This window comes from Muntiacus reevesi, chromosome 3, assembly GCF_963930625.1.
Source record: "Muntiacus reevesi chromosome 3, mMunRee1.1, whole genome shotgun sequence".
Classification (NCBI taxonomy): domain Eukaryota; kingdom Metazoa; phylum Chordata; class Mammalia; order Artiodactyla; family Cervidae; genus Muntiacus; species Muntiacus reevesi.
In genome coordinates, this window is record NC_089251.1 from 245053058 (window position 1) to 245197236 (window position 144179).

The 144179-nt window shown below is 37.1% G+C and overlaps 2 protein-coding genes and 2 pseudogenes across 9 annotated transcripts; 1 reads left to right on the forward strand and 3 right to left on the reverse strand.

The window, feature by feature from the left end:
• Window positions 1-10177: 10177 nt before the first annotated feature.
• Window positions 10178-91609, reverse strand: METTL8 (methyltransferase 8, tRNA N3-cytidine). 7 transcript variants are annotated; one of them, XM_065931746.1, is made up of 11 exons: window positions 91384-91609; window positions 55579-55733; window positions 37073-37164; window positions 36677-36739; window positions 26392-26762; window positions 25034-25083; window positions 19858-19921; window positions 18214-18353; window positions 14378-14484; window positions 14179-14244; window positions 10178-13426 (listed from the first exon to the last, which is right to left on the reverse strand). In XM_065931746.1, exons 2-11 carry the CDS (start codon window positions 55719-55721, stop codon window positions 13236-13238), a joined length of 1287 nt encoding a protein of 428 aa, XP_065787818.1. In that variant the 5' UTR covers window positions 55722-55733; window positions 91384-91609; the 3' UTR covers window positions 10178-13235. The 7 variants fall into 7 exon arrangements, with proteins under 7 accessions (XP_065787818.1, XP_065787819.1, XP_065787817.1 ...); XM_065931747.1 differs by lacking the exon at window positions 91384-91609 and adding an exon at window positions 79977-80093; XM_065931745.1 differs by lacking the exon at window positions 91384-91609 and adding an exon at window positions 59172-59280.
• Window positions 91610-91778: 169 nt separating this feature from the next.
• DCAF17 (DDB1 and CUL4 associated factor 17) lies at window positions 91779-118082 on the forward strand. Of its 2 annotated transcripts, none has more exons than XM_065931754.1 (14): window positions 91779-91867; window positions 92701-92804; window positions 95746-95836; window positions 98394-98530; window positions 99277-99355; window positions 100588-100677; window positions 102088-102192; window positions 102497-102602; window positions 107931-108073; window positions 111730-111839; window positions 114443-114533; window positions 115346-115429; window positions 115977-116132; window positions 116907-118082. In XM_065931754.1, the coding sequence occupies exons 3-14, from the start codon at window positions 95777-95779 to the stop codon at window positions 117072-117074; spliced, it is 1329 nt and encodes a 442-aa protein (XP_065787826.1). In that variant the 5' UTR covers window positions 91779-91867; window positions 92701-92804; window positions 95746-95776; the 3' UTR covers window positions 117075-118082. The 2 variants fall into 2 exon arrangements, with proteins under 2 accessions (XP_065787826.1, XP_065787825.1); XM_065931753.1 differs by lacking the exon at window positions 91779-91867 and adding an exon at window positions 91897-92279.
• A 16713-nt stretch (window positions 118083-134795) lies between these two features.
• LOC136163473 (structural maintenance of chromosomes protein 6-like) lies at window positions 134796-142206 on the reverse strand (annotated as a pseudogene).
• LOC136162946 (eukaryotic translation initiation factor 3 subunit M pseudogene) lies at window positions 135571-136627 on the reverse strand (annotated as a pseudogene).
• Window positions 142207-144179: the final 1973 nt, after the last annotated feature.

Here is a 144179-nt window from a genome sequence, read left to right on the forward strand (position 1 = left end):
GCAAAGTGCCAGGCTGAGTCCAAAGTGGGCTGGGAATAGTAAACAACAGTGGTAGACAGGGTGATGTATATGGAAAGTGGGTGGGAAGAACAGAGTTAGCGATAGAAGACCGAAAATTCATGATTTGGGAAGACCAGGCTCAAACAAGGGCTGGCTTTTAACTGTGGTAAGAATACACATAAAATTTACCATCAACCATTTTTAGTGTACAGCTCAGTAGCATTATGTACATTCACATTGTATTACCATCACCACCATCCATCTACACAACACTTTGCATCTTGCAAAACTAAAACCCTGGCAACCCCAGCCTACTTACTCTGTAAACTTGAACATGGTGTCATACTCTAAGAAATCATTGCTATATCCAGTCATGAAGCTTTTCTGTCTCTATGAATTACATGTATCCGTAAGTGGAATCATACCTTGTCCTTTTGTGACTGGCTTATTTCAGCTAGCATAATGTCCTCAAGGTTTATCTATATTGTAGCATGTGTCAGAATTTTCTTCCATTTGAAGACTGAATAACATCCCTTTGTATGTATATACCAGGTTTTGTTTACCCACTCATTGCTGATGAATGCTTGGGTTACTTCCACCTTTCGGTTATTATGAATAATGCTTCTATGAATATATACCACTTTGGGTCCCCACTTCTAATTCTTTTGGATATATGTCCAGAAGTGGGGTTGCTGGCTTACATGGTAATTATACCTTCAACTTTTTGAGGAACCACCATACTGTTTTCCATAGGTGGCTGCACTGTTTTTCATTCCTACTAACAGGGCACAAGTGTTCCAATTTCTTCACATTCTTGCCAACACTTGTTTGTTATCTTCTGTTTTTTAATAGTGCCATCCTAATGGGTGTCAGGTGCTGTGCCACTGTGGTTTTGATTCGTAATGTTGAACATCTTTTCATTTGCTAACTGGACACTTTTCATACCTTCTTTAGAGAAATGTCTATTTAATTCCTTTGTTCATTCTTTTAATTGATTTGGTGGTGTTGAGTTGTAGGAGTTCTTTCTATATTCTGGATATTAACCCCTTGTCAAATATAAGGTTTGCAGATACTTTCTCCTGTTCTGTGGGTTGCCTTTCCACTCTGTTTTGTCTTTTGATGTACAAAAGTTTTAAATTTTGATGTGTTCCAGTTGATCATTCTTCTGTTATTATTGCCTGTGCTTCTGGTGTCATATTCCAAGAAATCATTACTAAATCCAACATCTTGAAGCTTTTCCCATATGTTTTCTTCTAAGAGTTTCATAGTTTTAGGTTTAACATTTGGGTTTTTTTAAAAAAATTCATCTTGAATTAACTTTTCTATGTGATATAAAGTTAGGGTCTAACTTAATTCTTTTGCATGTGGAAATCCAGTCTTCCCAACATAATTTATTGGAAAGACTGTCTTTTCCCTGTTGAATGGTCACAGCACCCTTTGGAAAAATCACTTAAGCATGTATGCAAGGGTTTATTTCTGGCCTCCACAGAGGCTAGTTTTTTTAATTTATGTGATCAGGTGATGATTATAGCAAGAGATGAGCCAAATCAAGTTCTTTGGTTGGATGACCAGCTCAGATGAATCATGTATAGGGTGGGGTTTTGTAGCACTAACAGAGGAATACAGTTCTCTTGAAGGCAGCCCAGACCTCATCCAATCGTGACAGGTTGGATGGATTGAGGTAATGCAGGAATGATACTGAGAGGTATTTAAGTGGAAGCCCTAAATGCTGTGGCAGGAGGAGATCTGTGTAGAGGTATAGGTAGCATTATTAAAAGTGACTTGGGACTTCTCTAGAGATCCAGTTGCTAAGACTCCACTCTCCCAATGCAGGGGGCCTGGGTTCAATCCCTTGTCAGGGAACTAGATCCCACATGCTGCAGTTAAAGATCCTGTATGCTGCCATGAAGATCAGAGATCCCACGAGCTGCAATGGGAGACCTGACTCAATGGGAGACCTGACTCAGCTAAATAAATAAATATTTTAAAAAAATTTTGTTTTAAAGGACTTGGACACCAGAGGGTATGTGACACAGGGGATACATCTTGAGGACTTGTTTTCCATGCTGTTTGGTTTTTGCTGGGTAGCACATGACTAGATTTATTCATGGAGGGCTTTGAAAAGTGTCTGAAAAATTAGGATGCCAATTGATATTGTTTGGGTTGGGTAGACTATGGTGGTCAAATGGTAGTGGCCAGCTAAAGCCAAGAGACTTTAAGTAGGAGATACCACATCTCAAACAGATGGGCATCCATCCTAAGTTGTGGGCATCTAAAGAGCAAAGGCCAAGTCTTAGTCATCCCAGTATGCCGTGTCCAGCAGTTTCTGGCACATGGTGGACAGATGCTTAATACATACTTGAAATGAACTGAATGTAAGCCAAGGAGACAGCAATAACTTGAATAAGAAAACTCAACTCTTTATAGTTAGGAAAAGTTTCTTATGCCTAATTTACAATATTTATATTACAGGAAGAGTACATTTCTCCTCCTTTCAAAAAGACAAAGACTTGATCACCATCCTTTGTTTTAAAAAAAAAAATCTATTAATTACCACTTATTAAGGACCAATTATCTCCAGGCATCATGCCTTTGACTTGAGGTGCATTGTATTTAGTCCTTGCAACAAGCTTCAGGTAAGCAATATGATCTCCAATTACTGAGGCTCAGGGTTGTTAAGTATCTTGTTTAACGTTATACAACGAGCAGGAGCAGAGCTAGGATTTATATCTAAACAGGTCCTGTGTTTCTCCTCTGAGAACTCTCTGTTTCTACCTGGAAGCTATCATTCTCATCTTCTAATGTGATGTTCTTCCAGGGTTAATAAACACATTTTCTTCATGGCTCCTATTAAAAAATCTATTAATAATATTTTATCTGTCTCTGGCCTTCCCCCAAGTTCTCCATGTTCTTTGAGTTTGGCATCAACCCAGCATTTAAATACTATTGAGTGGGGGGGAAATATCACAGGTTTGACTTCAACAAAAGAACTGAATCATCTCTCTTTCCATTTTACATCAGCATAGAAACTACTTTGCACCAATTCACATATTCACAAAAAAGTCAAAAATTTAAAAAGTGAACCAATAAAAACCGTATGTAAAATAGATAGCCAACAGGAATTTGCTGTCTGGCTCAGGAAACTCTAACAGGGGCTCTGTATCAATCTAGAGGGGTGGGATGGGGAGGGAGATGGGAGGGAGGTTCAAAAGGGAGGAGATATATGTGTACCTATGGCTGATTCATGTTGAGGTTTGACAGAAAACAGCAAAATTCTGTAAAGCAGTTATCCTTCAATAAAGAATAAATTAAAAAAAAAAAAAGAACCCTGGTGACAGCAGGGTGGTGAGGTGTGGTTTGCTTACTTCACACAGACAACTTGATGAGAAGGATGGCAGCAAAAATCGCTGATCATTGGACCAAACATTTCTAGGTGCAGGAGCCTAGGTCTTGGCACGGTACACTCTGAGGTAGAGAGAGACAATGGGGTTCAGGAGGCAAAGTCAGACAAATACTCCGACTTAGGTTTTTAGTCTCCCTGTGGCTTATTATTTTTCTGGCCGTGCCACACGGCACGTGGGATCTTAGTTCCCTGACTAGGGATGGAACCTGCAGTGAAAACGTGGAGTCTTAACCACTGGACCTCCAGGGAAGTCCCCTCCCTACGGGAGGGGCAGGTCAAGGGACGGGTTGTGACTCGGTGCTGGTGCTTCCTTCCCGGTTCCTGATGGGGTGGGCAGAGAGACTGAGTAAATTTGTGTCCATGGAATCTAATGAAAATCTTGGGCTGTCCTAACTTTATCTTTCCCTGTTCACCCCTTCATTCCCCACACCAAGAGGGATGCCTGACACGTAACTGGTACACACTGGTTGTAGTTGTTCTTGGTTGTTCAGTCGCCAAGACACATCCAACTCTTTGAGACCCTGTGGAGTGCAGCCCGCCAGGCTCCTCTGTCCATGGGACTTCCCAGGCAAGAATGCTGGAGTGGCTTGCTCCTTCCTTCTCCAGGAGATCTTCCTGACCCAGAGATTGAACCCGTATCTCCTACACTGGCAGGAGGGTTCTTCACCACTAAGTAGGGAAGCCCCACACACTGACTGAACGGGCAGTAACAAGGAGATCATGGGGAGAGGGCAGGAACCAGGAAACTGGAGTAAATGGAACTGGAGTAATTTTTTTTTCCTATTAATTTACCATTATTGTGTCTTAATGAAACTATGGATCTGGGACATGTGGAAATTGGTAAAATAAAACAAAAAGCAACCAGTGGTTCTTCACCTCGAATAGTTTAAGAAGTGTTGGTGTATAGTGAGTCAGTGTAGAAGTGCTGCTTGGCAAAGTTGTGAGACCTCCTGGCCATTTATTTAGCAATGTCTAGTAAAGGTTTAAGTGTAGTGGGGTTCCCAGAATAAGTGGGGTTCCCAGATAAGTGGGGTTCCCAGAATAAGTGGGGTTCCCAGAATAAGTCACTGGTTGTAACTTTGGAAATTCATTTTGTTTGCAGTTCCCAGTATTCTAATCATGTACAAGTGTCAGAGCATACTGTGTAGATTCTACCCATCACTAAGGCAGATGCTTACAGACTAGGTAAGCTGCCACAGCCTTACAGGTAAATGCTGAGCAGATGGCTCAGCAATTGACAAAACAACAAAATCGAGTCCACTCCACACTGTTCTAGTCTCAGTAGATGTGGGGTATGTTTTAACTCAGCACTTACAAGACGTTGAGGTAATTTCCACTCCTGTTGTTTCTTGCCATGTGGAGGGACAGCAAACGGTCTCTTGAGTCCTCTTACTCATTCCTGGGAGAGGTGAAGTGACTTAGATGAAAAGTGAATCTGGGAAGTGAATTAGGCATATTTAACCTAGTCCTTTTTCACTGTCTCTTGGAAGCCAGGTACTCTGTACAAGGTTGGGGGCATTCACTCATGGGTAGATTCTTGCGGCCTGGCTGTCCAGCTGTGGGTTTTGATTCTGGGGTTCAGTACTAGGGGGACAACTGTTTCCATGCACCCTGAGCCATTCTCTCCAGTATCAGCTTCACGTTTTAATTTTCATCTTTTGGCACTTTGGTCTTTCTCAGTTGGTTTAAAATGTGGGCAAGCAACATGGGGATACTCTGGGGGCCTCTTGAACTTCACCAGATGGGGGTGACTACATATTGTGGTATTGTATCACAGGCTATTTTGTCCTGTATTCACTTGCCCTCCATTTATTTCCTTGAAGAAGGCCAGCACATCTTAATCATTTGGTGACTCTATTATACTGATACCTAATCTGTTCTCTTCTGCAAAGTAGGAGCTAGACTTTCCTCTGTCACACTGGGAAATGAGGACAATCTTCTGGCTTGGCCAACGTCCCCTTCTGCCTGCACCTTTCTGGGTGTGTTTATTCTAAAGCTGCACCCCATCTTTGCAGATTTATGGATATCAATAAACTCATACTTTATGAAAACACACACAAGCCTCTGAAATCAAAAGAATCAGATAAAAGCAAATCTTTGTTCTTCTAAAACGCATTAAGAACAAAATGTCTTAATGGCCATTTCTGTGATATAATTCAGGTAAACAGAAAAACAGTTTGTGGCCTCTGAAGCCTTTGGTTCTTCCTGGGCCAGGCTAGGAGGCATTTAAGCTTGCAGTCTAGTTCTCTGAAGTTCAATTACAAGTCAATCTTGCCACAATCTTCCCTGGCCTTGCATTTTTCTTTGGGTCACTGGAACAGTATTTGGCTACTCTGCCTGTGAACACTGCCTACTTTCTCTAGGCCAGAGTGCCAGCTGCTTCTACTGATAGCCTTTCACAGTGGTGACTGTCTGTATGTGCCTGACCCTAGATTACTTGTCATCATACTGACACGGTATGCTTCCTTAACTGGACCTTGTCTATGCCAATAACTTTGTCTGTAACTCCCTTCCCATATGGTATTTCATTTGCCATATTATTTTATATTATAAATTAAGTCCTTAAAGACAACACCCACCCAATGTAGTGAAGACCTTTATCAGTCAAGGTTTTCTATTTTTATCATTCCACTATCCTAGTTTAAACATCTTTTAATTTAAAAATGCATCAGTATATTTAAAGTATAGGCTCCAGGTTTGGAAAGTTACTGACACCTCATAACAAACTATGGATAAATTCCCCATGGTAGAATGAATGAAGAGTAACTTATACTCATATATAACCATAACTCTAGTATAGATAAAGATACACAACTAGAATCAAACTTAATGTAAATGTGCCCAAGAGAAGAAAGCACAAGATTTACAAAGCTTACATGAAATAAGAAAATGTAACTGGGTGATAACCAAAGTTTTGTTGACTCGGCAGTCTTGTGGACTTAGAAAGGGAGGTGGCTCAAGCCAAATTCTTTGGGTGTCACAGCTTCTTCTTTCCGAGGTCAGGCAGTTGGGTACGGAACTGCATGCAGTAGGGGTAAACACTGCATGTGTTGTACATCATTTTCATTGTAGGTAAAAAACAGCAAACAGGGAATTCTTCATTCTTCAGAGTTTCCTTGTACCCATGATCAGCTTCTGAATGCACTTGGAGAAGAAACAATCCTATTAAAATGCCTCTCAAAAGCCAAAGCTAAATGACTAAACATCAAAACTTTGAGGAATGGGAAAAAAATCTATGAGGAAAGCATCAGCTTGCTTATCCAGGGAATGAGTAGAATTTTAATTCTCATTCCAGCATGGGGCCAACTGGGCACCAAGCTCCTTTCACTCTGGGTAGAAAACAAATCCCCAGGTTGCTACTGAGCCAAACTTTAAAGGCCAGTCAGGAAATGAGCAGCACTCCCCCAAATGGGAAAGCCTGGATCAGTGTTTTTTTCTAAAGTAAACAAAAGATCTGCAGAAGTATTTCCTTGCGCTATTTGGCAAGAGAAAGAAGCACCTGGAGAGTGAGTTAGGAAGAGAAAGCCTGTAAGACATGGGAATAGAACAAGGATGGTTATAATGAAGCTTTGTGTCACTAATCTCCAGAGCCCGAGTGTTCTATTACGAAACAAAGCAGCAAATGAAGAGACGCTTAGAAAGACTGGTTGATTAAGAATACATTCATGACAGGATAAATAGATGCCTTTCTGGATCCTGAATTTCATCTTTCATTTGGATTTTTAAAAACCTTTAAAAAATATCTTCCAGAGAGTCAAAATGGAATATATACATTAAAATAAATGAGGGCTGTGAAGGAAGATGTATGAGCAAGGAGAAAAGCTATTATCCTCGGAGGCAGAAATTTCCTTGCTTCAATGCGGCATGTGACGCTGGCAATTTCAGCCATTCTCTTTCAGGCAATTTTCAGTTCAAGTTCCAATGCTGCTTAAGGGGACGCTGTCTCAGCTCACCTGAAGGAGGAGGGCATAACTAAAGATGTATGGAGAGCTATTACGTTCTGTTCAGCAGGACAGACTCAGGAGAAAGACAAGTTTCTCTCAAGAGGCTGGAGGTGAGAGAAATGAGGCAGCAACCATAGTTGCTTTTGTTAAGTACACAGGATTAAAAAAAAAACAAACACAACTGAGCGACTGAACAACAAACTAATGCAAGAGACTCAACAACATCTCATTAATGCCTGGAAGTTACACAGTTTTAGAGCTTTTCACCAGTAAAGTCTAAAAAGACTTGAAGGGTGATTGTCCTTCCCTAAAGTGTTCTGAAACAACCAACAATTGATATCTAAAGATTACATAAGAAAAAAAAATTAACTTCTGCTTTTCCTGCAAAGAATTAGAAGTCTCATGTAAAGGAGCAATGGGTTGAAAACACTGCCAAAGAATCTGTGTTAAGGATAATAAAACTCATAGTTTTCTTGAGTAGGCCCAAGTAGGAGAGATGTTTGGGCCTTTTTTAGGAGGCAATCAATAGCTCACCTAATTTGGCAGGTAACAGCTAACAGAAAAGCACATATTTTCTGGAGTCCAGGCTCTACTTGGTGCCTATCTGCTGAAAAAAATCAAAGGTAAGGACACAAATCACAGGGGTGCCAAGGATACTGCTAACCAAACACTGTGTGTGACTACTTGACATCTATGTGCTCTTAAATATCCTTTTTTGCTCCTTATGTAATGTTAACATTATTTATCTCTTCACCTGCCTCTAGCTCTTCCTGACTGAAGGTTGAGTGGTTGTGAAACCACATGCACCGCAGAATCCAAAGCACCTGTTTTAAACCCTGGGCTAGTGGTGCTGCCTCGGAGTGTGCTTTCGACGAGCTCTGGGAGCAGCTGAGGGTGGGCTGCTTTGAGCCATCTGGAGGTTTTAATGTGCCCCATGCAGCCCATGCCAACCTGGCTTGCCAGAGTCCGGGTCACTGTGCCGAGACACTTCAGAATGGTGCTCAAGGGAGCCGTGCTCTGCCACCACCTGGGCCCTCTCGCAGATGAACGTGCACTTTCAATTTGATGCTGTTTTTCTTACCCTCTGCAGGCACTTACACGCAGAACTATTATTACTTGCTTGTTACTGCATGTTGCTGATTCATACGCAGAGGAAAATGTAATTTTGTCTTAACACCTCTTCCCTGTCATTTAAGGCATATGTTAATGAAAGACAGATTTTGGCACCCAGTCTCCTCTGCAGCTTTGAGGCCACAGTATATATTCATTATAAATGAAGATGCAACTGTTATTTTATTTCTATTTGTATTTATAACTACACCAAAGTCATCTTGCAGGTATCTTTGTGCCTCTCAAATCCCAAACCATATTCCAAGAAATGCTCAATATTTCATGGTTGAATTGGCATTAATGTGGCATTCATGTAAATACAATGTTTTAAATAAAGATGTTTTCACTCATATTTTATTATTGACACTCTCTGATCACATATTTTAGATTATGCTGGAGCTGAGCCCTTGAGGACACTTTACGAGATTTTCTTTCCACTTGCAGTACAGACTGATTTTTTTTTTTAAGTGAGGAGTATGCAACTGATGGGTGATCTGCTTGTTTGGAGGGGAGCCAAATAGAAGTCTGAAGCCCCGAAGGGGTGGGGCCAGAGCAGAAGTAAACATATGCTGAATGCGAAAAGAGCTGACTGCAAGCTTCTGCTTTGTCATTCCTCTCCCTTCCTTTCCTCCTCTTTCCTTCCCAGTGTGGAATGTGCATAAGTGCTACCTACTTATTTCATAGACTCACTGGATCTAGAAGGAGCTATCTCCTTGAAGATCGTCTGATCCACACTCCCCCCTACTGCAGTAACTCTCTGCTTGATTCAGGAGCTCTTTCTCTTCTCCAGCGGCATTGTAGCCTATCAATTAAAAGTGGACTGGTGAGAGGCACAGTTTTTTGGAATCAAGACAGTTCTGGGTCCAAACTGTGTTTCTGCCACTGACTCGTAGTGATATCCTAGGCAAATTACCCAATACCTCAGTGTTCTAGTCTTATCTGTTAAATGGTCACAATAAAACTAATTTGTAGGAGTTTGAGGATTAAATGAAGAAATAATGTGGTATATAAAAGTGTAGTATATAAAAGACTTAGCACTCAGAACTAAATTAAGAGCAGCAAAATGGTTCAATAGGAACCAGGACCCATGTTTCCTGACAGGCAATACTTTTCCACACATTTTACGGTCTTTCTCGCAAGGTCTCATAAAACCATGGAAAACGTTTCTGTTGCTGGAGTACTCTGTATGCAGCCTTGTAGACTGCAGATGCTGTTATCAGCAACAACATCGCACACATATTCAGCACTTTAGATTTTACAGTGCACTTTCACAAGCGGGGGGTGAATAACCACGCCAACATGTCTACTGATGACTAATAGAGGCAGGAAGCAGAAGGAGCAGAGGCTCTGAAAGAAGTCTATTAATGATGCAAATGTGAAGTTATCTGCACTTGTGAGAAGCATAATAAACATTAACACCAATTGGAAGTAACAGTGCATGATATATTCTGGCTTCAGAACTTGGCTTTGATGAGTTAGAAAAGAGGAATACAGCATAGGAGTTTGGGGACAAGAATTTAAGTTACCTGAAATTTAACGGTCTAAATGCTTTGAAGCCCAAGAGGGCAGCTCTTCACAATAGGTGAATAATTTTCACGTACAGATGACTATAGCAATGATTTAGATCACATGATGGTAGAAACCTCAATGTGTTCGTAATTTACAGACAAAGCATATGGAACTGAGACAAGTAAAACAAAGAAGTTCTCAGAAGTCAGCGTTAACTGGGTGTTTCAATACTACAAACGTGTCACACCGAAAGGCAAAACTTTTAATAACAGAAACTGTTACCTTGGCTTTCTCACAACCTTCTGAAACAGTACTTCATGTGCGTGAGAATTTTTACATTTGGAAAAAGCTCAAAAGTGAACTTTTAGAAAGGGAGGAAAATGGAGGGTGCATTTTTAATATAGCATATTTCATTGTTTCTGTATTATAAAATGAATGAGTACATCTTTTTGTTACAAAGAAAACGGTCCTTTTGAAATTTAGCTCCCTCAGCAGATGAATTTTTAAATATCAAACTCTGCCTAACTAGTCCTACCTCTATGGATATGAGGGAAAAATGAGAATTTCATGCAGCTGTCAATTATTTTAAACTAATACCCAAGCAGATATATTTGCAACATTTCATGATTTCTTAATATCTATAGGCAATATTCCAAATCAGGTCTTTCTCGTTTTTTTTTCTCTGCCAAAAATCTGTATTTTGTCTGGCAGCAAGTTCAAGGTAGGGGGTTGATTCAGGTAGGCTGAGGAAGAGAAAGCAGAAGACACTGATAGAAATGGCCTGATAAGCAGCCATGTGGAATAGGAGGTCTATGCTAGACAGAGCCCAAAAGAGCCCAGTTTGTGTCTCACAGTCCAAATTTGGTTTGATGTATTTTTGAAGTTTCTAAAGGTTAACTACATGCTGTAATACATTATAGAAAGACACGAAGCAGAATTTTACTGTGCCAGTCAAGAAGCTGGCTTGAATCTGCTATTTAGGACTGAGAGAGACAGTACAATTTACATGTGTGAGAATGTGGGAATAATTTTACCTTCTGTTGTTTTTAAAACCACCTTGGGCCATGATTTTTAAATTGAGACACAAGAAGATCTGCAGGAGCGGGTGGAGGGGGTGGGGGGGAGTTCCCATAGCAACATTAACTTATCTAACTGCCCTTGTTGTATGTAATACTTTCGATACTAGTTTGGCTTTAACATACACACTTTAATTAGGAAAAACAACTGAGTTAAGAGTCTCAGGCAAATTTTGACTTTTATATTTACTGCATGTTTAAACAGAAACCTTGATATTGTACTTCTGAGGATTTGCTACCAAGGCAAATGTATGCAGATACCTTTCATGATTTTCCTTGCCCCCATCTCTGACCTCACTGCATTCCATTCTATTGACAACTCCTCGATCAATCTCTAAATATATTTAAAGCATGCTGTGGCTAGGATAAAACAGAAACAAACCAATCTTGAATGGCTCCAGTCCAGAGGTGAGAACCCAATGCACCCTCTTATTTAAGGCTGTCTACAAGCTGGTGCCCTCCCCATCTTATCTCCACTATTCTGAACCATGAACAGCCCTATCAAACATACTTGTCTTCTCACCATCTTCTGAGAGCATACGTTCTAGGACTAGTCTGAGACCTACCTCCTCCTACAGCCCTAATTCTTTCCTTCCATCCCACAGCTGGTCTTTCTCTCTCTTCAGAACATTATTACTACTGCTATCACCACGCAATGTCTGACCGGGCAGCATCCCTCCCGTCTTTTTTTTTTTATCACAGTGTCCTCATTTTCCTTTGAGGAACTTTCCTCCATTCACTATGGTCTGGTGGAACCATCAAATAACCTGCCCTGACTCAGTCTGTCAAGAGAAGAATCCATGACCCAGCTTGGATTAATCACCTCCTGCCAGGAAGTTGAATTTTAAGTGAGTTCAAAAAGGAAAAATTGTTGGAATGATCATTCTAGGTCCTTTCAAGAGATTGTCCATGTCTTTTTTATTTCTGTGGCTCATAATCAAAGTCTATTAGCTGAAAAGCTCCCTATTTGAGTACTTGCTCATATATTATCTTGGTCATGATTTAGAGGCTTGGGATGCACACATTTTGCTTTGCCAGCTAGAGCCTACTTACGCTGGGACAAGGCTGGGACTTTATTTATTTACTGTATTATTCCATATAATCCAGCACAAAGTAAGTACTCAGTATACATTGTGTAGCAAATGAAAGCCCAGTCTTAGAAACTCCATTTTTACCAAATGCAACTTGCAAGCCAATTTATATCTTTTTTGAGGCAAAGTGGTAAATGCATTTTTACTTTTTTGGATGCATGGGTCTTTGATGCAGCTCATGGGCACTTCATTGCTGTGTGAAGGCTTTCTCTAGCTGCCCTGAGCTGGGGCTGCTCTCTAGTTGTGGTGTGCGGGCTTCTCATTGCAGTGGCTTCTTCTTCTTGTGGAGCACTAGGGTGTGCAGGTCTAGTTGCCCCATGTCATATGAGACCTTAGTTCCTGGATCAGGGATTGAACTCATGTCCCCTGCATTGGTAGGCAGATTCTTAACTACTGGACCACCAGAAAATAGTAAAAATATCTTAATTGCTACAATTTAAGAATTTTCCTGGGTAAGTAGTCTTCTTAAAGAAGGCTTCCAACTTGTACACCAAAGAACAGCCTGAAAATAATGTTAGCATTAGTCATACTTCCCCAACTTTAGGAAAGGAAAGAGAAATTAAAATTCCGTTTCAGACATTAGTCTCTAAGTTAAAAAAAAAGGTTTGGGGATGGACAATAGACAATAACAAAACAAAAAAAATAGGCCTTTGCCTTGGTCTTGTGACTTTCCTTGGAAACAAGGCGAGCTGACTCTGCTATCAGTTAACAATGGAGGAGAGTTCAACTGTGTTAAACTAATGTATAAATAAAGGAGATGGTTTTTTTCACTTCTTAAAAAATGGCAGGCTTTGGTTTCTCAGAATCATCTGACTTATATCAATAATTTACCTAAATGCTTTTAAAACTCAGAGAACAAACAAAATGGTTAAGACACTAATAAATCCGAACAAGCTTGCGCATATTAAGTTTTGAAAACACAGAATGTTGTGCTCCCTTCCAAGTCACTTCTGTGTGCTTAAAATGCACAAAACAGTTCATCCACGATAAACAGCAGGATACATAAATTCTCTTCTTCTGACTGTCTTTTCAAAAATGAAAGATTTACCGAAGACACTGAATACTGTAATCCTCTGATTTGTACCTTAACATGATACATAGTTCAGTCATGAGAAAGGACTGAAAATACCAAGTTGGAGCTTTTTTGAGTCAAGTGTAATGGCTTCTGGAATTTGCCTTGAACCCATACTCGGTGCATTTTCACTTTTTTTTTCCTATTAACTTGTAAGCGACGATCAACCAGATTCTGCTTCTCATCTAACCCAGCCTTGCAGAACATATTGTGGACTTCCCCTGTGAGACAAAAATGGCAATCAAATATATGACATGTGACTTGAGAGGGGGGGCAGACAGGAACAATGGAACATTAATGGAATGATTGACCATATGAATTTCATTTATACCAAGAAACATTTTCTAGTACAAAATGATGAAGGAAACCTATGGCACCAAGTAGGCTTCCTCTACTTCACACAAACACACGGAGTATAAAACAGCTGAGCGCAGCAGGTATGAACAGATACACAGCACTACTGGCCGCAGCTCTCCATATTTTGGAACATGCCTTAGGTCTGATTTCTTGCTGGTTTGCAGAGATCCCAAATGGCACATTATAAAAGTACTCATGTGAGTTTGGGGAAAGTACTTGAATGCAGAATTCATTTTAAATGCTTTTTTTAAAATGAAAAATTGACAAGGGAGAAGTAATTTTCTATGGACTCTTAAAATCAAACTCCCTCTTTTGACTGTGGCATGTCATCAATTTTTTCATAACTGGGCTAATGGTACCTCCAAAACAGAAACTTCATTTGGGCATGAGAATAAAACAAGTGATTCTTTAAAGCAGTTTCAATTGGAAAGAGATTAAAAGGCAAAAGGCCACTTTCAAGCTTTTACACACAACAGTTATAATCACTAAAGTGTAAAGACATCTAATGTTTAATCAGCTCCTGAAGCCTCATTTTAGAGCTTTTGAGTTTCTCCCCGCAAATAATACCCAAGAAAAGTTTCTACAGCTAATTATTTCCTCTTATAGATATGCATACCTTTTGTAAAGAAATATGCTCTGGTGCCATCTCCTCGAACATAAAAATTTTCAGATAAACAGTGTCCTAAAAAAAAATTGTGACAAGAGAAACTTAGTATTCCTTAAAAAACCACCACCCACAACAAAACTGACAAGAAATGTAAACACAGCATTATTTAAAACACATGAAAATAATTCCAAACTGAATATATTATTACCCCTTTTAAAACGAAGCTGAGTCTTATCATATCTTCCATAGTCCCGAAATAACAGCATTCCCCCAGGTTTCAGTAATTTGGACAGTCGGTTTATAACACCTTGCATCCTTTGAAAACAAAGTAGGAGGTTGTGGAAGTCTTGTTTTCTATGCCACATTTAACATTCTTAATGATAAAATAAGCATAGCTTGATAAGGCCAAAGAAATCTATGCCACAAACATAAGGGCACCAAAAACAAAAGTATTTTGTATAGAAAGAAAAAAGGATACCAATTTGCTCAATAATCAGATTAAAAAAGTCTAGGATATCAAGAAATCACCCAAATGACTAGAGTGGTAACTTCACATAGCTTGATGTATGCTGTCAAAACTGAACTGCAAAACTATACAGACATTCCTGATATTTACAGCAAATTAAGGTAGTTACAAGGCAGAAAAAAACCAAAGTCGTTTCATTTTCCTTGCATGACAAAAAATATGCCAGAGTTGTCTCAAATCAGATAGATATATCTAAGCAGGGACATCTTTTCCTCCAAAACAAGCTGCTTTTCCTTCTGACTTCTTTATTTAGTTCAAAGGTACCATCATTCACTGAAGTGTAACACCTCAGAAAAATCTTTGACCTCTTTTACTTTTCTCTTCTTCTACTATACTCTTCACAACTACTCAGGCATCAAATTGTATGTCTTTTTATTATCGTTATTACATATTTGGTATTTTCTCTCTTTTGTTTCCATTAGTACTCCCTTAGTACAAACTCCAAAGTCCTCTGGCTGGAAAGAGAATTGCTTCCTAACTAGCTTTATTGTTTTCCCTGCCAATACATATTATTGATGAACTATTTTGTTTAAAATGATGGTTTTCTCAAATCATCCCTTTGCTCAAGTTTTCATGATATTAATCTGTAGGATAAAAATCTTAGTTCTCTTAGTTTCTTAGTTGAATCCTTAAGATCACCCACAACTGGGCTCAATTAACCTTTCCAACATCTTTCCCACTGCTTCTTAATCTAAGCATGGCTAGCCAAACTGTTACATGCTTGGTTCTGAGCCGCCCATGCCTGTGCTCGCGTGGCTCCCCTGAAAGAATTCTCTCCTCCTTATTCTCTGTCCATTTAAATTCTATTCACACTCTAAGCTCCGGCTCAATACTGGGAAGCCTTTCTTTCTTTTACTGTTTATTCTACGCATCTGGCTCCCAATCAGACATGACCTCTTGTGACTGCTCTTGAGTTAATGTTTTTTGGTTAAGTGTTCAAAGCCTTACGTGTGATTATGGTACAGAGATGGCAAAGATTTCAGATCTCATAACAAGCCAAGTGACTGACATTGGCTGCCAACAGAGCTCTATTAAGAAGGACTCAAGACTTGCTGGGAATGATAATCTACAAAATCAGTTATCACTGTCAGCCCTGGGCAGAGAATGGTGAATGGCAGCCTGTGTACTAAGTCCTTTCTGTCTCTGCTTTATCCAAACTACTTAAGGCTTCTGAGCATTTCTTATTTAAAAAAAAAAAAAAATGAAAGGTCTGGATCACATAATCTGTATATTCCTTCCAATTAAAACATTGTTCAGTGGAATAATGGGGTGAAAGAGTATGTCAGGTAATGAAGGAAGTGGGTAGTGAGAAACTGAAAGTAACTATGAAAATAAGAGACAAAAAAAAGTGGCATGACTAGAAGAAAATCTCACTTAAACAAACTGGAACATAAGTACATGAAAAAGAAAACTATTTTTCCTTGTTTATTTTATTACAGGTTATTTTCACACTGTGTTTATATCCTTAGGATCTGGCAATTAAAACCATATCTAAAGCTTAAAATATTCACTTTTAGGATAAACGGTTTAGGTACAGAGAAAAATCTCTTTCTGCAATTATTAGCAAGACAAGCATGAAATGAAAACACAGAAAAGCAAAGCAAACCCTTTGCTCCCAACTATCCTTTAAACTCTGCAATGTGGGTCAAGGCAAGGGGTGGGGAACTGCTTCTCTTATCAGTCCATCTTGGCTCATATTGCAATTCCAGAGCCAGTTCCTGAGAAATGCAGGTGGGTGTGGGTTGGGGATGAGAGGGACAAGACAAGAATGGGGAAAGCCCCTTTTCTCTTTTTCCATCTGACTTGGGCCAGTTCTGCTATCCTCACCTATCTTTGGAAGGAGGAAGATGAGAAAGAAAAGAGATTTTAAAAAAAGTGTTTATTGACAATCTCTGTGTAGATCTTTAGAAAAGATATTATCTTTTTATTTCAATGATAAGAAGGACAGTTACTTTTTGTTTTGTAGCCTTCTATGGTTTACTTCCATTTAAGCTGGGACCCCCTAGACTCAAAGGCTTGCTGAATTGCTTTTCCAAGCTGGCAAGAAGCTACTTTTCTAGAATTTTCCTGGGGCTAAATCTACTATCACAGTGCTAGATGACCTGAAAGATACTGCCTCACTTTTCACTTACTATTATACAACTTCTACTCACTTACCTCATTTTTAGATCATTTCCATGTAGGTAAGAAAGTACCTATGTTAATGTACTGACATGATACATCTGAATCTATTTTAAAATAAACAGAATGAATATATGTATTATAAAAACAATCTTTTCAAGACATCTGCTTCCCCTTCTTTCCATTCAATTCAAATCATGAAAAAACACATAATCTAAACTAATATAAACAGCCTTCTTGAGGGTTTATTTTGAATTGAAACATTTCCTGTTATACGTGATAGAGAATCTTGTTCGTTATCCACCTCCTCTATCCTTTTAGCTGTGAAACAAAATATAGATGACATCTTTCTACTAGTACCTAAATAATGCCAATAGCTTAAATAAGTTAGCAGAAATAGGTTACAGAAACTGGGAGGAAGTAACTTCATGGAACTGGATAGATCTCATCAGGTGCAATTATATACTTCATTCATTATTTGGAAATCTAAATATTTTTTCTACAAGTAATCAAAGTGAACATCTCTGAATGAGAAGTAAAAGGCCTGTAAAGGATCCTGGTGATCTTATAGCAAAGAAAGAAGTACACAATGCTTGATTTCTCTGGGAAAGAGTAACATTCACCAAAGTGGTTGATGCCAAGTCTGCACCTACTAACCAGAAGATCATAAAAACCCAATTTTAAGACACATTCTGAAGGGACAACTCCAGACATTTAGCACACATGTGTCTTAATACATACAAAGTGGAAAAATTTTAAGAAAAGTGATCATTTTAATTGCTGTAATATCTCTTTGTGCTTCCTCTTTGGAGAAAAGCTATATTTATTATTTCAGAACACTATATGAACAAAAATATTTAAGTCATAAATACTTAAATGATGGCACTAGACCAACCTTAGATTATAAAGGTCCAAGGTTAATCTGGAAAATCTTGATAAACCCTAATTCCCTAGTGGGCTTCCTTAAAACAAATATTTTAAAGACCTATGTGAAGCCAGATTCACAGCCCACCTCATTAAGAACATTCAGCAAGAAGCTAAATCAAAGATGTTTGTTTCTGATCACCAAGTACAGTTTCCCTCTTGGGAGTCTATTAGGCTGTTCTGAATTTGTAATTTTCTTGAAGCACTGTCACTTTTAATAGGTATGTGTCTTGCCAGAAGATGCTCGCTTCTTTCTGACAGTGACAGAAAGCTCACTAATGAAACAGTTTGGCCAGTTTCTTTCTAAAAGTCTGAAGAAAGGAAAAAAACTGCATTTAAAAGGCTGTATATTACATGTAATGTAGTTCACTAAATAATAAATTCAAGAATTGTCTTTTTGCTTTGATAGATCTGAAAGCCACTCCTGATAAAGGGGCTGTACATATTTGCTCTGCCCTTTCATCGTCATTTACCTGTCAGGATGAATAGAAGACAGCACAAAGACAAGGAGAATGACATCCAGGGTCCCATCCGGAAAAGGGTAGGGTAAGCCATGGTCACAAACGTCATGAACAAAGGCACAGCACTGGGATGCTCTGTACGATGCATGAGACTGTCATGATAAAGAAATGAAAGTTTTTAGCAGACTTCTAGTATTTTTTTTCCAAATCAAAAAGGTTAATTTAACTTCTCCCAAAGGCCTTTCTTCTATAAATTTGATTTTCTGATTAGCTTATTTCAAGCTGTCATAAAAAATTAAGTCTAGCACTTGGAGTTGATAACAAATATTCTTCTGCAGCCCTTCTTTAGCTTTAAAAGTGGAGTAGGGCAATCTTTCTGGGTCAGCAGGCAGCAATGCTGGAAGCTCACCCCATGTTACTTTGCAGGCACTGAGACGGTCCTCTGTGCTCTCTCTCACTGCTTGTTCGGTGCCTCCTTTGGCTTAATATGTAAATATGCTATAGTATGTAATCAACATTAGATGACTGCATAACTCTGTAAATATACTTAAAAAAATCACTGGATTATATACTTTTAAATGGTGAATTTTATGGTACATGAACTATATCTCACTAAAGATGCTATTTTAAAAATGCATTAGAGTACACACATACTATTTGCCTATAGAAACAATACTAAAAGAATATATACCAAAATTCTGAGTCACTCTAGGACTCTAGAAAGCATGACTGTAGGTAAATTTTATCTTTCTCTTTAGGCTTTTCAGTACTTTAGAAAATGTCTACAATGAAAACCTAGTAACCCTTATTATCAGAAATTATGTTCCATGTGTTTACCAAACATTTTTGTTAGCAGAATTTCCATTCCTTTTCCATTTTCTAAAATTACCTCTTTTTCCTATGATAATGCTTAGTAGAATTTGGGGATTGGTCAAATAAAACCAAGTTCCAACTGTTTTTCTTACAGTCAAGGACATTTTAGATTTGTGATAATGCCTTTTCAGACCTTTTTTTTTCTTGCAGAATTTTTAATTTAATGAGTGCCTACCATGTGCCAGGCTACGTATAAAGCTCTAGGGACATAAATATAAATATCACCCTGTAGGAGCCACTCCCCTGAACTCTAAGTTAAGTCCCAAACAACTTCAATTGTTTTGATGATATGATTTGCAAAGTAGTAAAAGTTCAGTTAAAAATGGTCACAGAGGTGCTTCCCTGGTGGTCCAGTGGTTAAGAGTCTCCCTGCAATCATGGGTTCAATCCTGGTTGTGGAAGGTCCCACATGCCATGGGGCAATGAAGTCCGTGCACCATAACTACTGAACCTGTGCTCTAGAGCCTGGGAGCTGCAACTACTGAAGCCTGCGTGGCCTGAGCCTGTGCTCTGTAACAAGAGAAACCACCACAGTAAGAAGCCCACGTGCTGCAGCTAGAGGGTACCCCCACTCTCCACAACTAGAGAAAGCCCATGTGCACAGCAACAAAGGCCCTGTGCATCCAAAAAATAAATAAATATAAAAAAAGAAAATGACGTATCTCAAAAAAAAGGGGTCACAGATAACATTTGATGCAGTTACATTAAAAAAAATCACTTCAACAGTAAATAAATTAGATTTTTTTAAAATACAGCTCTCTTTAAAGAAAATATAAGGCATACCTTTACTAGCTCCACAGCTCCAGAAGCAAAATCACAACAATAAAGAAAGAACCCTGGCACATTCCTATGAAAAAGGAAGAAATATTTAAATCTAGAGTTCAGATAAGCTGAAGCAACACAAGAAAGAAACTGTAAGTTGGAATTTGTTAATAAGTACTTCTTTTAACAGAATTTTGGATGACGCTTGGCTTGTGGTTTCTTCTTTTAAGGTACTGCTCTCTATAGTGGTGTGTGAATGCCTTCATGTTGTTTCTGAACCAACACTATCTCAAAACACTTATCATTTACATGGTAACTTTCAAGTTTCTGATCTGGTTTTAAGGCCCTCCCTTTCTTGGGCCTACTTGCCCTATATTCCAGAATACTCTCACATGAGAAACCTCCACAGCCATCCATCAGCATTGCTCAATCTTGCTCCTACCCCTCCCAGGCACTCTTTCTTGTCTGCCTCCAGCTGGCATGGCCTGTAATTCCTCTCAGCTTAGCCAAGTTCTATTCTCTCCAAGGACCCTCAACCCCATGTCTGTTGGCACCTCATTCCTTTTCCTGTGTGTATACTCATTTGTTCCTGGGTCTCTCACAGAGGCTCTAATGCTCCAATGATGATGTATATACACATGAAAAAAAATATATATATATATATTTTAGAAGTTGTAGTTACAAGTTATTAAATGTTTATATTAATACCACATACATACAACATCTAAAAATAATAAAACATTTGTATATTAATTTTGCTATCTTTTCAAATGATTTTCAAACTTTTACTGAGCCCCATATATGGACCAAGCATTAGAATACAAAGTAGTAAATGAAACTGTCTAATAAAATAGTAAGAGTATGGGATTTGGGAGCCAATTACACATGTTTTTAAATCCTGGATTTGCCACTTATTAACACGGAATTAGACTTAACGCCTCCAAGACTCAGTTGCTTTATTTACAATATGCAAAGAATGTGTAAATTAAGGGGTTTTTTTTGGAGGGGGTATGTTTATCCATATGAAAATCTTGACTAATTTTAACTGGCCTCGACTGAACTTAGATAAGTTTTTTACCTGAAATTCAGTAAGGATGGCTGAGCCATGGTTACTAACAGGCAGGGACATATAGCTGACCCTTAAACAATGCAAGTTTGAACTTCTAGGTCAATTACACATGGATATTGTTCAACAGTAAATACTAAGTACTATATGATCTGTGGTTGGCTGAATCTGCAGATATGGAGGACTCACAAATACAAAGGGATGACTATAAATTTTTGTGGATTAATCACCTGCACTGTTCAGTGGTCAACTGTACTTTGAATTTCGTGGGTCAATACTCTTCCTGATCATATCTTACGTGCTATTATCAAAGGAATTCTCAAATCATCTTGCTTAGTTTTGTGTCTGAATGACAAGAGATTAGTATGTCCTTAAACAGTAATTACAGGTATGGTATTGGTTTTTGTGGACTTTATAGCCTAGATGGGGACATAATTTCCATAGAAGTATGGATAAGGCAGGCACTGTCAGGCCCAAGTTTAAGAATTTTGAAGGGGGAGGATGTCATTGCTAAGTGCAAAGAGGGGAAAGGTTTATAGGTGGGAGTCACATGCCAGGGATGAGAAGCAGAGGTGATTTAGAATAGAAGGAAGGATATATGGGCTTTGAAGCACATAATTAGAACTTCTAATCTGATTCAGGAGGCATATTAGGCAAGGAGGATTTCTAAATAAATATGGAATACAAGCACAAACATGCATTTATTAGCAAAATCTCACCCAGGCTGACATTACCCTCTTAAAGGCTACTCACTGATGAATACTACATTAACATATAGTATTCTCATATACAGTACAGTTTTCACATACAGTGCCACTCTGTGGCACTAGGAATTTTAATTCAAATTAAGATCTGTCCAAATAAATGAACATATGATGAATAGGATTTGGTTATGAAAAGTTAACCAATGCTGAATCAAAGTTAAAACTTGTGCTGCTTTTCTTTTTCATTCAACCCATTTAAAAATGCCTCCTTGGTGGCTTAGACAGTAAAGAGTCTGCCGGCAGTGCAGGAGACCCGAGTTCGATTCCTGGGTTGGGAAGATTCCCTGGAGAAGGAAATGACAACCCCCTCCAGGATCCTTGCCAGGAAAATTCCATGGACGAAGGAGCCTGGCAGGCCACAGTCAATGGGGTTGCAAAGAGTCGGACACGACTGAGTGACTTCACATATAAAAATAGTGCTTTATTGCAGCACGCACCCTTGTAGTTTCCTATGAAATCCCTATATTTGTGACTTGTAATTTCTTGGGTAGTCACACATGTTTGAAATGTCTCAGTAAACACTCAGATACATATATTATTAGCACTACATGATATGCTGGCTAAGGGCAAGGGCTCTGAAACCAGACTGCCTAGGGTTGAATTCCAGTTCTGCTGCGTAGTTGGGTAACCATGGATGAGTTACCTAAGCTCTCTGTAATTGGTGTCCTCATCTTTATTTTTTAAATTATTTTATATTTGAATATAGTTGATTAACAATGTTGTGTTAGTTTCAGGTGTATAGCAAGGTGATTCAGCTATACACATATATGTATATATTCTTTTTCAAATTCTTTCCTCATTTAGGTTGTTACAGAATATTGAGCAGAGTTCCTTGTGCTATACAGTAAATCCTTGTTAGCTATTTTAAATATAGTAGTAGTAGAAATGTCAATCCCAAACTCCTAACAGAAATAAAATATGGCATCTAAGTTGGTTGTGAGGATAAAATGGACTCAGATAGTAAAATTTATAGAAAAATGCCTGACTCAGAGTAAGCACCTAATAAATGTTAAAAAAATATCATTTTTATTATTCTTGCTATCATCATCACAATCATCATTGTCAAAGGAATATCTGCCTCTGCCTTCCAGGAACTTAAAAACTTAAGAACTTAATATGCTTTTGTAAAAACTTCCATATAGCTCAAAATACTTCTCTGGATACTGGCACATCTAGCTCATTATGACAGGCATGCAGTCTACCCTTGTGCAGAAATTATTAAACAACCACAAGATATAGAACACTCTAGTAGCTAAAGGAAAGCTTGTGCCATTTGCCATGTGTCCTACCAGATAGCAACATGACCTCTGAGACTGAATTCCCACTGCATCAGCAGCCCAACTTGGTCTTGTGACCACTCAATGATTTTCCAGGGCTTTTCTTTAAAATCAGCTGACTGTCTTGGCCCTTCTCCCAGGAAACAGGTGTAAATATCACTACTACTACCACACCATCAAGCACTCTCTTGGCAGGAGGTTTAAGAATTAAATGATCCTTGGAGAATGATATGACCTCTCAATTCCGGGGGTCTAATTATGGTAAAATATTCTGAAAATGTAAAATATTAATTCTATGATCTCCAAAAGTAATAAAACATAATTTCTTTGGTGGGGAAAAAAGGTTTAATCCTCCCTTTGGAAGGTGAATCACTAGTTGCCTTTTAAAGATGAATTAATTATTTCAGGTTATTGAGTTACAGTGATTTCTAAAATATGAATATGAGGCCAAAAAAAGACCCAGTCACAAAGAAAGAGTCAGGGGGTGAGGAGGCAAGAGCCTGCAATTATTAGTCAGATGGAGAAGTAGAAGGGGGAAAAAATACAACTAACAAGTGGGGAATCAGAGATATTAACCAGTCAGCATGTACCAAGCTCTGTCTAACTATCTATATTATATTGTTAGGCTACCTGGAAAACCAAATTAGAATACATTATGCTCTCTACCTCAAGAAATATATAAATAGTAGCTGAAGAAAGAAGATATAAGGAAATGACTTGCTAAATAATAATTTGAGATGAGTCATAGAGTAACACATAATCAACTACCAACGTAGTAGATTTACGTGTATTACAAGTTCAGAGAACACCAGGGTGAAGGAATCTGGCTATGTGGTATAAGGACAGGAAATTTTGGCCTAGAAACGGGAAAAGGAAAGCAAAGAAAATAAATCCTGAAAGAAAAAGGCCATTCAGAACTGCAAATTGGCCAGTATCACTTCTGGCCAGACACTTTTAACTGATAATTTGATGATATTATGGAATTACTTTTTATTATGTTAGGTTTATAACAGCAATTAGGAATGTCTTGCTTTCTGGAGATCTATCATAAGTTCATAAAAATAATGTGTCATGGTGTTGGCCTTATGTAAGTAACTGCTGAAACAAGGTGGTGGCTATATGAGAATTTACTGTATTACTCAATTTTTCTGAATGCGTTTACATTTTCACAATGGAAAGTTTAAAAAAAAGACTTTAATAAATTTTAAAATATGCATAGTGAAAAGACTGAAAGGAATTATAATAAAAATTCTGTCAGCAGCTATATTTTGATGTTTTGATGGTGGGAATAATGGGTGATTCCTTCCCACCCACTTTTCCTCTAATGGGAAAGTTCTACAATGCGCTTGTGTTAATTTTATAATGGAAAAATGACAATCGGAAAGCTATTGTGTAAACTTAAAAAACATAGGCACTTGACAGACCAGCCATAGGTAAAAGGAGTAGAAGTTTTGTAAGATGTGTCTTCTTCATCACCTACTAAAACACACTGGTGAGGTGTTGAACAGGAAAGGCAGGTCAGGAGAACATCTCTGCTCCTATTACAGACTTCACCCTTTATGAATCTCAGGGTTAGGTGTGATAACTCCAAAAATTTCAACTCTAGAGAGTCATTTTAACTCTATAGGAAGGTTTTATCCTGGGTGTGGCTCCAGAAGTGATGACAAAACAAAATGAGTTTAAAGCTTACACAAAATAAAGTGTAAGCTTTAAACTCAATTCTCTATGTGTAAAATGACACCTAAGTAACCTGGAGGAGTAAATAAATCTCTAAAGTTCAGTAATTCCCAGCTTAGCAGAAGGATCAAATCTCTTGCTCATTTCTTACTCTCATCTACATAAGCACAAACTTAAAAAATTACTTCAACTCATGGTGGACAACCTATGTCTGTGAAACATTATTTCCAGAGTAATTATCAGTTCACATGAAATTAGATACAAAGACCAAGCCACTGCTTTTGAAATTTGGTTTAGTCATTGTTTATATGGGAACAAGAACACTATTGGTATATATATGACAACATTTTCCAAGTATTTCTCAATATCCCATACATGTGCAGAATTCTGTAGGAGAAAATTCTAAAACTCACTGCAAAGTGTTCAGAATTGGAAAAACACTATTCCCAGCACCGCAGCCAACCTAAAATCAAAGAATAAATAAGTATCATGAAAAGAAAGTTAAATTTTCCTCATCAATATCAGATTTTTACTTTAAAAAACTAAAAGAAATGTTCTGAATCTTTGGCTATCGGAGAGTTGTATAAGCTCAAAATGGAATAAATCACAAAAATAATATGTACTGAGAAATTTGACTAAAATTTTTACATACCAAAACCCCAAATGAACCAAATTAAAAGGTGACAAAAACACTGTGAAAAAAATATTTGAATTAAATATGATAAAGGGCAGAGTTCATTAAAAAAACACAACTAATAAATAAGTAGATGACAGAAGAACAAATGGTTTCTAAACATCTGAAGAACTATATGACCTATTTAACAATCAAAGGAATCAAGTTAAAATATGGTTTTTGTCTAACAAAGCAGAAAGCAATAAAAATAAGATTATTCCAATCAATGAAGGTGTGACGAAACAGACCTACACTGCTGTAAATTGGTATTAGTACAACTTCTTAGAAAGCAACTTGGCAAAATATTTTAACAATATTAAAAATTTTAATGAGTTATGAACAAGTCAATTGAACTCAAATAATAAAAGAAAATACAGAGAAGTCTATACCTGAAGATACTTGCTGTACAAAACCTGAAAACAATTTAAATGCCCAGTCAAGTGAAAACAGATAAGTAGAATCAGTATTTCACTTAGTATAGTAATTTTTAGCCATGAAAATGTTTATAGAGAATTTTTAAAGATAGGGAAAACTGCTTATGTTATAATGTTAAATACAAACAAAGAAAAACACTAAAATGCAGATATAGTATAGCTCAACTATATAAAACAGCATAAACAAAAGGAGAAAAAAGTTAAATGTTAACAGTGGTTAAATCCTTTGTTTATGGGATTGTTTATTCTTTCTCTTTACCAAATTCTTTGTAATCAGCATCTATTATGTTTATAATCAGAAGGAAAAGTTTTCTTTTTCTAAAATAGAAAATCAAGGTCTACACCAGATTATAGCAAATTACATACGTCACTTATTTCTATTTCATCTACAAGTGGGTAACAACAGAAAGAGATGGAAATTGAGGCCAAAACTTCACTGGTATTTAAAACGGCCTTCAAGTTAGAAATTAAAGCAGACAAACTTAAGAAAAGTTTTAAATCACAAACTTAAAACCTGACTGATTAAAGATATGAGTCCCTTACGTAATTTTTATGCACAAAAGTACACAAACCGTTATTTGATCATTTTCCCTCTAAAGAATCTGGATCATTAATAAAGTAATGTGTGATGTACATTAAAAAATTTTCCCATGTAGCACCATACCTCGAGGATTCTGAAAGCAGCACTGCTACCAGGAAACAATTCAGTCTTCAGAGGTCCTGCTCTGTATTCTTCAGAGTCCAGTTTAGAAAAGTCAGATCCTGCTTTGCTTTGACCATCTGATGAGCCAGAACTTTCTTTATAAAGATTTTCTTCTTCAGGCATAGTAGGGCAGTGCATTTTTGAGAAAAAACTTTCAGTATTAATTTTCACATGATCCCATGATAATTCTTTCACCTTCTCTTCAGTTTTCTGACCAACCGGAAGAATTTCAGGGAATTCCCTCAATAGCCAATTACGATCTTTGAAAAACTTATTCTTATGAATCTTATAAAATGTGTCCCAATATTTACTGGCTTCACTCTCATACTTAACTAAAATAAACAGAAAAAAAGATTTATTTTATTATGAATTATATGTATTATTAGTTACTATTTTAATAACTAAATATATTAAAGTCACTCAGTCGTGACTGATTCTCAGTGGCCCCATGGACTGTGACCCACCAGGCTCCTTTGTCTATGGAATTTTCCAGGCAAGAATAGTGGAATGGGTTGCCATTTCCCAAGGGGAATCGAACCCAGGAATCGAACCCGTGCCTCTTGCATCTCCTGCACTGGCAGGTGGATTCTTTACCACTAGTGCCACCTGGGAAGCATTTAATAATGAAATAGTACTGAGTATATTACATATACTATTCATTTATAACAATTACATTTACTATTGAATAATATTACAGTAATTTTTTACTTATCTGATTCTTTTTGAACCTCTTAAAGGTTAGAACTACAAAGCATTAGTCCTCTCAAAATGTGTCAATGTGTGGGGTATTTGGGCTTTTCCTGGTAAACCTGCTTCTGTCTCAGTTGTTTAGCTGATAAATTTTTGTGAGGAATAAAATAATTGCAAACTACTTTCTAGAGTCTCTTCTTGAAATCTTAATAATCACATTTTTACCAATAACCCTGTAAGTCTCTTTATTATCTTGGAGAAATGATAACCTCACTTTTTATGTTGCTATAAATGTAGTTTTAACATAACAAGTGTCTGCGCAAACTGGTAATCAAACAGGAAACTGTGGAAAAATAAATGATGTAATCTTGAGCTAGAATGGTGCACTGAAATAATCTACTCCAACCTCCTTGTTTTGCATTTGAAGTAAGGACACACAGAGGGATGAACCCACTTGTCTGGGTCCTGGAGCCCTGTCATAGTAGAACCAGGACCACACGTCCTGACTCGTGGGGTTTAGGGGCTATCCCACAACTCCATTTTTCACCCACCTCCAGAGGCATCTCTTCATACTGACATCTCCTAATATGAAACCTTAAAGAGAATTTCTGATGCAATTTAAAAGGAGATATGCATTTTGTGATGTCATTCCTTAGATCAATCCTGGGTCCCAGCATCAGGGTCAGGTCAACAGTCACAGACCTTCCAGCAATTCTTAGCTTTCTGCCTCTTTCTATCTGTATGTTAAATTAACATAATCACTAATTCACTTACTTTCTCACTCACTCATTCAAGAAGCATTCCTTGGATACTATCATGTACCAGACGTAAACCCTGGCTTAGGAATTACTTTCAGTCAGTGCAGCAGCCATGAAATTAAAAGACGCCTGCTCCTTGGAAGAAAAGCTATGACCAACCTAGACAGCATATTAAAAAGCAGAGACATGACTTTGCCAACAAAGGTCCATCTAGTCAAGCTTTGGTTTTTCTAGTAGTCATGTATGGATGTGACTATAAAAAAAGCTGAGCACTGAAGAATTGATGCTTTTGAACTGTGGTGTTGGAGAAGACTCTTGAGAGTCCCTTGGACTGCAAGGAGATGCAACCAGTCCATCCTAAAGGAGATCAGTCCTGAATATTCATTGGAAGGACTGAAGCTGAAGTGGAAACTCCAATACTTTGGCCACCTGATACGAAGAGCTGACTCGTTTGAAAAGACCCTGATTCTGGGAAAGACTGAAGGCAGGAAGAGAAGGGGACGACAGAGGATGAGATGGTTGGATGGCATCACCGACTAAATGGACAATGAGTTTGAGCAAGCTCCAGGAGTTGGTGATGGTCAGGGAAGCCTGGCATGCGGCAGTCCATGGGGTTGCAGAGTCAGATACAACTGAGCAACTGAACTGAACTGAGACACATGACATTTTTAAAGTGCTTTTAAAAATTTTTAAAAATATTCTGTTGCTATAGAATAATTTCCAAGACTTAATGTTATGCGAGAAAGCAAAATGTAGAACAGTATGTATACGATGCTATTTTTTTTAGGGAAAAAAAACCTATTTTTTAGGGAAAAAAGAAGGAAAAACGCATGTGTTACATGAACAGAAGACTCTGGGCAGGATAATCACATAATCAGTCATACTGGGTTGCCTCTCAAGAGTAGAACTAAGTGGTTGGGGACTAGGGTTTCAGAAAGAATTTTCATTTGAATTTTGATCCATGTAAGCTTTTGATTATCTATTCCCAACCCCCTCCCAAAAAATTAAACTAAAACTAAAAACAACAGACTCTATTCTTTCATAATTTTAAAGAAGCCCCTATCCTGAGAACAAGCAGTTGCCTACCGTCAGTTTTGTCTTTGTTACAGAACCCTGTCCTGAAACCCTTACAGTTTTCCTTTTCTTTCCACTTTTATCTTTATGGCCTTGTACCATGGATCTCCACCCATTTAGCCACAAGACTTCCTTTCCATCAAGGCTGAATTGTATTTGGCAGCAGGACTGCTTGAAAGACAGAAACTCCTATCTTTATTTAAGGTCTGAGAAATGAAAGTAGATCTCTGTAACAAAAGAATTATGTGATGTTGAAGTCCAAAACATGCTTGCTCACATCTGTACTAATGGGTGGTGGTGGTGGTTTAGTTGCTAAGTCATGTCCCAATAATGGGAAGAAGGCTATTTATGGTTAATCTAAAAATGTTGTATTTTTTAAAATAGTTCTATCTCAACTCAAAAACATTGGGAACGTGCCTGATATACTGTGTAAGAAAACAAAACAACATTCTGAAAATCAGACTCAGGAGGAATTAGGAAACTGTCAAATTTCCCCAGTCTTTTCATACCTTCTCTTCTTCCTCTTATCTTAAAAACTCGCTTTGTAACTCACTCTGTGCTAATAAAAGATTCTTCTGCTTAATAAAAAGTAACCCACCTAAGAAGACCCATATCTAGTCAAATCTCTAGTATCTGAGTTTCCAATACCAAGCTACTTCTGAAGTGAGTTTGAACCTAACTATTAGTAACTAGAATGTTAACACTACAAGTGATTAATTTGTGGCACTATCCCCCTTGGAATTAACTGGCAGAAGAAGGGATAGACAGCAGGGGAGTAACTTGAAAGAAAAAGATGTTCCTAGCAGTATTACTCATAATACGAAAAATGGGAAATAACTCAAACAGCCTCAACACTGGAATGATCAAGCAAACCATGCATGTCAAAACAGAGTAATCTTATGCAGCAATTAAAATTTAAAGGATAATAATGTTAAGAGGAAAACTTCACACAGAATGGTCTGCAACTTTAAAATTGTACCAGCTGCACTTTAAAATTTATATCCATTTATAATCATCAGATGGAAATTTGGAGTGTTAAATTGTTAAAATAATTTAATAATTATCAGGTAGTTCTTCCTTGGCAAAGGTTTTCTTGGCTTTTTAAATTGGGGTATAGTCGCTTTACACTGCTGTGTCACATTCTGTTGTGCAGCAAAGTGAATCAGCCATATGTACACATATGTCCCCTCTCTTCTGGATTTCCTTCCCATTTAGGTCACCATAGAACACTGAACAGAGTTCCCTGTGCTGAACAGTAGGTTCTCATTAGTTAGCTAGTTTATGCTAATAGTATATATACGTCCATCCCAACCTCTCAATTCATCCCATGCCCTGCACCCTTTCCTGCTTGGTATCCGTATGTCTGTTCCCTATGTCTGTCTCTCCATTTCTGCTTTGCAAGTAAAAGTATATATACCATTTTCTTGATTCCACATACATACATTAATATATGATATTTTTCTCTTTCTGATTTACTTCACTGTGTATGTCAGTCTCTAGGTCTATCCATGTCTCTGCAAATGACACAATTTCATTCCTTTTTATGATTGAGTAATATTTGCAAAGTTTTATCTGCATCTTAAACAAAGATAAAGAATCTTGGTTGAATTCTTCATTCTACTTTCCTAAAGGATATCTCTATGTTCAAGTTCTAAAAAGTCTATGTACTTTCCTATTAAATCCCATGAATTTACGGAGAACATTAACAAATGGCACCCCACTCCAGTATTCTTGCCTGGAGAATCCCACGGACAGAGGAGCCTGAGGGGGCTATAGGCCGTGGGGTCACACAGTGTTGGACACAACTTAGCGACTAAACAACAAACATTATAGCTCTACAAACTGCAAAGTGTTGGATCAGACTACTGTAATAAATATGAGCTTGTACTACTGTTTAATTTCAACGGTTTATCATGAAAATGAACCTGCAGTGAGGTGACTAGAATCTGATTCAGATACCAAATATATCAAGCACATAAATTCAACCTGAGATTATCCAATCTTTAAAAGGATCTGATTACTATTAAAAGATGATGGTCAGGTCTGCTAATATATACGCTTTCAAGCTTCTTCAAGTATTTCTCACTCAGGAATTAGGAGAAAACAAACAATCACATAAATCATTGTACCAATAACAGCAGCATTAAAAATAACAACAATAGTATATACTGAGTGTTTATTTTGTGCCAGGCACTATGTCAAATGCCTTACTTGGATTTTTTCCCATTTAATCCTAACAATACCTCTCAGACATACATATTATTATAGACAAAGAAGTTCAAGGTTAGAGGGGATAAAAAATTTGCCCATGGTCATCACCAGAGCTAGGACCTGAACTAAGTCTATCAGACTTTATGCTCTTAACCATTATATTGTCTTCTAACACAAAATCTAGATTAACCTCCTCCAAAATACCTCTGAAAATAATCTGTTTTCCTGATTTTGTACTTTCCTCTTATAATGAAGCATCAAGTTGAAATTAAAACCTCAGTATGACTTAAAATCAGTAAAACAGAACAGTAAAAATAATGCTGATTGGAGTGAACCTACATAAAAGCAGATCAGAAATACAGAATTAATTAAACTCCATTTGAATTACATAAACAATAAACTATGCAAGGTTGCATGATGAAATTATGATGAGCAGTGGGAACATAAAATGTTCTATGAGAATAGATGGGTTTGTGGGACAGCAACAAAACAGAAACAAAACAGAATTGGCTGGGATAAAGGCTAATGGACTGGAACTGGGTTTTGGGGTTTTTTGTTTTTTGCTTTTTCAAGTTGTGCTTTCAGCAGTACCTTCAATCAATGCTGGCAATTCCACAGTTCCCAGCAATGTATATAACAGCTTCTGAGACCCTAAAGAAGCTCAATCAAACTCATAATTATGGCTGTGAGACAAGGTAAACACATCCAACATTTAATTTAATTTTGTGAACTTCAAGAGTATCTGTGGTATCAGGGGAACTGGATGAGCGACTTTTCTGACCATGAGAGAAAAGTTTAGTTTAAACCTCTGTTTTGCTCACAGTCAGTCCAATAATGATAGAAGAATACAATGTGGAGAAATCAGCCCTGTCTTTACCTTGTCCAGCTGACTTTCTAAACAGGTGTATCAATTTTTCCTGGAGGAGAAAAATTTCCCTTTACTTTCCTAGGTTACCAACTCAGAGTTAATTGCTCTATGCCAACGGCGATAAAAGGGGGTGTAGTGATCTGTTTAACCACAGTCAGATGAAACAACTTCTCAATTATTCATTTATTAAATTCAATACTGCTGAGGAGAAGAAAGACTATGACACACTAACCATACTTAAATATTCAGAATTCACTCTGAATCACACTGAATATCACAACTAAAAAAACTGAATTAAACCATCTATGTATTTGACATATTAGTACAAATTATGAAAATTTATTCTAAGTTGCAATGTAACAAAAGTCATTTTAAAGCTGTTTTTGTACATCAATTACACAAACACCTAAGCTCTCAAAGTTGGAAATTTCCACATGTCATTGATAAAGTTAATTGTCTAATAAAATAAAACTCTTAAAGTTATGAAATTTAAAGTCTGAGCACAGTATGAAATTAACAACCAAAGCTGACCTATAAACAAGTACTCTAAATTTATCAGCACACAAAACTTTAAGCTACTCTATTTTTTTTTTTTCTCACACAGGACACTCTCAAGTGGCAAGGTATTCACAAAGGAAGGTATAGTGGGATTCTTTTACTATTTTTCTTGATATAGGCAACTCACTCTAGGTAGATAGTTATTTACAAGGGTATTTTAAAGTAAAACTAGCAGCTGCATTTGTTATTAAGTTTAAAAAACCCATTACATTTGCTAAATTACCAGCTGAGATATAACACACTGGAAATGTTTTTAGGAAATTAAAAATATAATCATATTAACTCAAAAACTGCCAAATGTATCTTTCTCATTTCTGTGAATTAATCTGTTTTAAAAAGAAATCTGAGCTATTATAAAATTTAAAATAAATTACCAAAAGGAAATGTGGAATCACAAATCATTAATCTGAGCATCTAATTGAAAGAAATATTGCTAATGATAGCTAGATGCTTTACATTTTAATCACAGGAATGAAAATGTCAGCCACTGTACAGCAAAAGACTGTCTCATCTGTGACGGATAAGTTCTTATTTTCAGAATTGTGAGGGTGTTTCCGGACTTCAGTTCTCACCAACAGCTGAGACAATAGATGAGAAATGGGAAATGGGAGTGACAGGAGAGACTGACATACGCAGAGACCAAAAGGAAGGTGCCAGAGAGCTGGTCAGCATGGGAGAACCAGCAGTACCCCCTCCTAGGGGCACTGAAATAAGTAAGATAAAACCAATAAGCAAGGCTCATGCTATATACTATTCTGTAAGTGGAATACTTTGCGATGAGAGAAAATTGGCTTTTTCAAAGATTTAGGACTCTCCTGGATAAGAAGAGATGGTAGGGACTTCCCTGGTGGTCCAGTGGCTAAGACTCTGTGCTCCCAATGCAGGGGGCCTGGGTTTGATCTCTGGTTGGGGAATAAGATCCCACATGCCACAACTACGAAGCCATGCAGCCAAACAAATAAAAATAAATATATATTAAAAAACAAGAGAGACTGTGGTTAACAGGGGCAGTGGGAGAAGAACCGGGTCACAGCTTCCTTTGGGCTTTCACAACGTTTGGGAATAGAGCTTTTAAATGGATCTCTTCACCTTGACCCATATTCAGCAGAGACATTAAATATCCAATGAGGAGCCTCACCAAGGGCTTCTGCAGACCTGCAGGTTGATGATCCCTGGTGGAGACTGGAGTGGGTGGCTGGGTATGTACCTGGTCTCACTGTAACGTCCTGTCACTCAACATGGTTCCTCAGGACAGAAGTTTTCTCTCTTTCTTTGCCACCCTCAGCAGCTGCCTTGGTTGCTGCTCTGGGCAACCTTGCTTAAGTGTGATGTAATGTCCATCCTCATTGTGGGCTCCTCTCCTTGTAGCGGTTCTCTGACATGCATAAAGTCCACTGCACTGAGTAGTGTTATGCGGGTAGGGACCCAACAGAAGCCTCAATCACTGGGAGGCATTTTTAAATGAATTCTTTTGTTCTGTGTCTCCACAGCAGCCAGAAAACTTGCTCAGAAAGAGACTGGACATGCTAATAAGCAAACCAAATGCTTCAAAGGAGTATCATCAGTCCTCTCCAGCTTGCTTTTCCTGCTTCTACAGAGAAAGGCCAGTCACCACCTTTCTATTTCAGTCACATTATGGTTCTGTGGGAACTGTCATTTTCCTTTACTGCGGTTTCCAAGGCCCGAAAATAACCTCCTCATTAGCTTCACTCAAGTTCATTGTTAACATAAATAGGCCAAAATAGGCAGCCACATATAGAGCACTTTAAGGGAACATTATCAGCACTGCTCATCTATTTATGTTCTAAACAGAAATACTCAAAAGAGCATGAAAAAAAATCCTTGGTTTTTCATATTCTCAGGAAATAAACTATGGATAATTTTTAACTTCCTGGAAAAGAATTAAGATGACTGATATCTTTTAATTCTGTTTAGGCTTGATTCTCTCTGTCATATCCAGGTGGCCACTAGCAGAAGCTTGAGTAATGTGGAAAATATGTCTGTGCAGCTGCTGGCAAAGAAGCAAAATTATACTTCCTCAGAAACAGTGTGACAGAGTTCCTGCAAAGGAATGCAATGTTGGCTGATTTGTAAGCAGAACTGCCACTGGTATGCACTCTCAAATCCAACCCCAACACTCCCTGGCCACATCCCATTCTGGGACTGCATGGCTGGAGCTCATAAAAATAGAATGGTTCCACTGTGGATCAGGTGCGCTTCCCTCCTGTCCATCCTTCAGGACATACTCATGCTTACGGTAAGGAAGGAAAACTAGCTCTGAGGGACAGCAAATGATACCAGAGGAGAAGATGGGGCCACACTGTCCCCTTCACTGGTAAAGGGCAGTTAATGAGGGCTATTTCACTAGCTCAGTTTCAACAGCACCCTTTGCTTCAAACTTTAGCCTCAAGTGTAGACTAAAGTCACCAGAACAATAGTTAACTACCAGTGGGATTAGTGATTTTTATTACACTGGGCTTGAACAGAGGAGGAATGCAAACGTTTTTCCCTGGGGAGCTTCAGGACAGCTGATCAAGGTGGACTCAGGGGCTGGCAAACTTTTTCTGTAAAGGGCCAGACAATAAGTAGTCTGTGTGGGCTATATAGACTCTTTTGAAACTATTCAACTCTTTAGGTACACCTCTAAAGCGGCTATGGGCAATGTTAACAAATGAGTATGTGCTCCAATAAAACTTCATTTATAAAAACAGGCAGTGGGCTGGATTTGACCCATGGCCACAGTTTGCTGCCCCTTGTTCTATCTAACAGGTACACTGATATTGCTACATGAGTGATTGAGAAATGATGATGATCAGAACCAAGTTGTTCTGGAAAAACTAACTTATGGTATTAGAAGCCAGAATAGTGGGTGCTCTTTGTGGAGTCTTAGGGGTTTAGGAAAGCAATTGGGACACAGCATGAGGAAATTTCTGGATTACTGATAATTTTCTGTTTCTTAATAAGGGTATTGGGAAAATTCACTGAGTTTTGTGAAAACATTTATAAATTGTGCTAATTTCTGTGGGTATTTGGTATATCAATAAACTGTATTTTCTTTAAAGAAAACAAAACAAAACAACCTGTTTTAAAGGAGAAATCATTTAAGAAAAACAAAGCAGAAAATCCTCTCTAGAAGAGTGTAAGGGTTGGGCCAACTGTCTGTGGGTTCCCAGCTACTCAATGAGAAAGACAGAGGCAAAATTTTTTTTAGTGTCTTTAAAAAAAAAAAAAAGAAATGTGGTTAAAAAAACACATAACATTCACCACCCTAACCATTTGTAAGTGAACAGTCCAGCAATGCTAAGTGTATTTACATTGCTGTGAAACAGATGCCCATAACTTTTTCATCCTGCAGATCCAAAACCCTATACTCACTAAACAACAGCTCTGTTTCCCATTCTTCTAAGCCCTTGCAAACCACCATTCAACTTTCTGTTTCTATGAATCTGACTACTTTAGATACCTCATATTAGTGGACTCATATAGGATTTGCCTTTTTTGTGACTAGCTTATTTCACCTAACATAGTGTCCTCAAAGTTCATCCAGATTATATGGCATGGGACAGGGATTCCATTTCTTTTTATGGCTGAATAATATTCCATATGAATAGGCCACATTTTATTTATCAACTTATCTGCTGGACATTTGGGCTATTTCTACCTTTTGCCTACTGTGAATAGTGTTGCTATGAATGAAGGTATACAAATAATCCTTCAAGACCTTTTGGGTATCTCTTTCAATTCTTTTTGCTATATATCCAGAGGTGGGGCTGTCAGATCATATGGTAGTTCCATTTTTAATTTCTGGAGGAACTTACATATTGTTTTCAGCAGAGGTTGTACCATTTTATAATTATACCACTAGTGCACAAGGGTTTCATTTATTCACATCTTCACCCATACTTACTATTTTCTGGCTTGGTGATTACACAATAGGGCAATATTTTAGAGACCATTTTTGAAGGTTGGCAAGGCCTTACCTAAATTAAACTCTAAATATCAAAGGCCTCCAAGAAAAATAGCTTAAATCGTTATTGAAACTTTGTGTTCATCTTAAAAGATCAGCAACATTTTGATATGATTTTACCTTCTTTGCTCAAAGTTTTGAATTCATTGAATACTCCCAGCAGTTGAAATGCACAATAGCATACTAAAAGATAACAACAAGGAAAATTTTAAAATTGTGTTCTCCCATCTTGTTTGAAATGCCACCTTTACCTATCTCCCAGAGAAAGCAATAATATGACTATCAAAAGAGCAAGTACGTATAGGGTAAGTATGTAATTTATTTCATTAACTTTGGTTTCACTACACTGTAATGACTGGGAATTCTCCTAAAGGAACAAGTAAATTAGCATAGGCAGAAGCTAAGGACTCTCTAAAATGGTGACACAATTAGGAGGAAAAGAGACTGCGGTGTGAACGGAGTCAGTGGGAGGTCAAACAGAGAAGCAGGCTCCAGGAGCTACATACAGCTGCTTACCTTGCTCTTCCGAAAGGACTCGCACAGCTGAGTTTTCCTCTACTATTTTTCTGGCTGCTGCTTCTTCTTCTTTTGACCATTGCATGTGATCCCTTTCAAAAAAATAAAGATTATAAAATGTGTTTTATAATTGAAGAAGGCAGAAAAAGAGTGCTAAGGGATACATCTTTCATTCTAGATTAGTCAAAGACAAAGGATACAAACAAATCCCATATCAAATGAATATATTTTGTGTCAGATGTTCCTTCTGATAGTGCTGGTATGATCCTGGAACTCCTACAGTTCTTCTGTTTAACTCTGGTTGTGCTGCAAGCCCCAGCCACCTTTTGGAAATGATTGCTGAAGTCATGTCCCAGGAGCACTATGGTGCCTGTTTATCTGGATGCTGGTATGGTTTCCTGTGTTTTATTCTAAAGCTTAATCTTTTTGTTAATTTATGAACAGGGCATTCTTTAAAAGTTTTTTAATATTCCTTTTATACTTTTCTTACTAGCTGCCTTAATTTCTGTGTATGGATTTACTTATGTTTAAATGATAGACTACTTGACACAGCATATTCGAAGGTTATCCTTCTAAGATCTGGCACTTTCTAGAAATAAGTATTTTCAGGTTCATAATTTACTCTATATGATAGAATATTATTTTCTGCTACTAAAATACCTTTCTTTAAATAGAAATAACATCTTTATACAAAAAAGGTGATTTTTTGTTTCGTTTTTACAAAATCTGCATTTCTTTTTTTTTTTTTTGCAATAGGTAAGACTATAAGTAAGTGAGGCAGTTTCCTGGAATAAACCACTTTTCTAAGCAATAAAGTCACATACGCAAAATTCAAGTCTGTTGCAGTGGTACAGAAGTAATGAGTCTCAGGACTAAGGTGGCAGTAAGGGAAAAAAGAAAGGAAGAATACAGGGAGTTATGATCTGGAGATTAACTAGATATTGAGGGGAGAGAAGACTGAGAGTCAGGAATGATTCTAAGGTATTAAAACTGAGTACTGAGGAAAGTGGGGGCAACAATGACAGAATAAGGGGTTGCTTTGGGTGGAATGATGACAAGCTTAGTACTATTTTAAGTCATTCTTATACAATTAGATATGACAGGGTATAGTCTAGTGACCTGGTTATAAATACACTTGTGAAAGGTGAGAAATTACTTATCAGACGAATCAGAACCAATATACTGAAGTTCCTAGGAAAAGTATATGATAATGTAGAAATTACAGTTTCACAGACGAAAATTTAACCACAGTTATCTAAAAAACCCAATTATTTACAAACCAAATAATCACTTAACAACTTTATCACTTGCTTTAATGAATGAGATTGGGACAAATTTTTCCTTTGACTTATTTTAACATATGTGAGCAACATATATATAACTTGGAGCTGATAAGTATATTTCATATTCTGTACATAAAAATTACAGAGAATATTATTAGATGACAGTTACAACATTAAAAGCAAGAAATCATTTGTTGAAAAAATAGTATTACTAAAGCTGGGGATAAGTTTCTCATCTATAAATTTCTAGGAAAATAGAACAGTCAATTTTCCTGTTAAAAAAATCAAGCTCTGAGACAAAGAGAGTATATGTGGTTTTTAGCTTTACACATTTGTTTTAAATTGTAAAACTTGCTTCTTCCTGAGTATTTAATAGATTCAGTTATTTCTTAAATTGCTCTAACTTCCTTACACTGTTTTTTATGTTGCTTCATTTTCTTAACTGCTAAGTGAGGAGAATATTATACCCTAAGCCCCAACTGAACAGATTTTCCACTATATAGTTACAGAATCCCCTCAGAAACCTATAAAATGTTTCTACTGTATTTATGGGGACTTCCTCCAGACCTGCTGCTTTATGGCTGTTCTTATATTAGAAGAGTCTGATTCATGTATACCCAAGACCAACAGACAGCAATAAGAATCATTCGGGTTTATAATAAATACAATTATAATAGAATTTAAGCATAGAGACAGCTAACTAACAAACAAACTGAAAATAATCAGGTATTTAACAACCACCACCACCACAACTGAAGGAAGAAAGTAGTTTGTTTGTTTGACTTGCAAATTATACTTCTGGGAATTTATTGTAATGAAGCCACTAAAACAGAGAAGTACCTATACAATAGTATTCACTGGAATACCAAATATAACAGCAAAAAATTGTAAACAACCTCAGTGATAGGATAATGGAAAAATTACTGTAACTCAAAGGAATATTATGTAGACATTTAAAATGACACATATGAAGGTTATTTAACAATATGGAAAAGTGTATATGAAATAACATGAAGTTAAAATGCAGGTCCCCAAACTGTATATGTATTATAATCACAACTATACACACACACACTGGATAAAATAAAAACAATTATAGTAGAATTGTGGAATTAAGAGTAACTGCCTTACAGCCTGGAGGGGAGAAGAGTTTGGGGGAGAATGGACATATGTACATGTATGGCTGAGTTTCTTCACTGCTCACCTGACACTATCACAACATTGTTACTTGGTTACATCCCGATACAAAATAAAAAGTTAAAAAAAGAGTAACTGCCTTAAAATTTCCTTAATATTTTAAAGCTGCTTCAATTAGAGATAATTAAAAAATATTTATTAAAAAACTATACTATATGTTTAAGATATGTTAATAACAATGGTCATTAAAACTTTACATTATCCATTGGGGGAAAACCCAGCAATCTTTATAATAAAAAAAGAATATATGTTTTCCTAAAAAAGAGAACTGAGAAGAAAATATATTGAGTATTTTTCCTGAAAACTTGAAATTGAGAAAAAAAATCTTAAAAAAGACAGGATTTTTAAAAAGAAAAGTTTCACAACATGGCTAGTAGAATAAAATCATAATTTTGGAGTAGTCATAAGTCCTATGAGTTCAGTTCATACGTGTCCGTATGTGTGCGATTTTATATTCCTTCTATATACATAGTACAAAGCCTCTGACTATGTGGATCACAACAAACTGTGGAAAATTCTTAAAGAGATGGGAATACCAGACCACCTGACCTGCCTCCTGGGAAATCTGTATGCAGGTCAAGAAGCAAGAGTTAGAACTGGACATGGAACAATGGATTGGTTCCAAATCGGGAAAGAAGTATGTCAAGCCTGTATATTGTCAACCTGATTATTTAACTTATATGCAGAAGGAATCATGCGAAATGCCACACTGGATGAAGCACAAGCTAGAATAAAGATTGCCAGGAGAATTATCAATAACCTCAGATATGCAGATGATACCACCTTTATGGCAGAAAGCAAAGAAAAACTAAAGAGCCTCTTGATGAAAGTGAAAAAGGACAGTGAAAAAGTTGGCTTAAAACAACATTCAGAAAACTAAGATCATAAAAAAAAAAAAAAACTAAGATCATGGCATCTGGTCCCATCACTTCATGGCAAATAGATGGAGAAACAACAGAAACAGTGACAGACTTTACTTTCTTGGGCTTTAAAATCACTGCAGATGGTGACTGCAGCCATGAAATTAAAAGATGCTTACTCCTTGGAAGAAAAGAAATGACCAACCTAGACAGCATATTAAAAAGCAGAGACATTACTTTGCTGACAAAGGTCTGTCTCTTCAAAGCTATGGTTTTTCCAGTAGTCATGTATGGATGTGAGAGTTGGACTATAAAGAAAGCTGAGCACCAAAGAATTAATGCTTTTGAACTGTAGTGTTGGAGAAGACTCTTGAGGGTCTCTTGGACTGCAAGGAGATTAAACCAGTCAATCCTAAAGGAAATCAACCTTGAATATTTATTGGAAGGACTGATGCTGAAGCAGAAACTAAAATACTTTGGCCACCTGATGCGAAGAACTGACTCATTGGAAAAGACCCTGATGCTGGAAAAGATTGAAGGTGGGAAGAGAAGGGGACGACAGAGGATGAGATGGTTGGATGGTTGGACCGACTCAATGGGCATGAATTTGAGTAGGCTCCCTAAGTTGGTGATGGATAGGGAAAGCCTGGCATGCTGCAGTCCATCGGGTTGCAAAGAGCTGGACATGACTGAGTGACTGAACTGAACTGATACATATTACAACTGAATGATGGTTCCTTGATTAGCTTTAAGTTGATGGGAATAACAGTCTAAATAATCATGCATTTGGTTTGGTTTCAAAAAGTTAAAACACACACACGCTCTCCAGTCACTTAACTGGGGTACTAATGTTTTTGAGGATCTTACTTACAGAAAACTCTGCTGAATGTGGTGCCACGTCCTATTATAATTTTTAACAATTAGATATAAAACAAAGCACCCAGTGTAAACTATGCAAATAAAATGTTTTTGTCTTTGTCATTTACTGTGTATGTAAAAGTGTTATTACAGAATAGAATTTAAAGATAAATTTAAGGAATGTATTAGGTGCCTAGTGAAATTAAAAATAAAATATTCTAAAGTAAAAGGAAGAAATAAAGTTAAATAGTTTCAACCTAAAACTATTTCAATAATCTTTAATTCCATAACAAAGTCATTTTTATTACACAGTCACAATTATAGTAACAGAAAAATCTGAAATCTTACCTTTAGTTTAAATATCCTAATCAATTAACAATTCTTAATTTTTCAAGTTCCTTCCTGTATGTTTGGATACACACACACAAACACTTTTCTATATAGATAGAAAATCTTCATAATTATTAAAAGGACTTAAAACTGTTGTATAGGATCTGTGATTTGGACCATGACAGAGTACCTAGAAATAGGCTTATCTTTCTGCCATAAAATACAATAAATCTGGATAAAATAGTATATGAAGCAACCCTTTTTAAGCATTGGACTACACTTCAGACAGCACAAGACTGTGATCCTTAAAAGAAGAGAAACACAAAAGGTCATTCCCCAATTTACTCTGGCTTACTGTCTAGGACATGTTCTAGACTCTGGTGCAGAGGGAAGTCCAAGAAGAGCCTCGCTGTCTCACTGAGTGACAGCTTTGTGAGCTAAGAAGGCAGAAATCAGGGTTCAGAGCCACTGAGATGATGAGGCTTTGTGTGGCGGAACAGTGAAGAAGAGAGGGTTGGACAAAGAGGAGGGCCACTGAAGTCTGCATAGATTGTGCAGTGCAGTGCTTGGAGATGTTAGAGTTCTGGCTAAGCCAGAGACCACTCTGAACACCTTGGGTACTCAGTTAAAACCCCCAAAATGCCATGGTATAGAAATAAGAACCACACTAGATTCAGAACAGATTTAGAAAACAAACTTTTACGGTTACTGGGGGGGAGGGGCAGGGGGCGGGAGAAGGGATAAACTGGGAGACTGACACATACATACCACTGTATATAAAACGGGTATCTAATAAGGACCTACTATATAGCACAGGGAACTCTACTCAATACTCTGTAATGACCATGACCTATATGGGAAAAGAACCTAAAAAAGAGTGGATATATGTATATGTATAACTGATTCACTTTGCTATATACCTGAAACTAGCACAAAACTATAAATCAATTATACTCCAATAAAAATTTAAAAAAGAAAAAAAATTTTTTAATGCTGAAAGAAAAAAAATCTGTCAACCTTGATTTCTATATGTGGTGAAGATATCTTTCAAAATTTAAAAACAGAGATATCTTCAGGTATATAAAACTTGAGATAATTTGTTACCAGCAGAATCTACATGACAAGAAATTTTTTCAGACTAAAGGAGAATGGTACCACATAGACACTGAGGTAGATTAAAGAGACCACAAGCGATAAATATGTGACTAACTATAAAAGACAATATTAAAAAAATTCCTTCTTAATTTCTCTTAAAAATTACTAACTATATACAGCAAAAATAATGAATTACAAAGTTGATAACATGTATAGAAGTAAAAGTGTGTGTTAGTTGCTCAGCTGTGTCTGATTCTTTGCGACCCCATGGACTATAGCCCCCCAGGCTCCTCTGTCCATGCGATTCCCCAGGCAAGAATACTGGAGTGCGTTTTCATTCCCTTCTCTAGGGGATCTTTCTGACCCAGGGATTGAACCCACATCTCCTGCATAGCAGGTAGATTCTTTACTGTCTGAGCCACTAGAGGGCTATAGAAGTAAACTGCTGCTGCTGCTAAATCGCTTCAGTCGTGTCCGACTCTGTGCGACCCCATAGACGGCAGCCCACCAGGCTCCCCCGTCCCTGGGATTCTCCAGGCAAGAACACTGGAGTGGGTTGCCGTTTCCTTCTCCAATGCATGAAAGTGAAAAGTGAAAGTGAAGTTGCTCAGTCGTGTCCAGCTCTTCATGACTCCATGGACTGCAGCCCACCAGGCTCCTCCGTCCATGGGATTCTCCAGGCAAGAGTGCTGGAGTGGGGTGCCACTGCCCTCTCCAATAGAAATAAACTATATAACCACAATAAAGCAAACACTGCATGAATAAGTAGAATCACACTGTTGTAAGGTTTTTACATTTTACTGACATATAATGTTAGCTGAACTGAACGGAATGTTGTAAAATATTAATTCTAAGTGGACTTGTATGAAGTTGAGGAAGCACACTGCAATGTCTAGAATTGTGGTTCTCCAAGTGTGATCCATTTTCAGGTAGTTCATTAAGTCAAAACTATTTTAATAATAATACTGTTATTTGCATTTTTCACTGTGCAACACTTGCATGGATGGTTTAAGAGCAATGATGGGTAAAACTGCAACTGCCCAAGTATGAAACGAGGCAGTAGCACCAAAGTGTATTGATGATCTCTGATTTATGATGGTTCAATTTGTGATTTTTCGACTTTATGATGGTACAGAAGTGATATGCATTTAGTAGACATCGTACTTGGAATTGTGATCTTTTTCTGGACTAATCATAGTGCTATAATACTGTCTCATGATGCTAGGCACTGGCAGTGACCTGCAGCTCCCAGTCAGCCATGTGATCACAGAGATAAACAATCAATACACTTACCATTCTGTATGAATACAACCTTCTGTTTTTCACTTTCAGTATAGCCTTCAATACATTACACAAGATACACAACAATTTATTAAAAAATATGTGTGGTATTACATGATTTTGCCCAATTGTAGGCTAATGTAAAAGTCCTAAGCACAGGCTAAATTCTGTTTGGTAGGTTAGATATTATTAATTGCATTTTTGACTTACAATATTTTCAACTTATTTGTACATAACCCCATTGTAAGTCAAGGAAGGTCTGTACTAGCAGTCATCAATTCTATACCACCAGTCAGGGGATGATAAAGAATGTACCAGTTTTTGTTTTAAAAAATTCGATTCACTGGAGAGTGTGTTGGTAAGCATGCAAAAAGCTGCACACTGAAGACAGATGACTGACTTGTAGAAAAGCACTTGTATGACTGTTTGTATTGTGAACTGAATCAGGTGCTTTTTTCATGGAAAGCTATTTTCACTTGAAAGAGCAACTGTAGACAAACTACAGCTATTCAGACTTGAGTATTTGGCATCTTAAAAGTAAATGAAATGAGCTTATCTATCACTTTAAGGGAAAAAAATGACAGTATTTGCTGTCAAAGATAAATTTTGTGCCTTCAAACAAAAATTTGAATCTTGGAAAAACTGTGTCCACCACCATGAGTTTGATAGCTTTCAATACTTAAGAGATTTTTCCTGATGGGAATAATGGTGTATTAATAAGTGTAATTTCTGATTATTAACGAAATATGTCATTTGGATCTACAAAAAACAGGGTGCTAAACTTTCCAAATTATCCATGTGTGATATTATAAAATGATACCTAGGTTTAAAAAAATATTCATTCAAAGTATAAGGTGCAACAATGGTTTATAATATAGCAGAATATCAAAAGTTCACTGATATGGTTTCATATTCCATATTTGCTACTAAGAAACTGCTACTAATAAAATTATCATGCTTATAAACTTATCTTAAATGGCTATTATAAAACTCTTCTCCTTTACAAGTACATATTTGTGTGAGGCCAAATTTTCTTTATATAATTCAACCTAAACAGCATGACATAACAGTATGTAATGAATTTATTATTGTTTTAAAATGAATTAATACTTTTAATGTTCAGTTTCAATGTCTAATATGGAACATATCAATATACACAGTCCACATAAATAAAAAGTTTTGGGGTCCTCAATAATTTACAGTGTACAGGGGTCCTAAGACCAAAATGTTTGAAACTGTTGCTCTAAAATAACATCTAAAAAATAATTTTAATATGTATAGTCAAAAAGTTAGTAGAGAAAAATAAAAGAACAGATGAGTCAAAAAATAAACAGAAATATAACCAGATTGTATCAACTTATAAAGCTACCAGGATTGGGTGTTACCTTAAACTTCTTACTCTTTTTCTTTCATTTTTGACGTTATTTTAGTAGATCTAAAAAGGTACCAAATTGTTTTGATTTGTATTTCTTTTACTGTTGTATATTTTCCCATATGTTCACATGTACTTCTTTCTGGGTCAACTTTCTATTTCTGTTGCCAATTTATCCACCTAACAAAAGGTTTTCATGCTTTTCTAACAATATAACAAATACTCAAATGTTAATCTTGATGTATGGCAGTGGAAAGTAATTTAGATTTTCTGTGTCTCAGTTTTACTATTAGTAAAATAAGTGTAATAGTTCTCAAAACAGTATACAACTAAGATTATGTACTTTGAAATTATAATTATCCTATTTCATCAAATCTAAGATATCATTATTTTCTGCTTAAAGCTCAACATTCAGAAAACTAAGATTATGGCATCTGGACCCATCACTTCATGGGAAATAGATGGGGAAAGAGTGGAAGCAGTGTCAGACTTTATTTTTTTGGGCTCCAAAATCACTGCAGATGGTGATTGCAGCCATGAAATTAAAAGATGCTTACTCCTTGGAAGGAAAGCTATGACCAACCTAGATAGCATATTAAAAAGCAGAGACATTACTTTGCCAACAAAGGTCCATCTAGTCAAGGCTATGGTTTTTCTGGTGGTCATGTATGGATGTGAGAGTTGGACTGTGAAGAAGGCTGAGTGCCAAAGAATTGATGCTTTTGAACTGTGGTGTTGGAGAAGACTCTTGAGAGTCCCTTGGACTGCAAGGAGATCCAACCAGTCCATCCTAAAGGAGATCAGTCCTGGGTGTTCATTGGAAGGACTGATGCTGAAGCTGAAACTGCAATACTTTGGCCACCTCATGCAAAGAGTTGACTCATTGGAAAAGACCCTGATGGTGGGAGGGATTGGGGGCAGGAGGAGAAGGGGACGACAGAGGATGAGATGGCTGGATGGCATCACCAACTCGATGGACATGAGTTTGAGTAAACTCCAGGAGTTGGTGATGGACAGGGAGGCCTGGCGTGCTGCGATTCATGGGGTCACAAAGAGTCGGACACGACTGAGCGACTGAACTGAACTGAATTGAGTAAAGAAAAAACAATTCCAATTACAACGGTAAGATGCTATCAATTTTAAGAAATATCCTGATTTCAGAGATGTTAATTGGTGAAAAAAATGTCTCAGGTGGATAAAATATAGCTGTTATAGATATATCAGACAATAACTGAATTAACTTCACTTAAATCTTTTCTACTACTGACACTAATTTGTATTTCTGACTCCTGGATTTCCACTTATCTTTTTGACTGTAATAAACATTTAAATTGATTGTTTTTTATTAATAGGTCAGTTTCTTACTTAGGAAGGTGTGACTTACAAAAGATACATAAAAGAATCAATGCCTTCCCATTTCTGCATAAAATGGAATAGAGCTCACAGTTGCTGGGGAAAAAAATTCACTTCTCTCATTAAATATTTATCGACAACCTATATCTATTAGCATGTGAACTGGGGATTTGAAGATGAAGATTTGGTATAACTCAGAATTGTTAAGATGAGGAGCTGTAATTGATTATTAAAGAACAAAGACCATAAGATACACAGTAAGATGGGAATAGGTATGGGGGGCATTCTTTTTAAAAAATCAAAATGCAAATAATACTTATAATGCTTATAAAGTTTCATCTCTACCCTATCTCTTATCCCCATGCCCATCCCTGAGATAAACACCATTATCAGTATGATGTGGACCTTTTCAGACATTTCTCTGAGTATATAAAAACAAAGATATGAATATACATGTAGTACACATATAGAAATTCCTTGATAAAAATGAGGCCATACTAGAGATACCTTTCTGCAATTTGTTCCTGTTTAATGACATATCATAACCAACTCTTGATATCAATACACATGGATCTTATTTTTATTAACTGCTACATTATTCTCCAATGTATGGATATAAATCATATTTTTAAAAGCCTTATTGAGATGTAATTGACATACAGCGTATATTTAAAGTGTACGATTTGATAAGTTTTGACAAATGTAATCTTCATGAAACCATCACCACAACCTAGATAATGACTATTACCCATCACCCTCAAAAGTTTCCTTGTGCCCTTTTGTAACTCCTCCCTTCCACACTTACCCTTCTCATCACGCCCACCTCCTGCTTCACCAACAAACACTGATCTGTCGTCTGCCTCTACAGATTAGTTTGCATTTTCTAGTCTAGTAAAAGTAAAGTACACATTATTTATTTCTATCTTCTTTCACTCAATGCCCTCCTCCAGGGGATCTTCCCAATCCAGAGATCGAAACCAGGTCTTACACATTGCAGGTGATTCTTTACCGTCTATTACAATTTGTTTATTCATTTACTTATTGATGGATATTTGCATTGTTTCCAAATTTGGTTATTAACAAATAAAGCTGCTATGAACAATCATGTAAAAGTATCAGTATAGATATATGCTTTCTTTTCTCTTGGATAAATATCTAGGAATGGAATGGCTAAATCACATACAGGGTACCTGTTTAATTTTTAAAGAAGCCGCCAAGCTGTTTTCCAAAGTGATTATATTGTTTTATGTTCCCATAGCAGTGTATGAAAATTCCAGTTCCTCTACATCTTCACCAACAGTATTGGTACAGTATTTTGAATTTTAGTTATTCTAATAAAAATGTAGTAGTATTTCACTGTGATTTTAATTTGCACCTCCCTAATGACTAATGGTGTTTGAGTATCTTTTCATATGCTTGTTACCTGTGTATGTTCTTAGGTACGGTGTCTGTTCAATATTTTGCCCATTTTTATAAGGTTCATTAACTAAATTTTGAGGGCTTTTTATATATTCTGATTTTATTAGCCATAAAATGAACAGACTATTGATATATGCAACAACATGTATAAATCTACAAACATCATCCCTAGTAAAAGAGGTCAGACAAAAAAAAGAGCAATATATTGTGATTCCCTCTACATAAAATACTGGAAAATGCAAACTAATCCATAATACATGCTATGTTCTTTCTCCTTCATTCCTCCTTTCCTTTCTGTTTTGCTGGCAGATAAATTCTCTTTTATCTTTCTCAGTAAGTTTCAGTTTGAAGGCTAGGTATTATGTATTTTCTGCACTCTTCTGGTACTCTGAGGGTGTCAGAGGTGGGGGAGAAGGGGAAACGCTACTGAGTAGTGGGCAGACTTGATGAGGGTCTGGGTCTGCTTTTTTCTTTTTTGAGATTAAGTCCTATGCTAGGTCTCACTTACCTAGTTAGGATGTGCCCTATTCCTAAGGTGGTTTCCCCTGGGCTTTGGACAGTTCCCTCAATTCAGCATGGAACTCTGGAAAATGGTGAGACCCACAATTTCCCCTGCTCTGCTTCTTCTCTAATAAGTAAGAATATTTATTTTCAAGGATTTTTTCTCAAATTTTGCCAGGGTTGCCTAGTGAGTATTAGTAACGATTTGTCAGCTGATCTTTCCGTAGTATCGCTTCTGAGGGATACAGGTAGGTTAGGAGCCACTCTGAGCTACATACGAATCTATAGTTTCCTTCCTTGTTCACTAATTGTCCATGTTCCTCAACTCTTAAAGTTGCTGTTGGTATAGTTTTTGCTTTTTTTTTTTTTTTTTTTTTACTATTTCTTACTCATTTTGTTGGAGGAGAAATACTTTGGTTTTCAAATTCAACCAATTTCCTCTCCTGGAGGACTCAGGCTTATTCATGAAACAGACCAGAGCTCCTTTAGAGCAGTGATCATCTCCTACTCCTCTCCTGAGTACTCCTTAGAATCTAGCCCAGTGATGGGAACATGTGAATATTAAAAAAATGGGGAAGAAAGATACCACTTCATGTTTTACAATGGTAATTCTAAGTGTCCTGAACAACAGAGCTTGATTTAGTCTCATAAAATACTCCTTTTGTCAGACCATTTACCCAGTTTCAAAATGGGAAACCTCTCTTCCAAGTGGGCTGGTCTATTTTTTGCTTTGAAAAACGCCTTGTGTACAAGACAGATCTTTGCTTGTGCTAATGTTTAGAACAAAAGGATTTTCACTGTTTAAATCTTCCTCCTTTGGTGCACAGGTTAAATCCTACCTACTCTATCAAGTCTTATTGACTTTTTTATATCCCCATCTCAAAAATCTCTTCCAATTCTTAAGACTATCCCTATGATCTTTACTGTCTTCACTATATGACCTTGCAGAGTCCTCTATACTGTTTATGTATTCATTGGTATATATCTCAATTCTTATAATCATATCAAGAATGATGCCTTTTAGTGAGCACTTATTCCTACTAAGTGTTTTATATATTTATTTCCTTTAACACGCACAACACTTGATGAAAAAAAACTTGCTCAAGTTCCTATAGCTGGAAAGGGGTAGATTCAGGACTTAAATTGAGATGTTTTTGATTCTAAAGCCCATGTTTAGCTACAAAATTAACTCAGACTAGCTGTAAACTTCAAATAGACATAAACTGGATCTCCTGTTTCTCTACATTGATTCACTTATTCAGATATAATTATTAACTGCCTATAATATAGAGAATATAGCAATGGGACAGACAGAAGCTAAGATCTTCTCTGAAGAGTCATATAATCTAATAATGAAGATGAAACAAACATATAAGTAACTAAAGTGAATGTTAGGAAACAGTAATAATAATATAGCTAATTCTTACATGCTGCTTACTTGTTATACAACTACATACTAGATTCAATCCTCACAATGACTCTATGAGGTAAACATTACTATTATTATCCCATTTTAGAGATGAGGAAACTGAGGCACAGATTGAGTAACTTCCTAAAGTTATATATGCAGACTGTCTCTTTCAACATCTAGATTGCCTCTCATGATAAATTACTGTATAAGGAAAATTCAGACTATATAATAAGAATTTTTGATATCTAAATTCTAGTGGGATTCCAGAAACAGTCAACTATTTAAATGAGTTTCATAACAGAAATTCATGTTGCAGGATATAGATCCTACCTTGGACCTACAGAGAATTATTTAGTTCAGTGTTTTAAACTAAAGGTCATGACACTTGCATGAAACCAATTTAGTCTACCTACACTTAAAAAGAGAAATAAACAGAAATGGAGTAGAAAAGAATAAATGGAAACTATAAGTACATGGTAAAATTGTAAAGGAAACTTCTGTTCCTGTTTCATACATATGCGTGTGTTATATGTACATGTACTGGCCCATGATGTAAGCTGTTCTCCTTACACTGGATCATGCCAAAAACCTTGAAAGCTGCTGGCCTAGCTGATTTAGTTATATGACAATACAAGTGTTTACTGCTTCCTTATAAATTTTAGGGACCCCCTGAAAAGTTCCTATACCCTTAAACCAGGAATAGCATGGAATAAGAAATTTTTCCAAGTAACTATAAGTTGCTCAATATAGACAGATGTCTGAGCCAAGTCTCACGAGCAATCTGAATATAGTTTCATGTCAGTGGCTCCCAAATGGATAAATGTAATAAATATAATTAAAAGACTATAAGCAGAATATAAAATGGTTTGGTCACTGTGGAAAAGTTTGGTCGTTTCTCAAAATTTAAATAGAGAATTACCACATGACCCCACAATTCCATTCCTAGGTATTATCTCTAAGAATTGAGAACAAAGACTCAAACAAGTACATGTATCCACATGTTCACAGCAGCTCTATTCACAAAAGTCAAACGGTAGAAACAATTTAAATGCCCATCAGTGAATGAATGGATAAACCAATTGTGTTGTATGTGGAATATTTTTCTATCATGAAAAGGAATGAGGTACTAATACATGCTACAATACGGATGAACCTCCAAGACTTTCTGCTAAGGGAAAGAAGCTGGACCCAAAAGACCACTTGTTGTATGATCTCATTTATACGAAATATCCAGAAGAGGTAATTCCGTAGAGACAAAACACAGATTGGTGATTGCCGGGGGCTGGGAACTGTAGCGCACGTGTAAGCTGCTTAATGAATCAGGAATTTTACTTTAGAGTGATGGAAATGTTTTGGAACTAGACAGAGATGCTGGTTGCACAAAATCGTGAATGTAATTTATGCCACTGAACTGTTCCCCTTAAAATGGTTAACTTTGTGTTATGTGAAATTTACTTAACTAAACTATTAATAATTAAGAACCTATAGGCAGATGCAAATACTAGTTATACAAATTCTAGAATCTGGAGGGCAAATATTACTCAGGATATAGAAACTGGAAAAAAAAGGGTTATTTTCATTTTGTCTCAAAAAAATTTTTAAGAGGTTCATATAGAGAGTAAATAGTTCTTATTAACTAAATCAGAAGCTAGAGGAAAAAATAAACTGTACACAATTCTGAGCCACATCTCTGAGAGAAAATTGACATGTATTTTTTAAGAAAAATCTTAAAAGGACTTCCTGGTGGTCCAGTGGTTAAAACTCCAAGCTTCCAGTGCAGAGGGGCCTGGGTTCGATCCCTGGTTGGGGAACTATATCCCACATGCTCCAACTAAGAACTGGCACAGCCAAACAAATAAATTGTTAAAAAATCTTAAAAAGATAAAAATTCAGCATGAGAAAACATTATTCTTAAATATTAAGAAAGAAATAAGGCAGGAAGCGAGAACTTTAAGACAGAACTTTGTACTTGAAGTAAGGAGAAAGTAAACCAGTCTTCTGATTTTCAGTTTAATTTATGTATCTTCTCTTCAAGCAAAAAAAGGTGGGGGGCTCGGGGAGATGTGGGGAGATGATGTGAAGCAACTACTTCTCTCTTCCCTTGGAGGAAATTATTATTATTATGTTTATTACAGTACATATCTGCCTTTGGAGAGAGTTCACTAGAGGTATCATGGCACAGGCAGGATAACCTCTTTCAAGGGTATGCTATGGAAGAGGATGGTTATAGAGACCAGATCAAGGTTTTTCAAACTTTCTCTAGGCTGCTAGAGTGAGGGAGCAGTGGGAGAGAAAAGGGGAGATGGAGCTGTGGATGTCCCAAGCCTCTATGCCCACTTTATTCAGAAGAGGTTTGTTTTTTACCTTTTAAATATTGGGGTTTTACATTAAGATTTCACTTGGAAAAAAAAATTTGGCGGCTGAAGAAATATTTGAAAACCACCGGACTGGATCACAGAAAAGGCAATGGTAACCCACTCCAGTACTCTTGCCTGGAAAATGCTATGGGCAGAGGAGCCTGGTGGGTTGCAGTCCATGGGGTCGCTTAGAGTCAGACACGACTGAGCGACTTCACTTTCACTTTTCACTTTCATGCACTGGAGAAGGAAATGGCAGCCCACTCCAGTGTTCTTGCCTGGAGAATCCCAGGGATGGCAGTGGAGCCTGGTGGGCTGCCGTCTAAGGGGTTGCACAGAGTCGGACACGACTGAAGCGACTTAGCAGCAGCAGTAGCAGGACTGGATCAAGGATTCCTAAACCTGGTAGCTCAAAAGAATGACTGAAAGAGCTTTTACAAATTACAAATTTTCGGGCCATACCTGCAAAACTAGTGAAATAACTCCCAAGGGATTCTTGTGCAGTAGCCCTAAGCTAGCACATAGTGTTTGAGAGGCACTGAACCAGATGACCTTTGCTTCCCTGAGAGCCTATGACAAAACAGAACTTAAAAGGGCAGGCGGGAATCTTGGGCAAAAGAGCTGATGGTAGCAAACAGAAAATGAGATGTAGACAACTAAATAAGTAGAGTCTACTGACAAACACAAATACAAACAACCAGAAACATTTGGCAGACAAAGAGCTTGCCTAGGACCAGAAGTTCCTCTGGAGGTTTAACTGCTTGGCAATTATTTCATAGCCTATTGTAACTGTTCAAATTGGTGATGATAGTCAAAATGGTTTAACTCAGCAACAAGCAAGTATAATGTCAGCCAAATATATAATTTAAAATTTTTTAGTAGCCATATTTAAAAAAGTGAAAAGAAATAAAATTAATTTAAATAATATACTTTATCTCAGTATATCCAAAATAATATCATTTTAACATTTAATTAAGTACAAAAATTACTAATGAAATATTTCACAATTTACTTGTATTCAGTCTTCAAAATGTTACAGCACATCTCAATTCAGACTAACTAGGTTTCAAATGCTCAACTACCACATGTGGGTAGCGGCCACCATGTTGTATAATGCAGGGCTAATTAGTAAAAAGTCAATCTATTTCTTTTTAAAACTGATATTCTGTTTCAATGTAGAAAGTCCATTAATTACTTTCCCAGCCCTAGAGGTCCTGCACCCAAGGCTGAGGTAACAATTTTGTCTGTAGATGTTATACCCAGCCTCTTATCTTCAGACCTGACCCCTCTCTCTCCTCCTAGCAGAGGAATCTGTGTTCTGGACATTTTTCTCAGAATGTCTGGCTCCCAAAACCTATTCAAAATATCTAAAACTAAATGCAACATCTTTATTCCAAAATAAAAAATCAATTTACTGTTATTTTGTCAAATTCCTCTATCTGTTATGAGTATTCATATGTGGACATGTTTTCCTTTATTCTGATAAATACCTGGGAGTGGATGGAACTGCTGTGCCATACGGTAAGTGTATATTTACCTTTATAAGAAACCACCTGTTTGATATAGAGAAGAAGTTAGTGTTCTAGTGGGGGAGTGGTTACCGGGGGGAGACAGAAGTGGGGGGAGGATTAAGAGGTACAAGCTACTATGTATAAAGTAAGCTACAAGGATATATTGTACAACACAGAATATAGCCAATATCTATAACTATAAATGGAGGATAACATTTAAAAATTGTGAATCACTATATTTTATACCTGTAACATATAATATTGTACATCAACTATACTTCAACTTTAAAAAAAGAAAATAAACCATTTGTTTTCTTCTAATATATATGTATATTTTAAAAAATCAATTTAACTCTTGATTTTCCTATTTCTGTTAGTCATTTGGGATCAAACCTTCAGAGTCAAATGTTTCCTTTTCCTTTATTACAAAAGCACCACGTTCTACTTTTTTCTTTCCTTACAACCTCTCATTGGCCCTTTCCTGCTTCTAGTTATACCTGCTGATCTCTGTTATATGTAACAGTATATACTGTTAACCAAATACTTAATATACCATGTATAATGAATGCCATTTCTCTTCAGGGACTCTGTCATACCTTTCACTTCAGGTGTGAATTTAAGACCACACAATCTTGCTCCAACCCCTACATCTGATCTATCATCATTCCAACTTTATCATTTTCCAATCTCCTAAAAAAGCCTTTATTTTAGGCAAACTATCCTGTTCTCCTAAATAGGCCTTATACTTCCTCATCTAGGTGGGTATGGCTTTCCACCCACCTGGCATGCCCTTACTCCTGCTATACGTTGTCATTATTCCACAAATATTTATGTGCCTGGCACTGTACTGGGTACTGGAGAAAGAATAAATATCTCAGTTTCTCCAATTAAACCTTCCTTAATATGTCAATTATACCTCAATAAAGCTGAAACTAAAAAAAACTGAAAAAAAAAAAACCCACAACTTCCTGACTATGCCAAAATAGAAGTGATTCTGCACTGTTGAGCTGTTCTTATATGGAACTAGGCCTTGTAAGAATACACTGAGCCCTTATAATTTGCTGCTTTGTATTCCCAATTATCAGTTTTCTCTATAAATACCAGTCTATCATCACAATTAGAGGAGTGGATTTCCTAAAAGCACAGATTGGGTCAAATCAGTGTGTTCTCCCTGGTGCTTAGCTGTAAAAGAGGCAAGTGGAGGCCTCTACACAGAAAAGAAGCCCCTTCAGTGATACGCTGCAAAATCAGGATCAGAAGTGAGCAGGGAGGGCCTGCAAACACCCAAAGAAACTCAGAACGGGCAACACTTAAGGAAGGATCCAGATCCTTACGTGCACTAGTGGTAAAAGAACCCAACTGACAATGCAGGAGATGCAGGTTCAATCCCTGTGATGGGAAGAACCCCTGGAGGAGGACCTGGCAACCCACTCCAGTATTCTTGCCTGGAAAGTCCCACAGACAGAGGAGCCAGGCAGGCTACTGTCCATAGAGTCGCAGAGTCTGATACAACTGAAGTGACTTGGCACGCATAGAAGTAAGGATCAATTACCCTGGCTATTAGACTTCAACAACATAGGATTGAGTTTTAAAAATCTTTTTCTGGCACTAAATGAAAATAATAACACTGGTGACACTTAATGTACATACACATATCACACCTAAAAAGATAACTCACCACATGTTATGTTCAAAAACTTTTGTTGGATCAGTTAAAATCCTTGATCCCAGAGGGGCCACTGGGTGACAACCACTTTGGTATCTGTGAGGTACTTTTCTTATCCTTGGACAGGAAATATAATTTCTCCAAATCACATTCATCCTAATCAGTACCTGGAAAGTTTCAAACAATTAATTAGTCAATATGGATTAAACAATGTATTATTTACCTAAGAGCCAAAAACTGGTGTAAAAGAATGACAAACGGAGAAAAGACATGAAATTGAACCACTTTTAAGTGAAAGATGGGCATGGTAGCTTCTCTCCTAAAGCATTTAGACTTAAGAGAAAGGAAGAGAGTATCTAGAGTGTGCAACACTGTCTGGCATTCTTTATAAGTCACAGCCTTGACCAACTTCGCTTTCTTTGGTATTTGCTTATATAACTCTTAGCACATGGCCAAAGCATGAAAGCCCAGAATCTGGATTTTGTATATTAAAAAGTTTTTTAAAGTTATTATTTTGCTTTGGGAATTCTATGCAAATGTATTTCTGGGAAATATTTGATGACCACTAGATCAAAAACCCAAGTAGAGGAGCAAAATAAGAAAACAAACATTAATCTCATTCTCTGGGTTGAGCTGAATAATATAAACACTGGTAAAATAAACAAGTAAATACTATATTAAGATCCCATCAGTTAATTCTAACAATCATAACACATACATACATTTTTAAAGAATCATCATCAATCCATCTGCAAAATAGATTTCCCTGTACAAAAAGCACGCTTAAATCCTAGCTCAAAAGGAGAAATATCATTTGATTAGCCAGATCTGTCTCCATTTCTGGAGAATAACTTAAACATTTAAAAAGTATGTTACTTTAATTATGTACCAGCATATATGTCAGCTTAAAATCTTTATGGAAAAGTATTAAAATAAGCTCGAGAGAGTTTATTTTTTCTAGTAAGAATCCATTGTAACACTGCTTGACATTTCACCCTCATTCAGTTGTTCATTACAACATTCAGCCAAATGCTGTAAGCTGTCAGGTAGAAACAGATGTTAAAAGGTGTGTATATATAATATGCATTAGATACTATCCAAAGTGCTATTAGGCATAAAAATGACATGTATTATACACCCTTTACCACCTTATGAAAGTCAATAGGTTTTAAGACTGTGAATTCCAAAACAAACTGCAGAATGTCAAAAATATCTCATAGTGCTTTTAAACATAAAATTCAAGATATTCTTTCCAGAAAAAAAAGGCTTAGTTATACACACCAAAAAGACTGCAATGATTCCATTTAAATGCAACTAACAGTGATGAGAAATGAAACATTCAATGGCTAGTGCAGATTTTCTGTTTCTTATTTGTTTTTCCTTCTCCTCTAAATACAAGCTCTTTGGTGGAGGCAAATGAAATCAAATGCCCCGCCTACCACTACCTTTCCTCTGCTGTGCCTTTGTTCTTTTCTCTTGCCACTGCTCTACAGAAGACTAACAAAACCCTACCAGCACAATTATTTTTAGAGCTCTCTTTCTGCACTGAATATTATTCATAAAATCTTCCGTATGCTGAAGAGCAAAAATGGATTACACCTAGAAAAAGAGGCAATTCATGTTCAAAAGTATAAAATGATGTAAATGTTTCTGCCCAGGAAAGCAAAATCAAAATGAAATTTCAATCCTTCAAATAATCATGTGATACTTATCTGTATCTACTATATATAGAAAAGGAAGAGAGGGGGAAAAAAAGATATGAGTTTCTCTCACTATAAATGACCAGGAACCTCTATAGACAGCTGGAGACAAAAAGCTATAACCAGATTGGGTATTAGGCAATTCAGGAAAATGTCAGAGAAGCGTGTGCCTTGCAGACTGCTAGTCCATAGAAAAAACATGATGTGGCCAGCTCCTAAACATGTGGCAATTTGTCCTGCTTAGGCAGCTGCTTCTCTGATGAACCACACAAACATCTATCTATTTCATTTACGTATTATCTGCAACATTCTTGCATTGCTCTTTATCTTGAATATATAAATATACAGTGCATGCATGTGCATGCTGTCACTTCAGTCATGTCTGACTTCTTGTGACTTGATGGGCCACAGTCCGCCAGGTTCCTCTGTCCAGGGGATTCTCCTATCTCCTTAGGATACTGGAGTGTGTTGTCATACCCTCCTCCAGGGGATTTCTTCAACCCAGTGATCGAACCTGTGTGTATTACTTCTCCTGCACTGGGAGGCGGGTTCTTTACCACTAGAGCCACCTCAGTTCAGTTCAGTTCAGTTCCTCAGTTGTGTCCGACTCTTTGCAACCCCATGAATCGCAGCACGCCAGGCCTCCCTGTCCATCACCAACTCCTGGAGTTTACTCAAACTCATGTCCATCGAGTCGGTGATGCCATCCAGCCATCTCATCCTCTGTCGTCCCCTTCTCCTCCTGCCCCCAATCCCTCCCAGCATCAGGGTCTTTTCCAATGAGTCAACTCTTCGCATGAGGTGGCCAGAGTACTGGAGTTTCAGCTTCAGCACCACTCCTTCCAATGAACACCCAGGACTGATCTCCTTTAGGATGGACTGGTTGGATCTCCTTGCAGTTCAAGGGACTCTCAAGAGTCTTCTCCAACACCACAGTTCAAAAGCATCAATTCTTTGGTGTTCAGCCTTCTTCACAGACCAACTCTCACATCCATTCATGACCACTGGAAAAACCATAGCCTTGACTAGATGAACCTTTGTTGGCAAACTTATGTCTCTGCTTTTTAATATGCTGTCTAGGTTGGTCATACTTTCCTTCCAAGGAGTAAGCGTCTTAATTTCATGGCTGCAATCACCATCTGCAGTGATTTTGGAGCCCAAAAAAATAAAGTCTGACACTGTTCCCACTGTTTCCCCATCTATTTCCCATGAAGTGATGGGTCCAGATGCCATGATCTTAGTTTTCTGAATGTTGAACTTTAAGCCAACTTTTCCACTCTTTCACTTTCATCAAGAGGCTCTTTAGTTCCTCTTCACCTTCTGCCATAAGGGTGGTGTCATCTGCATATCTGAGGTTATTGATATTTCTCCCAGCAATCTTGATTCAGGTTTGTGCTTCTTCTAGCCCAGCATTTCTCATGATGTACTCTGCATATAAGATACACAAGCAGGGTGACAATATACAGCCCTGACGTATTCCTTTTCCTGTTTGGAACCAGTCTGTTGTTCCATGTCCAGTTCTAACTGTTGCTTCCTGACCTGCATATAGGTTCTCAAGAGGTGGGTCAGGTGGTCTGGTATTCCCATCTCTTTCAGAATTTTCCACAGTTTATTGTGATCCACACAGTCAAAGGCTTTGGCATAGCCAATAAAGCAGAAATAGATGTTCTTCTGGAACTCTCTTGCTTTTTCAATGATCCAGCGATGTTGGCAATTTGATCTCTGGTTCCTCTGCCTTTTCTAAAACCAGCTTGAACATCTAGAAGTTCTCGGTTCACATATCGCTGAAGCCTGGCTTGGAGAATTTTGAGCATTGCTTTACTAGCGTGTGAGATGAGTGCAATTGTGCAGTAGTATGAGTATTCTTTGGGATTGCCTTTCTTTGGGACTGGAATGAAAACTGACCTTTTCCAGTCCTGTGGCCACTGCTGAGTTTTCCAAATTTGCTGACATATTGAGTGCAGTACTTTCACAGCATCATATTATAGGATTTGAAATAGCTCAACTGGAATTCCATCACCTCCACTAACTTTGTTCACAGTGATGCTTTCTAAGGCCCACTTGACTTCACATTCCAGGAGAGCCACCTAGGAAGCCCTAAATATATAGTAAATTTATATAATAAACATAAACACATAATAAAATTACATAAATGTTTTCTCAACTAAACTGCAAACTTCTAAGGGTGGTATCAAGCTGCTCACAAATTACTTGCTTGATTACACAAAAATGATGCCTGTCTGACACAAATTTAATTGGAAGAAAGTTACTTCATATTTCTCAAGGTGCCTCCTTATATCCTAGTAGAGAGGAAGAAGGAAGTGACTGAGGAGTGTGACAGTATACAGGCTATACTCCGGTTAGAGTCACTGCAATGACAAACGAATATGTACTTTATGTCTTGACTATTGTGTTGCTGCTGTTGCTGCTGCTGCTAAGTCGCTTCAGTCGTGTCCGACTCTGTGTGACCCCATAGACGGCAGCCCACCAGGCTCCCCCGTCCCTGGGCTTCTCCAGACAAGAATACTGGAGTGGGTTGCCATTTCCTTCTCCAGTGCATGAGAGTGAAAAGCAAAAGTGAAGTCGCTCAGTTGTGTCCAACTCTTAGCAACCCCATGGACTGCAGCCTACCAGGCTCCTCTGTCCATGGGATTTTCCAGGCAAGAGTACTGGAGTGGGGAGCCATTGCCTTCTCCGTGACTATTGTGTTAGCTTAACATTTACTGGGTCATGGTTCCATTTTGTGATGGAAAAGAAGTGTAGGGTCAGCTTCCAAAAGAGTTTTGGTAGGAACGTTTGTTTCTGCCACCAGAGAGCCCCATTCTCATTATGAACCCTCTATTAAGTCTCTTTTGGCATAACCTAAACTGAATACAAGTTTAACTAAGGTATTATTTACATAATGAAATTATATGGATAAGTGGTATTTTATTTGAAGTAGCACAAAGAAGCACAGCTAAAAGTATTCTAATTACCCAAAAGAAGTCAGGAAAGGAAGGAGAAACTAAAGATCTAAACTAAAGATGGAACAATTAAAAAAACAAATAGCAAGATGCCATATTTAAATCCAACCATATCTGTAATTATATTAAGTGTAAATGGACTCCCGTTAAAAGACAAAGGTTGTTAACTTGTATGAAAAAGCAAGACTCAACCATATACAGGTCTCCTCCACTATCCAAAAGTAGAGCATTCCTATGAAAACCTTTTGTAAGCCAAAATGGCATAAAGCAAAAAAGCAATTAGCACACATCTTGCTAACAGATGCACAAAATAAATCAAGGTAAAGCAAGGTGCTCAAAGCTATGGTGGCTTGATGTTGAGAGCAGTTCCCAGGGAAGGAGCTCAGAGGTGCCACTCTCGATGGTTAGAGTTTGCACTGCCTCTCTACAACAGCTCACTGCAAAACAAACACTGAAAGCTATTTTCACTTTTCACCTCTTTTTGTATAAGTGAAAATCGTCTTCGGATTTCTTTGATTTAGTAAAAACAGGTACCAATATAGGTCTTTCATCAAAGTGAAGTAGGTAAAGCAAACTTTCAAAAAGCAGGGCATACCTGTACTGTCTATAAGAGAAGCACTTTAAAGATACAAATAAATTACAATTAAAAAAGAGATACCATGAAAACACTGCATGAAAAATACCAGTGGAGATATAATAACAGACAAAGTAGACTTAAAAAAAGACTAGTACACTTAATAATGATGAGCCAATTCATCAAGACATAACAATCCTAAATGTGCATATACCTGATAACAGAGTTTCAGAATACATGAAGCAAAAACAGAAATTTTAAAAGGAAAAATTAATTTCACAGCAATACTTGAGACTTCCTAAAATTTGAGTATAAATGCTTTACAACATTGTGTTAACTTCTGCTGTACAATGTGAGTCAGCTGTAAGTACACATATATCCCCTCCTCTGGAGCCTCCTTCCCACATCCACTTCCACCCCCCCACCCAGGTCATCACAGAGTACGGAGCTGAGTTACCTGTACTACACGGCAGCTTCCCACCAGCTAACTACTTTACACATAGCAGTATATATACGTCAGTGCTACTCTCTCATCCCCACCCTCTTCTTTCTCCACTGTGTTCACAAGTTCATTCTTTACATCTGTGTCTCTATTCCTGCCCTGCAAATAGGCTCATAAGTACATTTTTCGCGATTCCACATATATGTGTTAAAATACAGCATTTGTTTTTCTCTTTCTGACATACTTCCCTCTGTATGACAGACTCTAGGTGAGGTTAATAGCCCTCTCTCAGTAATAAACAGAACAGCACTCAGAAACAAATTATCAAAAAATCAATAAGGACAAAGAAGATATGAACATTATCAACTTGACCTGAATGACATTTATAGAAAGAGCAATATAACTAATAACAGCAGAAAACACATTCCTTCAAGTGAACATGGAACATTTGCAAAGGCAGACCATATATGGTGAGGTATAAAAAAAGTCCTAACAAATTCCAATGTATTAAAATCATATAAACTATGCTTTCTGACCACAATAGCAATATAAACATTAATATTTTTGATGAACTGACTCATTAATTCTCATTAATAAGTATCCCTCCTTATTTTGAGTAATAGTCATTTTCTTGAAGTCTATTTTGTCTCATATTAATGTAACCCCACCAGCTGTCTTGTGCAGTGTTGTGTAGGGTATATTTTTTTAAAAATATTCTGTTTACATTTAAAAGAAGGAGCAGATTATTGATTCTTGCTTTTTTATCCAAACATATCTAGAAAAATTCTCAAATGTTTTGAAGTTAAGCAATGTACTTCTATACAACCTATGAGTCTAAGATTTACATGAGTTAGTAAATCTTAAGGCAAATCAGAAAGTATATTGAACTGAATCATAATCAAATCTTAAAATATCAAATTTTATGAAATGTATCTAATGCAACGTTTAGAGGAAATTTTATAGTTTTAAATGCTTTTATTGGAAAGGAAAAAAGATCTCAAATCAGTGATCTCACCTTCAATTTCAAGAAGCTAGAAAAACACTAAATCTGATGAAAAGTATGTAGAATGAAGGAAATAATCAAAAATAAAAGCAGAAATCAATGAAACAGAAAATGAACAGGAAAGATCAAGGCCAAAATTTGATTCTTTGAAAATATGAATAAAAGTGACAAACCTCTGGCAAGACTGATACCAAACATTTGTGTTTCAGAAAATATAAATTTCTAATAACAGGAAGGAAAGAGGAAACACCACCACAGACCCTATAGACCTGGAAAAAGGTAACAGGGAGATATGGTGAACAATTTTATTTTCTTTATTAAATGGGATTAACGCCTTGTACAATACAGTTTACCAATTACAACTTATATAGTACAAGAAAAAATCGAAATAGCCCTAAATTTATTAAGTAAATTAAATTTATAATTAAATTAAGCAAACATCACACCCATTAGAATGGGTATATGGGCTGCAGTCCATGGGGTTCCAAAAAGAGTAGGACCTGATTAGTGACTAAACAAAAACACATTTTAAAAAGCTCAGAAATTAACAAGTGTTGGTAACGATATGGAGAAACTGGAGTCCCTGTGAGTTGCTGGTGGGAATGTAAAGTGGTACAGTTGCTGTGAAAAATAGTATAACAATTCCTCAAAATATTAAATATGGAATTACCATACAATCTACCAACTTTATTTCTGGATATATACCTAAACAAAGTGAAAGTGGGGACTCAAAGAGATAACTGCACACCATGTTTATAGCAACATTATTGACAACAGACAAAAGGTGGAAACGATCCAAATGTCCATCAAAGATGAATGGACATCCTTTTATGATATACACATGAAATAGAATATTACTCAGGCTTTAAAGAAGGGAATTTGGAACATGCTACAACATGGATAAGTCTTGAAGGCATTATGACAAGTGAAGTAAACCAACTGCAAAAAGACAAATGTTTTATCATTCCTCTTATATGAAGTTCCTAGAATGATCAAAAGTTCATAGAGACATAAAGTAGAATGATGGTGTCAGGCACTGGGAAGAGGAGAAAAAGAGTTCAGTGTTTAACGGATATAAAGCTTTAGTTGGGGGAAGATGAAGAAGTTCTGGAGATGACTGGCTGTGATGTTTATACAACAGTGTGAATAAGGTGAATGCCACTGCGCTGTACACCTGAAAACAGCGAAAACGGTAAATTTTATGTATATTTTACCACAATGAAAACAAACCAAAAAAACCTTCCTACAAAGAAAACTGGAAGCTCTGATGGCTTCACTAATGAATATCAAACTTAACGGTTAAGGGAGAAATAACACCAATCTTACACAGACTCTTTCAGAAAATAGGAGAAAACACTTAGCAATTTGTTTATGAGACCAGCATAATGTGGTGGAAAAGCAGTATCCTTTGTATGAAATAAGGCTTTGAATACTGGCAACATTGTTACAATTCAGTTTTCACACAGACCTAGGACTTCTCATTATAGTTCTGAATTATCTAATGTTTGTCAGGAATAAAACTTGCAGATATTCCAAAGGGGGAAGCCTGGTATGAGTTTTCTAGGCATGTCTTGGTGTGCAATTTTAATTGCTAAGGCTTATATTCAGTTTGAGTTACAAAAGTCCGGAGCAAAGAAATACAAAGGCAACAAGAATCTCCACAAATCCTTGTCAGGTGTTTGAGAGTGTTTTTATTTACTCTTGGAAGCCCTTGAAAAGGTTTGTGGTTTTGACCTTTTACTTCACTTCGCTCAAACTAATTCTGCCATGTCAAATTCTTGGCCATATATAATTAAGTGGTATGTCTCTGACGTACTTTGCCTATAGGTTCTCACGTTCAGCTTACCATCCTATAACACAGTTCTTCCTCTCACGTCCTGTCAAGGTCAAAATGAAACACAATCAAGAAAGAATATGGCTTTAGGGTCATGGCCCTCTGAGATCTCAACACCATGACTCAAGCATAAACAGTCAAGTGGCTAAAGCAATTACTAAGGAACAGATTCAGAAAGGAACTGAAGCTCATACAGGTATCAAAGTGACAGAATTTCATTATCAGTAGCATTTATTATGCTATAACTACATTGGTATGCCATGAAGAGCTGACAGACTTCCTGCCAGCTATCAGATGTAGGTAAGAGTGCACCCATTTTAGAATGCAAGGAAATGACCAAACACAGAAAATGACTTGGATTCCACATATATATATCATATGACATGCCAAGGAGAAGATGGTTTTAATACAAGTTTTCTGAGTTCACCATTAACACCATATTACACTTGCAGCAAAAGCAAGTGGAGAGAAGAGATCTCTGTCCTACCTCCAAATTGTGGCTAAATACTTTTGCTTTCCACTAAAATGGAGCCCTTTTCACAGAGACTGACAGCCCTTACTGTACTAACAAACTATATCGTATTCTTCCAGTTAGGTGAGATGTACACAGGATATTTCATGTTACAAACATGAAAAAGTGTCTAAGTACTTGAAAATATTATTTTTGTAGAGTAATTGTTTTAAGTACTTTTTAAATAAAGAAAATGATTTTAGTAAAGGGAAATACTCCATACCATACTTTGCAATTTGAACAAATATTTGAGGAAGTAAACCAGCAATCCCAATTTATCTTTCATTTAAATATTAATTTTAAAAAGTTAAGCATTTACGATGCTTGAGGACCTGTTCTAAGCATTTAGTATTATCTTAATCTCTATTTATCTATCAAAGTAGCTCTACTTTTATATTCATATTGCAGAGTAAAACCTCATACAGAATGAAATAAAGCAACATGCTTAAAGTTAACCCACCAAAAACTAACAAGGCTTCAACTTGAACCCAAGCAAATGAATGAGAGAGCCTATACTCTACCTTTTATTTTTTTTAAATCTTTATTTAAAGATTTAAAATATATATTTTAAATATATATTATGTATATATTATATATATAACATACATATATATACATATATATTATAATATATACATAATACATAGTATGTATATATTATATACATAATAAAGATTGTATGTATGTATGCATATACATACAATATGCATCCTAGTTTCGTATACTACACATGCAAGAAGCATCACAGTACTCATTCCCCAGTCTTTATTGGGGTTGCTAATTTGTTGTACTTGACATAAGGAAGCCCAGACTGTCTTTCCTCCATCTTTCTCACTTCTGTTTTTTCTCTTGGGCCTTAATCAAATAGCAAGCAATGCCACTGGCAAACACCAGTCCCCTGATATAGGAAAGCAGAGTCATTCTCTTTTCAGTACTCAAATCTCAAGATATAGGCAAAGAGTGCTTCTATCACCTAAATAACATAAGATTGTTAACACCCAGTTCTTCTCACTGGCCCTCTACTTTTACACAGCTGAGGAGTAGAAGCAAAGAAGGGCTTATTTCCTTTGCTATTAGGCTTAAGCCTAAGATGGCTTTCTCACATCTCAATACTATTGGAAGAGCACCAAAGAACTAGAGCAAACAGCACTGCTGTTTGTGTGACTCTGTAATGATTATCCTTGGAGCACTTGGCTGACTCTGCGTTGCCTCCCTGAGAATAATTCCCTGTAGTCTCAGCTCACTGAAATCCCAAGGAAAGAAACTGCCGTTAATCATACACTAAATGCTTGCCCTTTGTTTAAAAGTTAACTTCCTTTGGATCTTTCCTGGGCTCTGAGCATCCTTTAAATGAATAAATTAGTGAGACATACATGTTTTTACCTCTGTAACTATTTAGCTTTTCTTCTCAGCTGGGAAGCTGGTACAAAGGTTTCATTCAGAGGAACAAACATCATGTAGATAAACCTGCGCTAACATTACCTGAGAGGCTACCATTAATGAAAGCAAATTAAAGTGCTATTGTTGTGCTGTTTTAAATAGTGAAAGCCGACAGGTAAGAAATATTTAAGTATCAACTATACCTGAGTGAAAACTGAAGCTTCAATTAACCCTGGCAATTTCAGGGAACTCTTTAAGTGTGACCATCTGTAAGGCAGAGCTCAGGCAACACATACATCTTGTTTTAATCTTTCTTTGGATGATTATAATTTCAAAGTATAAATAAGGTTATTAGCAAGAACAGAACAATTACAGTAAATATTTGCAGAGCACTTTGATCAACTATGACGTCAGTCACGCTGCAGCTTCAAAATGGGAATCTCATGCTGTGTTTGCTCTGCATGGCCACCCTTGAACGTGTCACTATGCATACACTCACACACAGAGGTTACGGGACTCGCACATTGTATGAGAAACTTCATGTAAACCCATCTCAAAGCTGCCCTTATACTCAATATCTGAAGGATATACTGTTCTAATTGCTCTGGAATTTGTCTCCCAAAACATTATGCTGGACCAGAATGAAATCTGTTTTAACTTACCCGCCTGGCATTTCACATTTTTGTGCACTACAGTAACTTCTGGAAGTAGTAATCAGACTTGGTGGACTGAGAAAAGGTATTAAGTTACATGCATACTTTATGTGTTACCAATCCTTATGACTATTAGTAAACAACTCACATGGATGAAGTTAATGGAATTCTACTCTTAGTGAGGCTTCTCCTTTCTGATTCATTGCAAATGTCTCTAACCTTAAGTACACTAGATAGCAGGAGATGCTTATACCTGTAGGCAAGATTTACCCAGTCATGTTTGGACTAATGTATCAATAAGGCTGTCCTGGCACAAAATGGAGCATTATAAAGAATTCAAGTCATAAGTGAATGTTATCCATTAAAAAAATCTGAAATGTAATAGAGAATAAAAAGCACCCAATTGAATGTATTTCCATAATTTCAAAGGAATGTGGGGTTTAGGTAGGCAGAGATTATAGCACCATGTAAATTCTATTTTAAAGAACTATAATTAGCTATAACTTGCAAAAAATCAAGGCAAAATGCACCATAATCTATCAGGTAAAATTTTGACTGTCACATCATAGGAGGCATGACACAGTCAGTAAAGGCGCCAGAGAATGGAAAGTAAAATTCACAAGGGTGATACAACTTCTACATGAAAACAGAAAAGCTGAAAGTTTCCAGGGAGCAATACAGAATGCTATAGATTATAGAGTGGGTGGACAGAGTATGTTAGATTCCTCATTAGGCGCGCTTACGATTTCCACCAATTAAAGTTAGATGTTGCTCCCATGGGGATCACCCCCTTTTCTCCTTTTGTTTTCAAGAGTCTTCTCAGCCTGGTCGTCTTCTACCCTCAGGCCTTTTATCAAACAGAAAACAGATCCCTGATTTCCTTGTAGCCTTGTGATTACCTGGAGCTTAATTCCTACATCTTGATCTTACTGAAAAGATTAGCCTTCCTAAAAATTCACCGTCTCATCTGCTCTTGCAGTTTTGTTCTAGATGACAGAAATCTGTTAAATGGCAAAAGTCTTGCTTCCATACAGAAGAGAAAGGCGTTGAAGGATAGCTTGCTGGCACCCTCAACTCTGCCTTTTTCCTGAAAAGAAAGTGATGCTGTGACAGGAGAGAGAAAGGGCCTAGTTCTTGATGGTATCACTGAACAGGGAAACCAATGATAGTTACGACTTTCCTGTGGATTTCCTACTAGATGAGAAAAATAAATCCTTATATACTTTAGCCACTATTAGGTTTTCTGTAATTATCACCCAAGAGGAGCTAGACATAACATCCATTACTTGATCCATTAGAAATTCAGGGACAAGTCTACTTGGTTCCTGCCCTCAAGAATCCTACTACCATGTGAAGAAGAAAGAGATGCAAACAGAGTCCTGTTAAATGTGTAACAGAGGTGAGTATAAAGTGCTATTAGAGTACAGAGGAATGAGTGATTAAGTCTCTTGCTTGTGATTAGGGAAAGCTTCTTGGTGGAGTCAACAACTGTACTGGGTCTAGAAGAGTGAGTAACAACATTCCAAGGAGATAAGGATAAAAGCCAGGGCACCTCAGACAGAGGGACTAGCAGAAATAAAGACAAAGAAGTGTGAAAATATATGGTATTACATATTCAGGGAATCAAAATAGTTTGAAAAAAGATGCTAAGTCAGTCTGGAAATGAGGTGAATCTGTTATACTAAGGGCAGTATGAAGAAGCCACAATACAAATATACTGGAATTGGACTATTAAGAAACAGATGGTAGGAACCAGGTTTCTCACCAGGAGTGAAAGGTTACAGATAAGTGAGGGGAGAAAACCAGAATAATTCACATGGTGATGAACTAGAATTGGAAGTCATCAGTATGAATTCATATTTAGGTTAATCTACATATAGATGTTACATACAGAACTATTTGGAGATCTGTGTACAAACTGGGGTTAGCATACACACATATATTTCCTTATTCTGCTAGTTCTGAAGCAACGAGCACATCAGGGACCCAGATCTTGGTTTCTAATACCATTCTCTAATAAAGGCAATCAGGGCTCCTCGGAGAAAACAGCTGATGCTAGAACTGGGGCAGGGAATATATAAAATGAGCCTGTAGCATGGTGCCAGAAAGTAAGGAACTGCTCAAACACAAACAAAAAAACAACCCACAACATAAAGGATGTGTCAAAGGGACACATAAGCCACCTGAAAGTGCTCCCAAAGGCCAAAGCTGAGATACTCTGAGCAACGAAATAATTTTGACTTATAACCCAAAGTATAAAGTAAACATCCATGTGTTCATATTGACAGAAATGGTTGAATAAATGAATAAGTAAATGGGGAAGAAGAGACAAACCTTCCGAGACTTTCAAAATAATTGACGTAGACATTCCACTCTCAAGGAGGTGGAACATAACTCCTCATTCCTTAAATGCGAGCCATGCATAGTTACCTCCGCTAAAGAGCACAGTGTGGGATGTGGGGGAGTAACTCTGCAGTGGAGAAACGACTACGACTACCTCAGTCAGGTGATCCAAGTTAATATCGACAATAAGTCAGGTTGATAGTACATATTCTTTATATGGGGTTTCCCAGGTGGCGCGAGTGGGAAAGAACCCGCCTGTCAATGCGGAAGTTTGATCACTGGGTTGGGAAGATCCCCTGGGAAAGGGCACGGCAACCCACTCCAGGATTCTTGCCTAGAGAATGCCATGGACAGAGGAAGGAGCCTGCCAGGATACAGGCCATAGGGTCTCAAAGAGTCAGACATGACTGAAGCGCCTTAGCACACACACATTCTTCACATGATAGGATGAGAACAGCACTTTGCCTCCAATCTAATCTGAGAAAAACATCAGACAAAGCCCAATTGTGGAACACTGTACAAAATACCTGACCATATTCCCCCAAGCTGTCAAGGTCATCGAAAACAAGCTGAATCTGAGAAACTGTCAGAGCCACAAGGTGTCTGAAGAGACATGATGACTAAATGTAATGTATCTTCGACGGGATCCTATGACAAAGAAGGATGTTAGGTAAAAACTTTAAAAACCTGAATAAACAACGGAGGCAGATAAAAGAATATCTGTTAAGACACAAAGAATCCCAAGTATCTTAGTAGGATGAGAGAAAAATAATCCAATGTTTGAAATAAAACAGACTGGAAGATACTGGAAAGAGATGAGTTGATAACAAACAAGTTTCAAGAAGGGGGAGGCAGGGAGGAGAAGTACACATAAAACAAGTTACCCATGTAAGGTGTCAAGCACATTCTCATCTACTGATGAGTGAGAACAGGTGTGCTTGTAGTGGAAGGGCAGATTGTTAAGAGAGCCCTTTCTCAAAGCTCTCTTCTCTGTGAAGTAAGAGGCTAGAAGGTATGGGACCTTGAGAAAAGAAGGAACAGTTAAAAAAAGAGAGAGAGAGAAAAGAAACTAACAACACTTGAGTAAACGAATGTCAGCAACAAAACTGAGCCATATGAAGTCTCAACTCAAATTATGATGATTTATTGTCTGCCTCCTGAGTACTCACTCCCAATGCCAAGAGCTCGTGGACTTGGGATCTATGAGTTTGCAGAGAAGCCACAGTGGACCTACCGAAGCCAGAGATGGACTGCACAACCTACACTAAGCCAATCAGTAGATTCCGAACTCGCGGGCACTGAGGCTGGTTCAGAGGTCAGCATGAGACGAAGTCTGGCCAACAGAGTGCATCTTTTAGGTCTAGTTCTAGAGATTTCGGGACAAAGACGATTTCTCATACCTGTTACACATAAAAGAGGAAGCATGAAAGCCCTGGAGCTCTTGAAAGCTGTATTAGTCAGCTCAGGCTGCCTTAAAAAACAAATACCAGACTGATAGGTTTAAACAATAGAAATTCATTTTCTCACAGTTCTAGAAGCTAGAAGTCCAAGATCAAGGTGGCATCAGGGTTGAATTCTGGTGAGGTCCTTCTTGCTGTTTTCTTGCTGTGTCCTTACATGGCCTTCCATCTTGCATGCTTGTGGAGAGATCTCGGATATCTCGACTTTTCTTACAAGGACAGGGTTCTATTGGATTAGGGCTCTATCTACCCTTATGACCTCAACTTTTATTTCCTCTGTAAGGGCCCTATCTCCGAACAGAGTCACATGGCGGGTATGGATCTTCAACACCTGAATTTGGGGGGAGGGGACACAATTCAGTAGATAACAAAAACTATCTTGAAGGATGGCTTCAAGTGGCCTAAGTGGCCTAAGGATGATGGCATGGTACAAATTTAGGATGAAGCCAACTCTGAAGAAAGAAAACTGGGAAAATTAAAAGAACTTAGGTTCCACTGTTAGTTAGAGTAAGTTTCATTTGAAGCCAGTCCCACATCTGGCTTTTTCAGTTATTGAGCCAATATATTACCTTAATCGTTCAGGCCAGTCTGAATTTTCTGTTACCTCCAACCAAAAGTAACCTAAATAATAAAGCAGTGTGTGATTTCCCCTACTACTAGGCGGTCTGAGGGAAAATACTCAGTTTTACCTATATTAGGCCTGTCTAAGCTGGTAGTACAGAAAGCAGTGGTGATTTAGGATGTGAAATTGAGGGAGAATATAACTGAGGACCATAAAGTAAGTCCAAAATGACTGGAAAGTTAAAAATAAAGAGGAGAGAGGAAGGACTAGGGGTAGGGGAAGGTTGATGGACTTGATGTGGCTGAAGTCTGGGTCTAACAGGAAACAAGGTGAAGTAAAGACAGACAGAAAGTCCTGGTTAGTAATCAGGCCTTCTGAGTTTGTTAACCAGTATCACCTAGTAACAAAAACAGTAACACTGTAATGAGGAGATGGAAATTTTGCTTTGAATCAGAGACTTTTACAATGTGGGAGAACCATAGGTCATGAACACCTAGGGAAAAAAAAACTTTTTAGCATGGACAAAAAGCTGAAATATAGACTCCCATCCACTACCTCATTTTAACATTTAGCAGGTCATTATAACAAATCTCCATCCTTTGCTCCTCAGGATCAATCCCCCATTAGACACATCTAAGAGTCTATGACAATTTTTTTAAATTGCATATTATGATAACCCAAAAATAAAATCAATACGAGCAAATGTGTAAAATTTACTTGATTTCAGGGCCTATATGTGCATTTATGATCTTGTTGCAACAAGCAACACGGATGGAAGTGATACATCTGAGTACACGGCACACTGTAAAAGATTCTGCAGTATTCGGAATCGAGACAAGTGGTGAGGGAATTAAGAAGACACACAGCGCACACAGTACAGATGGGGTGAAGTCAAAAGAGCCTATGTGGTGGTGGTCAGCACCTTGCTTATACTGAGAGCCGCAGTTCAGTTTTGGTAAAACAGCAGCAGTCACATTAAAATGTTGCTAATTTGAACTTTATGGGCTTTGTGGTTTTATCTGTGCTTATTTTTGACTTTATAGTTGAAAATGAGCTCTGCACAAGGAACTTATATCCAGATTTATGCAACACATTAACTCAGGGAGAATATTTTTCCTTTAAATGGAGGTTTATATATTTTTCAACATTGAGTAATACAGTATTAGAAGATTCTGTTCTAGAAAATTCTTCTCCCACTTCTTCTTAACAGCAGAAATGCTCCAAGTCGGGCAGAATCACCTCAATTCTCCTTTGAAAACCATTTCAGATGAAGAGAAAAAGGGTTTGGATTAAGTTGAATCCAGGCTCTGCCACTTACTACCACATAACCTCTGACATGATACTTAATTTTGTTAACCTCAATTTCCTCAATAACATGTGACTAATAAGTTTACTGCAAAATATGAGGTTAATCAATTGGAAAAGTAAATGGCAACCCATTCCAGTATTCTTGCCTGGGAAATCCCATGGACAGAGGAACCTGACAGGCTACAGTCCATGGGGTTGCAAAAGAGTTGCACATGACTTAGCAACTAAATAACAACATAGGAGGTGATCTATCTAGCATATATGTAGCACACTGCTGGGTGCATGTAAGTGCTCAATAGTTGATACTACTGTTGTTACCATTAGTCTGGCTCTTCTTACAGTCTCCATATGGCTTTATGAATACTACAGGGTCAAGTCTTCCACTATGTTTATTATACAGCCCTAAAGTATCCCCAACTTTCCAAGAAAGTGAAAGACTTAATTTACCAGTGAAGTAGAGAGTGCTGAACTGAGAACAGAATAAGCCTCAAGTTTAAATCATGGTCCAACCAATCCATTATGATTTTGGGGAAAGTCACATAATTTGCCTAAGGCTCATTTGTAAGATGGAGACAATTCCTAAGTCAAAAAGTTTATACAAAGAACAGTGAAAACTCCACTGCTGTGTTTCACAAATGTAAAGTCAAATTGAGTGAATTCCAGAAACACTTCTAAAGGGCAAAATAACGAAATAACAAAATAACAAATTAGGAACACCATTCCCACTTTCCACTGTGAAGCAGGCAGGTATTGAGGTGATCCCTTAGGACAAAAAGACAAACTGAAAGTAACACCCAAGTCTTTTACTTGCTGTAACAGTGCAAGCAAGAGGAAAAAGAGGCCCTAGCTTCCTTCCCAGTGTAGAATGGCACTAGGAAAAGATTAAGTGGATGCCAACATGATGGGAGAAACTGTCTCACCACCCAGGACCCCTGAAAAAGAGACTAATGCCTTTCTGTGGGCCCATGGACAGTGAGTGGATGGGTCAGGAAGAGGGAAAAAGTCCAGAGTGTCTCCTCTGAGGCTCCCAGTAAGGAGTCATCTGAAAGCAGGCATCTGGTCTAGGAACTGTCAAATCAAAAAAACTAAAACAATTCAGTAATGAGATTGATGTCTTTTTTCAAAGGAAAATCATACATGGATTGGGGGGTACAGTGCCTCACAAGCAGTGGAGCACTCTTCCCAAGTTGTTCTGGGCAAGAGCTGGTTTTATAGCACAATAGAAGAGGCAATATGGAAACAGGGCATGATTGCCTAGGAGGTTAGGGATTTTGTTATAAGGCTAGCAGGTCCTGTTTTCTAGTATACAGCAAGCTAGCTAAAATTTAATTCAGTTCAGTTCAGTTCACTCAGCCACGTCAGACTCTTTGCGACTCCATGGACTGCAGCACAGCAGGCTTCCCTGTCCATCACCACCTCCCAGAGTTTGCTTAAACTCATGTTCTTTGAGTTGGTGATGCCATCCAACCATCTCATCCTCTGTCGTCCCCTTCTCCTCCTGCCCTCAATCTTGCCCAGCATCAGGGTCTTTTCCAATGAGCCCGTTCTTTGAATCAGGTGGCCAAAGTATTCAGCTTCAGCATCAGTCCTTCCAAAGAATATTCAGGACTGATTTCCTTTAGGATGGACTGGTTTGATCTCCGTGCTGTCCAAGGGACTCTCAAGAGTCTTCTCCAACATCACAGTTCAAAAACATCAATTCTTTGGCTTTCAAAGCTTTCTTTATAGTACAGCTCTCACATCCATACATGACTACTGGAAAAACCATAGCTTTGACTAGAAGGACCTTTGTCGGCAAGCTAAAATTAGGTTGGAAGATTGTGATTGGAGTATGTTTGGTTTCCTCAACAGGTGTTTCCCATAAGTATAGGCTGACTGGGTTTAGAAACGTGACCTTAACTAGGCCACTGAAGCAACATACATGAATCAACTTAATCAGAAGGCAGATGTACATAAGACAATGGCCACACACACGAGGTGAGTTGGGGGACAGAGGGAAGGAGGTCTTGACTGAAATCCCTCCAGAAAATGGCAATGCACTGGTTGTGTACTGATTCTGGTGCCCACACTGGTATGCACCAATTCTTTCAATGAGGCCTTGCAGGAAAAGACTTATAATTGCTTACAGTCAGGTCTGAAAGATCACACATCCAATTCCAACCTAGAGCCAGACTCCTCACCCACCCAAAGGAAAAAAAAAAGAGAATACAAGCATTCTTTACTTAACATATAATAAACTTATTCCAAGAAATTATATATAAACTAAAACATCAATACAGGGACTTCCCTGGCAGGTGAGTGATTAAGATTCCACCCTGTCAATGCAGGAGGTGTGGGTCTGATCCCTGGTCAGGGAAGTAAGATCCCACATGCCAGCAGGGTGCAGCCAAGAAAAGAAAAAAATCAATACATTTAACAATGATTAAAACAATCAGCCCATGAATAATAATGCCACAGCAAGTTGCTTTAAGAATAAATGAGAATGTTAATTATAGGCTTAACTTTCAAGGACCACAACATGTAGAGAAACCTCAGTAATCTTCAACATACAAAAGGTCTTATTTCTAAGACCATCTACAAGTCAGTTGTTATGAGTTCAGAATCACATTTTCTACAGGAGCATTTTAATTGATGATTAAGATACCAGGTTAGACTACACATGCTTTTGAAATCCATAATGTAGATGAAAACAAATTTGTTTATTTTAAATGATCTTAGAAAACAGGCAAATTCCAAATTCCATTTTCCCAAACAGCTGAAACACTGCCAATCCATAATGCCTGGGGCAACTGAATCTTATTTAATACAGAAAAACAATCTGATTAAATGATTCTTTTACAACAACAACAACAGCAAACACATAAAATCTGTCAACCATCTCTTTGACACCTGATAACATAAGGCATATCTACAAAGTTATGTTGCTTAACTAAAAATTACAACTCCACATCAAAATAAAGGTTGTCCTTTCAAATAAATCATATTAAGAGATTACTATTTATTCCAATAACAGTAAAATATCTTTGAAAGCATTATTTCAGATAACGTCCTCATAGCAAGTTAATTCTTTTTCATATTCTCAGTGGTGGTAATTTTTCTTACAAGAAAAATTTCTTTGTTGTCTTTAGAGTAAATTGTTCTTGTTGTCATAAATGTATAGATTTCCAACATAACCAGCTTGGAAGGATCATATTCATTAATATATAGTTTCTGGTATGTTCTGTTTCCTTAAACAGTCCTCAACAGTCATACCTCATAAATCACACAGTCCACACTATACTACCACAAATGATAGTATCCTTTCTGTTTATTCTGCTTTGAGAAGCCAAAACTATCTGGAAACATTGAGCTAGATTTAAGGGTTTTTTTTTTTTAATTGATAATCAAAACAAAATATACAGAGGGAAAGATCCTTCTTCTGATTATAACAAAAAATATGAAATATCTAGGAATAAATTTATTCAGAAATGTACAGGAATGATAAGAAGAAAGCTATACAACTCTACAGAGGGGCATGGAAGATAATTAAAAGGAAGACAGTGGGTTTTTGGAATTGAAAACTCAAGATTGTGAAAAATGTAAATTCTGGTCAAAATTAAACTAATTCCAATCAAAGTTCCAAAAATGTTTGGGGAATCTGAACAAATAGTTTAAAGTTCATCTGGAAGAATAGACATATAGGAAGAATCAGGAAAATACTGGAGGGAAAATGAGTGTTGTTGACTGTCCTGGGGTAGGGTTAAGGAGGATGGGAGGAGTCCTTGTCCTTTAGACACTACAAAACTCTACAAAGCAAAATGGCCTGGCCATGTCTTCAGTGCCAGGATACACAGTCAAAGCAGTGGAAGAGAACAGAAAGTCCAAAAACGAGCCAGAATTTGTGGTTCAGTTGCCAAGTCATGTCTGACTGAGACCCCATGGACTGCAGAACGCCAGGCTTCCCGGTCCCTATATACAAGAATTCCCTTTGTAATAAAGCTAGTTTTCAAATCAGTAGGTTAAGGTTGGCCTATTCAAAGAAGTGCATTAAGAAAAGGGGCTACCTGGGCTTCCCTAGTGACTCAGATGGTAAAGAATCTGCTTGCAATTCAGGAGACTGAGGGATTGAACCAGGAAGATCCTTTGGAGAAGCAAATGGCTACCCACTTCCAGTATCCTAGCCTGGGAAGCCCCATGGACAGAGGAGACTGGGGGGCTACAGTCCATGGGATCACAAAGAGTCAGACACAACTGAGTGACTAACACACACACCCACACATTTAGAAAAAATAAAGTTACATCCTTGCTCCATCTAATACCAAAATCAATTCCAGATGAATTAAAGTTTTCAATGTAAAAATACTTTTTAATAGATCTAGAAAAAATATATGTGAACACTTACTAAAAAGTGGGGTATAAAAGACTCTTTTAAATATGATACCAAAGCCAACATAAAGTATAAAAGAAAAAAGACTGATTGCTTATAAGAATGACACACTATGCAAGACATTAGTGGATATATATACAAAATGTTACAATGTGTTAATATGATTAATATGTAAGGAATGTTTAGAAAATAATTAAAAATGACCTCTGTAGAAAATGTGCTAATACCATCAGTAAGCATTCACAAAAGAAATGCAAATGGCCACTAAAAATGTTAATTTTTGACACTTAAAAATGTTCATCACTCATAAATATTAATACCTTCTAGGGATGCTTTTGACTGCAAGTAACAGAAGACACTATTCAAACTGGCTCAAATAATAAGAGAATATTCTCTCTCTTAACTGTAAGTCCAGAGGTTGGGCAATTTCTTGGTATGGCTTCAGTTCTATAAAATCATCAAGGACCCAGGTTCATGTCATTTCTCCATCTTGCTCTAAATAGCATCACCTTCATTCTAAGGCTGGTTGGCTTTGTCAATTACAAAATAGTTGCAGTGGTTCCAGGCATCACACTGGCATGACAATATGCACAGGAAGAAAAGGACCATCTCTTTCTTATGTCTCTTTAGCAATGAAGAAACCTTTTCACAAGCTCTTCGACAGACTTGCTCTCAGATTTCACTGGCCAGAATTGGATCACAGACTATTTCTAAATCAGTCTCTGGTAAGAGAAAGAGTTCCTATGACTACTATCTTAGACCAGGGGTTCTCAGAATGTGGTCCTCAGATCCCTAGTGGCTCCCAAGACACTTTAAGGGGGTCTGCAAAAAGTCAGAAATATTTTCATAATACCATCAACATGTTATTTGCATTTTTTACTGTGGTGACATTTGCACTAACAGTGTATAGGCAATGGTAGACAAAATTGCTAGTACCTTGGTCAGAATCAAGGGAACAGCACCAAACTTTAGGGGAGGTCATGCCTTCTTCACCAACCATACATTTGAAGAAAAAAACCCAAAAGGCCAATTTTACTTAAGCGTATCCTTGAAGAAGCAATAAAGACTGTTTTCATGGAACACCATTTTTACTTTAAAAATGTATTTTCTCAGAAACAAAGTAAGCCTGTCAAGAAAACAATGGACAGCATTTGTTGCCACTGATAAAATTCAAACTTTCAAGCAAAAATTAGAATTTTGTAAACCCTATGTCCACCACTGTGAGCTTAAGAGCTTACTGACACTTAAACACTGTTCTTATGAGAATAAAGTATTTTTGATGTTGTATAATGAAACGTGTCAACATTTGGAAGAACTGCACAACTCAGTGAACCAGTATTTTCCAGATGGCCAACACATGATGTCACAAAAACATGCATGGGTAAAGGATTCAAAGTGCAAGGTAGACCATGGATTTCAATGTAACAGTATTAAAAAAATGCACAGGTATGATTTCAAATATTATATTGCAATTAACATTTAAGAAACTACCACTTACTGGGATCAGTATAGGATCAAGTGAGATTCTTCATACTTATCTGAATAGACTATTCAAGCACTCCTTTCTTAACTAGAAAATTATAGATCTGTGTGAGATCAGCTTTCCTTCATATATATCAACCAGAACAACATAACAGACTTAATGCAAAAGCAAATATAAGAATCTAATCATCTTCTTTTAAGCCATACGTTAAGATTTGCAAAAATATAAAACCATGCTACTCTTCTAATTTTTTCTTTTGAAAAAAATAGGTACTTTTAATAAAAAGGGTATTCATGCTAATATGCAACAGGCTTATTATTGCTATTTTAAAATGACTTAAATATTTACATTTTTTCTTAGGTTTAATTTCTAATACAGTAAATAATGATAACCATGATCCACATAAATAAAAGCTCTTGGAGATCCTCTATAATTTTTCAGAGTGTCAAGGGGTCCTGTGACCAAAAAAGTTGAGAACTACTGCCTTAATTTTCTGGGGTGACGTGGAGAGTGGAAAGTTCACCAATTTTTTAAAAATGGTGCAATGTGTTATTCACTATCATTCTGGCAAAGGTAAAATGTTGTGATCAGTAGCATGCAGTAAAAAGCATCCTCAAACACTGTCAGGGAGACTATACCAAGAGACCTTTCCTGAGGGAACTGTGGCAATACATGAACATTTTTAAATAAGAAATCTGATAGACACTCTACTTCTAGAAATATATCTTAAGAATATAATCAGAAGAATATATTAAGGATTTATCATAGCACTATACTGCAAAGTTGCAAACAATCCAAATACTCATCTTTAGAGGACCGACTATGTAGTTACTTAAAATGTTGGTAAAAACCTAAATTTGTTGATATAGAAAGAAGTCCATGACTTATTAGGTAGGGCTAAAAAGGTACAAGATTCATGGGGTCGCAAAGAGTCGGACATGACTGAGCGACTGAAATGAACTGAAAAAGGTACAAAAGAGTACCTATGGTATAACCTCTTTAAAAAATTAATATATATATATTAATCAGTGTGCATATATATATGTATACACACATATGCCCACCAATACATACACATATGTATGCACAGAAAAAGTCTGGAAGAGTTTACAGGAGTTCCCTCTGATTCAAAGGTCGAGGATATCCTTACATTTTCCTAATGTCTCTAAATATTCTTTTCAAGAAAACCCAAAGTACTTTTATAATCAGAATAAAAAATTATTTTTAAAACCATTACGTATATACACGGCCTTCCCTAATAGCTCAGTTGGTAAAGAATCCGCCTGCAATGCAGGAGACCTGGGTTCGATCACTGGGTTGGGAAGATCCCCAGGAGAAGGGAAAGGCTACCTACTCCATTATTCTGGCCTGGAGAATTCCATGGACTATACAGTCCATGGGGTTGCAAAAAGTCGGACACAACTGAGCAACTTTCACTTTCACTTTCAAGTATATACATTCTATGTACTATCCACGCTTGGGAAGGAAGAGGAGAAAAGATGATACGGGCAGTGAAGTAACACTAAAAAGTTAACAAATTTTCTGACGGTCACCCATTTCCATGGAGGAAAAGATGCCATGGAATCTGTAAGAGTTTGGTTAGAGGGACCCTGACAGGATGCTATAGCTGACTGGATTCAGGACCCAAATACCTTAGGGTCAAAGAAGTCCAGGGAAAGGTTACTTTTTAAAAATCCCAACTTTTTAGACCAGGTGAGGCAGATAATTACAGATGCTAAGAGGGTGAGGCAAAGAACCTGGAAAGAGAAAGAAGTTCTGAAATGACAAACAGTAGCAGGACGAGGTGCCAATCAGACAAATAACCCACCTTAGAATGTCAAATTCCAATTACCCAGAAACTTCCTGTTCACCAACTAGGGCAGGTACTTCCTACAGTGCTGTGTGACATTACGGCTGCTGTCTCTTTCCGTTTGGTGACTGTGTTTCTGATGTGCTAGAACCTTTTCATTTATAGTACTTGTTACTCATCAGACAGATGGCTCCAGTCAGGTCTGCCCAGCCTAGCTTCTGGGAAAGCTCGTGCACCCTCTACTGGTCAGCTCCACACCAGGACAAGAAGGTCTCTTATCTGGAGGAGACAACTTCCTAAATTACAGGGACACACTTTTGTGTTCTCTATATAGGCAACTTCAGGGAAGAGCTTGGAAATCATTTCCTCAAACTGCCACCTTAAAGAGACAACTCCAGATTAAAATAATGCCTTCCTTTGTTAGGCCAAAGAAAAACATCACAAAAACTAAAGTCCTGTGAGAAAATATACCATCTAAAGCATTTTAAAATCAAATGACTTCAATTTACTACATAATAAGTAAGTAAAGGTATATAGATGACCGCCAACACTTAATAGGACTATCAAGCTCCATTAGAGTTGAACTGTGGTTGAAAACCTGAGATTATTATACAAATAATACTTGTACAGGTTTTACAACTTACAGAAGCTCTCACATTCATTTTCACACCTAATCCTTACAATAATTCTATATGCTAGGGAGGAAGGCAGGACGCATTCCTGTTATTACTGTTTTACAGATGGGACTAGAGGCTCAAAGGGATTAATGAGCTGCCTTGATCACACAGCTACAAGAACCCACACTCCAAGTTAGTCTCCTGATTCCAAATTCTATGTTCTACTCAAAACTCTATTCTACCTGAACTGCTGATCTACAATGGGTTTTCTGAAGGGTTCGTATGTATTCTAGGCAGAGAAGTAAAAGGCCTAAAAACATGTTTCTATAATACATTCATTCCATTTTGCTTCACATATTACCAAAATTTTAGGTGCTGAAGCCTAAATCTAAGGGGTTTGTGCTGTAGGCAGTGCTTTGTAAAGAACACCAGTTTAACAAGGGAAATGGATATTTTAATAAGGAATCTTACCATCCTGATGATTTCCCCTTACACACAAACTATGAATACTGTTTTGTCAGAATGCCAAGCTAAAACTCAGTATGCTGATGGATAGTCAGTGAAATTCAGCTATAATCAGAAATCCCCCAAAATGAAAAGTAAAGAAGTAATGATATTAATAAATACACTCAAACAATTATATAGTGCTGAATGTGTATGGCATTACTCTAAGTGCTTTACATACATTAACTCATTCAGTCCTCTGAAGAATCTAACAGATAAGTAACTTGAGGCACATAGAGATTAAGTAATTCTAGTTAATTAGGATAACCAGGTTCACATAGCTAATGAGTAGTGAGACTGAGATCTGAACCCAGGCAGGCTGGTACCTGAGCTCATCTTCTCAACCACTAAGGCAATGCGGCCTCTGTTCAGTGGTAGTCAGTGTTGTATTTTTAAAGTAAACTTTCAATTTTAGAACGGTTTTCGGTTTACAGAAAAGTTGCAGATAGTACAAAGAATTCCCATATAGCTGACATAGTTTCCCCTATTATTAAAATCTTACATTAGTATAGTGTATTTGTTACCATTAACAAGTCAATATTAACATATAATTATAAACTTAAGTTCATAACTTATTCAGATTTCCTTCATTTTACCCTAACATCCTTTTTCTCTTCCGGGTTACCATCCACGGCACCACACGACACTTTGTCATCAGGTCTCCTTAGGCTCCTCTTTGGCTCTAAAAGTTTCTCACACTTTGTTTTTGAAGACCTTGACAGTTTTGAGAAGTATTGATCAGTTATCTTTAGAATGCCCCCCCCCCCCCGCCGTTATCTTTAGAAAAATGTCATCAGATGTTTTTCCTTACGATTAGACTGAGGTGACAGGCTTTAGGGAGGAAAAAATGTCATCCTTATCACATCACATCAAGGGTACATGATATGAACATGACTTACCACTGCTGATGTTAACCTTGATAAAGTGGTGAGTTAGTGACTGACAGGTTTCTACTGTAAAGTTACGTCCCCCACCTTCCATACCATACTCTTAGGCAGGAAGTTACTATGCACAACCAACCTTTAAGGAGGAGAGAGTTATGCTCCACCTCCTTAAGGGTGGAGTGTCTACAGAAGTTATTTGGAAATTTTTTGCACAGATTTGTTTCTTCTTCCCCATTTATTTAATTCAACCACTTGTTTATATCAGTATGGACTCACAGATATTTACTTTAAACTTTGGGTTATAACCCAATACTATTTGATTTTGCTGTTCAAACTTTCCTGCTGTGGCCATGAAAAACCTCTTTCAGTTGCCTCCTATATCCTTTTGACACATTCTCATCAGTGTGTTTTTGAGTACTTCCTTACTTTCTGGCACTACAAGATGTTGCAGACTCCTGTATATTCCTTGACCCAGTCCTAGAATCAGCCATTTCTCTAAAGGGTGTTTGTTACTTTTATTAGAGAATGGTCTGGGCATTGGGTGTGCTCTTTGCTATTAGGTTGTCCTCACTTCTGGGCCCTCTCAACTGACAAAGCAAGGAAATATATGTGTGTATACTACACCATGCATATACAAATATCTTTATCTACAAATGTTTCCATGTATATCCATCTGTATCTACAGTTAAGTTAAACTAGAGTTTATACTTATGTCTCCAACTCTAATCCATTACCACCTGATCATACTAGCCTTCCACTCTTGGTTGTCTACAATCTCCCACACCAACAGTAAGAAATCTGGCTGTCATCATCCACCAGGCAGTTATTAATTGTTCAATTCCAGTACACATGTGAAGTAGTTTCAGAATTATTAACCCATATCTGTGGGAAACTTTTATCGACTAGAGGACAGTACTTATGCATAGTTCCTACTGCTTTTAGTCTCGCAGCCTCAACGTCACTTAGGTCAGCAACTTTCCCTGACCCCTTTCAGTGAGATCACTGCATACTTTTGTAATACCGCTAGATTCTTTTGTCTCAGTCTGCATTATATCCTGGAACCCCCTCTTCCTCTTGTTTTTAAAATTTTGCATATATTAAATTCTACTCTTTGTGCTATAAGGCTATGTTGTTGTTGCTGTTTAATTGTTACGTCATGTCCGACTCTTTTGTGATCCTATGGACTGTGGCCTGCCAGGCTCCTCTGTCTGTGGAATTCTCCAGGCAAGAACACGAGTGGGTAGCCATTTCCCTCTCTAAGAGATCTTTCCAATCCAGGGATCGAACCTGCATCTCCTGCAGTGGTAGGTGTATTCTTTACTGCTGAACTACCAGGGAAGCCCACTGTTAAGCTATGTGAGTTTTACTATATGCACAGTGTGGGACTTCCCTGGCTGTCCACTAGTTCAGAAGCCACACTCCCACGGTAGGGGGCACAGGTTCAGTTCCTAATCGAGGAACTAAGACCCTGCAAGCCATGTGCGGCACAACTGGAAGAAAGAAAAGCGTGGTGTTAATGGATGCACCACCACAGTGGCACACGAAATCTCCACCCTGAAAAATCCTCTGTGCTGCTTAATCAACACCTTCTCCTCCCTAAACTCTCTACAACGGTGTGTTCATGTCTATAAATTAATGCGATTCTCACTTCAATCCTGTTTCCACTTAGCAGATGACTGAAGGATATTCAGAGAGAGTAAGTGGCTTGGTCAAGACTTCAGTAACTGGTGCTGCTGGTGCTGCAACTTATGCCATCCGACCCTCGATGTCAGGCTCTTTCTACCATATGATTCTGCTTCCTTGTTTTCAGCAAGGAGGGGCATGACTGTGCACAGAGACAAGAAGGGAAGACTGAAATGGTGGTAGGTGATCACATTTTACATTAATGGAAGCTTTTTACATTAAAAATACGAGGAACTGGAATTCTAGTTCTGGTAATTTGGTGAACCTGATAACTCCAAAATCTTTCTGCTATTAAATATTCCTAAAAGGCTGGACAGGTACATTAGATACACCAGTAAACCAGCTAGATAGAAAGAGAAACCCTCAGAGCCAGCAAAGGTCCAAGGAGCCAAGAGAGCAATGAAGCCAGTAGTTGCCCAACTCCCACAGTGTTTAAAAAACAAAATACATCACAAAAACTTATCTAAACCCAACTTTGGTCTGACATTAGAAAATATATTTACGTGATTACCACATTATCAGACTACAGGAAAACACTATATCATCACCTCAGCAGTTACAGAGAAAGTTTTTGACAAAATTCAATACCCATTCATATTTAAAAATAAAATGAACAAGACTTTTAGCAAATATAGAATGGATGAGAATTTCATTAACCTGACAAAAGGCAGCTATCGAAACCCTCTGATGTCATCCTTAATGGTGAAATATTAGAAGTATTTCATTTATAAACATGAATAAGACAAAGAGGTTCACTATCACTGGTTCTATTCAACACTGCACTGGAGGTCCTGGCCAACACAGCAAAAAAAAAAAAAAAAGAAAGAAAGAAAAAAAAGAGGAAAGAAGGTAAAAGAATTGAGAAGGAAGTTAACACAACTGTCACAGTTTCCAGAGGACATGATTGGCTATGTAGAAAAATCCCCCAAACCTTACAAATAACAATTATCGCTATTAAAGATAAACATTGGCAAGCAAAAGATCAATATACAAAAACAATGTTGCTAAATATAAGATCAATATACAGACAATTGCATGTTTATATACTATCAAAAATATAGTTAGAAAACCTAAACTTAAAAATATACCATTTACAATATTGACCAAAAATACACTGTACTTAGAAAGTTGCAAATTATGCAGTAAAAAAATATTATAAAATTTCATTAGTGAAAGTCACTCAGTCGTGTCCGACTCTTTGTTACCCCACGGACTATACAGTCCCATGGAATTCTCCAGGCCAGAACACTGGAGTGGGTAGCCTTTCCCTTCTCCAGGGGATCTTCCCAACCCAGGAAGCAAACCCAGGTCTCCCACATTGCAGGTGGATTCTTTACCAGCTGAGCCACAAGGGAAGCCCAAGAATACTGGAGTGGGTAGCCTTTCCTTTCTCCAGGGAATCATCATGACCCAGGAATTGAACCGGGGTATCCTGCATTGCAGGCGGATTCTTTACCAACTGAGCTAAGACATTAAAAAAGATCCAAATAAATGGAGAGATATACTGTTTTCAGAGATAGGATAATTTGATATATGGTAAAGATGTCAGTTCTCCTCAAACTGACAGGTAGATTTAATGTCATCCCAACCAAAATTTCAATAAGGTTTCTGCAGAACTTAAATGGATTTTAAAATGTAGATGAAAGGGCAAGTGCAAATGGCAAAAAAAAAAAAAAAAAAAAAAAAAAACCCCAAAACCCTAAGTAACACCCTCCTAAAGAAAAGCAATAAAGTAGAGGTCTTGCTCTATTAGCTCGAAAGCCTAAAAGTGGTCAGGTATTCATTAACCTGGGGATAGAAAAACAGACCAGAAAATAGAGCCTAAAAATAGATTATGAATGTAAACTTGATAAACAGAGTTAGCACTACAGATCTGTGGAGAAATGAGGACCCCCTTCGATAAATGATACTGACAAGTAGTTATCGGTGTTATGAGAAAAAAAAAAAGACAATAAATCGGTGTTAGTTAAGGTGCTTAGTTTGGGGTAATTTGCTATGTAGCAATAGAAAATGAACACCTTCTTTAATGTGTGTACCAAAAGACAGGTTTAAGGTCTATAGCAGCACTTTTCTAGGAATAAAAAGCCCCAAAGAAGCAAAAGCCCAGCCAATAGAAAATGGATAAATAAACTGTAGAAAATTCACACAATGAACTACTATATATTGGTAAAAATAAATGAAATTAACCTACAGGTACTTTGTCAAGTATAATGTTGAAAAAAAAAAAAAGACAACCTGTATAAGAGTACATATATGCAGTATGATTCAATTTACATGATGCTCAAAAACATTCAAACCTTAATGTTTTATTTATATTAAGAGAAAAGAGGAATCCAAGAACCAGGACTGGCACATAGATGTCAAAATTTTAGGTAATGTTCTGTCTTAATAGAACATTAATAATAATAGCTTAATAATAATAGCTTAATAATAGCTATCTGGGTATTCACTTTATTTATTATTTATATGTTATGCCATCTTAGCGATACATATTCTTTTTAATAAGTAAAATACTTTTTAAAATAAATAGCTTTCAAAATTCACTACTGATCCTTTAAACCTAAATCTTTCTGGATTTTGCATATGAATGAATGTACTACATATTTGTACTACAATGTAGTACATCATTAAATGTACATTTAATGATACTACATATCATTAAGATACACAGAGAAAAATAAAAACCAAATTTAAAGTTAAAAGCTTCAATTAATTTCAAAATAAATTTCCAAAAATGACTCACTCTCACCCAAACTACACAATTAATTTGCTAACTGGTCTGCTTCACTCTTGCCCTGATGCTGTACACAACTATCTCTTAAGGGGAATATCACATCACTCTACAGAGATTTCTTTCCATCACATTGCCATGGACCAACAAGCTCTGACCCCTGTCTATTTCTGGCTTGATTTTATTCCTCTCTTTCCACATGCCCCAGCCATAGAACAGATCCTAACATTCTCCAGCATTAATGTCTATAATGCTAAAGTGTTAATAAAATCTTTGTTTCCTTCATTGACAGCACATCAAGTATTTCCCTGCTTCCCATTTTTTCTTGGGAGTTTGGGATGCTTGTGGTTCTGCTTGCTGAAGCTGAAACTCCAATACTCTGGCCACTTGATGTGAAGAACTGACTCACTGGAAAAGACCCTGATGTTGGGAAATACTGAAGGCAGGAGAAGGGGACAACAGAGAATGAGATGGTTGGATGGCATCACCAACTCAATGGACATGAGTTTGAGCAAGCTCTGGGAGTTGGTGATGGACAGGGAGGCCTGGCGTGCTGCAGTCCATGAGGTTGCAAAGAGTCAGACACGACTGAGTGAACTGAACTGAACTTGACTTTTTATTTAATATCTTTAATATGTTTTATTTAATACCTTTAATATTCAAATCATCAGAAGTCCTGTCAATTCTACTTTTAATATAAATATATCCTGAATCTGTTCCCTTCTTTCCATCTCTCCTCCTACCACTCTAGCTCATTTACCATCTCTTATCTGGACCAGTGCAACAGCCACCATCTCCTTGTTTCCATTCTCATGCCACTGCAGTCTATTCTCTACACTATAGCCACAATGATCTTATTAAAACAAATTAGATCATGCTACTTTCCTTCTTCAGAGCATCCTACGGCTTCCCTTCACCACAGAATAAAATCCAAAACTCGTTACTCCTGACAAGGCATACTAGCCTTACGATAGTTTTAGAATAATCCAACGTTGTTATTGCCCTGGGGACCCTGCTTTGGAGCATCCCTCTGCCTGAACTACTCTAACTTTAGTTCTGTGCAGATTGCCTCATCCTCACTTCAGGCTCAGTTCAAAACTCCACTCTGCAGAAAGGCCTTTCCTGACCATTCTGGGTACAGCAGGGCTCCCGACCATTCACTATCAAGCACATCCCCGTGTTTTATCTTCTTCACAGTACTTTATCACTACCTGAAAATATTTTTAAAATTTATTTACTGTCTATCTCCCTGGACATGTGAGGATCTTGTTCTCTGACCAGTTAAACCCTATGCCAAAATAGTTCCCACCACATTGTAGATGAAAATAATTACATGTTGAATGAATGACCTCTTGTGGCCTTGGTTCAAATTTTTTTGTCTCTGAGCAAATGTTTAGGTTTAATAACCAGAGTGCTTTATATATTTATTCTGTTATCCCTCTTTAAACAAAATATATGAACAAAAAGCATTTTATTAACTTCTGAACTCTTATCGCCTCTTCTTCATCTTGAAAGTACCATGGCAAGGATGGTTAAGTATTCTCAAAGCATCATATAGACACAGAATTAAAAAATAAGAATTAATGTTTGTTCTATGCCCCAAATTAAGAGAAGTCATTTCCTAATCTTAAGCTAGGGGTTTATGCCATTTTACCTTCAACAAGAAAATATCCACTTTATAGGGAGAACTGTTAGGGATAAAAGTTTTTTAAAAAATTATTTCTTCTTATTGGCTGGGTCTCCCTGTTGGCTCAGCGTAAAGAATCCGTCTGCAAAGCAGGGGACACAGGTTCAATCCCTGGGTCAGGAAGATCCCTTGGAGAAGGAAATGGCAACCTATTCCAGTATTCTTGCCTGGGAAATCCCATAGACAGCGGAGGCTGGTGGGCTAGTCCATGGGGTTGCAAAAGAGGCAGACACAATTCAGTGAATAAAACAACATTTCTTCTTATTAATATTGTGGTTTCCTACATTTAAAGGATAAAGACTAAATATAATTCTAAGTTAAAAGTACTTCAGTTCAGTTCAGTTCAGTCGCTCAGTCGTGTCCGACTCTGCGACTCCATGAATCGCAGCACGCCAGGCCTCCCTGTCCATCACCAACTCCTGGAGTCTACCGAAACCCATGTCCATCGAGTCGGTGATGCCATCCAGCCATCTCATCCTCTGTCGTCCCCTTCTCCTCCTGCCCCCAATCCCTCCCACCATCAGGGTCTTTTCCAATGAGTCAACTCTTCGCATGAGGTGGCCAAAGTACTGGAGTTTCAGCTTCAGCATCAGTCCTTCCAATGAACACCCAGGACTGATCTCCTTCAGGATGGACTGGTTGGATCTCCCTGCAGTCCAAGGGACTCTCAAGAGTCTTCTCCAACACCACAGTTCAAAAGCATCAATTTTTCGGCGCTCAGCTTTCTTCACAGTACAACTCTTACATCCATACGTGACCACTGGAAAAACCATAGCCTTGACCAGACGGACCTTTGCTCGCAAAATAATGTCTCTGCTTTTTATTAGTTAATGATAATAGAATCTATACCTACATTGTTTTTGGAATAGCCCATTCATTCAACATGGGCTTCCCTGGTAGCTCAAATGGTAAAGAAACTGCCTGCAATGTAGAAGATCTGGGTTCGATCCCTGAGTTGGGAAGGTCCCCTAGAGAAGGAAACGGCAACCCACTCCAGTATTCTTGCCTAGAGAATCCCATGGACAGAGGAGCCTGGTGGACTACAGTCAATGGGGTCACAAAAAGTTGGACACGACTGAGTGACTAACATTCATTCAACATACATATGCATCGATAGCACAGTGCCTAAAATGTGGTTAATGCATATGGATGTTGAATGAATGGACCTCTCTAAACAAATGTTGGGAAGACAGACAAACAATTCTAATATAGTGCCACAGCCAGTGAATGCAGAGAAACATGAGAGAAGAGGCCACTAAGATGGAAGGGTCAGGAAAAGTGTCTGAGAGGAGCTGAGATACCTGACATGTGTCTTGAGATAAATGGATAAGAGGAGAGGAAGGGAGCTCCGGATAAAGAAAAATTTAAATGTAAAGGGACCCTGGCTTGAGCAAGGAGGAAACATGTCAGAACCACAGAAGCAAATGGGAAGGATGGGCAAAGCTGAGGCTGAAAATGTGGGCGAGATGCAGATAACAGAGTGCCCTGGATACTACACTGAGACTTACAGACTTTGTCCTATAAAGCACCTAAACAGACCTTGAGGGATTGGTACATATAGTCTCAAGATGATATTTCCCTAGGGATACTTTTTATTTTTTCAATTTGATAAAAATCTAAACAAAATTTTTTTTAACAAAAGGATACTCTAGATCATCCCTTTGATTGATTACTGTCACAAGATTTCAAATCACGTTTGTGTTTAGCACTGCACCGGCTAACAAGTGGGACTATTTGTCATTGGCACAGGTTAATGAGAGACATGGAGACTATTTTATGTAAGTGATGTTTGTCAAGTGAAGGTCAAATGAAATCCTGACACAAGGAACAAAGGAAGGTTTTCAGTGGTTTAAATAAAGAAAAGAGGTGAAGTCACTGGGTAATCTCTTAGTCAAGGGCAGTAAGGGCAGGTCTTTCTGTAAGGAATTTATGCCCCCAGACCAGTGAAGCATGACAGGTCCGGCAAACAGTCTCACCAGTATCAATGAATAAGCATTGTTTCATAGTTTTGCTTCATTTAATGTACAACTGTTTGAGCATTATAGTCGTTCAAAAGATACAACATAAGGAGTTTATATAGAGTTTTATATTTGCATATATCTAAGGTACTGAACATATTTTAAGTTCACCATAGAAAATCCTAGGTATCTACTTAGGTTTGAGAAATTCTGCTCTGGGTGACTGGAAGCCACTGAAAGATTTAATAGGGAAATGACAGATTTGTGCTTTAGAAAAATCACTCTGGCAGCAGTGTGGAGGGTTGGAATTGAAAGTATTTAAGGCAGGCAGAGAGAAGCTACTTAACATAATAATGTGAAAAAATGGTGAGGCCCTAAATTACTTGGGGGGGGGGGTATGAAGAAGGGATAGATGACAGAATCACAAGTACTTGGTTGAAGGCGATGGAAAAGAAGGCAGCTAGGACAACTGTCCCTTGGGTGGCTTGGTTGTGAGACCACTGAAAGACAAGAAAATGGGGGTGAAGGGAAACGAGAAAAAAAAGATGAATTCAATTCAGCAATGATTTGAATTTCATTTCAGCCAAAGAAAATCCAGTTATCTTTTCTGGGTCTGTTTTCCCAGTGACAGCTGCATTCATGAATTACCAAATTAACTATTATAGCGCGCTCTAAAAATATACAAAGCACTCCACAGTATGCTGTAAATAAGTCATGAAAAATCAGCAAAAGCCCAGGCCCCAAAGGAAATTCAGCAGGGTTAAAAAGTTTTATCCTAAACGCTTAAAAACAGCGCATTCACACAGTACTATACTTTTTGCCCTGTCAGTTCGATGCAATCACACCCTAGCCCATGTCTGAACAAGAGGCCACGTGGGAGTCGCAAAGGCACCACGCTCAAGGGACTTACAGGCAAAGCAATGGGTCTCGTCTGGGACATGCTTACTGAAAACTTAGTGTGGTGAGGATGGCACATCCTCAGTGACACAGCCCCTGAGGACATGACAGGAAACCTGACCCGACCGGGAGGGCCACTCACAAAGTTATCTTAGAGGAATCAACGTGGACCATCTAAGGCAGTCTAACAACAATGTAAATATTTCATATTTCATTCCCCACTAAAGAGGAGGGGGAAAAGGAGAGAAGGAAGGAAAAATGCAGCAATTATCGCAAAGCCAGCCTGAGTGTCCACGGACCACGGAGGGGCGGGCCTCTAGAAAAGAGTAATTCAACTCTGGCGGTAATGCGAGCATTTTCACCACTAACTCATAATAATTACAAAGCATAGTGTTCAAAGACCCAAACTGTTTAACCATCCACAACATCCAACGTTATGACTGAGGGGAAAGCCGAGGGCGTACCTTTCTTTTTCACAGGACGCTGCCTTGTGGGGGGTGGAGGGGCGGTCGCACACGACCCAGCCCCACTCTCGGCACCCAGCCAGGGCTCCCAGAGCGAAAGTCGGGGACTGAGAAGCGTGGGGGTACAGGGACGGACCCCTGAGTGCACGGAGGGAACACGGAACAGAGACCAAGAGGTGGCAGCACAGCGCCCCCACAATCCTCCCCAGGCGTCGCGAACACAGCCGGAAACCCACGCCAACGCTACGGCGCAGCCTCCGCCCGACCAGAAGAAGCGGGGTGAGGCGGGGCCGCGGCGGGTTGGAGGCGGGGCCGCGGCGGGTTGGAGGCGGGGCCGCGGCGGGTTGGAGGCGGGGCCTGGGCAAGGGCTCGTTCCCCCTTGCCTGATGGGGACTGTAGTTCTGGGTACAAGCCAGGCTCCCTCTGCGGACACTGGGAACTACGTTTCCCGGCAAGTGAACGGCTTCGGTAGACCGCGCGTTAAGTACGTTGCAGTGTCTGCAGCTGGGTCCGGAGCTGGAGAACGTTAGCGGGGCCAGCCCGGAAGGGGGTTTCTTTTCCTGCCCAATCTCCGCTCTCCGGCAGCCCCGGCTCTGTCTTTCCTCGCCCCACAGTTGTGCGCTTCCGGCCCCGGCTCCCGCTGTCAGTTTTTCTGGGTTCCTCGAGGAGTTGGGGCCAGGAGGTTCGGAGATAGTGGCCGCTTCCCGGCACAGGAGTAAGGGGCGCGCCCCTCTTCCGCTCTGCCAGTCCCGCAGCGGGCCCGCGCCTCCATGGGCCCAAGCCAGAAGCCCAATGTGTGCGGCCGGCTCAGTCGCCGGGCGCTGGGCTTTTTCTCGCGCGACGCGGGCATGGTGCAGAGGACGAACCTGGGCATCCTGCGGGCGCTGGTGTGCCAGGTGACCGCCTGCCGGCCGGGAGGGGAACGAAGGGCAGCGGGGCGACGCGGGTGGGGGGCGCAGGGGAGGGTCAAGCTTACTGCTGGGGTACAGTTTTTACGCAGTATAGTTCCCTTTTAAGAAGATAGCAAGTGACGGGCAGGGCGATCGCGGCCTTGAAACTGGGGGATTAGTAAATAGCCATTAGCAGAACCGTCACATGCTTTTAGACTTTCTTATATCTTGCAAACAATTTTTCTAAAAATTAATTACCCCACTTAAGCCAAAATGTGAGGGCAGAGTGAGGAAGAATTGAACATACTATTTTTTAAGAACGTACTTGAAATTACTTTGAAAACTGTAAATTTAAATATACAATTTAAGGTTGGTGCACGGAAACTTATGAGTTATTTCCTAAACCGAAATTCATTGTGTTTTTCAGGAAAGTACTAAATTTAAGAATGTTTGGACAACTCATTCCAGATCACCTATAGCCTATGAGAGAGGAAGAATATATTTTAACAACTATCGGTGCTGTGTCAGCAGGTATCTTGGTGAAAATTTTTTATGTAATTCATTTGACTGTTGATCTTTAATTTTTATAGAAACACGTGCCTACATTAGTGCTTAGTGTAACAGAGAATGGAAAAATTGGTTAAAATAAGGGTAGGGTGTAAAATGCATGTAATTTAACATCTTGTTAAACCTAAAGGCTGAAGTTTCATCTGTGTAAATACCAATTTAAAGAGAATTTATAATGCAGGCAAAATGACAGATTGCTGAGTACAGTGTAGTATTTTATTCTTCCTAAGGGATACCAGATGTCAGAAAATCCAAGTACCTACTAATTAGATGCTGTTTTAGAGAAGAATTTCTGAATTTTGTTCTGAAAGTACTTGCCTTTTTTTTTTCTTGCCTTTGTTTTAAAAGAAAATTTTCAGACTTGCTCATGTAGCATATATAAATAGTATAGTGAACCCCCATACATTCATTATCTAGACTCTAAACTGATCAAGATTTTGCCACATTTGCTTATCTGTCCCCATCTCCTTTTCTTTATACCGTTGCTAAATGTTTTAAAGCATATTCCAAACATGCTGTACTTAAGTTTGCTCCTCTAAAAAAGTACAGTTATTTTCTTTTTTAACAGCTTAATAATTCACCTATTTAAAATATACAATTCAATTTTTACATCCTTGAAATTCATTTTCAGTGAAAATGATTTTTTGAACCATTGATGGTTTGGAAAAGACCCTGATGCTGAGAGGGATTGGGGGCAGGAAGAGAAGGGGACGACAGGGGATGAGATGACTGGATGGCATCACCGACTCGATGGACATGGGTTTGGGTGGACTCTGGGAGTTGGTGATGGACAGGGAGGCCTGGCATGCTGTGATTCATGGGGTCGCAAAGAGTCGGACAAGATTGAGCGACTGAACTGAACTGATGGTTCATATAGGCAACCATCACTACGGTTAATTTTAGAACATCTTCATTACCTCACAAAACCCCAAAACACTCTACCCGTTAGCTGTCACCACCATACCTTCACCACCCTCAGCCCTATGCACCTGCTAGGCTATTTTGTTTCTATAGGTTCAACCATTGTGGACATTTCAAAAAAATTGAATGATGTAATACTTGATTTGTGTGTGTGTGTGTGTGACTTTTTTTTGGTGACTGGCTTCTTAGTAGATTACCAGTTTATTATAAAACTTTATAACACAGGAACAACCAGATGGAAGAGATGCATAGGGCAAGGTATGTGGGAAGGAGCACAGAAATTCTATGCCCTCTGAGCATGTCACTCTTCCTGAAGCTTCATGTGTTCACCAGCCCAGGAGCATTTCTCCTTTTCTAAAGTATATGTTAAATGCCATACCTTTCCCTCTAAGCACTGTTTTTCCTGCATCTGACTAATGTTGAAACATTGTATATTCGATGTAAAATTTCTGGAGACATTTTTCTACTTTTTCCTTTGTGCGCGCTCAGTCCCTCAGTTGTGCTGTCTGCTCAGCCATGTCCGACTATGCAAGAATACTGGAGTGGGTTGCTATTTCCTGCTCCAGGGGATCTTCCCTACCCAGGGATCAAACCTGCACCTCCTTCGTTGGCAGGTGGATTCTTTACCACTAAGCCAGACCCCTGTGTCAATTAGAAATGTGTCATTTAAGCTCTAAATATTTTGAGATTTTACAGCTATCTGTTATTGGTATCTAACCTAAATCCATTGTGGTCTGAGACCATATTTTATGTTTTTTTCTAGTCTTTTAAATTCTAGTATTTTATGACCCAGAGTGTAGTCTGTCATGGTGAACTCTTCACATGGGCTTGAGAAGAATGTATTGTTGCTGAAGTAGTCTAAAGATGTCAGTTTGAGCCAGCTGATTGTCAGTACTGGTCAGTTCAACTATATTCTCACTGACTCTACTTGTTGGATCTGTCAGATACTGACAGGTTGTTTTGAAGTCTCTAACTATAATGGTGGATTTGTCTGTTTCTCCTTGTATTCTATTATTTTTGTCTCAATATTTTGACATTCTGTTGTTAGATGCATTTACATTATATAATTCTACTCTTTATCCCTGATAATTTCCAGTGTGGAAGTCTACTTTGTCTGAAATTAATATGGCTACTCCAACTTGCTCTTTTCTTTTCTTAAGTTAGTATTTGCATGGTATATCTTTCTCCATCCCTTTGCTTTTAATGTATCTATGTCTTTATATTTAAAGTGGGTTACTTGTATATAACATAGATTCAAGTCTTGTTTTTTATTCACTCTATCAGTTTGTCTTCTGACAGGTATATTTTAGACCATTCACATTTAAAGCGATCATTGATATAATTGGTTTGATACCTCTCACATTTGTTTTGTTCTCTTTCTTCTTTTGGTATTCTCATTATGTGTACATTACACTTTTTCTAATTACCCCACAGTCCTTAGATGTTCTATTCTTTTTTTTTTAATCCTTTTTTCTTTCTGGTTTGGGAAGTTTCCTTTTTTATCTTTTTCATCTACTAATTTTCTACTACTAGTTGAAAGAAAGGATCTCTTTAACTAATTTTCATTTCACAATGTTGGAATAATAGATTATGAAGGTGGAATTCAACAGAGTTATTGGTAGTAAATGTTAAAAGGTAAAGAAGCAATTCAATATGCTCTAATTTTGGAAAATGATCTGCAGGTGGGTATAAGTATATAAAGAAAAAGTAGAGTGAAATGAGCCAAAATATTAATAACTGGACCAAAATATTAATATTGGATAGTTTTGTGCTTTTATAATTTATTACATATTTGATATTTTTTCTATGAATGTGTATTATGAGTTTTGTGATTAAAAAATAATGTTGACATTTAATTAAGAAGAGGAAAGCAAAGCAGCAAGTTGTATTTTTGGTGTTCCAAATCTCTGAATTAAAAAAATCGCTGAAATCCAAGCAAACGCTGTCTTATTTATGAAGAGGAATAATCTTTTTTTCCCCCCAGTGTTGCATCAGAGCCACGGAAACTTTATGAAATGCCAAAATGTTCCAAATCAGAAAAAATAGAAGATGCTTTATTATGGGAATGCCCACTGGTAAGATTTGCTTTTGTTGTATGTTTCTAAAACATTTGTAGTCTAGAACTGCTTATTGTTAATATATTGTATAAGGAAATAAAACATTTTAAGTATCATAGTGATTCTTAAACCTTGAAAGGAAGCAAAAAGAGAGCATATTTTTTTATTTTTATTTTTCCTCATGAAGTAACTTCTGTCTTAAAAAATTATATGTTAATACTATGAATATACTTTTAACTTGTAATACCATTTTTAAATCTTGAAAACTAGAAAGTGTTACGCACTGATTAAAGATTTCATAAGCAATATATGCTAATTTGTAGTTATTCTCAGTGTTTAAGATATTATTCTACTTAGTATATTGAGACAATAAAATATTTAGGGCAGCAGTTATGTTTCATGACTCTGAAAGTGGATTCTTATGTGTTTTCTCTATTAATCTTCTTAGGAAATAATAAGATAAAAATGAAAAATAAAATAATAGATAAGCTCATTCCATCAGATCCGTATTGCCCCTGTGTGTATTTTTCAGAACACTTTTTTCATAAGATATAACATCTTACCCTTGTTAGAGGAGTTGGGAAGCAAATTTATTTGTAGAATTACTTCACAGAGCCTTTAATACTATTAATACTTATAATAATACTAATGTGCATGGTTATTGTCAAACCATTTTCCCAACTCTTTTGATCATAGAACTTCCTATTTTGAGTTATATTTCTAAATATTAATTTTCCATGGGATCAGTGTTGTAAGAAAACATTTAAGGAGTACTGCAGCAAGTTAATCCAGTCTTTCAATCTGGCTGTTTTGTTTTTTAGGAAAAATAGAATATATGACCAAAAATAATGTTTAAAGTTAATAGACCATGCTTTGCATTTATCATTAAAATTCTTTAAAAGGAAAAAAAAAAGATTTGTTTGTACATAAAATTGTAGTTTTTCCCTGGACAGTTATTGTCTTTTCATTGAAATTTTCCTTTTTAAAAATAAGAAGCTTTAAATCTACATTTTCTTCCCCAACTCCTTATTAAAAGTTAAAAATAACTATTGTGCCCCCAACATCTAAAATGTTTTAATCCACTTTCATTGATGAGGGGAAGAGGATGACAGATTTCTTAATTGAGAAAAATTTTGAAAGACATCAATGCAAAGCAACACAAATTTAGAGCAACCTTTACAAAAATAAAGTTTCTAGTAACCTAATTCTTAATCTCACTTCTCTTTGAACGTTGTGTTCTTCTTTGAAGTGAACCAAGATTTTCCATTGAGAAAAACAACAAAGCATATGGTATTGTTGTTAATATACTGATTGTGAAACTAAATTTAAACTAGCACCCTGCTTTTCTGAGACAGTGTGTGAAATACAACTTTTAGTTTAGGAAAATAGCTCAAACCTATAGGTTTGCTACCTAATTTTTTTTTTAATAGGCAAGACATAGGTGATACATTTTTTAAAACTTTAAAAATTCCTTGAGATAATACTTATGCAAGACATCAAAGAATAAAAAAATTTACATCATTACCTATGATTTTAGTGTAAGACTTAAGTAGCTAATAAGTTTAAACACACACACACAACCAAGAAACAAATGCACACAAAAACTTGTTTCTTTCCCCTAACATTTGAAAGAGGAGACAAATCTTAAGGCGTGTAAGTAAAATAAATGTGCCTGCATTCTTTTCTATTCACTTTTCAGCCTAAGCAACATTAGATTAGTTTTAACTTCTCTATTCTTAACTTTCATCTTTGAACTTACTTTTTATTCTACAAATCAAAGTAGAACCCTTGACTTCTCTTTCTCTTCCTGCCTTAGACTTTCACCCTAAGGCAGCTCCTCAGTGGCAGATGTGCCCTTTTGGGGGGTAGTTCATTGGAGTCAGGGATTATTTTTAAAACTAGGTCCATCTCTGTTCTTCTTTGGCTGCTTTGATTCTGGATGTTAGCTTTCCATTTGGAGTTGGAGTAGAGCCACAGTGACTAGTGGGATAACTTGCTTTTTCCCCATTTGAACTTCTCTCAGTAAGAAAACAAGTCTCGGAATAAAGAAACATCTCTTCTAGGAAATGACTCTTAATTGCTTATGCTATCTAATGTTATACTTGGTTTTAAGAACTGTTGTCATAGCAGCATCATTAATATTACTTGTATTATTGTTGTTATTATGATGATGATTGACTAACATTTGTTGAATGCTTAATGATTAATAATTAATAAATAATAATTATTTCTGGAGAGGAAATGGCAACCTAGCCAGTATTCTTGCCTGGAAAATCCCATGGAAAGAGGAGCCTGGTAGGCTATGGTCCATGGGGTCGCAAAAGAGGCACAATTTTGGCAACTAAATGAAAAATAATTATTTCAGGTACTGTTTAAATACTCTATGTGAATAATATGACTTAATAAATTAATAATGAAAATCATTTTTCACAATTTTAATCTTTCTTCATTTATTTTTGCATTTACATTTCTTTTTAAAATTTACTTGTTTGACTATTTGTTTAGCTGTTTTCTTTGGATATGGATTACTATAGATTGTTCATGATCAAGCAGTTTCAATTTTATCTCTTTTAAGGGAGAAATGCTTCCCGATCCATCAGATAATAAATCCTCACTCATAGCACTGACTGCTCATAATTGGCTACTTCGTGTATCAGCAACTACAGGAAAAGTCCTTGAGAAAATATATCTTGCTTCATATTGCAAATTCAGGTATTAACCATGACTCTATTGTTTAAAGTTTGATTATGAAAAATTGAGACTTATGACCTAGAATATTTCAAGATTTTTTTTTTTAAGTTTTCCATTGTATATGTGGATCTCAGTTTATAAATCTATTTATCTCTCCTCATGACTGCTTTTGAAAATCTAAGGATGGAGACCCTCTGTCATTTATCTTTGTATTCCTCATAAGTAACTAACCTCTAGTAGTTGTCAGATACCCTTTTTTAAAACAATTTACTTTTTACAAATAGTATTTTTTATGTGAGATGTATTTTTTGGTAGATTTTTCTGAAAACTAGTCTGTTGCAGTTAAATTACCAGCCTAGTATAATCTAAGAACTGTTACTTATAAACTCATACTTTTATAAATTAGATGTAATTTTTTGGAATGAATATAAACATGCAAAATATGAGTGTAACATTTTTAATGTTTTTTGTACCTTCTGTTTTACATCAGGAATGGTTTTGGTTTTCTAAGTTTTGAATATTGACAGATCAAGCACAATTTTTATTCATTGAGACTCCAGAAGGATTAAAATTATTTATATATATAAATAGGAATAAATGAGGAATATATGAGGATCTTCAAGGAATTCTTTTATTTTTTAAAATAAATTACTTTTATAATTTAAATAACTGCAAAACTGTTCACTTATAAAATATCTATTATATTTTGATTTGAAGTATAAGGAAACTGACCCAAATGAGTAAACTTCTCTTTATTCTTTTAAAAGATACTTGAGCTGGGACACTCCTCAGGAAGTCATTGCTGTCAAGTCAGCTCAGAACAAATGTTCAACACTGGCCCGGCAGGTAGACATCTTTAAAAATTCAGTAAAATAAAGAATTTGTTTCCAGAGGAACTTGTCTGAAAATTTGTTATGAGAGAACTAATAATCTTTGATTTCTGAAGCATGCTATTCAAAATTGTTTACCACAAATTTAAAATATTCTCTTCAAGCCACTCTGGGGAAGTACAACAGATTATTTTCCATTCCATAGCAGAAAAATATTCACTAAACCTTATTCTATAAAGTGAAGAAGCTACCTTCTTCAAGCAGAGAAATTACTCAAGTTTTAACTGTTGATATTTTTTCTATTTCATTTAGCCATGTTAGTGTAATCCTAAATGATATGACCATGATAATGCTGTGTCTTTTGATTAGGCTGTTGATGATTAGAATTCCAGTTTATGATATAAATTAAATTGTGTTATATTATAATCCAATCTATTAATTTATATTATAACATGATCTATTACATAGTATATACATACATTTTGTTATATAGTATATAAATTATGTTCTTTACAAAGTATATGATGTTGTTAAATGTTACAGGTATGCTTGCTTTAATAGATTTTTGTGTGTATGTGTATTTTGTAGTCTCTGAAGGGCTAAAGGTTTAGTGGACATATTTTGAACATGTAGGCTTTCCTGTTTAAGTAACTTTTCAATTTGATAGAGGGTGGTTTTCACTTCATAAAAACAGAGTGTTTTTATTTTTTTAATTAAAAATTTTTTATAAAAAATTTTCATAGAAGTATAGTTGTTGTACAGTATTATAGGTGTACAATATAATGATTCATGATTTTTCAAGGTTACATTCCATTTATGTGCTCATACACTCAGTTGTGTCTGCTTGTGATCCCATAGACTGTTTAGCCCCACAGGGGCCTCTGTCTATGGGATTCTCCTGCCAAGAATACTGGAGTGGGTTGCCATTTCCTCTTGCAGGGGATCTTCCCCACCCAGGAATTGAACCCAAGTCTCTTATGTCTGCTGCATTAGCAGACAGATTCTTTACCCCTAGCGCCACCTGGGGAGCCCATATTCCATCTATAGCTATTATAAAATACTGGGTTATTCCCCGTGTTGTACAGTATATCCTTGTAGCTTGTTTTAGACACAGTAGTTTGTACCTCTTAATGCCCTAATTCTTGTATTATCCCTTGCCCTTTCCCTTTACCCACTGGTAACCACTAGGAAAACAGTGGTTTTAATATATTCTTGAGAGCTGTCTGTGATTTTAGTCTTTCCTTTTAGGCAGGCATTCAACAGCCTGTTTTGCTGTACCTTGCAGTGTTCCATGTGCTACCTTTTTCACTCATAGGGATTCTGGAGATCAACAAAAAGGTAAGAACTCATTTCTGATTTAATTATATTATTAATTCTTTGACATTAAGCTGTAATATTATTGTTTAATTGTTTATTAGGTATTTGGTAACGTTTTTAATTAGGAAGTTAAAAGCAGCTGCCCAAATCCTAAAGGCAGTAAATGGAGAAACTGGAAGTTGAACTTATATTTGACTCCAGAGATTAAACCAAATTTTAAAATAGAGTGGCTACTTTATTTTAGCATTCATTATTTGAAAATACATTTGAATTGCACAAATCCTTCTTTACAAAGTGGGGAACAAGGATCAGGGAATAGAAAGTCCTGGGCTAGTCAAAAACAAAGCAAACCATAATTATCCTTTTAAGAGATGACAAAAAACACAACTCGTGAATGTAATTGTTCTCTTTGTGCTTGTGGATTAATTGTGTATTACACAATTGTGTATTACAGTCTACAACAGGAATGTAGTTATTCTTACATGTCCAAGATAATCATCTGAGGGATTTGATTTTGATTGTGGTTATTCGAAATGAAAGTACCTCTTTCACTTACCATGCATAATAAGACTACCCAGGGGCCAGGTTCAGAATGTACTTTAATCTCTTTGCTGGGGTAGTAAACCTTTACTAAGTGATTTATCGTGAGTAGAAGCAGAAACAGATTTTCACTTAATTTCTACTTGCTCTTTCCTTGCTATGAATATTTGTCTATGTTGGTTGGCTTTTGTTAAATATTAAAAGAGGCACAGATCGAGTTCTTTATCAGAGCTCTGTGGACATCGTAACAGGATCCAGTGCACAGAACAGACAGAGAGGGAGCAAGGAGCCAAAGCCTTACTCAAGATCAGTTAGGTTAACTGTCTCTGTATGTATTTGGTCTTTAACATGTTTGGTTTTTATATGACTAAAAAATCAAATAGTATTAAATGTTCAAAGAACAAGGTAATGATAAAATTTTGGGGTTGGCTGTTTTTTATTAGAATTACTTTCTTAGATCCAAATCTTTCACCGCTACCTAAGAAAAGTCCCTCTATAAATAATATTTTATAAAGAATAGGTCCTAGAATTTATTCAACCATGAAAATATTGCATGGTAGAATTAAATGGGCTCAGTTTACACCTACGTCCATAAGGAAAGCGATTTGTTATTAAAAGATTTTGACAAAACTGAAATAAATGAAAGCTGCGGCATCATTTTGAAGGATATATATTAAATGCCCATTAGTACTTCAGTTTGAGACCCTAGGGGGTTACCACTCACCCCTAATAATACCTTAGCTGCAAGTTCCTAAATTTTAATGAAGTTGGAATGTTAGGCAGCAGTGTTTAGTGGTAAACTGAATATTAAACAGATACACATACCACAGTGAAAACTCAGAGGACTGGCCTTCTGGTCTTTTCTCAGGTGATGTCTACCTTTCCCCTCAGATTTTCGGGAACGTCACAGATGCCACCTTGTCTCATGGAATACTGATTGTGATGTACAGCTCAGGACTGGTCAGACTTTATAGCTTCCAAGCCATCACCAAGCAGGTAGAGAAAATTCAAATTTGCCATATTCAGATTAACTTTGAGATTTGGATGGAGGTATAATTTTTTTTTTAATGAGATGTTTTTACGTAAGGCTCTAGTGTAGATTTCAGCTCTACAAAACTGTACAAATGCAGAAAGGCAAAGTAACCTTTAACAGAGGGGTGGGAAGATAAATAGAAAGGCCCTTGAATAAATAAAGACATTTTCTCTGTCATATACATGTGAATTTGATTTTTTTTATCTCTCAACAGACAGCAAATAAATAGGTGCTAAAGCCACCATTTTTGTTTTGTTTTGTTTTTAGTTCATGCAACAGAAACTTGACTTAGGGTGTGCATGCAGATGGGGTGGGACTACTGGAACTGTAGGAGAGGCTCCCTTTGGCATTCCTTGTAATATTAAAATCACAGGTATGGCTACAATATAGTACTTTTTTCACCTTAAAAATTAAGTGGTCATATTGATAGTGATTAATTGTAATCATCCAAATGTTTTTTTCCTAAATTCAATTCATTTTGCTCCTATGCAGAGTATTTCTTGCTTTTGCATAAATGTTCACAGAAATCTGTTATTCATTGAAATAAAGGCCTGGGGATGCTGGACCTTGCTTGGCCAGAGATCTGTAACCTTTGGCAAGTGACTTTACCTTTCTGGTCTTGATTTCCTTATCTATAGAATAATAAGTTGCAACAAATGATGATACCTTAGCTCCTTTAGAACTTCAGATTTTACAATTCTGTGAAATTTACCCAACTTAAAGATCAACAAGGCACAAAAAAGAAAATTATATACAATTTTATAAATATAATAAAAATGTTCTACATTTAATTAGCTTATCAAATTCAGCAGTTTGTTGAAAACAAAACTGCTACAAAATTGAGCAAAACCATAACTGACCAGAGTTCATCTCATCAATATAAGGATTACTTAATGCAGATAGATGTAAAAATCATGAGTAAATTTAAAAAGAAAATATATTTTGTTATCCTCATATTTGTTTATCTTTGTTCTTAGTTCATTAAAAATTATTTTTTATCATGTTGTGGACATTTACTTCTAACCAATAAACATCACATATTTAGGTAAAACTCCAAAGGTTTTTCTAATATGGATCAAAATACAATTTTTTTCTATTGTTATATAACTTTACATCATCAACAGATCAAGAAACAAATGAAAGACTTAATTGTGAGAAAGGAAATGTTCTTTTTATTAGTAAATAACAAAAGTATGAGGACTGAGAGAGTTAAGTATAGCCAATTTTCTAAGAAGTTAAAAATAAATATTTTAAAAATTACTCAAATTTTTGGCGTCTTGGGCGAGCTGAATTAGGCAGTTTTGTAAAAACTCAGCCTTAGCAATACTTCCTATGTGTGTGTGTATGCTCAGTCACTCAGCGATGTCTGGACTCTTGTGACCCCATGGACTGCAGCCCATCAGACTCCTTTGTCCATGGGATTTCCCAGGCAAGAATACTAGAGTGGATTGCCATATCCTACTATATTTGATACAAATACAGGAGGCAGGAATCCGTTAAGAATTTAAAAACTACAGACTCCAGTGATAACCAATATGTATTATTTTGAAGAGAGTTTCCCTAAATGGTAGTATTGTTCTCTTTGAAATGCAGATAATAAGCAAGTAAAACAAAGAACAGGGTGATAAAGAAAGCTGATGGAACCTCTGATTGTGCTGTGATTTTGGTCCCTGTTTATAGAGAGAAGACTGGATTTGGGATCACAATCTTGGTCTGCTCCTATGAGAATGAAATTCCACTACTAATTGGTGGTATGGTAGTGAGCAATTACTTAACCTGTATGGGCCTCACTTTTATCAGCTTTAAAATAATAACATTTGAAAATATGACCTGTGAAATCATGTGCCATTGTAAAACAATACAGTGATTGTTAGACATTTAGTTTAGAAGAGTAGCGTATTATATTAGAAACTTTGTGTATTTTTTCAGACTATGTTGACCAAAATCCAGTTTATTTCTCTAGATTTGTTTTTCAGAATCAGTAAAACCTATACAAATAATACTCATTTTAACTTTAAGTAACTTTTTTAAGACAAAGCAGTTCATTTTCATTATAGAAGAATTAGGAAATAATGATAAAATAGAGAAAGTTTAAAACACTCACAGTCATCCTGAATGGCATTAGTTGCTATCACCTCTGTGTTTTTTGGGTAATCTTATAATGTATGTATGCCTAAAACCAAAAAAGAATCACACTGTGAACACTGTTTCATAATTTGCTTTTTCAAAAATCAACTCTGTTGAAGTGTAATCTGCATGCACTTAAATGCAGCCATTTAAACTGTATAATTTGAGTTTTGCCAAATATTTATATCCATGAAACCACTTCTACAATCAAGATTTGGAATACTTTAATCACTCCAAAGTGTTCCCCAGTACCCTTTTCAGTCAGTTCCCTTCCATCCCCAGCCTTCGGCAACCAGTGAATGTACTTTCTTTCACTCTAGATTTCTAGAGTTTTGTTTAAATGGAAGCATATGATATGTAATTTTTGTCTGGCATCTTTCGCTCACCATATAATTTTTGAGATTCATTGCATATAGCTATCTGTAGCCTAACCCACTTTTAAATGTTAATATTAATTTCCATTGGGATTTATTTAATAGATGGTCTTGTGAAAACAATAAAGTTGGAGTCCTGTCTCTTTACATCTGAAGAAACAATAGGTGGATCAAAGATTTTAAAGTTCTGTGAGAAAACTTAGAGAATCCTTTTATCGCAGAGTTGAGAAGACCTTTCTGACACAAGCACAGAGCCATTAAAGAAGAGATTGCTAACTTTGGCTTCATAAAGACAAAGTGCTTCATGGTAAAAGCAAAAACAAAAGTAAATAAAAGCATACACACAAACCAACCAAAATTCAAACAACAAATGGGGACATATTTGCAACATACACTATAAAGGGGTAATTCTCTCATTATATATGAGTTCTGCAGGGCAATAAGAAAAAATGACAACGTAGCAACAACAACAAAATGAGCAAAGGATATTGTACAGAAGAAGAGCAATATAAGTAACTTTTAATTAGGAGAAGACAAAGCCCAACGTCACTGATAAGAGAAGTGCAAGTTAACACTACCGTGAGATACTTCTTTTTAGATTCCTAAAAATCAACAAGTTAGGTAACAGGATTGGTGAAAGTATAGAAGAGACACTGTTGTTTATTGTTGGAGTCCTGTGTGGAGGACAATTTGTCAATATATTTCAAAACTTTAAATACATGTATTCCTTGAGCAGTTCCATTTTTAGAAATTTATCCCAGATATATTCACATGTGTACAAAATGACAAACATATAACATTTTTCTAACTACAAAAGATTGGAAACAATATATATATTGATAGGTGACATTGGTATTCTTTCGTTGTTTGACTGTCATAAACTTAATTATTAAAAAAGGAATTCTTTTTGCCCCTTTATAGAGAAGTTTCCAATATATATTAGTAAGTGAAAAAAGGAGTGCATAACTATGTATATAAAAGGCCTCATTTGTGTTAAGTATTCATATGCATGTGTTAAAAATACAGATGTGAGCACATGCTTTCAGGATTGCTTGAAGTATCTGGAAGGACACACAGAAAAATGATAAATGATAGTTACTTCTGAGGGAATCAAATAGAAGGAAAACTTAGTTTTTATTATATTTTTTTCTGATACTTTTTGAATGCAGTGCTCGTATTATCTTTGCCAAAGAGTAGTCCTCTGTGTATGTGTGCACATGCTAATTAAGCTCCTCGAGGTTTAAGAACTTGATTTATGTACCATTATATGTATAACTTTCCCTTGTGGTTCAGCTGGTAAAGAATCTGCCTGCAATGCGGGAGACCTGGGTTCGATCCTTGGGTTGGGAAGATCCCCTGGAGAAGGGAAAAGCTACCCAGTCCAGTATTCTGGCGTAGAGAATTCTATAGACTATATAGTCCATGGGATCACAAAGAGTCAGGCACAACTGAGTGACTTTCACTTTCATATGCATAAACTGTAAATTTATTTAACCAGTTTACTATGGACATTTAGATTTTTAAAATTTTCTGTGCTTATAAAAAAGTACAAGAATATTCCTATAATTATTAATAATACTGAGATTTCCTCATCACAAGGTGTGAAATCGGCCATTCTTCCCAAACTCCTAGCCCTTTCAATTGAGAATAGAATTAGAGATCAAAATTTGGAGTCTTGGGGCTAACTGTGACACACCAGTGTTGTAGTGAGCCAAGTCCTGATGCTACTTTGGGGCCATTTTTAGCAACTTCTGGGAAAAGTATTTCTTCTTAAATACATTTTTTTGCATTAATTTTTCTCCCATTATGAGTTCCTATTTTATATTCTCTACAACTTCCTTACTTAAATTTTTAACCCCCAATTCAAACTCTAATTATACTTTTTTCTCTTCATAATTCTTCTTTTCCTCATCCACCATCATTCGGTAGCCACCATGTTATCACATGTGATGTTTGTATATCTTTCATAATTTACTGACTGATGTCCTTTGCCCATTTATCTATTGGGGTGTCAATAGTTTTCTTATTGCTTAAAAAAGACCTCTTTATATATTAAGAATATCACCCTTTTCTTGAAAGGTTTCTTCAAGGGCATTTTAAATGTACTTGATTTGTTTGTATCTATCTGTTCCTTCTCCTGAAGACTTCAGTTTGTGAACTCACGTTTCATTATTTGTTTTTCTCCTTTGTATAGCTTAAAGTAGTAAGTTGCCCTTATGCAGAGGCCTAATCAGGCACACACTTCTATATGTAACATGCAACTCTGTAGTGAATGCTCTCCCTAAGACAAGTCCTTTTACAGACGGTGGTGGCCTCACAAACAAAAGATTAGACTCTGAAGTTAGAGGGAAACAAAGGACTCAGATTAGCCACCTTCCCAAACAAGCCAAGCGGTATCCTCATAAGGGCTGTCCCCAAAGAATTCTGGTCTTCAGAAGCAGCAGCACCTTCTGTTAATGCCTGTCTCCAAAAGTAAGTCTGTTACACTCTGTATAAAATCAAGTATCATCAAAGAAGAGGACTAGGAAGCACTAACAGATAGTCCTTTTGTGGTGTCAGCCTCCAAAAGGCAGTGGCTGACAAGATATACCTAAATTACCTTAAAATTAACTTGTCTAATACTAGTAGTAGTGGCTCTCCTTTGATAAAACTTCCACTGCGACAAGACCCATCCTAAGCGGTTACTTTCATTATGGCTAGTATCACTTCTACTGCATAAGCTTAAGCAATACTTCTCTTGTAAAGTTTGCTAAATAAAACCTGTTAGTCTAGAATATGAAAGATCTCTTCCTCACATTTGAAGGAAGTATTAGACCTAAAACCTGGCTGGATTGTTATGAGAGTTGGAAATAGTATCTAACCGAGGTACTTATTAAAAATGGCAACTGCTTTTATTAGGCGTACCTTGTCTTTTTTTTGCCATCATAGGCATCTTCAGCCCACTTTATCACCCTCCAGTCACACATATGCTGAAAATGGATGTCTAGAAAGTTGACTCATAACCTAACAGCTGTTTCCTACTTGCCTTTTCTTATCAGTAAGCCTCTTTCCAGACTGTATTTTATTTCCTTGAACATAGTCATTTTTCATTGGTAGAAATTAATAGATGATACATGCAAAGAAAGGTTGAATTCAGTTAATGAATGTTCCAAAGCTACCAGAACAAAGAAGCTAATAATTCCTTTTGCCCATCTCTGCAGATACACCGCCACTGCTCTTTGAGGTGTCCTCGCTGGAGAATGCTTTTCAGATTGGAGGCCATCCTTGGCACTACATCATTACACCCAATAAGAAGAAACAGAAAGGAGTTTTCCATATTTGTGCCCTAAAGGACAATTCCCTGGTAAATCATAGTGGTCAGGCTTTAGTAGTAAATTAATATCATAAATTCTTTATTCTCTACTTCTCTAATGGGTCCACATTCCCAGGAATTACGTTTCAATTTGTATCAGTAATTTGTGAACAGTGTAAAGTACGGGAGAACACAAAGAATATAGCAAACACTTGTGTGTACTACCCAGATTTAAAACATTATTAACATTTGAAAATTCTCAGGGCACCAAAGATTTATTAGTTTTTCTTCTTACCATCTCCTTGACCTCAGGTAAAGCATCTCTGAAGTTTCATAGTGGGAATCATTGGTGGAATATGTTCAGGCTGCCCCTGAAATTACTGGTGGACTGTGTTGTAGGTTCTGCTTCTTCACAGTTTGTTGCTCTTGGTTTTTCAGAGCAGAATTAGCTAGTATTCTGTTGGTCACAGTATAAGCATTGAAACACCAAGTTTTCAAGGATATTTTAAAGTTATATATGGCAGAATAGGAAGAAAGGGTATATAGCAAGACAACAGAAATTTTTACCCTTTGAATTGATTTTGTTTATTTTCCTTTTCAAAATGACTTAGACTTGATTTATCATTTAGTAAACATTATTGAGGACCTAATATGTGCCTGACTTGGCTGGAGACAGTCCCTTCTCACAAGTTGCTTATACTCTCAAAAGAAAGCAGATGTGTAGATTAAGTAAAATGCAGTCCATTCAGTACAGTGGTTGAGATGAGTGCAGAAGAAGGAGTGCACAGAGGAGGGGTTTTATATTTTTGTTTATATATTCTTGTTTTATATTGTTGGTTTACTTTAGTTCTGAAACCTCTAGATATATCAAATTAACTTTTTCTGAGACGGACTCAGCTTATTCCACACCCTTCTCTTGCAGAATCTTTCTCAGTCAGTCTCTGTAGGACCAGTGGCTTTGAGAGTCACCGGTCACCTTTCACCACCCTAAAGATTTGCACAGTCTTGGGTCTATTTATCTATTTCCCTTTAGATCATGACCACCAGGAAACATTGTGTATAGTATCTTTGAATTTTTTTTTGCAGAAGCATTCTTCCCTTCTGTTTTCTCATTAACCTGTCACATGTGGCACCTCCTGTTTGGCCCAGCCCAGTGACATCCTCTGCCAGTGGATTCTGGGGACTGTTTACCACAAGTTTGTGGTTTGGTTATTTGCCTCCCAGCAGTGGACATCCTTCAGCCACCGGGACTCTGTCACATTGCTTTTTCGTTGAAATTTCTATCCAGTCAAACCCTGCATAGTTCATATTCTTCCTAAATAAGAACCGATAATATATTCTTTTATGTGTGTGTATAAAATGGCCTTCAACATCTACATCAAGCATGCCTATCTAGTACTCTCTTTGTATAATTACTAATTGTAACATTTAGTCAGATCTGTATTTTAGTATATTCATAAATAATTGCTGAATCTAGGGGAGTTTTCAGTACTTTGCTGGACAACTTCATTGCAGTGACATTACCTTAATGATGCATATGTGCGTTACTTCTGCACCTGTCAGTCAGAAAAGTTGGTAATCCGGAAACATATGTGCACGGGAGCTGAAGAATTCAGAAAATGACCTGTAACTTTCTATTAAACTGAGCCTTAAACTAGCATTCAAGCAAATAGTAACTCCAGAAGCTGATAATAATGCTGCCTGGTATTTAACAGAGAGAGAGATAATGTTTCTTTCGCATGTTGTGTTTAGATATTATAATAAAGAGAATAGTCTCCTAAAGAAAGATATGGGTTATGTGTGCATGTTTATGTGTGTGTTTTATTTAAAAAAACATTAAAAAGTTTTATGTTACACGAAGGAGCATTTGGAGCTAATGTCAAAATGGACACATTAACTTTTTTTTGGCCATGCTGCATAACACAGGCAAGATCTTAGTTCCACGACCAGGGATCAGACTCACACCCCCTGCAGTGGAAGCACAGAGTCTTAACCACTGCACCATTCGGGAAGTCAGTGGTTGCAACCAAGATATGTAATTTCATTGACGTTCTTATATGTAAAATGCAATAATACAACCATTTCTCTTAGAAATCATTAGGTTCTTGAAAAATTAAAATACCTGTGCTAATTTGATACATAAAATGTGCTAAATTACAATTTTTAAAAAAACATGGCATACAAAGCACTTGTGATGTAGCCCTAGCCTGCCTCTCCACTCTCATGACTGGACACCCTGCTTCTCAATTCAATTTTGTCTGCTACTCATGTTTTTGCGTATGCATGCTATATGGACGAACACATCTGTGCTTTTGATTGTTATCTCTTTTCAAGCCACTTTCTCGTTTTAAGGCAGGGTTCAAGCTCCTGAAATTCTGCTTACCTGATTTAGATGCTTGATAATATCCTGTGTATGGCTTGGATACTTTATTTTCTCCACTGCCTTATTCTGTTTCTGTCTCCCTTCTTGAATATGAGCTTCTGGATAACAGAGATTATGTTTAGTGCATGTCAGGTATGAACACCTAGTGTCATACCTTGAACACAGTGTCCTATCAGTATATGCTGTGGAATTAATGCTTTTATATGTCAAAAACTTTGAGTATCTAATAAAAAAAGGTGTCATTTCATTTTACATTGGAGAAATTAAATGACTTGGATAAAGCCAGTAAAGTTAATATTATCCATGCTGGTATTAGTCCCCAGTGCTCCTGTGTGTAACGTAAAACATCTGTTACATATGTGATCCATATGGTGTATCTTTTTCTTTATTTTAATGTTTAAATATACTACTATGAAATAAATCTCTCTACTTACCTTAAGTACTAGGTAGTATTAGACCATTTCCTTAGCATTAGTTTAATATCTGACTTACGCAGGAAGACTGTCTGACCTGTTTCACAGCATGTTTATTTTTGTGCTGTCTATTCTTCTGATTGACAATTTGTTGAGGATAGGAAAGGGAGAAAGAAGTTGCGGGAGACTGAAAGTGAAAGTGAAGTCGCTCAGTCGTATCCGACCCTTTGCGACCCCGTGGACTGTAGCCCACCAGGCTACTCCGTCCATGGGATTCTCCAGGCAAGAATACTGGAGTGGGTTGCCGTTTCCTTCTCCAGGGGATCTTCCCAACCTAGGGGTCAAACCCAGGTCTCCCTCATTGCAGGCAGACACTTTAACCTCTGAGCCACCAGGGAAGCCCATGTATTTGTGGGAGACTGCAAGCACATAATTATGACAGTTAAATAAGGGAAAAATCCATGTACCTTGAAGACTAATCTGCTGTTTATTAATAGTAGGTGCAGAACATTATGCAAATGATTTTTCCTCTTTGTGCATCAGTTTCCTCATGCATATGATGAGAATAGCAATATATGCTTCAAGAATTGCTGAGCTCAAAAGAAATAATGAGTAGAAAACATGTAATGCAGTGCCAGACACAAATTAGATGCTTGAGATATGGTAACTTATTATTTGTGAGGTATAATACATGTGCATGGTACATCTGTAAAATTTCTGTATTTAAATGTTGTGGATTTCTCAAGCTTGAGTATCCTAATTTATCCCTAATATACATCCCAGTTCAGCTGGTTAATATTTTATTTTTCTCTTCCTTTACTTTTGACTTACTGACCTATCACTGATACTGGTTTTGAAAATTATTTTATTTTCCTTTAATTTTTATTTTCAATATTTTGTCCCAACTTCAGGCAAAAAATGGGATCCAAGAAATGGAATGTTGTTCTTTAGAATCTGATTGGATCTACTTCCATCCTGATGCTTCTGGCAGAATAATACATGTTGGCCCAAATCAGGTCAAGTGAGTATTTTCGTTAGTTACTTTAAAGTTAAAAGTAGCTTTTGGTAGTATTTATTGGCAACTTTATTTTTGCCAGCTAACTACTGAGCCAACTGTGGAAATTACTAGCTGCTTGTAGGGTGCTTCCTCAGAGAATGGCATCTAGAAAATGTTACTTTATACTTTCAACCTTGTCGTTACTCTGTAAATACTACATTTGGGTAAGTTCTTTGATGAATAAGGGATGACATATGAAGGAAAGGAGATCACGGATTGGTTCCTTCACGTCAGGTCTTAATTCATTTCTCCAAGATTAATGAGAGATGATTTATCTTTGTTCTAAAAGACAGTCTTACTGCTGGAGAAGTAGCAGGTTGTTTGAAGTAAACCTTATTTTATTTAGTTTACCCACATCTTTCATACAATCAAAACACTCTTCATTTAGCTTCCCTGACTCCACAGTGCTCCTGAATATTTTCCTCCCTCTCTGATCTTTCTTAATATCCTTTCATGTTCTTCCTCTTCTAAACCAGACTTTAATTGTTAAATGTCCTCAGGATTAGACCCTCTTTTCCCTCCTTTTTGTTCCCTTTCTGCTTGATTCTTCTGTTTATTCCCTTGGCTTCAAAGATCATGTATACACCAAAACTCTGAAAAATTTTTATGTTTACCTAAACCTCTCATCTAAGCTTATGTCATAAGTCCAGACTCATTCTTAACACTTTCTTACCTTCTTGTTTTTCATCAGTTTACATGTACTTAAACACTCAGTTGCATTTGCCTGTATGCTCTCTCTCTCTCTCTCTCTCTCTCTCTCTCTCTCTCTCTCTCTCTCACACACACACACACCCCATATATCCCATCAATCCCATTTATTTTGCTACTAACATTTATTTTGCTAACATTTCTTAAGTCTGCCTCTTTCTGCCCTTGGCCACTGACACCATCTTAGCTAGACCACTGTCATCACTAGCCTAGACTATAGTAATAGCCTTCTTACCAGACTCCAAGAATCTACTTTTTACTCTTTAAGTCTGTTTTCTTCTTAGCAGCTAGGATTTTTAGAAACATTAACATAGAACCATGTGAATTCTGCTTTAACCTTTTTATGGCTTCCTGTTGCACTTAAGATAAAAGACCAACATAGGAGCCAATCTAAAAGATTCCTCCCACTCAGTTTACTTTCGTCATGCTGTCTTGTCAGAAAGCTGAGGACCTGTTCACTCTGCTTGGAGTCTGTTTCCCTTATCTGATGAATTTCTGTCCATCTTTTATGGCCCTTTAAATGTCCCTTTTTCAGAGAGTCCTTCCCTGGTACCCTTCATTAGATTAGCTCCCCCGTCATATTTTCACTGTGTCCACTATGTAATCTTCTTCTGTAGTACTTACAGAAATTCAAACTAATTATTTGTTTGGCTGTCTGTTTAAACATCTCGCTTTGGAATCATGAACTCTATAATACAGGGAACGAGTCTGTCTTGCTGACCCCTGTAACCCTGGCATGGAGCACAGGTCTTAGTGCAGAGCAGGTGCTCGATGAGTATCTGTTGAATAACAAGGGCCATGTCTGCATTCTTTATTTCGTATGCCTCATGATAATTAGTCTACTCTGGATCAATTTATAGGAGGATGAAGGAACTTAATGAAAAAAGAGTACTAACTTTTACAGAATGTCATAAAAAGTATAGTTCAGCTTTAGTAAATCTTACTCTTCCTGTTTGTTACCACCCATCTTTTATATTAGTTTGAGTTTAAGAAAATAAGTTTCAAAAAGTGTATTGTCCTTTTGCCAGGTTTTAAAAGATAGGCACTCTTAAATATTGGCACTAATTAAGATAACTAATTAAGAAGTTTAGATATAATCTGATTTCTTTGTCTCTGGCAAAACTCAAAGGCCTTCAGCTCTCCTTGGCCACAGGGGCTGCTCCTCCCTGCTCTGTCTTCACTTGCACTTGAGACTCTAAGATTTGAGGACATTGTGTTTTTAATGCTTGTTAATGCTGTGAAAAGATTTGTGTGGGTGGTGCAAAAATTGTTTTATTTTCACTTGCTTAACAAGCTTGATCTGTGAGGCCATTTACACTCAGAAAACCCAAATCTTTACATATAATGCTAAGACAAAAAAAGTATGAAGTCATTTGCAGTTTTAAAATATTACTGTATCATGAAAACTTAGACTAAGTTGCTAATGCAGTCTGTATTATATTTAACGTTTAGTGTTGTTCATTGATAACTAATTCTATCTTCAGAAGTAAAAATGTAAGTATCTACTATAATGCCACTGTTAAAGCTGAAACATTAAAGACCTACCGCAGAATGCAGAGAGGAAGTTCTTTAGAACGACTTTCAGTGTGGAAGCTAGTGTAAGCCTCAGCAAGCTGCTTCAGTAGCACCTGTTGCCACAAGTCCAGTGCTTTTTATTTTTGTTTGTTTAAAAAAATCTCTAAATTTGAAGAAAGTTGTGGACACTTAAGTTAAATATTTTGGAGTAATGAGGAGAAGAGAACTGACTCAGTGTTGTTAGTATAAGTTTCATTTGTTCAGTTTCTTTTCAGTAGTTCAGCTTTGACACTTTGATGCTGTGTTGATGTCTTAGGTTCTTAGAATCCTTTTTACCTTTTCAGAGTTTTAAAGCTAAGTGAAGTAGAAAATAATAGTGCCCAGCATCAGATCTCTGAAGATTTTGTCATTTTGGCCAACAGAGAGAAGAACAAAGTAAGTCAGCAGTACTTTAAAATCCTTTGTATATCACTGTGTATAGGAGAATATAATGTGCAAATGTGTTTGCCTTTTGGTGTGGCTGAAAAGAACAACACAATCCTGTAAAAGTCTGTTCATTTTGTGTATATGGGTAGCCAGTCTTAGCCCCATGTACCTATGAGGTTTGAAAAGAGCCAGTTATATTGACTTTATCTTTTGCTTATTTCTGTTTCCTTTCTGGGTTTCTCTTTAAATTTTTTTGATAAGTTGTTGACCTCTAGGTTTAATTAATTGTGCAAACCTAGGGTAAATTGGGTTAAAAAATCACACACCACTCTTTAATTCCAAATGAGTCTTTTTCTTTAGTATACAAATTAAGAACATGAAGAAAATCATGCAGAGAAAAAAGCAGATCCACTCTTTTATTTGCTGTACTATCAGTTGAGTTCAGTTCAGTTCAGTCGCTCAGTCGTGTCCGACTCTTTGTGACCCCGTGAATCGCAGCCCGCCAGGCCTCCCTGTCCATCAACAACTCCTGGAGTTTACTCAAACATGTGCTGTACTATACTAAGGCAGAAATCAGAAGGGCAAGTCACATACTAAATCTGTAACCTCTGTGTTTATTTTTGCCTATTTTGGGAATTTTATTATAATAAAGTATTTTTACTAATTGGAGGATCTGGAACCCGATTCAGAATTTTCTCAACTGAGGAAAGACTTATGGATGTTGGCGAAGGATTGGTTAGTTTTAACAAATTTGTTTAGTCTTGCCATCAACTACACATAACAGTACTTGTCATAGCTTTTTATTTCTCTCCATGTGATAGAATGAAAACCTACCCACTGTTACAGCTTCTGGACGAGTGGTAAAAAGAAATTTTAGCATTCTGGATGATGACCCAGAACAAGAGGTATGACTTTAACCAGAAATAATAAACCAAACTAGCATGAACTTGCCCTGGGATAAAGGTTGGGAAGCTCCATGCAACCTTAGTCAGTAGAACTATGCAAGCTGTCTGAACCAGGGCATCCCCATCAGCTTCTCCTTTCATACTGAAATTATTCATGAGATTTTGCTTGTAGAAGTGTTCATAAGACCAAGATAACTTGAAAAAACAGTTATTAGCGTATTTTTTTGTTGTGTTGATGTGTATGCTTCCTAGGGAAATCTCTTCTAGGAAAATTATTGAGTTATATTCTGATGATTGTGACTTTTGCCTTACATTTCACTTACTAGACTTAGATGTGTTTGTTAATGTTCATGGCCCAGAGGAAGAAGGTGTGAGGGTGTGGTAAATCAGCTCAGCCTTTGGAGATACATTTCTACCTATGCTCCCACCCATTCATTTTTCTTTCTACATAGTTTTATAATGTTAGAATAGTTAAGCCCTAAGTGTAGAAATAATCAAAACTGGATTTTGCCCCTCTTTTATTCTACTTTGTCTTCTGTTCCCTAAGACTTTCAAAATTGTCGACTATGAAGATGAGTTGGATTTGCTTTCTGTCGTAGCTGTTACTCAAATAGATGCTGAAGGAAAAGCTCACCTGGATTTCCACTGTAATGAATATGGAACTTTACTTAAAAGTATTCCACTCGTGGAGTCATGGGATGTGGTGAGTAGAGTCCACAGAATACAAAGTTGTAAGAGTTTTCTTTATAGGTGACTTCTGTTGGAGCAGATGTCACTGTTTTCATGTCAGTCCAGGTTCACCTATACCAATGACCATGTGAAAGAGATTTTCCTACACACATGACAAAATGAGTTCTTTAGCCTTTCTCCCCTAGAAAGTAGAGGATGCCTGCTGACCAGTGGTCTTAAAGATAAAGCTTCATGTTTTCTCCTGGGACATGCTATCTGACCACAGTCCGATTTTCTCCCATTTTACAAGTTTGGTAATGTTTTGAAAAAATAAAAATTCTGTTTTCTGTATTGAATCCCCACAGTTACTTAATAGAGACTTCTAATCATGTAGGGTTTTCAAGCACTCTTGGAAGCATTTGTCTGCCCTTTTGAGTAATAAGGAATATAAAAGTTGTAAGGAACAGTAGATGTTACTTAATCCAATCGTTGTTTTATCAGTGGAGAATGTGAAAGATTTAGCAACTTGCCAATAGTCACAAGTGAAATAGTAGCAATGTTGGCAATAGAATCTGGTTGTTCAGACACCTAAGTCCAAGACTCTTCATTCTTAATATTTTGTGTAATGCTTTTCTCTAAGTCATCTGCATATCCACAAATAATGAAAAATAAACTATTTCCGGCAACTATTTTGCCTTCAAGTATATATTTGGGCATCCCTAAAGATGCTGTGACGTCTTAATGAAACGGTATTGAACATGGTTGTTATGTGAAGAGGAAATCCCATTTGCCTGTGTTTTCATTACAGACATACAGCCACGAAGTCTACTTTGACAGAGACCTGGTGCTGCACATAGAGCAGAAACCCAGCAGGGTGTTCAGCTGCTATGTTTACCAAATGGTATGTGACCCTGGGGAAGAAGAAGAAACCACAGACCAAAGGAGTAAAACAGATCACAATAATTTTAAATTTTGAGATGTAACTTATTAAACTTCTAGCCAACCACCCCAGGAGCCATGTCCAGTCCTCTTTTTTATTATCTGCATAGTATATTCTCCAGTGTTTTCCAGAAAAGGTCTTGTGTTGACTTCAGATGATTGTGGCTTCTTTTTTAAACTCTGGCCGTACAAGGTGGTGAGGACTTCACTTTATATAAAGGTTTTTACAATAACATCCCAAGAAGCCTAGCATTTTGCAGTTTTTTAGGTGGGTGGTGATGCAAATATAAAATACTGAAAGTCAGAGAAGGAAAGTTAATTCTAATTATTTGGAGGTCATTGATTAGGGAGTGTTTAGCATGGTTATTAAAGAACGGCATGGAATTTTGACTGGCGAAACTAGGAGGAAGAGACAGAAGGATACAAAACATATAGAAGGAGATTCTGTATCCTGTCAACCAGACTTGAAGGATGGAAGATGAGATCTATAATATGAAAGCATACTTGGAAACAAAACTGTGTCATCACGGTTTTTAAAATATATATATGTATGTGTGTTTTATATTATATATAGTAGAAGTTGACTTTTCCATGGTTTTTTTCTCTTTGATGTTCCCATTGTTTTTTTGTGTTTCTGTTAAACTAATATAAAAGATTTCAAGCAAGCTTTAAGTGATTTTTTTTTTCTCATACATAGCCTGTTTAGCTGTTAATACATCTAAGAATATTGTACTCATTTCACCATTCTATTTATTTGGTGAATCTGCCAGTTCTGCTTAGGCAATATTTTTATACCTAAGCGGTAGGATAAAGGTATCCTCGGTTATACCAGCTCTGCTCCCTGTGGGAAGAATAGATAAAGTCCCAGGAGTTCTTATTAGCTTGGAAACTGACTGACAGCTAGAGAAAGCTTTTGGTTCTATCTTAATTGTGAAATGAGTATTTTTTTTTCTTCTTTGTTAGAACCGATGGAAATATGATTCTTGAACTCAGATAATCATTCTTAAGAATATTAAATAAAAGCAACCCAAGTAAAGGGAGAAAATGTTTCTTTGTGCTTCCTACTTGAGAAATCCAGTTGCCTGCAATCCACATGTTTAGCACATTCTCTGATTCAGACTCAAAAAAAAAAAGTGGTAAAAATAGAAGGGGAGAAAACAGCAGTAAAAATCATTGCTGATTCAAATGTAAAGTTAAAATATGGGATTTTAGCTTGGATGATTTATATTAAAATTATCCAGTTCTTCCTTCAGTTTTGGCTTGGTATGTTAAAAATAATGTGAATTCTGCCCTGCCCTTGAAGTTTGCAGATAAATTTTAAGCTTATTGTGCTCAACAGGGCTGATGAGAGAAAGGTGTTAGCTATTCAAAAAGTCAGGATATTAGTAAAAGAGTCCATAAACTTAAAAGAAATAAAGGGAGCAAACTTAAAACTGTCATTTGTGCAATAGAAAAGAAGATTGCCAACATTTTCGAATAGGGGTAAGTATTTATATGTTGGCTAAAAATAAATCTTGGCGAATCTGCTTCTATGTATAATAACCATTTGGAAAAGTAGAAGTGATTACCTCATGAGCAAGATAATAAAACTATCTTCATCTATTAAATTCTGATCATTTTATATCTACTAGTTGAAAAATTCATTCTCAATAGCATACTTAGTAGTACTATTTAATATTTGAAGCTTTCAGAGTATTTTGGAGATATAATTGTGATTACAAAGAAGTTGGATCGTTATAATGTGCTAGAATATTGCCCCAAACTTCCAACTAAAACATGAACTATATCTAAACAGTCCTGTCCGATGAATTTATATCTTGAAAAACAAGCCTGGTAAGAGGAAATAGATTTAAAAAAAAAAGCAAAGAAAAGAAAAACCAGTGTGTGTGGGTTTTTTTTTTTTTTTTTTAATTTTTTACTTTTCAGTGGGTTTTGTCATACATTGATATGAATCAGCCATAGAGCTACACGTATTTGTGTGTGGGTTTTAAAGCAGGTGCAGTGCTATGTAAAAGCAGAAAGCCCACTCCATTTTCAAAAGTATTTCAGAAAAGGATGTCTTAAAACTTTAGTCCTGTCAGATTTTTTTAAAAAGAGGTTTGTTGAGTTTCTCCTTCGCTTAAGTCAGTGCCTTCTTTTGAGGAAGTGATAGAAATTCATCTATTCACAAAGGCATCTGAGAACTATCTAAAGATGATACCGCTCTATATAAACAAATTAAGGTATTCTACATTTTCCATCAACTGAATGTTTGGTTTCTTGTACATGCGTTATTCTTAATGATAACATATTTACTGAGTGTTTTCTGTCAGTCGGGCTTCCCTTGTGGCTCAGCTGGTAAAGAATCTACCTGCAATGCGGGAGACCTGGATTTATCCCTGGGTTGGGAAGATCCCCTGGAGAAGGGAAAGGCCAGTATTCTGGCCTGGAGAATTCCAAAGAGTCGGACACGACTGAGCAACTTTCATTTTCACATTCTGTCAGTCACTGTGATACATGTAAAATGAATTGTCTCACTTAAGATTCAGAATAACTATATGAGATATGACCTATATTATCCTTCCTCATGTTACAAATGAGGAAACTGAGGCTCACAGAAGTTAATTTGCCCAAGGTCCTGCAGAGATGGGAAATGGATTCAGATTTGTTTGATGCAACCTTACACCAAATCCTCTAAAGCTCTCCAAAGGCAAAGGATGTTATTTTATCCCATATATAGCATGTTAACAAGGGTAATATTAGGTATATAGGAAAACACTCTAAAGTCTTTTTTAAAATGATGATTAGATATCCAAATTCTGGACAAAGTTGGACACATTGACCTATTCATATATTGTTGTTCAGATGCTCATTCGTGTCTGATTCTTTGCGACCCCATGGATTGCAATAAGCCAGGTTTCCCTGTCTTTCACCATCTCCTGGAGCTTGCTCAAATTTATGTCCATTGAGTCAGTGATGCCACCCAACTATCTTGAATTCTGTCGTCCCCTTCTCTTCCTGCCTTCAATCTTTCCCAGCATCAGGGTCTTTTCTGATGAGTCAACTCTTCTCATCAGGTGGCCAAAATACTGGAGCTTCAAGCTTCAGCATCAGTCCCTTCAATGAATATTCAGGATCGATTTCCTTTAGGAAATTCATATATATAACTTGACATAAAAGATAGCTCTCCTGCAATGGTTGAAAAAAGTCAGTTTTTTAAAAGTACAAAAAGTAATTCTCTCATTTTGTGGTGATAATAAACACCAGTATTAGTAATTACTCTTAATGTAACTTGGCTTCCTTTTCAATAATTATTATGTTTTCTTACCTTTCTTAAAATGTTTACATGTATAACTTACCTTTTAGAGTCCCAGAAAATTTGCAGGGGCTAATTTCTGGTCCCTAAGTTTCTACAGAGTTTCTATCCTATGGAAAGAATAATTTATTCCAGTCCAAGGGTATATAATAGGAAGATAAGACCTGGGGATTTTCCCCCATTGTTTTATTATAAAAATGTTCAAACATACAGCAAAATTGACAGAATTTTATAGTAAATACCCAAATAACCAACCACATGGATTATTCATTTATTCTACATGGTTTATTACTTATCCATCCATGTTATTTTTATGGTGCATTTAAAATAAATTGCAGACATCAGTATATATCCCCCAATACTTCAAAATGCATATCATTAAGTAGAGTTTATTATAGTTTAGTTTTTAAATTTTTCAGTGTACATTTACATGCAATGTAATGCACAAATGTTAAGTATATAAATTTGCTGATTTTTTTCACAAATCCGTATACCTCGTGTAACCCAAGCCCTATTTAAAATTTAGAGCAGTACAGTCATGCCAAAGAGTCTCATGCCCCTACCGAGGCAGTCCCCACCTACCTCTCAGATATAACTACTGTTCTGATTATTTTGCTTCACAGATTAAATTTGCCTCTTCTAAAACTTCATATAAATGAAATCATACAAAGTATAGTGCTTCTTTCACTTAACATGTTTTTGAAATTAATTCATGTTGCCTGTATCAGTGGTTCATTTCTTTTCATTGCTGAGTATTGTCTTTTTTCCACTTTCCTATTGATGGATACCTGGGCTGTTTCCACTTTTTTTTTTTTTTTTTTTTTTGGATATTATGAATAAAGCTACTGTGAACATTCTTGTACAAATTGTGTGTGTGTGTGTGTGTAAACACATGTCTATTCATCTTGAGTAAACATCTAACTATGAAATCACTGGGTCCTTGATTAGGTATATGTTTAGTTTCATAAAAAACTGCTAGACCTTTTTTCCAAAGGATTGTACCATTTTACATGCCTGCAACCATGGGGACTTCCAGTTGCTCCACATTTTCTCCAACCTTTCTGCTTGTTAGTCTTTTTCATCTTAGTATTTGTGGTGGGGGTATTGTTTCCAGTTGATACTTTGACTGTTTCTACTTGTGCCTAGTAGCCCTCTTGTCAGATCTACCCCTTTATCCTTTTTAACACCACCTCCTGCTAGGAACTGCTGAAAACATTCTTTCTTTGTGATAATAGTTAAGAAACCCAAAACTCAGCTTGAGTTCTTTCTCAAACATGCAATACATCACTCACCAAGGAACTCTTTTTTCCTATAATGAAGACCAACATCTGAGAAAAAACCTGAGTTGCTGAAGAGATGTTTTAGACTCTTCCACATGACTGCTGGTACTGATCAGGATGGCACCAAAACACTCTAATAAAACAGAATATGAGTTTTTCCTGAAACAGTTACAAGTTCATGTTATTTCTAAGTCAGGTGAATTTTTGATGCTAACATGAAAGCATATTAAACAAGCTGTATGCTTTCCCCAACAGCTAGATTTGGTGTGCTTTAATTCATATTTCCTTATTAACTAATGATAGTAAGCACATTTTCATGTGTTTGCCCATGTGTAAATTTTTAATTTTCTAAACATTTATTGAAGTATAATGTACATACAATAAATTATACATATTTAAAATGTACAATTTGATAAGTTTTACATGTATGTACCAATGAAACCACCACAATCAAGATAATGAATGCATCTATCATCTCAAAAAGTCTCCTCTTGCTTCTTTGTAATCTTTCCCTCCTGCCTCTCTCTGCCCCCTCTCCCTTCCAAGGCAACCAGTAATCTATTTCTGTCACTTGAGATTAGTTTGAATTTTTAGAATTTTATTTAGAAGTTACATGGTAAGTCCTTTTTTTCACCTGCTTCTTTCACTCAGTATTGTTATTTTGATATCCATTTGTGTTGCATGTATCAATAGTTTATTTCTTTTTGTTGCTAAGTAGCACTCCATTATACTTATATAATCAAAATTTGTTAATATATTTACCTGCTAATGTACATTTGAGTTGTTACCATTTTTGCCTACTATGAACATTTGCAGACAAATTTGTATGGACATATATGTTGTTTCTGTTTGGTAAATACTAAGGAAGGAATGGCTGAATCATATATTAGGTATATGCTTAACTTTTTAAGAAGCTTCCAAACTTTTTCCTAAATGGCCCGACAAAATTATTCTGCATGATATGATAGATACTCTATCTAGAGAACCCTGAAAACTCCAGCACACAACACTATTACAAATAATAAATGAATTCAGAAAGGTAGCGGGATACAAGGTTAATATAAAGAAATCTGTTATATTTCTTTATACTAACAATGAACTAGCAGAAAGAGGAAGTTTCCAAAAATTCTGTTTAAAATTGCATCAAGAAGAAAAAACTTAAGAATAAACTTAACCAAGGAGATGAAGGACTTCCCACGTAGCTTAGTTGGTAAAGAATCTGCAATGCAGGAGACCCAGGTTTGACTCCTGGGTTGGGAAGATCCCCTGGAGAAGGAAATAGCAACCGACTTAAGTATTCTTGCCTGGAGAATCCCATAGACAGGAGCCTGGTGGGCTACAGACCATGGGGTCACAGTAGTTGAACACAACTTAGTGACTAAACCAAGGTGATGAAAGACCTGTACACTGAAAACTATAAAACATTGATCAGAGAAATGTAAGATGATTCAAAGGAATGGAAAGGTATCCCATGCTCTCAGATTGGGAGAATTAATATAGTAAAATGACCACACTACCCAAAGCACTCTACAAACTTTATGTGATCCCTATCAAAATATCTGGGACATATTTCACATAGGGCAAATAACCCTAAAATAAAGTGGAACCACAAAAGACCCAGAATTGCCAGAGCAATCCTGAAGAAAAGAAGAAAGCTAGAGGCTTAACTAACTCTCAGGATTCACATTATACTACAAAGCTACGGTTATCAAAACAGCATTCTATTGGCACAAAAACAGACATAGGGATCAATGGAACAGAATAAATAGCCCAGAAATAAACCCACACACCTATGGCCAATTAATCTACAACAAAGGAGGCAAGAAAATGCAATGTAGAAAAAAGTCTCTTCAGCAAGTGGTGTTGGGAGAGCTGGACAGCTACACATAAATCAATGAAATTAGAAAACTTCCTCACACCATCTACAAAAATAAATTCAACCTGGTTTAAAGACCTAAATATAAGATGTGACACCATAAAACTTTTAGAAAAACATAGGCAAAACGTTCTCAGACATAATTCGTAGCAATATTCTTCCAAGGCAATAGAAATAAAAGCAAAAATAAACAAGTGGGACCTAATCAATTTAAAAGCTTTTGCACAGTGAAGGAAACCATCAAAAAAGAAAACACGAAAAGGCAACCTACAGAATAGAGAAAATATTTGCAATGATCCAATTGATGGGTTAATATTCAAAATACACACAGCTCATACAAGTCTGTATCAGAAAACCCAATCAAAACATGGACAGAAGACTTAAATAGACATTTCTCCAAAGAAGACATCCAGGTGGCCAATAGGCACATGAATAGATGCTTAACATCCCTAGTTATTAGAGAAATGCAAATCAAAACCACAATGAGGTATCACCTCACACCTGTCATAATGGCTGTTATTAAAAAGTTTACAAATAATAAATGCTGGAGAGAGAGTGAAGAAAAGTTAACTCTCCTATACTGTTGGTGAGAATGTAGATTGGTGTAACCACTATGGAAAGCAATATAGAAGTCCTTAAAAAACTAAAATAGAGTTACGATATGATTCAGCAGTCTTGCTCCTGGGCATATACCTGGAAAAGAAAACTCTTAATTTGTGAGGAGTATCCCAGTGTTCATAGCAGCACTACTTACAATAACAAGACATCAACGGACAGTTGGTTTAAGAAGATATAGGAAACATACAATGGAATACTACTCAGCCATAAAAAAGAATGGAATACTGCCTTTTGCAGCAACTTGGATAGACCTAGAGGATATCATACTAAGTAAAGTAACTCCAACAGAGAAAGACAAATATGTAATATCCCTTATACGTGGAGTCTAAAAATAATACAAATGAATCTGTAAACAAAACACATAGACTTATAAACAAGCTTATGGTTACCAAAGGGAAGAAGGGGATTAGGAGTACGGGATCAATACATACAAACTGCTGCTGCTAAGTCACTTCAGTCGTGTCCAACTCTGTGTGACCCCATAGACGGCAGCCCACCAGGCTCCCCTGTCCCTGGGATTCTCCAGGCAAGAACACTGGAGTGGGTTGCCACTTCCTTCTCCAATGCATGAAAGTGAAAGTGAAATCGCTCAGTTGTGTCCTAGCCTGAGCGACCCCATGGACTGCAACCCACCAGCCTCCTCCGTCCAGGGATTTTCCAGGCAAGAATGCTGAAGTGGGTTACCATTGCCTTCTCCAACATACAAACTACTACACATAAAATCAATAAACAACAAGGATTTATTGTACAACACAGGGAACTATATTCAAAATCTTGGAATAATATATGATGGAAAATAATCTGAAAAAATAGATATCTATAACTGAATCACATTGCTGTACACCTGAAGCCAGACACTTGACCCAGACATGGAACAACTGACTGGTTTAAGATTGGTCAAGAAGTATGACAAGGCTATATATTGTCACCTTGCTTATTTAACTTATATGCAGAGTGCATGTGCATGCTAAGTCGCTTCAGTCATGTCTGGCTCAGTATGACCCTCTGGTTTCCTGCCAGGCTCCTCTGTCCTTGTGATTCTCCAGGCAAGAATACTGGAGTGAATTGCCATGCTCTTCTCCAAGGGATCTTCCTGACCCAGGGATTGAACCCAGATCTCCTACACTGCAGGCAGATTCTTTACTGTCTGAGACATTGGGGAGGCCCTATATGCAGAACACATCGTGTGAAATGCTGGACTGGGTGAATCACAGGCTAGAATAAAGATAGCTGGAAGAAATATCAGCAACATCAAATATGCAGATGATACCACTCTAATTGCAGAAAGCAAAGAGGAACTGAAGAGCCTCTTGATGAAAGTGAAAGAGGGAGAGTGAAAAAGTTGGCTTGAAATTCAGCATTCAAAAAACTAAGATTGTGCTCGCTTCGGCAGCACATATACTAAAAAACTAAGATCATGGCATCTTGTCCCACCACTTCATGGCAAATAGAAGGGAAAAAGTGGAAGCAGTGACAGATTTTATTTTCTTGGGTTCCGAAATCACTGCAGACACCGATTGAAACCATGAAATTAAAAGACACTTGCTCCTTAGAAGGAAAGTTATGACAAAACTAGACAGTGTATTAGAAAACAGAGACATGATTTTGCTGACAAAGATCTGTGTAGTCAAAGCTGTGGGTTTTTTTCCAGTAGTCCTGTACGGATGTAAGAGTTGGACCATAAGAAAGACTGAGCGCTGAAGAATTGATCCTTTTGAACTGTGGTGCTGGAGAAGACTCTTGAGAGTCCCTTGAACTGCAAGAAGATCCAACCAGTCAATCCTAAAGAAAATCAACCCTGAATATTCATTGGAGGGGTTGATGCTGATGCTGAAGCTCCAATATTTTGGCCACCTGATGTGAAGAGCTGACTCATTGGAAAAGACCCTCATGCTGGGAAAGATTGAGGGCAAAATGAGAAAGGGGTGGCAGAGGATGAGATAGTTGTATAGCATTACTGACTCAATGGACATGAATTTGAGCAAATTCTGGGAGATAGTGAAGGACAGAGGAGGCTGGTATGTGCAACCCATGGGGGTCACAAAGAGTCAGACACCACTTAGTGACTGAACAACAACACCACCTAAAACTAACACAATATTATAAATCAACTATAGTTTTCAAAATGTAATTTCTGTGGAAAAAAATGAAAAAAATTAATCTACAGACTTATGACTGCTTTCCAGCATGTTCATGGGTTTACTGACCAAGGGCCAACTCTTTCTAAACCTCATTTTGTCAGCTACGTGTGTTACTGTCATTATATAAATTATTTATTAAATTAATCCATGAAACATGAGAATTAAAAAGGAAAGTTTGGTTTTACTATTGAAAAGGTTATATACTTTCAAAAGACTTGCCATAATCAGGTCACTAAAAATTACTGTCAAATAAGGAGTGGATAAAGTAGCTGTGAAAGATTGAGAGATGTCTTAGCCTTGGGTTCCCTCAAAAATAGAGCTTGGGGCTTCCCAGGTGGCTCAGTGATAAAGAATTTGCCTGCCAATGCAGGAGATGGGTTCAATCCCTTATCAGGGAAGTTCCCACATGCATGCCACAGAACAACTAAGTCTGTGCACCACAACTACTGAAGCCCATGATCTAGAGCCCATGTTCCACAACAAGAAAAGCACTGCAATGAGAAGCCTTTGCACTGCAACTAGAGAAAAGTTGACACAGCGATGAAGACCCAGCTCAGCCAAAAATAACTAAATAAATGTTTTTAAAAACAGAGCTTGAAACAAAGCTTATGTGCTGCTTCTGTGATAAGGAGTGACATCCCTGCAGGAATGAGGGGTAGGAGGAATGAAGGAGACACAGAAAGAAACCTAATATCAAGCTGGCTAAGTGCAACTAAATGCTTAATCTCATGAATCAACTTCTGAGAAGCCACAGAAACCCCTGAGGCAGTATGTGAGGGACAAGATGGGGGGAAATGGATAATAATTTATCCTCCCAATTCTTATCTATCTGATACTCTTCAAAGCTCAGACTCAGCACACCATTCCCATGAGTTTCCAGACTGCACAAGGCTGAGTTCGCCTTGACATCAATGGGCAGGAAGCAAGGGAACTCAGAGCAGCATGATATGAGTGAGGTTGTCAGGCAGGTTGTGCCAGCACAAAGTCTGCAAGAGTCCATCCACACAGAATGGTGGTGGTGGTAGTGGCTGGAGCAAGAGAGGAGTGAGGCCACGAGAATCTGATTTTGTACGGAGCGTCTTGCTAAAGGGGGAATTGAAAAAAATAGAAGGATTCTGAACTCAGATTTCTCCATGTGTGTCTCTGAGTTCTGGTCTGCTTTAAAAATACCATTTCTGAAATTTGAGTCAGTTGTAGTGAGGTGTGGAACCTAAAGACCATTACACAGAGTGAAGTAACTCAGAAAGAGAAAAATATTATATATTAGCACACATATTTGGAATCTAGAAAAACAGTACTGATTAACCTATTTACAGAGAAGAAATAGAGACACAGACAAGACTTGTGGACAGAGCAGGGGAAGGAGAGGCCAGGAGAAATTGAGAAAGTAGCATTGACATGTATACACTATTTGTGTACAAAAAATAACTAGCAGGAAGCTGCTACATAACACAGGGAGCCCATCGATGACATAGAGGGATGGAATGGGGAAGGAGGGAGGCTCAAGAGGGAGAGGATATATGTATAATTATGACTGATTCGTGTTGATGAATGGCAGAGACCACCACCACATTGTAAAGCAATTGTCCTCCAATAAAAAATAAATAAACAAAAATACCAATTCTGGAAATGATACCTGTGAGTGTGGTCTATGTCAGAAAGATAACAGAGAACACCAATTAGCAAAATCAAACCTGAAGGAAACTTCTTGGCCTTATATAAAAGATAATTAAATGAATGTGTACCCTTTTATGTTTTAAGTTGGAATAAAATGCTTACAAATTGTGTATATATCTTTATACAATGACTTCCTTTTTAATTAACAGACCAGTCTTCCTCAATAATGTCATATAACAGAACTTATTTATTCTTTCTGAAAGATTAAGGCTTGATTAATTTTAAATTAATTTATTTAATTTAATTAGGATTGAGTTTCGGATGGTTCTTTGATTCTTACAGTTGGGAGATACTGATGTTTTTTAAGTTGAAGTACCATTGATTGAAATTATTGTGTTAGTTTCAGGTGTATAGCTAATTGATTAGTTACACATATATATTCTTTTTCAGATTCTTTTCCATTACAGGTTATTATAAGATACTCAATATAGTTCCCTGTGTAGCACAAAGGATATTGATCTTTTAATAACAGTTTTATTATGCTATAATTCACATACTATGAAATACACTCTTTGAGGGACTTCCCCTGTGGTCCACTGGCTAAGACTCCACGCTCCCAGTGCAGAGGGCCCAGGTTCAATCCCTGGTCTGGAAACTAGATCCTGCAAGCCATGCAACTAAAACCTAGTGCAGCCAAATAATCTTTTTAAAAAGTCACTCTTTGAAAGTGTACAAGTCAGTGATTTTTAGTATATTTACAAAATTGTGCAACCATCATCACTATGTAATTCAAGAACATTTACATCACCCCAAAGAGAAACTCTGTCTACATTTGCAATAATTCCCATTGTCCCTTTTACCCAGTCCCTGGTGATTATTGCTCTACTTTCTGTCTCCATGGAGTTGCCTGTTCTGAACTCTAATAGGTGACAGCAAAATAGTGCCTGTGATAGAGGCTTGTATAGCTTTCTGAGCAATTATTAACTTTTTCTGTCTCAGAATCTATCTTAGAATTTTGATAATGTGTTATGATAAATAACTGTTACCCATTTTAAACTTAGTAGACTACACAGACGTGTCTAAAAATGCTTTTGAGTCATTGCAGGGAGGTGCCTGCTAAATAAAGACTGAAACATTTAGATACAGCAACTTTTGTGGCTATCTCCTAAGTGTGATCATTGAACTCATTAGGTGCTCTTGTCTTCAAAGAACAGCATTGTTAATTGTGCTTTTACCTGCTAGAAGAAACGTATGTCGGACCAGGCAGTGTAGTTAGTAATAAAATGTCCATGTCAATTACTAAAAAAATTACATACAGATTAATGAAATAAGACTTTGTATATCTGCTGATATTAATCTAAAAGTCTAAAGAAGGGAAATGCTCTATCTAGGTGAATTCAAGAGTGAATATTCACTGACAGTCATTCTAATAAACAGTATCATTTGGGAAATAGTACTATAGTTAATACCTAGGACATTTACTCACCTTTGTAGTTTTCAAAAATATATTGGTGATCCAAGGAGAATCAACAGATTAAATATTACGAAGGAGAAGAATTTGCCAAGTTCTTCTTTTTTTTTTTTTTTAGCAGCAAAATAGTATGGACTCATGAAAGAGGAGTAGGGAATGTTCATAATGGAGTAGGATCCAAGGTGTTGGAAGCAACTGGAAATGCCCCATTTGGAATAGGACTGTGTTAGTATATGACTGAGAAGAAGAAACCTGGGAATCACAGTTCACTGAAGCTCCTGGGCCTCAAAGTCCTCATCACAAAGGAAGAACTTATTTTGAAGTGGTTTCTGAAGGTGTCTCTCCCAAGTTTGGGTCTGTATTTCAAGAAAGCGTCTAGATCTCAGCATCACTTAGATGTGTTGTAAGAGGGTAACCACCTCACCGTCCCACTGCAGTTACAAAAGTTTAAAAATGTTCAAAAGTAAGAAGCAAATCTCTCATCCACTTTCTGAGTCTGTTTCTGGACTGTCTCTTTCTAATCCTTATCTTTTAAGTTTGAAGCTACAATCAGCATGGAATTGATTTTTGCTTATGGTGTGAGATGGCAGGGTATCTCTTTCCTTTCCCTTTTCATAGGAAAATCTAATCCATCACCACTTTTGCAGTGACACCTTTGTCATAAATCAGGTGTCTGTATATGGACTCTACTCCATTCTGTGATCTATTTGTCAGTGTTTTCACCAATATCATACTGTATTAATTAGATTTACATCTTAATATTCAGTAGAGTTTGTCCTCACACATTTTTCTCAGGAGTGCATGGTTATTCTTGACCCTTGACATATTCCTTATCCCTCCACTTCAGAAAAAGTGAAAGTCGCTCAATCATGTCTGACTCTTTGTGACCCCATGGACACATACAGTCCATGGAACTCTCCGGGCCAGAATACTGGAGTGGGTAGACTTTCCCTTCTCCAGGAGATCTTCCCAACCCAGGGATTGAACCCAGGTTTCCAGCATAGCAGGCAGATTCCTTACCAGCTGAGCCACCAGGGAAGCCCAAGAATACTGGAGTGGGTAGCCTATCCCTTCTCCAGTGGATCTTCTTGACCCAGGATCAAACCAGGGTCTCCTGCACTGCAGGTGGATTCTTTACCAACTGAGCTATCAGGGAAGCCCATTCCACTTCAGAATCTACCTGTCAATTCCATAAAAATTAACTGATTGCAATTTTGATTGGGACTACATTGACTCTACAGATAAACCCAGGGAGGAATGACATCTCTACTAATTTGAATCTTCTAATACATCAACAGAGTATATCCCTCCATTTATTTAGATCATTTTCAATTTCCCTAAAAATGTTTTTAGGTTTTCTGTATAGAGGCATTCCACATCTTTCTTTAGATTTATTGTAGGTGATTGGTATGTTTTAATCCTATTGTAAATGGTGTCTTTTTAGATTTCATTTTTTAATGGTTTGATGCTCAACAAGGACAATTTCATTGACTTTTGCATGGCAATCTGTATCCTGTAAATTTGTTAACTCACCTAATAATTCTTTTTATCTAGTTATTTTTTATTTTTGGCTGTGCTGAGTGTTCACTGCTGTGTGCTGGCTTTTCTACAGTTGTGGAGACCAGGGGTTACTCTTTATTGCAGTGCATGGGTTTCAGTAGTTTTGGCTCCCAAACTGTAGAGTGCTGGCTCAGTAGTTGTGGCACTCAGGCTTAGTTGTTCTGCAGCATGTGGGATCTTCCCCGACCATGGATTGAACCCGTGCCTCCTGCATTGGCAGGTAGATTCTTAACCACTAGACCACCAGGAAAGCCCTCACCTAATAATTCTAGTATCAATCTGTGAATTTAATTTTCTAAGAATGCAAAGGATTTGATTTTATATCCTCTACCTTTAACCCTGTTATCTGTTTTTCTTGCCTTATTGTATTAGGTAGGACTTTCAGTATATTCCTTGTTTCAGAGTGAAATATTTCACTATTAAGTACTGTTTCCTGTAGTTTCGTTTTTCCATAAATGTGTACTTACATGGTAAGTTGCTTTAGTTGTGTCCAACTCTGTGTGACCCTGTGGACTGTAGCCCACCAGGCTCCTCTGTCCATGGGATTCTCCAGTCAAGAATACTGGAGTGGGTTGTCATGCCCTCCCCCAGGGGACCTTCCCGACCCAGGGATTGAACCCGCATCTTCTGCGACTCCTCGTTGTAGGTGGATTCTTTATCACTAGCCACCAGGGAAGTCCCTTTTTGTTGGGGTCCTTTAATGGACCGGAACCTGGTGGTCTGGAGTCGACGATAAGAAAGTGAAAGAAGGAAAGAGGCTAATATTCCCTGGGTTACGAAGCTGGCCTCCACGTTTCAGGGAATCAGCCAGAAAGAGAGAGAGAGAGAACACGGGGACCCAAGTCTGTGGTGGAACAAGGGTGCTTTACTGAATTCTGTGTGAGTATATACATCATATGACAAGGTAGCTTCTTCAGATAAAGATTAAAAAAAACAGACTTTACAAGTTACTGAGCAAACAGGGAACAATAGAGGCCATAAGGCCAAAAGGCAATCCATATCAAAAGAGGGTCGTGAATAACCCCTTTCACCAAATGGAAAAGCTAATGAAGGAGATCCTATGCAAGCATCCCATCTCTAAGATCTCAGTCCTGGGAGTGGCTTGCCAGCTCCTCTTGCTCCTGACAGGAACTGATAAGGAACAGAGGGCTCAAGAGAGACAGGAAACAGCACACAGGAATCCTACTGTTAAACATTCCCTGACACCTTTTCCACAAATACCCTTTAACAGTTTAAAGATGTTTCCTTCTATCTATAGTTTGCTAAGAGTTTTCTTTTTATGACTACCTATAGAATTTTATCAATGCTTACATTATTAAAATAATCATAAATTTTTCTCATTTCTCCTGTTAACATGGTGAATGGCATTGATTAATCTTTTATGCTGAAACAGTCATATTCCTGAAATAGAGTCAACTTGGTTGTGATAGATCCTTTTATATTTTGCTGGATTCAGTTAGTTTGTTTAATAAAAACCTTAACTTCTAGGTAGGGTATATTAATTTGCAATATCCCAATGTTTTTGTTGCAACAAGTAGAAAATAAAATGGATAAATTGCAAATTTATATTTATAAAGCTATCAGAGAGTTGAGGAGCAACGAAGAATGCGTAAACTAAAATTCTGCAACAGTAAGAACCTATCCTAGGTGAATTAGTGACTGTCTTTTTTTCCCCTCTGGTGGGCTTGATTTAGGCAGGGAGACTGTACTAGAAGAAAAAGAAGCCAGCTGAATTTTTGACAGTCACACAGAGCTGGTGTGACCAATTAGAAACCAGAAAAGCCCAGATGCAAGGCTAATTTTCCCCCTGAGACATTTCCTGAGGGTGATGTGAGGCTGGGCGCTGGTCAGAAAGCCAGGTTTTCATCTCCATTGTCTTGTGGTGCTTAGGGGAAAAAATCCTACTAGAGGCTTTCACAGATTCACAACTAGGCTCTCCCTCAGGTTTACGTCCATGGGTGTGTAGCTTGCTATGTTTAGTCATCAGTCGTGTCTGACTCTTTCCAACCCTTTGGACTGTAGCCCACAAGGCTCCGCTCTCCATGGGATTTCCCAGGCAGGCAAGAATACCAAAGTGGGGTGCCATTTCTTTCTCCAGGGAATCTTCCCGACCCAAGAAAGAACCCCTGTCTCCTGTGTCTCCTGCTGAGCCATTGGGAAGCTCAGTAAGATTGCTAAATGCTGCCGTAACAGACTACCACAGACTGGGTAGTCTAGAAAAGTTTATTTTCTCACAATTCTGGAAGTTAGATGTCCAAGATCAAAGTGTTAGCAGGGTTAGTTTTTTATAATGTCTATTTCCTTGGCTTATGGATGGTGGCCTCCCTGTGTCTCCACATGGTCTTCTTTCTGTGTGTGTGTCTGTGTCCCAATCTCTTCTTATAAGGACATCCATCACGTTGCACTAGGGCTCACCCTGATGAACCCATTAACCTCTTTGAAGACCCTCTCTCCAAATGTGGTCACATGCCGATGACTGAGGGTTAGGACTTCAGCATAAGAATTTGTGGTGGGTGGTCGGGTGGGACGGGGGAGGCACAATTTACTCTCTAACAATGGGGTTGGATACTAAAGAGCTAAATTCAACCATCTGAAGGACAGAGCGACAGGGCTGAGGAAACAGAGATTATACAAACTCTCAGTTAAAAGCTCTGAGTCAATTCAATCACTGATTGGATCGAGGTGATCTGTTCTTCAATCTTTCTGCCTAAGGAAGGTATCAGCTGGAGCCTTCTTTTGTATACAAAGTCTGTCATATAATAAAAGACTATTAGACATGTAAAGAAGGAAAAGGTGACCAATGACAAAGACAAAATACTAATAACAGAAGCAAACCCTTCCTTTCATTGAGAAGGTTTTAAATTGCAGATGCAATTTCAGTTATTGAATTACCTGGTTTCTTCTTGTATCCGTTTTGGAGAACTGGGCCTTGCTAGAAATTTGTTCCTTTCATCTAATTTTTCAAAGTTATAAAGTCTCATAATATCCTTTTGAGATATTTTAATATCTACAAGATTGTAATAATGGTAAGCACAGGTAAAGCATCAAAAATTTCAGTTCGCAGCTAATCCAAGCTGTGGTAAGATGAGATGTTTTCTGTTTTTTCCTGTTCACTGTCATAAGAAGTTTATTATGGTCATTAGCTTTTTTCAAAGAACTATCTTTTAGCTGGGGCTTCCCAGGTGGCATTAGCGGTAAAGAACCAGCCTGCCAATGCAGGAGACATTAGAGATGTAGGTTCTATCCTTGGGTCAGGAAGATTCCCTGGAGGAGGTCATGGCAACCCACTCCAGTATTGTTGCCTGGAGAATCCCATGGACAGAGGAGCCTGGTGGGTTACAGTCCATAGGGTTGCAAAGAGTCGGACACAACTGACGTGACTTACCACACAGCACACATCTTTTAGCTGTGTTAATTTTTTCCATCAAAGTTATGTTTTTATTGCATGAATTTCTGCTTTTATCTTCATTTTATCCTTCTTCCACTTTCTTTGCATTTTATTTCTGCTATTTTTCTTTCTTTTTTTGTTTCCAGGTGCTCAAACTTTTAATTCTTACAAAATATCATAGAAATGAACCCAAACTAAACAGATATGTACATGAATGTGGGTTCAAAATTTTACTTCTGAAAAAAAACTTAAAATAGGCAGTTAAAAAAAAGGATTTAAAACCAATACTATGAAATTGATTTTTGTAAAGTAATTTTAATTTGCTGATTATAGTTGGTTTTCTAGGCTTATTTATGTATTTTATTCTGGTCAGATGCATAAAAGAGTTTTTTATTTTAGAATATCTTTGGTTTCATTTTATTTCATCAAATAGTGCTGAATTTTTTCCCCTTTGCAAATCTTTCAACATGAGGACACGGCATCTAAGTTACAAATCAACTTTTGTCTAGTTTCTATTGAGTCACAGGTGAGAAAGGCAATGTGATTTATCCTCTTTCAGGATCAGACATTCAAAGAATTCTCATCAGTTTACTTGACAGACGTGAGCTTGTGCTTTGAGGGGTAAGCAAGATAAATCGAAACACTGGGAATCTGCTGTCTTGAATATCATACTCACTATGTTCTTTGGTTAACCGTGTCGTGTAGAACATCAGACTCGTCCAGGCATCTAAAAGGAGATTCAGCAATGGACCACAGGCAAAGAATGAAACAAGCCATGGGAAAAACAAAAACAAGAACATTCACCTCTAGATAAGGCCTTCCTCTTATTGAAAGGAACTTTGTTTCTCTCCCCGGGAGGAACTGATACAGTAACAGCGTCATTCTTGTGGGCAAAATTCATTTTTCCATAAATAGGCTGGCTGAGATAAGATGTCAAAGTACAATTTGTATTGCAAAGACCTCCTAAATTATTGATGTGCTTTGTATCTATGAGTTCTTGTTTCTTCTAGTAACTTAATAAACCTTTCAAAAGTCCTTACATTATTTTATATGTTTCTCGTGCTTCTCAGTACTGCCTCATTATTTCCTCTTGATCTCCAAAACTAGCATGTTCAGCCTGTATCTTTGGTCTTAATCTATTCATTTCTTTGTCTAAACTTTTTTTTTCAGATTTCACCCTATGTTTTACTATGATTTAGATTTTCCAAAAAGAACAAAATTATGCAGAGTAAAAATTCAGGTGTCAGAAAGACTCAGAGGCTGTTTTCATTTTGTTCAAGTTTTGTTTCAAGGCACTGTGTCATAAAGTTGTTGCCATTGTTGTTTTCCAAATGTCCGAAGTGTGCTATGACTGACAACTACTTTTCTCTGGGTTTGATCAATTTTGTAGTAGATCATTTTAGTTCTGACCACATGAATAACAAATGCTTCAACATCTTCAGCTCCAATTTGAAGTTCTTGTTGCATTCTGTCAAAAGAAATTTCTTTATTTTCCACTGCCATTCCCATAAAAGTAAGCAGTCTCATTTTTGCCGTATTCTGTTCATGTAGTAAGCCAACTGAATCAATGAAATCTTTATTATTGTGATGAAATGACATATGATGCCAATTTAGCACTCACAAAAATGGTTAAAAGATCATGCATAAGCTCGCCTTCCAAAAACTTGACTGGTTTTAAAGTAAGAAGATGATCAGAAAGGAACGCATTTGGATCTTTCAATGATTGCACAATACACCTGTGGGCATCAGCCCGAGGCTGGGAAGCATTGTCCTCCAAGTAACTGCCTAACAATTCCACCAAAACTTTAGATGCGGCATCACTTCTTACAAGCCACAAGGGCCTCATCATGTAGTCTTAAAAGGGTGTGATTTTTTTTTTAGTGGTGAGGTTCCAGTCAGAAATCCATTTTCTAACTTGATCCAGCTCATTTGGAATATACTGGATGACCCCACAAGAGGCTGCCACTTTAGTGAGACTGTATATCTTACAGGAGTATTCTCATCCATCCCATGGAAAAGATTGCTTAGCAGCTATAGTCTCAGAGATGGACGTTCACCTTCCTGAAATCTGACCAGTTTCTCACACAGGCTTTGAATCAGAGCTTCCTGCTTATCTGGTTCCCGGATCAATAGGAGGGATAACGCTGCTGTTCATCACACTTTCAAGGACTTTATCATCTTCCTTCAGACATACATTACAGGCTTCAATAATTTGAGCTAAACCTACATGAAGTCCACCTTCACAGTTCTCTTCTGAAATTTCAGCTCCTTTAGATTTCAAATAAGCGAGAAGCTCAGCAACCTGATCTTCCTTGTTGATGTCGATGAATACAGGGACATTCATGGTGAAGGCTGGCGCACCGTGGACATTCCGCTTGCTAACAAGGACGACCGCTAAACTTTTTTTCTTCTATGTCCTCTGGGCAGAATTATCTTCTTTCTTGTGACATTTTCTCCTCTAGTTCTTTTTCTTTGCCATCTAGTTTTCACTTATTTTTATTTAAAGTATCCAGGGGACTTCCCTGGCGGTCCAGTGGTTGAGTTTGTTTTCCAGCGCAGGGGATGTGGGGTCAATCCCTGGCCAGGGAGCTAAAAATCTCACATACCTTGAGGCCAAAAAACCAAAATGTAAAACAGAAGCTGATATTGTAACAAATTCAATAAAGACTTTCAAAATAATTCACATTGAAAAAAAACTTTAAAAACATTTAAAGTATCCAAACATTCTTTTTGTTTTGCTTCACAATGCCGTTTCTGTTGTTTTTGGTTAGTCACTTCAGAATCAGCAAGGTTTAATTCATCTTTAAGTGGATCTGCTACTGATCAATTTTCAGTTTAATTACAACATACTTGTTTTCTGTTTCTTATTTCAGACTTTTAAGAGGTTCCATGCTTTCTTTTGTTGTTCCATACTTTTCTCAGCAATTTTCATTTTTTTTTTTTTTAATTTTTATTTTTCAGTGGGTTTTGTCATACATTGATATGAATCAGCCATAGAGTTACACGAATTCCCCATCCGGGTCTCCCATCCCACCTCCCTCTCCACCCGATTCCTCTGGATCTTCCCAGCCCAACAGGCCCGAGCACTTGACTCTTGCCTCCCACCTGGGCTGGTGGTCTGTTTCACCACAGATAATATACATGCTGTTCTTTCGAAACATCCCACCCTCCCCTTCTCCCACAGAGTTCAAAAGTCTGTTCTGTACTTCTGCGTCTCTTCTTCTGCCCTGCATATAGGGCCATCGTTACCATCTTTCTAAATTCCGTATATATCTGTTAGTATACTGTAATGTTCTTTATCTTTCTGGCTCACCTCACTCTGTATAATGGGCTCCAGTTTCATCCATCTCATTAGAACTGATTCAAATGAATTCTTTTTAACGGCTGAGTAATATTCCATGGTGTATATGTACCACAGCTTCCTTATCCATTCATCTGCTGATGGGCATCTAGGTTGCTTCCATGTCCTGGCTATTATAAACAGTGCTGCAATGAACATTGGGGTGCACGTGTCTCTTTCAGATCTGGATTCCTCAGTGTGTATGCCCAGAAGTGGTATTGCTGGGTCATATGGCAGTTCTATTTCCAGTTTTTAAAGAAATCTCCACACTGTTTTCCATAGTGACTGTACTAGTTTGCATTCCCACCAACAGTGTAAGAGGGTTCCCTTTTCTCCACACCCTCTCCAGCATTTGCTGCTTGTAGACTTTTGGATAGCAGCCATCCTGACTGGCGTGTAATGGTACCTCATTGTGGTTTTGATTTGCATTTCTCTGATAATGAGTGATGTTGAGCATCTTTTCATGTGTTTGTTAGCCATCTGTATGTCTTCTTTGGAGAAATGTCTGTTTAGTTCTTTGGCCCATTTTTTGATTGGGTCATTTATTTTTCTGGAATTGAGCTTCAGGAGTTGCTTGTATATTTTTGAGATTAATCCTTTGTCTGTTTCTTCATTTGCTATTATTTTCTCCCAATCTGAGGGCTGTCTTTTCACCTTACTTATAGTTTCCTTTGTTGTGCAAAAGCTTTTAAGTTTCATTAGGTCCCATTTGTTTAGTTTTGCTTTTATTTCCAATATTCTGGGAGGTGGGTCATAGAAGATCTTGCTGTGATTTATGTCAGAGAGTGTTTTGCCTATGTTCTCCTCTAGGAGTTTTATAGTTTCTGGTCTTACATTTAGATCTTTAATCCATTTTGAGTTTATTTTTGTGTATGGTGTTAGAAAGTGTTCTAGTTTCATTCTTTTACAAGTGGCTGACCAGTTTTCCCAGCACCACTTGTTAAAGAGATTGTCTTTTTTCCATTGTATATCCTTGCCTCCTTTGTCAAAGATAAGGTGTCCATAGGTTTGTGGATTTATCTCTGGGCTTTCTATTATGTTCCATTGATCTATATTTCTGTCTTTGTGCCAGTACCATACTGTCTTGATGACTGTGGCTTTGTAGTAGAGTCTGAAGTCAGGCAGGTTGATTCCTCCAGTTCCATTCTTCTTTCTCAAGATTACTTTGGCTATTCGAGGTTTTTTGTACTTCCATACAAATTGTGAAATTATTTGTTCTAGTTCTGTGAAAAATACCGTTGGTAGCTTGATAGGGATTGCATTGAATCTATAGATTGCTTTGGGTAGAATAGCCATTTTGACAATATTGATTCTTCCAATCCATGAACACGGTATGTTTCTCCATCTGTTTGTGTCCTCTTTGATTTCTTTCATCAGTGTTTTATAGTTTTCTGTGTATAGGTCTTTTGTTTCTTTAGGTAGATATACTCCTAAGTATTTTATTCTTTTTGTTGCAATGGTGAATGGTATTGTTTCCTTAATTTCTCTTTCTGTTTTTTCATTGTTAGTATATAGGAATGCAAGGGATTTCTGTGTGTTAATTTTATATCCTGCAACTTTACTATATTCATTGATTAGCTCTAGTAATTTTCTGGAAGAGTCTTTAGGGTTTTCTATGTAGAGGATCATGTCATCTGCAAACAGCGAGAGTTTCACTTCTTCTTTTCCTATCTGGATTCCTTTTACGTCTTTTTCTGCTCTGATTGCTGTGGCCAAAACTTCCAACACTATGTTGAATAGTAGTGGTGAGAGTGGGCATCCTTGTCTTGTTTCTGATTTCAGAGGAAATGCTTTCAATTTTTCACCATTGAGGGTGATGCTTGCTGTGGGTTTGTCATATATAGCTTTTATTATGTTGAGGTATGTTCCTTCTATTCCTGCTTTCTGGAGAGTTTTAATCATAAATGAGTGTTGAATTTTGTCAAAGGCTTTCTCTGCATCTATTGAGATAATCATATGGTTTTTATCTTCCAATTTGTTAATGTGGTGTATTACGTTGACCGATTTGCGGATATTAAAGAATCCTTGCATTCCTGGGATAAAGCCCACTTGGTCATGGTGTATGATTTTAACAATTTTCATTTTTCATTTTATTTTCTTGAACCTCATCTTCCAAGGTCTCAGTATCCTCAGACTAGGATTCTTTTATATTCTCAAGTTCCCACATTTTAGAAATAGTTTTTCTTAATTTCATCTTAACACTTTGTAACATAGCTGGTAACTTCTAAGAAAATTTTCATTGTGTTTAATATACTCTTCAAGAATAGACAAATGTTGCTGAAAATTTGTTATCGGGGCTTATGTATTTTTCAACCTTCTTCTCTAAGTCAGTTTGAAATAAATCCACATTTCTGCTTAGAAACTCAAGTCTTATTTCAGGTAAATAATAACATCCCACAAAGACTTGATCACCATCAGCAGTAAAAGCTACAATTCTTGGGTAGCTTTGGGACTGCATTACTGCACAAGCTACACAATTATTTTTGATTAGCAGCGCTGTCTCTATGTCTCTCATGTCAGTTAGGCTATTTGTAACAACTGCATTTCCTGTTTCTAAAGCTGTCAGAACTGTTGGAAACTGGATGATAAGCAGCTCTATCTAACACTATATATCTTATTCCAAAACTCAGAAACTATTATCTGTGGCTGTGAGGTCCCTAGTGAATAAAACCTTTTCATCCGTGCCTGAAGCATTCTTTCCTCAGCGTGATTATGGCAACAATAGGCTTGCAGAAGTCCTTTTAAGCAAGATTCAATAGCCAGAGCAAGCTCAGTGTCCCAGAGATGAATGAAAGAGCCTGAAGAGCCTACAGGCTTATAGGTAAAATGTTCACATCAATAAGCATCATCTCTCGCTTCAAGAAGGGTTGGAACATGAGGGCCAAATCCTTTTAGTCAACCGTTATTACTTTCTTTCAGTTGCCTCTGATTATATAGTTCAGTATATACTTCACATCTCATTCTTCTCCCTAAATTCTGGTATGTTTCCTTTGGCTTGCTGAAACTGTTCAATCTCTTGATTGACTGAACTTCTTTGAACCTATAAGGCCTTTATACTCTTTTCTGATATATTTAATTTTTATTCAAATATAGTTGATTTAAAATGCTGTATTAGGTTCTAAATTCACTTTTTTTTAGCTTCTTTTCCCATATAAGTCATTTTGGGGTTTGGGGAAGAATTCCCTGTGTCGTGCAGTAGGTCCTTATTAGTTATCTATTTTATACATAACAGTGTATATATATTGATCTTGATCTCCCACTTTATCCTTCCTCCATTTCTCCCCAATAACCATAAATATGTTTTCTACATCTGTGACTCTATCTCTGTTTTGTAAATGAGCTCACTTGTACCATTTTTTTTTAGATTCCTCATATAAGCAATGTCATATGATATTTGTCTTTCTCTGTCTGATCTACTTGACTCAGTATGACTAGGTTACATTCTTTTTTAACCAAGGTAATTTTTTTGCCTTTCAGCTCAAGTTGCAAAAATTGACTGTGCCTTTTTTTTCAGTTCTTCAATTCTTTTGAAAAGCTGCTCATCATCTTTCTTTAATGTTCTATACGGATTTGGATTTTTTTTAGGGAATGGTTGTATAAAACTTCAGTTTCATTATAGGCTCTTTTTGTAGCAGTAACATCTATCTGCTTGCAATACCATACATTCTGGTGTTCATGCATTTGTCTCTTCACTAATCTTCTCTGTTTTATCTTGAATATCCTTGTATTTTTTTTCTGCTTCATTAAGTTTGACCTGCTGTTCTTCATTTTCCTGTCAAGTCCATCAGCAGGATCTTCTCCAATTTTTATATTATCTCTCATAGCATTCCATTGCTTTCCTGTTTCATTGACCACTGCCCAAGCCATTTCATATTTCAAGTATCTTAAATTAGCCTTTAATGTACTTAAACCAGCAGTACTTTGAAAACATTCTTCTTTCTCTAAATACTGGTGGTTCAGTTCAATAAATTACTCTTCCTTGATCTATCTACTCCTTGCTCTTCCTTTTGTTTCCATAATGTATAAATGACCTTCCTTCATCTGCTCAAGTTGGGTTGCACTCATGGAGAATTTATATTTGTTTCCCTCAATTTAGACAGCTATAACTGGTTGCTCATCTCTTGTGTTAAAATGAAACGAGATTATCCACCTGTATGTTTAAATGATCAAGAACTACCATCAACTCTTCTTTCCTAGTAGAAGCCATGGTTCGTGTTTCACTTTTTAGTTTATAAGACTGACTTTCTGTCCATGCTGCTGGGATGTCGCACAGCTAGAGTCACCGAACACATTTGGCATCACCTCCACTGTTTCTTAATGTTATTGAGATAACTGCTGAGTTCCATTGTTGCCAACAATAAAGTTGGTATTAGAACCAAATTTAAAAGGTCTAAGTATCATACGACTCTTGAAGTTTCTTAGCTGAATACTCTCAATTATCCTAATTTCTGCTGCCAAGTAGAAGTGTCATTAGTGGGAGAAACTACATTCATCTTCCTCACTTTATGTAAATCCTTCAACTCTTGTCTCAATCTTTTAGCATTTTTAAGAGAGAAGAAATTTTCTTCCTCTCTCTAGGCCATCAAGTCTCAGACAAGTCAAAGTGTCCTCAGGAACCGATCGGAGGGACTGTCATGGTGCAACCAGATATGAAGGCCACCCTGAGGACGTCTGGCCTTGCCTGGCCACCTCTGGCCCATGAGGAACCACGTGCCTGCTCCATGGTGCTCTGCACCTGCCTCTGCTGTTTTTCTAATCTCGTGAGAGATTTTTGGATCATAAGTTTGTCCATTTTCCTTCTTTCCTAATATGTGCATTTTATATGCTGTAAATATCCCTCTCAACATGGCTTTTACTGCGTCTCACAACTTGTGACAGGTGGTATTTTCAGTGTTACTCTGTTTAAAATATTTTCTAGCATCCTTAATGATTTTTTTGTTTTTTTGCTTGAACAATGGACTATTTAGAGATGTGTTTCTTAATTTACAAATGTGTGGATTTTCTACTGATAATTTTATTTCTAGCTTAATTCCACTATGGTCAGAGAATATGCTCAGTATTATTTCACTTTGAAATTTGTTGAGACTTGCGTTGTGGTCCAGCATTTGGTCAGTTTTGCTTTAATTGTCCATGTATACTTGAAAAGTTCTACTTTCCACTGGAATTTGCCTATTCATTCCTGGTACTTTCTTGTGGCTTGTTTATCTTAGTGGTGATTTCCTTTAGTTTCTTTTCTGAAATATTAATCTGTGAAGTATAACATGTATTGGGGGAGAAAAAAATTTCAAAAAATAACCACAAAACAACCACATAGCCCATTCTCCAGGTCAAGAAATAGAATATTATCAGCACTTGAGAAGCCCACATGTGTGTGCCTTTCAGATCACAGTTCTATCTATCCCCCAGGATGTAACCATTATCCAATAACTTATAGTAATTTCCCTGCTTTTCTTTATAAATGTACTACCTTATTACCTCTGTGTGCATTTTTAAACAAAAGGACTTACTTTTGCCTCTTTTTAAACTTAAAGCATATAATCACATTGAATGTACTGTTTTGTATCCTCCTTTTTTTTTTTTTTAACTCAACATTAGGTATATAAGATTTGTTTATGTATCTCCAGCTTATTCCTTTTGCCTGCATTTTAGTTGACATTTATTACTGTATAATATTCAATTGTATCAAAATTTTATTTATCCATTCTGCTGTTGGTGGGTTTTTGGGTTATTTCCAGTTTGGGCCAATTAATAACAATACTCCTGTGAACATTCTTACACATATATTCATATGCACATCTGCATGTATTTCTCTAAGGTAGAGATCTTGAGTTTAAGTTCTTGGGCCAGGGGTACAAATATGTTCAACTTTATTGGATGCCACATGATATTTTGAGAAAGATGATACCAATTTACATCTCACCAGCATTGTTTGGATGTTCCTGTTGTCCCAGTTTTCTCTCCAACACTTAATTTTGTCAGACTTTTAATTTTTTCCCAATCTAATAGGTGTGTAGCCCACTGTAGTTTTAATGTGTACTTCCCTGATTACCAAGCAGAATGTTTTTTGATCATTTGGATATCACCTTTTGTATAGTACCTGTTAAATAAAGTCTTACCCATTTTTCTATTTGACTTTCTGCTATCAGTTTGTAATAGTAATGCTCACTAGGCTTTGCTGATTATACATACTGCAAATACCTTCTCATGACCTTTCTTTTTTTGTTCTAACAATACCTAACAATAACTTAAAGTACAGTTTTTTGACGAACAAAAGTTCTTAATCTTAATATGGTTAAATTTATCAATCTTTATTTTGTATTTGCAATTGTTTGCATCATCTTTTATAAATTCTTTACTGTTTGGGGGCTATGATATACTCTCCTCCATTCTTCTAAGAGCATTATAGTTCTGTCTTTCTTATTTAGGTTTTAATCTACCCGGAACTTATTTTTGGGTAGCCAAAGAAACCATCATTCTGAGATCACTTCAGGGTCTTGGCTGAGTTCATTCTTTTCAATCTTCTACTAGTCAAAGCCTCAGTATTCTGATAACAGTG

What these genes read in the sequence shown, in the direction of transcription:
- DCAF17 (XM_065931753.1), top strand. Translation starts at nt 92,154, where the DNA reads ATGGGCCCAAGCCAGAAGCCCAATGTGTGCGGCCGGCTCAGTCGCCGG. An exon ending in TATCGGTGCTGTGTCAGCAG is followed by an intron (nt 92,805 to 95,745) that starts GTATCTTGGTGA and finishes TTTTCCCCCCAG; the next exon opens with TGTTGCATCAGAGCCACGGA. An exon ending in TATTATGGGAATGCCCACTG is followed by an intron (nt 95,837 to 98,393) that starts GTAAGATTTGCT and finishes ATCTCTTTTAAG; the next exon opens with GGAGAAATGCTTCCCGATCC.
- METTL8 (XM_065931745.1), bottom strand. Translation starts at nt 59,219, where the DNA reads ATGTCAGCAAATTTGGAAAACTCAGCAGTGGCCACAGGACTGGAAAAG. An exon ending in TCTTCTATTCATCCTGACAG is followed by an intron (nt 14,485 to 18,213) that starts GTAAATGACGAT and finishes TTGTTTTCAAAG; the next exon opens with GATGCAAGGTGTTATAAACC. An exon ending in TCAGCTTCGTTTTAAAAGGG is followed by an intron (nt 14,245 to 14,377) that starts GTAATAATATAT and finishes ATTTTTTTTTAG; the next exon opens with GACACTGTTTATCTGAAAAT.